This window comes from Oncorhynchus nerka, linkage group LG9a (assembly GCF_034236695.1).
Source record: "Oncorhynchus nerka isolate Pitt River linkage group LG9a, Oner_Uvic_2.0, whole genome shotgun sequence".
In the NCBI taxonomy this organism is placed as follows: domain Eukaryota; kingdom Metazoa; phylum Chordata; class Actinopteri; order Salmoniformes; family Salmonidae; genus Oncorhynchus; species Oncorhynchus nerka.
The window spans coordinates 12,455,232-12,577,127 of NC_088404.1; the positions used below are offsets into that span (position 1 = coordinate 12,455,232).

The 121,896-nt window shown below is 47.6% G+C and overlaps 3 protein-coding genes across 6 annotated transcripts; all 3 read right to left on the reverse strand.

Annotated features, from left to right (window-relative positions):
* Positions 1-54,626: 54,626 nt before the first annotated feature.
* On the reverse strand, positions 54,627-77,299 carry cnot4a (CCR4-NOT transcription complex, subunit 4a). 4 transcript variants are annotated; one of them, XM_029643574.2, is made up of 13 exons: positions 77,062-77,299; positions 75,082-75,256; positions 74,248-74,445; positions 71,464-71,550; positions 69,603-69,704; positions 69,141-69,266; positions 68,607-68,734; positions 68,225-68,455; positions 65,798-65,855; positions 65,276-65,537; positions 58,334-58,888; positions 57,675-57,920; positions 54,627-57,226 (listed from the first exon to the last, which is right to left on the reverse strand). In XM_029643574.2, exons 2-13 carry the CDS (start codon positions 75,253-75,255, stop codon positions 56,835-56,837), a joined length of 2,559 nt encoding a protein of 852 aa, XP_029499434.1. In that variant the 5' UTR covers position 75,256; positions 77,062-77,299; the 3' UTR covers positions 54,627-56,834. The 4 variants fall into 4 exon arrangements, with proteins under 4 accessions (XP_029499434.1, XP_029499435.1, XP_029499432.1 ...); XM_029643575.2 differs by having other exon boundaries at positions 57,678-57,920; positions 75,082-75,288; XM_029643572.2 differs by having other exon boundaries at positions 75,082-75,288.
* A 149-nt stretch (positions 77,300-77,448) lies between these two features.
* zgc:136858 (uncharacterized protein LOC678543 homolog) lies at positions 77,449-101,910 on the reverse strand. The gene is given in 21 exon segments (XM_065022327.1): positions 77,449-77,962; positions 78,047-78,129; positions 78,247-78,413; positions 78,698-78,835; positions 79,409-79,523; positions 79,913-80,041; positions 80,257-80,351; positions 82,092-82,155; positions 82,258-82,317; positions 82,466-82,494; positions 82,497-82,604; positions 82,818-82,903; positions 83,667-83,787; positions 83,978-84,104; positions 84,287-84,393; positions 84,800-84,911; positions 85,013-85,187; positions 85,694-85,808; positions 85,947-86,035; positions 86,164-86,249; positions 101,822-101,910. Coding segments are annotated over 20 exon segments (2,133 nt in total). The 5' UTR covers positions 86,175-86,249; positions 101,822-101,910; the 3' UTR covers positions 77,449-77,760.
* Positions 99,816-108,493, reverse strand: LOC115115101 (interleukin-17 receptor A). The gene is made up of 13 exons (XM_065022328.1): positions 108,242-108,493; positions 106,525-106,549; positions 105,977-106,132; positions 105,657-105,781; positions 105,408-105,528; positions 105,269-105,316; positions 105,022-105,170; positions 104,455-104,529; positions 104,302-104,371; positions 104,080-104,190; positions 103,793-103,956; positions 103,183-103,523; positions 99,816-102,826 (listed from the first exon to the last, which is right to left on the reverse strand). Exons 1-13 carry the CDS (start codon positions 108,335-108,337, stop codon positions 102,277-102,279), a joined length of 2,031 nt encoding a protein of 676 aa, XP_064878400.1. The 5' UTR covers positions 108,338-108,493; the 3' UTR covers positions 99,816-102,276.
* Positions 108,494-121,896: the final 13,403 nt, after the last annotated feature.

The window sequence follows — 121,896 nt, forward strand, 5'->3', positions numbered from 1 at the left end:
AGTCCAATGGCTATGAGTTTTACACCACTCCAGCTGATGCGTGGCATTGCCACGTCACATGGTTTTCTTAGGTTTGTGTGCGGCTGTTCGGCCATGAAAAAAACATTTTCTTAAACTCCCGATGAACAGTTCTTGTGCTGACGTTGCTTCCAGAGGCGGTCCCGTTCTGTGAGTTTGTATGACCTACCACTTCACAGCTGAGCCGTTGTTGCTCCTAGACGTTTCCACTTCACATTAACAGCACTTACAGTTGACCGGGGCAGCTCTAGCAAGGCAGAAATCGGACAAACTGACTTGTTGGAAAGGTGGCATCCTATGGCGGTACCACATTGAAAGTCACTGAGCTCTTCAGTAAAGCCATTCTATTGCCAATGTTTGTCTATGGAGATCGCATGGCGGTGTGCTCAATTTTATACATCTGTCAGCAATGGGTGTGACGGAAATAGCCGAATCCACTCATTTGAAAGGGTGTACACATACTTTTGGTGATGTAGTGTATCTCATTTTACAGTCATCATGCAGTGTCAGCAGACCTGTCTGGGGAGAAACGCTGAAAGTTAACAGTTAGCATCATCCCATCCAGGAATATATATGACCTTACCGATTAGATTACAGTACATCACTGCACAGAACACTGCACCACACAAGGGGTTAGCCAATAGAAACCACAGAGGAAAGGAAAGTCTGAGTGCAGAAACGAATGCTGATGTAGCTATACAATGTCCACAGGCATACTGTAGATTTACAGTACAGTAGAAAGCTTGGCAAACACATTACAACCTTTCACATTGGTCAAGGCACTTCATTGATGAACACTATGTACAAAAGCATACTGTAGATAACCTATGGTAAAAATTCAACTGCATTATTGGTCAACGGTTTTTGAAAAGTGCTTTTCAAAATAAAATGTGGGCTTGGTGCTTTGGAAAATTCCCTGGAGAAAAAACCCACATCCAGTCATCTCCCCTCCTTACCCCACATCAACCTCCACCCTCTACTCTACCCCTCACCCCTCACCCCCACTAACCCCTCATCTCCCCCCTCACCCACCTCCACCCTCTAAACACCCCTCAACTCAACCCTTACCTCCACCCTCTACTCAACTCTCACCTCCCAACCCTCACCTCCACCTCCACACTCTACCCAACCCTCACCTCCACCGTCTACTCACCCCTCACCGTCTACTCACCCCTCACCGTCTACTCACCCCTCACCTCCACCGTCTACTCACCCCTCACCTCCACCGTCTACTCACCCCTCACCGTCTACTCACCCCTCACCTCCACCGTCTACTCACCCCTCACCTCCACCGTCTACTCACCCTCTCACCTTCGCCCTCTACTCACCCTCTCACCTCCGCCCTATACCAAACCCTCACCTCCACACTCTTCCCAACCCTCACCTCCACACTCTTCCCAACCCTCACCTCCACACTCTCACCTCCACCGTCTACTCACCCCTCACCTCCACCGTCTACTCATCCCCACTAATCCCTCACACTCTACTCACCCTCTCACCTCCACCCTAACCGTGGTTCACCACCTTCTCCTAGCCCCCTCTCCTCTTCCCCTCATGCATTGATAAATAGCAGGCAGTCCCATCAACTCAGTTTGCTCTTAATTCATTTAAGGTGTCCTCTCCTACACTATATACTTTGTGTCACTTTACATACTTCTGTGGAAAACCACCGCATTGGGTGACTTTTTACCAGAGACCTTTGTCTTGACTTCTGAGAGGAATATCTACATAATTAAATATAACACATTATCATGTATGTCTATGGGATTATATTCTCTATGGGATTATCTTTGTTGTTACACTACAACTCTGCTGTTACGGGAGATAAACAGTTGTATTTAGCCAAACATTGTGATGTGAGGGTCAGATATTGTATTGTTTCAAGGTTAGCGTTATGACAATAGGATTCCTCTTATATAGAAGAGGGGAACCAGATATCACCTAGTCTCTCCACCACCAGGAACCCTACAGGAGAGAAGAGCTCCTCCAGGGAGACCAGATGTCCCCTATAGTCTCTCCACTACCAGGAACCCTACAGGAGAGAAGAGCTCCTCCAGGGAGACCAGATGTCACCTATAGTCTCTCCACTACCAGGAACCCTACAGGAGAGAAGAGCTCCTCCAGGGAGACCAGATGTCACCTATAGTCTCTCCACTACCAGGAACCCTACAGGAGAGAAGAGCTCCTCCAGGGAGACCAGATGTCACCTATAGTCTCTCCACTACCAGGAACCCTACAGGAGAGAAGAGCTCCTCCAGGGAGACCAGATGTCCCCTATAGTCTCTCCACTACCAGGAACCCTACAGGAGAGAAGAGCTCCTCCAGGGAGACCAGATGTCCCCTATAGTCTCTCCACCACCAGGAACCCTACAGGAGAGAAGAGCTCCTCCAGGGAGACCAGATGTCACCTATAGTCTCTCCACTACCAGGAACCCTACAGGAGAGAAGAGCTCCTCCAGGGAGACCAGATGTCACCTATAGTCTCTCCACTACCAGGAACCCTACAGGAGAGAAGAGCTCCTCCAGGGAGACCAGATGTCACCTATAGTCTCTCCACTACCAGGAACCCTACAGGAGAGAAGAGCTCCTCCAGGGAGACCAGATGTCACCTATAGTCTCTCCACCACCAGGAACCCTACAGGAGAGAAGAGCTCCTCCAGGGAGACCAGATGTCACCTATAGTCTCTCCACTACCAGGAACCCTACAGGAGAGAAGAGCTCCTCCATGGAGACCAGATGTCACCTATAGTCTCTCCACTACCAGGAACCCTACAGGAGAGAAGAGCTCCTCCAGGGAGACCAGATGTCACCTATAGTCTCTCCACCACCAGGAACCCTACAGGAGAGAAGAGCTCCTCCAGGGAGACCAGATGTCACCTATAGTCTCTCCACTACCACTGTACACATCGTCTAATTCCCCCCTTATTGTCATAGTGAACTGGCGATAAATTGCCAGCCTGTATGCTCTGCAAAACAAAAATCATAAGAAAAGTTAGTCTGATACCGAAACTAAATCACGATACACACTACCGGTCAAAAGTTTTAGAACACCTAGTCATTCAAGGGTTTGTCTTTATTTCTCACTATTTTCGACATTGTAGAATAATAGTGAAGACACCAAAACTATGAAATAACACGTATGGAATCAAATAGATAGTAATCAAAAAAGTGTTAAACAAATCAAAATGTATTTTATATTTGAGATTCTTCAAATAGCCACCCTTTGCCTTGATGACAGCTTTGCACACTATTGGCATTCTCTCAACCAGCTTCACCCGGGATGCTTTTCCAACAGTCTTGAAGGAGTTCCCACATATGGTGAGCACTTGTCTGCTTTTTCCTGCGGTCCGATTCATCCCAAACCATCTCAATTTGGTTGAGGTCGGGGGATTGTGGAGGCCAGGTCATCTGATGCAGCACTCCATCATTCTCCTTCTTACACAGCCTGGAGGTGTATTGGGTCAATGTCCTGTTGAAAAACAAATGCCTGATTCACACAGTCTCCTCTGAACAGTTGGTGCGATGGTAACATCGAGATGCGTCTGTTACTTGAACTCTTAAGCATTTATTTGGGCTGCAATTTCTGAGGCTGGTAACTCTAATGAACTTATCCTCTGGGGCAGAGGTAACTCTGGGTCTTCCATTCCTGTGGCGGTCCTCATGAGAGTCAGTTTCAGCATTCACAATTTTTGCAACTGCACTTGAAGAAACTTTCAAAGTTCTGGAAATGTTCCGTATTGACTGAGCTTCATGTCTTAAAGTAATGATGGACTGTTGTTTCTCTTTGCTTATTTGAGCTGTTCTTGCCATAATATGGACTTGGTCTTTTACCAAATAGGATTTTTTTCAGTATACCACCCCTACTTTGTCACAACTGATTGGCTTAAACGCATTAAGAAGGAAAATGTGTTAGGAAAATGTGTTACCATCGCACCAAACAGCGCTGGTGATAAATAACATTGTAGGTTATGGGTTATATATATTGAGCATATACACTCTACTGATTTTAACCTTAAACAATTTATAAAATGAAGCAAAAATGGTCTAATTCTTTAACTGGCATATCGGATGCTGACTGGTCGAGTAAACTCTTCTACCAGGAAGTCATTCATAAGGATTAGTGACACGTCCAATACATACATCACCATCCAGACAGACTGACAGGAACCTCTGACCTGGATGTAATACATCACCATCCAGAAAGACAGGATGTAATACAGTCACCATCCAGACAGACTGACAGGAACCTCTGACCTGGATGTAATACATCACCATCCAGACAGACTGACAGGAACCTCTGACCTGGATGTAATACATCACCATCCAGACAGACTGACAGGAACCTCTGACCTGGATGTAATACAGTCACCATCCAGACAGACTGACAGGAACCTCTGACCTGGATGTAATACATCACCATCCAGACAGACAGGATGTAATACATCACCATCCAGACAGACTGACAGGAACCTCTGACCTGGATGTAATACATCACCATCCAGACAGACTGACAGGAACCTCTGACCTGGATGTAATACATCACCATCCAGACAGACTGACAGGAACCTCTGACCTGGATGTAATACATCACCATCCAGACAGACAGGATGTAATACATCACCATCCAGACAGACTGGCAGGAACCTCTGACCTGGATGTAATACATCACCATCCAGACAGACTGACAGGAACCTCTGACCTGGATGTAATACATCACCATCCAGACAGACTGACAGGAACCTCTGACCTGGATGTAATACATCACCATCCAGACAGACAGGATGTAATACATCACCATCCAGACAGACTGACAGGAACCTCTGACCTGGATGTAATACATCACCATCCAGACAGACTGACAGGAACCTCTGACCTGGATGTAATACATCACCATCCAGACAGACTGACAGGAACCTCTGACCTGGATGTAATACATCACGATCCAGACAGACAGGATGTAATACATCACCATCCAGACAGACTGACAGGAACCTCTGACCTGGATGTAATACATCACCATCCAGACAGACTGACAGGAACCTCTGACCTGGATGTAATACAGTCACCATCCAGACAGACTGACAGGAACCTCTGACCTGGATGTAATACATCACCATCCAGACAGACAGGATGTAATACATCACCATCCAGACAGACTGACAGGAACCTCTGACCTGGATGTAATACATCACCATCCAGACAGACTGACAGGAACCTCTGACCTGGATGTAATACATCACCATCCAGACAGACTGACAGGAACCTCTGACCTGGATGTAATACATCACCATCCAGACAGACAGGATGTAATACATCACCATCCAGACAGACTGGCAGGAACCTCTGACCTGGATGTAATACATCACCATCCAGACAGACTGACAGGAACCTCTGACCTGGATGTAATACATCACCATCCAGACAGACAGGATGTAATACATCACCATCCAGACAGACTGACAGGAACCTCTGACCTGGATGTAATACATCACCATCCAGACAGACTGACAGGAACCTCTGACCTGGATGTAATACATCACCATCCAGACAGACTGACAGGAACCTCTGACCTGGATGTAATACATCACCATCCAGACAGACTGACAGGAACCTCTGACCTGGATGTAATACATCACCATCCAGACAGACTGACAGGAACCTCTGACCTGGATATAATACAGTCACCATCCAGACAGACTGACAGGAACCTCTGACCTGGATGTAATACATCACCATCCAGACAGACAGGATGTAATACATCACCATCCAGACAGACAGGATGTAATACATCACCATCCAGACAGACTGACAGGAACCTCTGACCTGGATGTAATACATCACCATCCAGACAGACTGACAGGAACCTCTGACCTGGATGTAATACATCACCATCCAGACAGACTGACAGGAACCTCTGACCTGGATGTAATACATCACCATCCAGACAGACTGACAGGAACCTCTGACCTGGATGTAATACATCACCATCCAGACAGACAGGATGTAATACATCACCATCCAGACAGACTGACAGGAACCTCTGACCTGGATGTAATACATCACCATCCAGACAGACAGGATGTAATACATCACCATCCAGACAGACTGACAGGAACCTCTGACCTGGATGTAATACATCACCATCCAGACAGACTGACAGGAACCTCTGACCTGGATGTAATACATCACCATCCAGACAGACTGCCAGGAACCTCTGACCTGGATGTAATACATCACCATCCAGACAGACTGACAGGAACCTCTGACCTGGATGTAATACATCACCATCCAGACAGACAGGATGTAATACATCACCATCCAGACAGACAGGATATAATACAGTCACCATCCAGACAGACTGACAGGATATAATACAGTCACCATCCAGACAGACTGACAGGATATAATACAGTCACCATCCAGACAGACTGACAGGATGTAATACAGTCACCATCCAGACAGACTGACAGGATGTAATACAGTCACCATCCAGACAGACTGACAGGATGTAATACAGTCACCATCCATCCAGACAGACAGGATATAATACAGTCACCATCCAGACAGACTGACAGGATGTAATACAGTCACCATCCAGACAGACTGACAGGATGTAATACAGTCACCATCCAGACAGACTGACAGGATATAATACAGTCACCATCCAGACAGACTGACAGGATATAATACAGTCACCATCCAGACAGACTGACAGGATATAATACAGTCACCATCCAGACAGACAGGATATAATACAGTCACCATCCAGACAGACAGGATATAATACAGTCACCATCCAGACTGACAGGATATAATACAGTCACCATCCAGACAGACAGGATATAATACAGTCACCATCCAGACAGACAGGATATAATACAGTCACCATCCAGACAGACAACAAACGTTTCTTTCCATTGATGCAACAATGCCAACATGGTGATTAAAATGTATCTGGTGTTCTAAATCCTAGTGTTTCCATTCCCCTTTAAAATATGTGAAATTGCAGCAACAGAGGACCAATGTCTCGTTCTGCATTAAAGAGCCTGGGTTATTCCCAAATGTCCCCATATTCCCTATATAGTGCACAACTTTTTAATAACCCTAAGGGCCCTGGTCCCTATGGGCCCTGCTGACAGAGAGTGCTGTCCCTACAGGTTTCACCGTCCTGCACCAGGTAATCATAATCTGGTCATTATCATAAGATGCTAAAAAGGATTGTATGTGTGTGTGTGTGTGTAGTGTGTGTATGTGATCATGTGATGGAATGTGTGTGTGTGAGAGAGATACTGAGATGGATTATCCCCAGGTACAGAGGAGCAGTCAAGGATAGTAAGGTCAACTATTGCACCCTCCACTCTGCAGCTAGAGACAATACCCTCCACTCTGCGGCTAGAGACAATACCCTCCACTCTGCGGCTAGAGACAATACCCTCCACTCTGCGGCTAGAGACAACACCCTCCACTCTGCAGCTAGAGACAATACCCTCCACTCTGCGGCTAGAGACAACACCCTCCACTCTGCAGCTAGAGACAATACCCTCCACTCTGCAGCTAGAGACAACACCCTCCACTCTGCGGCTAGAGACAATACCCTCCACTCTGCGGCTAGAGAGAGAGAGTACACCCTCCACTCTTCAGCTAGAGAGAGAGAGAGTACACCCACCCTCCACTCTGCAGCTAGAGAGAGAGAGAGAGAGAGTACACCCACCCTCCACTCTGCAGCTAGAGAGAGAGAAAGTACACCCACCCTCCACTCTGCAGCTAGAGAGAGAGAGTACACCCACCCTCCACTCTGCAGCTAGAGAGAGAGAGAGAGTACACCCACCCTCAACTCTGCAGCTAGAGAGAGAGAGAGAGTACACCCACCCTCCACTCTGCAGCTAGAGAGAGAGAGAGTACACCCACCCTCCACTCTGCAGCTAGAGAGAGAGAGAGTACACCCACTCTCCACTCTGCAGCTAGAGAGAGAGAGTACACCCACCCTCCACTCTGCAGCTAGAGAGAGAGAGAGTACACCCACCCTCCACTCTGCAGCTAGAGAGAGAGAGAGTACACCCACCCTCCACTCTGCAGCTAGAGAGAGAGAGAGAGTACACCCACCCTCCACTCTGCAGCTAGAGAGAGAGAGAGTACACCCACCCTCCACTCTGCAGCTAGAGAGAGAGAGAGTACACCCACCCTCCACTCTGCAGCTAGAGAGAGAGAGAGTACACCCACCCTCCACTCTGCAGCTAGAGAGAAAGAGAGAACACCCACCCTCCACTCTGCAGCTAGAGAGAGAGAGAGTACACCCACCCTCCACTCTGCAGCTAGAGATAGAGAGAGAGAGTACACCCACCCTCCACTCTGCAGCTAGGGAGAGAGAGAGTACACCCACCCTCCACTCTTCAGCTAGAGAGAGAGTACACCCACCCTCCACTCTGCAGCTAGAGAGAGAGAGAGAGTACACCCACCCTCCACTCTGCAGCGAGAGAGAGTACACCCACCCTCCACTCTGCAGCTAGAGAGAGAGAGAGAGAGTACACCCACCCTCCACTCTGCAGCTAGAGAGAGAGAGAGAGAGAGAGTACACCCACCCTCCACTCTGCAGCTAGAGAGAGAGAGAGAGAGAGAGAGAGAGAGAGAGAGTACACCCACCCTCCACTCTGCAGCTAGAGAGAGAGAGAGAAAGTACACCCACCCTCCACTCTGCAGCTAGAGAGAGAGAGTACACCCACCCTCCACTCTGCAGCTAGAGAGAGAGAGTACACCCACCCTCAACTCTGCAGCTAGAGAGAGAGAGTACACCCACCCTCCACTCTGCAGCTAGAGAGAGAGAGAGTACACCCACCCTCCACTCTGCAGCTAGAGAGAGAGAGAGTACACCCACCCTCCACTCTGCAGCTAGAGAGAGAGAGAGTACACCCACCCTCCACTCTGCAGCTAGAGAGAAAGAGAGTACACCCACCCTCCACTCTGCAGCTAGAGAGAGAGAGAGTACACCCACCCTCCACTCTGCAGCTAGAGAGAGAGAGAGTACACCCACCCTCCACTCTGCAGCTAGAGAGAGAGAGAGTACACCCACCCTCCAATCTGCAGCTAGAGAGAGAGAGAGTACACCCACCCTCCACTCTGCAGCTAGAGAGAGAGAGTACAGCCACCCTCCACTCTGCAGCTAGAGAGAGAGAGAGAGTACAGCCACCCTCCACTCTGCAGCTAGAGAGAGAGAGAGTACACCCACCCTCCACTCTGCAGCTAGAGAGAGAGAGAGTACACCCACCCTCCACTCTGCAGCTAGAGAGAGAGAGTACACCCTCCACTCTGCAGCTAGAGAGAGAGAGAGTACACCCTCCACTCTGCAGCTAGAGAGAGAGAGTACACCCTCCACTCTGCAGCTAGAGAGAGAGAGAGTACACCCTCCACTCTGCAGCTAGAGAGAGAGAGAGTACACCCACCCTCCACTCTGCAGCTAGAGAGAGAGAGTACACCCTCCACTCTGCAGCTAGAGAGAGAGAGAGTACACCCTCCACTCTGCAGCTAGAGAGAGAGAGAGTACACCCTCCACTCTGCAGCTAGAGAGAGAGAGAGAGAGTACACCCTCCACTCTGCAGCTAGAGAGAGAGAGAGTACACCCTCCACTCTGCAGCTAGAGAGAGAGAGTACACCCTCCACTCTGCAGCTAGAGAGAGAGAACACCCTCCACTCTGCAGCTAGAGAGAGAGAGTACACCCTCCACTCTATAGCTAGAGAGAGAGAGAGAGAGTACACCCTCCACTCTGCAGCTAGAGAGAGAGAGAGAGAGAGAGTACACCCTCCACTCTGCAGCTAGAGAGAGAGAGAGAGTACACCCTCCACTCTGCAGCTAGAGAGAGAGAGAGAGAGTACACCCTCCACTCTGCAGCTAGAGAGAGAGAGAACACCCTCCACTCTGCAGCTAGAGAGAGAGAGAGTACACCCTCCACTCTGCAGCTAGAGAGAGAGAACACCCTCCACTCTGCAGCTAGAGAGAGAGAGTACACCCTCCACTCTATAGCTAGAGAGAGAGAGAGAGTACACCCTCCACTCTGCAGCTAGAGAGAGAGAGAGAGAGAGTACACCCTCCACACTGCAGCTAGAGAGAGAGAGAGAGAGTACACCCTCCAATCTGCAGTTAGAGAGAGAGAGAGAGAGTACACCCTCCACTCTGCAGCTACAGAGAGAGAGAACACCCTCCACTCTGCAGCTAGAGAGAGAGAGTACACCCCTCCACTCAGCTAGAGAGAGAGTACACCCACCCTCCACTCTGCAGCTAGAGAGAGAGAACACCCACCCTCCACTCTATAGCTAGAGAGAGAGAGAGTACACCCTCCACTCTACAGCTAGAGAGAGAGAGAGAGAGTACACCCTCCACTCTATAGCTAGAGAGAGAGAGAGAGTACACCCTCCACTCTGCAGCTAGAGAGAGAGAGAGAGTACACCCTCCACTCTGCAGCTAGAGAGAGAGAGAGAGAGTACACCCTCCACACTGCAGCTAGAGAGAGTACACCCTCCAGAGAGAGAGTACACCCTCCACCCTCCACTCTGCAGCTAGAGAGAGAGAGAGAGAGTACACCCTCCACTCTGCAGCTAGAGAGAGAGAGAACACCCTCCACTCTGCAGCTAGAGAGAGAGAGAGTACACCCACCCTCCACTCTGCAGCTAGAGAGAGAGAGAGTACACCCACCCTCCACTCTGCAGCTAGAGAGAGAGAGCACCCACCCGCCACTCTATAGCTAGAGAGAGAGAGAGAGAGTACACCCTCCACTCTGCAGCTAGAGAGAGAGAGAGTACACCCTCCACTCTGCAGCTAGAAAGAGAGAGAGTGCACCCTCCACTCTGCAGCTAGAGAGAGAGAGTACACCCTCCACTCTGCAGCTAGAGAGAGAGAGAGAGAGAGTACACCCTCCACTCTGCAGCTAGAGAGAGAGAGAGAGTACACCCTCCACTCTGCAGCTAGAGAGAGAGAGAGTACACCCTCCACTCTGCAGCTAGAGAGAGAGAGAGTACACCCTCCACTCTGCAGCTAGAGAGAGAGAACACCCTCCACTCTGCAGCTAGAGAGAGAGAGTACACCCTCCACTCTGTAGCTAGAGAGAGAGAGAGAGTACACCCTCCACTCTGCAGCTAGAGAGAGAGAGAGAGTACACCCTCCACTCTGCAGCTAGAGAGAGAGAGAGTACACCCTCCACTCTGCAGCTAGAGAGAGAGAGAACACCCTCCACTCTGCAGCTAGAGAGAGAGAGAGTACACCCACCCTCCACTCTGCAGCTAGAGAGAGAGAGAGTACACCCACCCTCCACTCTGCAGCTAGAGAGAGAGAACACCCACCCTCCACTCTGTAGCTAGAGAGAGAGAGAGTACACCCTCCACTCTGTAGCTAGAGAGAGAGAGAGAGTACACCCTCCACTCTGTAGCTAGAGAGAGAGTACACCCTCCACTCTGTAGCTAGAGAGAGAGAGTACACCCTCCACTCTGTAGCTAGAGAGAGAGAGTACACCCTCCACTCTGTAGCTAGAGAGAGAGAGAGAGTACACCCTCCACTCTATAGCTAGAGAGAGAGTACACCCTCCACTCTATAGCTAGAGAGAGCGAGAGAGTACACCCTCCACTCTATAGCTAGAGAGAGAGCGAGGGTACACCCTCCACTCGGTAGCTAGAGAGAGAGAGAGAGTACACCCTCCACTCGGTAGCTAGAGAGAGAGAGAGATAGAGAGAGAGAGAGAGAGAGTACACCCTCCACTCTGTAGCTAGAGAGAGAGAGAGTACACCCTCCACTCTATAGCTAGAGAGAGAGAGAGAGTACACCCTCCACTCTGTAGCTAGAGAGAGAGAGTACACCCTCCACTCTGTAGCTAGAGAGAGAGAGTACACCCTCCACTCTATAGCTAGAGAGAGAGAGTACACCCTCCACTATGCTAGAGAGAGAGAGAGTACACCCTCCACTCTGTAGCTAGAGAGAGAGAGAGTACACCCTCCACTCTGTAGCTAGAGAGAGAGAGAGAGTACACCCTCCACTCTGTAGCTAGAGAGAGAGAGAGTACACCCTCCACTCTGTAGCTAGAGAGAGAGAGTACACCCTCCACTCTGCAGCTAGAGAGAGAGAGAGAGTACACCCTCCACTCTGTAGCTAGAGAGAGAGAGTACACCCTCCACTCTGTAGCTAGAGAGAGAGAGAGAGTACACCCTCCACTCTGTAGCTAGAGAGAGAGAGTACACCCTCCACTCTGTAGCTAGAGAGAGAGAGAGTACACCCTCCACTCTGTAGCTAGAGAGAGAGAGAGTACACCCTCCACTCTGTAGCTAGAGAGAGAGAGAGTACACCCTCCACTCTGTAGCTAGAGAGAGAGAGAGAGAGTACACCCTCCACTCTGTAGCTAGAGAGAGAGAGTACACCCTCCACTCTATAGCTAGAGAGAGAGAGTACACCCTCCAATCTATAGCTAGAGAGAGAGAGAGTACACCCTCCACTCTATAGCTAGAGAGAGAGAGAGTACACCCTCCACTATGCAGCTAGAGAGAGAGAGTACACCCTCCACTCTGTAGCTAGAGAGAGAGAGAGTACACCCTCCACTCTGTAGCTAGAGAGAGAGAGAGAGTACACCCTCCACTCTGTAGCTAGAGAGAGAGAGAGTACACCCTCCACTCTGTAGCTAGAGAGAGAGAGGTACACCCTCCACTCTGTAGCTAGAGAGAGAGAGAGTACACCCTCCACTCTGTAGCTAGAGAGAGAGAGTACACCCTCCACTCTGTAGCTAGAGAGAGAGAGAGAGTACACCCTCCACTCTGTAGCTAGAGAGAGAGAGAGAGTACACCCTCCACTCTGTAGCTAGAGAGAGAGCGAGGGTACACCCTCCACTCGGTAGCTAGAGAGAGAGAGAGTACACCCTACACTCTGTAGCTAGAGAGAGAGAGAGAGAGTACACCCTCCACTCTGTAGCTAGAGAGAGAGAGAGTACACCCTCCACTCTGTAGCTAGAGAGAGAGAGAGAGTACACCCTCCACTCTGCAGCTAGAGAGAGAGAGAGTACACCCTCCACTCTGCAGCTAGAGAAGAGAGTACACCCTCCACTCTGCAGCTAGAGAGAGAGAGAGAGTACACCCTCCACTCTGCAGCTAGAGAGAGAGAGAGTACACCCTCCACTCTGCAGCTAGAGACAACACCCTCCACTCTGCAGCTAGAGACAACACCCTCCACTCTGCAGCTAGAGACAACACCCTCCACTCTGCAGCTAGAGAGAGAGAGTACACCCTCCACTCTGCAGCTAGAGAGAGAGAGAGTACACCCTCCACTCTGCAGCTAGAGAGAGAGAGAGTACACCCTCCACTCTGCAGCTAGAGAGAGAGAGTACACCCTCCACTCTGCAGCTAGAGAGAGAGAGTACACCCTCCACTCTGCAGCTAGAGAGAGAGAGTACACCCTCCACTCTGCAGCTAGAGAGAGAGAGTACACCCTCCACTCTGCAGCTAGAGAGAGAGTACACCCTCCACTCTGCAGCTAGAGAGAGAGAGTACACCCTCCACTCTGCAGCTAGAGAGAGAGAGAGAGTACACCCTCCACTCTGTAGCTAGAGAGAGAGAGAGAGAGTACACCCTCCACTCTGCAGCTAGAGAGAGAGAGTACACCCTCCACTCTGCAGCTAGAGAGAGAGAGTACACCCACCCTCCACTCTGCAGCTAGAGAGAGAGTACACCCACCCTCCACTCTGCAGCTAGAGAGAGAGAGAGTACACCCACCCTCCACTCTGCAGCTAGAGAGAGAGAGACACACCCTCCACTCTGCAGCTAGAGAGAGAGAGAGTACACCCTCCACTCTGCAGCTAGAGAGAGAGAGAGTACACCCTCCACTCTGCAGCTAGAGAGAGAGAGAGAGTACACCCACCCTCCACTCTGCAGCTAGAGAGAGAGAGAGTACACCCACCCTCCACTCTGCAGCTAGAGAGAGAGAACACCCACCCTCCACTCTGTAGCTAGAGAGAGAGAGAGAGTACACCCTCCACTCTGTAGCTAGAGAGAGAGAGAGAGAGTACACCCTCCACTCTGCAGCTAGAGAGAGAGAGAGAGAGTACACCCTCCACTCTGCAGCTAGAGAGAGAGAGAGTACACCCTCCACTCTGCAGCTAGAGAGAGAAAGAGAGTACACCCTCCACTCTGCAGCTAGAGAGAGAGAGAGAGTACACCCTCCACTCTGCAGCTAGAGAGAGAGAGTACACCCTCCACTCTGCAGCTAGAGAGAGAGAGTACACCCTCCACTCTGCAGCTAGAGACAACACCCTCCACTCTGCAGCTAGAGACAACACCCTCCACTCTGCAGCTAGAGACAACACCCTCCACTCTGCAGCTAGAGACAACACCCTCCACTCTGCAGCTAGAGAGAGAGAGAGTACACCCTCCACTCTGCAGCTAGAGAGAGAGAGAGTACACCCTCCACTCTGCAGCTAGAGAGAGAGAGTACACCCTCCACTCTGCAGCTAGAGAGAGAGAGTACACCCTCCACTCTGCAGCTAGAGAGAGAGAGAGAGTACACCCTCCACTCTGCAGCTAGAGAGAGAGAGTACACCCTCCACTCTGCAGCTAGAGAGAGAGAGTACACCCTCCACTCTGCAGCTAGAGAGAGAGTACACCCTCCACTCTGCAGCTAGAGAGAGAGAGAGTACACCCTCCACTCTGTAGCTAGAGAGAGAGAGAGAGAGTACACCCTCCACTCTGCAGCTAGAGAGAGAGAGAGTACACCCTCCACTCTGCAGCTAGAGAGAGAGAGAGAGTACACCCTCCACTCTGCAGCTAGAGAGAGAGAGAGTACACCCACCCTCCACTCTGCAGCTAGAGAGAGAGAGTACCCACCCTCCACTCTGCAGCTAGAGAGAGAGTACACCCACCCTCCACTCTGCAGCTAGAGAGAGAGAGAACACCCTCCACTCTGCAGCTAGAGAGAGAGAGAGTACACCCACCCTCCACTCTGCAGCTAGAGAGAGAGTACACCCACCCTCCACTCTGCAGCTAGAGAGAGAGAGAGAGTACACCCACCCTCCACTCTGCAGCTAGAGAGAGAGACACACCCACCCTCCACTCTGTAGCTAGAGAGAGAGAGAGTACACCCTCCACTCTGTAGCTAGAGAGAGAGAGAGTACACCCTCCACTCTGTAGCTAGAGAGAGAGAGTACACCCTCCACTCTGTAGCTAGAGAGAGAGAGAGAGTACACCCTCCACTCTGTAGCTAGAGAGAGAGTACACCCTCCACTCTATAGCTAGAGAGAGAGAGAGTACACCCTCCACTCTATAGCTAGAGAGAGAGAGAGTACACCCTCCACTATGCAGCTAGAGAGAGAGAGTACACCCTCCACTCTGTAGCTAGAGAGAGAGAGAGTACACCCTCCACTCTGTAGCTAGAGAGAGAGAGTACACCCTCCACTCTGTAGCTAGAGAGAGAGAGAGAGAGAGTACACCCTCCACTCTGTAGCTAGAGAGAGAGAGAGAGAGTACACCCTCCACTCTGTAGCTAGAGAGAGAGAGAGTACACCCTCCACTCGGTAGCTAGAGAGAGAGTACACCCTCCACTCTATAGCGAGAGAGAGAGTACACCCTCCACTCTATAGCTAGAGAGAGAGAGAGAGAGAGCTAGAGAGAGAGAGAGAGTACACCCTCCACTCTGCAGCTAGAGAGAGAGAGAGTACACCCTCCACTCTGTAGCTAGAGAGAGAGAGTACACCCTCCACTCGGTAGCTAGAGAGAGAGAGAGTACACTCCACTCTGTAGCTAGAGAGAGAGAGAGAGAGTACACCCTCCACTCTGTAGCTAGAGAGAGAGAGAGAGTACACCCTCCACTCTGCAGCTAGAGAGAGAGAGAGAGAGTACACCCTCCACTCTGCAGCTAGAGAGAGAGAGAGAGTACACCCTCCACTCTGCAGCTAGAGAGAGAGAGAGTACACCCTCCACTCTGCAGCTAGAGAGAGAGAGAGTACACCCTCCACTCTGCAGCTAGAGAGAGAGAGAGTACACCCTCCACTCTGCAGCTAGAGAGAGAGAGAGTACACCCTCCACTCTGCAGCTAGAGACAACACCCTCCACTCTGCAGCTAGAGACAACACCCTCCACTCTGCAGCTAGAGACAACACCCTCCACTCTGCAGCTAGAGACAACACCCTCCACTCTGCAGCTAGAGAGTACACCCTCCACTCTGCAGCTAGAGAGAGAGAGTACACCCTCCACTCTGCAGCTAGAGAGAGAGAGTACACCCTCCACTCTGCAGCTAGAGAGAGAGAGAGTACAACCTCCACTCTGCAGCTAGAGAGAGAGAGAGAGTACACCCTCCACTCTGTAGCTAGAGAGAGAGAGAGAGTACACCCTCCACTCTGTAGCTAGAGAGAGAGAGGGTACACCCTCCACTCTGTAGCTAGAGAGAGAGTACACCCTCCACTCTATAGCTAGAGAGAGAGAGTACACCCTCCACTCTATAGCTAGAGAGAGAGAGTACACCCTCCACTCTGCAGCTAGAGAGAGAGAGTACACCCTCCACTCTGTAGCTAGAGAGAGAGAGTACACCCTCCACTCGGTAGCTAGAGAGAGAGAGAGTACACCCTCCACTCTGTAGCTAGAGAGAGAGAGAGAGAGTACACCCTCCACTCTGTAGCTAGAGAGAGAGAGAGAGTACACCCTCCACTCTGCAGAGAGAGAGAGTACACCCTCCACTCTGCAGCTAGAGAGAGAGAGAGAGTACACCCTCCACTCTGCAGCTAGAGAGAGAGAGAGAGTACACCCTCCACTCTGCAGCTAGAGAGAGAGAGAGTACACCCTCCACTCTGCAGCTAGAGAGAGAGAGTACACCCTCCACTCTGCAGCTAGAGAGAGAGAGAGTACACCCTCCACTCTGCAGCTAGAGACAACACCCTCCACTCTGCAGCTAGAGACAACACCCTCCACTCTGCAGCTAGAGACAACACCCTCCACTCTGCAGCTAGAGACAACACCCTCCACTCTGCAGCTAGAGACAACACCCTCCACTCTGCAGCTAGAGAGTACACCCTCCACTCTGCAGCTAGAGAGAGAGAGAGAGTACACCCTCCACTCTGCAGCTCCACTCTGCAGCTAGAGAGAGAGAGATACAACCTCCACTCTGTACACCCTCCACTCAGCAGCTAGAGAGAGAGTACACCCTCCACTCTGCAGCTAGAGAGAGAGAGTACACCCTCCACTCTGCAGCTCTACACCCTCCACTCTGCAGCTAGAGAGAGAGAGTACACCCTCCACTCTGCAGCTAGAGAGAGAGAGAGTACACCCTCCACTCTGCAGCTAGAGAGAGAGAGTACACCCTCCACTCTGCAGCTAGAGAGAGAGAGAGTACACCCTCCACTCTGCAGCTAGAGAGAGAGAGAGAGTACACCCTCCACTCTGCAGCTAGAGAGAGAGAGAGTACACAGCCACCCTCCACTCTGCAGCTAGAGAGAGAGAGTACACCCACCCTCCACTCTGCAGCTAGAGAGAGAGAGAGTACACACCCTCCACTCTGCAGCTAGAGAGAGAGAGAGTACACCCACCCTACACCCTCCACTCTGCAGCTAGAGAGAGAGAGTACACCCACCCTCCACTCTGCAGCTAGAGCGAGAGAGTACACCCACCCTCCACTCTGCAGCTAGAGAGAGAGAGTACACCCACCCTCCACTCTGCAGCTAGCGAGAGAGAGAGTACAACCTCCACTCTGCAGCTAGAGAGAGAGAGAGTACACCCTCCACTCTGCAGCTAGAGAGAGAGAGTACACCCTCCACTCTGCAGCTAGAGAGAGACAGTACACCCTCCACTCTGCAGCTAGAGAGAGAGAGTACACCCTCCACTCTGCAGCTAGAGAGAGAGAGTACACCCACCCTCCACTCTGCAGCTAGAGAGAGAGAGTACACCCACCCTCCACTCTGCAGCTAGAGAGAGAGAGTACACCCACCCTCCACTCTGCAGCTAGAGAGAGAGAGTACACCCACCCTCCACTCTGCAGCTAGCGAGAGAGAGTACATCCACCCTCCACTCTGCAGCTAGCGAGAGAGAGTACACCCACCCTCCACTCTGCAGCTAGCGAGAGAGAGTACACCCACCCTCCACTCTGCAGCTAGAGAGAGAGAGAGTACACCCTCCACTCTGCAGCTAGAGAGAGAGAGAGTACACCCTCCACTCTGCAGCTAGAGAGAGAGAGAGTACACCCTCCACTCTGCAGCTAGAGAGAGAGAGTACACCCTCCACTCTGCAGCTAGAGAGAGAGAGAGTACACCCTCCACTCTGCAGCTAGAGAGAGAGAGAGTACACCCTCCACTCTGCAGCTAGAGAGAGAGAGTACACCCTCCACTCTGCAGCTAGAGAGAGAGAGAGTACACCCTCCACTCTGCAGCTAGAGAGAGAGAGAGTACACCCTCCACTCTGCAGCTAGAGAGAGAGAGTACACCCTCCACTCTGCAGCTAGAGAGAGAGAGTACACCCTCCACTCTGCAGCTAGAGAGAGAGAGAGTACACCCTCCACTCTGCAGCTAGAGAGAGAGAGTACACCCTCCACTCTGCAGCTAGAGAGAGAGAGAGTACACCCTCCACTCTGCAGCTAGAGAGAGAGAGAGAGTACACCCTCCACTCTGCAGCTAGAGAGAGAACACCCTCCACTCTGCAGCTAGAGAGAGAGAGAGAGTACACCCACCCTCCACTCTGCAGCTAGAGAGAGAGAGAGTACACCCACCCTCCACTCTGCAGCTAGAGAGAGAGAGAGTACACACCCTCCACTCTGCAGCTAGAGAGAGAGAGAGAGTACACCCACCCTCCACTCTGCAGCTAGAGAGAGAGAGTACACCCACCCTCCACTCTGCAGCTAGAGAGAGAGAGTACACCCACCCTCCACTCTGCAGCTAGAGAGAGAGAGTACACCCACCCTCCACTCTGCAGCTAGAGAGAGAGAGTACACCCACCCTCCACTCTGCAGCTAGCGAGAGAGAGTACATCCACCCTCCACTCTGCAGCTAGCGAGAGAGAGTACACCCACCCTCCACTCTGCAGCTAGCGAGAGAGAGTACACCCACCCTCCACTCTGCAGCTAGCGAGAGAGAGTACACCCACCCTCCACTCTGCAGCTAGAGAGAGAGAGAGTACACCCTCCACTCTGCAGCTAGAGAGAGAGAGAGTACACCCTCCACTCTGCAGCTAGAGAGAGAGAGTACACCCTCCACTCTGCAGCTAGAGAGAGAGAGAGAGAGTACACCCTCCACTCTGCAGCTAGAGAGAGAGAGAGTACACCCTCCACTCTGCAGCTAGTACACCCTCCACTCTGCAGCTAGAGAGAGAGTACACCCTCCACTCTGCAGCTAGAGAGAGAGAGAGTACACCCTCCACTCTGCAGCAGCTCCACTCTGCAGCTAGAGAGAGAGTACACCCTCCACTCTGCAGCTAGAGAGAGAGAGAGTACACCCTCCACTCTGCAGCTAGAGAGAGAGAGTACACCCTCCACTCTGCAGCTAGAGAGAGAGAGTACACCCTCCACTCTGCAGCTAGAGAGAGAGAGAGAGTACACCCTCCACTCTGCAGCTAGAGAGAGAGAGAGTACACCCTCCACTCTGCAGCTAGAGAGAGAACACCCTCCACTCTGCAGCTAGAGAGAGAGAGAGTACACCCTCCACTCTGCAGCTAGAGAGAGAGAGAGAGAGAGAGAGTACACCCTCCACTCTGCAGCTAGAGAGAGAGAGAACACCCTCCACTCTCCAGCTAGAGAGAGAGAGAGTACACCGACCCTCCACTCTGCAGCTAGAGAGAGAGAGAGTACACCCACCCTCCACTCTGCAGCTAGAGAGAGAGAACACCCACCCTCCACTCTGTAGCTAGAGAGAGAGAGAGAGTACACCCTCCACTCTGTAGCTAGAGAGAGAGAGAGAGTACACCCTCCACTCTGTAGCTAGAGAGAGAGAGAGAGTACACCCTCCACTCTGTAGCTAGAGAGAGAGAGAGTACACCCTCCACTCTGTAGCTAGAGAGAGAGAGTACACCCTCCACTCTGTAGCTAGAGAGAGAGAGTACACCCTCCACTCTGTAGCTAGAGAGAGAGAGAGAGTACACCCTCCACTCTATAGCTAGAGAGAGAGCGAGGGTACACCCTCCACTCGGTAGCTAGAGAGAGAGAGTACACCCTCCACTCGGTAGCTAGAGAGAGTACACCCTCCACTCGGTAGCTAGAGAGAGAGAGAGTACACCCGCCACTCTATAGCTAGAGAGAGAGAGAGAGAGAGAGTACACCCTCCACTCTGTAGCTAGAGAGAGAGAGTACACCCTCCACTCTATAGCTAGAGAGAGAGAGAGTACACCCTCCACTCTATAGCTAGAGAGAGAGAGTACACCCTCCACTCTATGCAGAGAGAGAGAGAGTACACCCTCCACTCTGTAGCTAGAGAGAGAGAGAGTACACCCTCCACTCTGCAGCTAGAGAGAGAGAGAGTACACCCTCCACTCTGCAGCTAGAGAGAGAGAGAGAGTACACCCTCCACTCTGCAGCTAGAGAGAGAGAGAGAGTACACCCTCCACTCTGCAGCTAGAGAGAGAGAGACACACCCTCCACTCTGCAGCTAGAGAGAGAGAGTACACACCCTCCACTCTGCAGCTAGAGAGAGAGAGAGAGAGAGTACACCCACCCTCCACTCTGCAGCTAGAGAGAGAGACACACCCACCCTCCACTCTGCAGCTAGAGAGTACACCCACCCTCCACTCTGCAGCTAGAGAGAGAGAGTACACCCTCCACTCTGCAGCTAGAGAGAGAGAGTACACCCACCCTCCACACCCTCCACTCTGCAGCTAGAGAGAGAGAGTACACCCACCCTCCACTCTGCAGCTAGCGAGAGAGAGTACATCCACCCTCCACTCTGCAGCTAGAGAGAGACAGTACACCCTCCACTCTGCAGCTAGAGAGAGAGAGTACACCCTCCACTCTGCAGCTAGAGAGAGAGAGTATACCCTCCACTCTGCAGCTAGAGAGAGAGAGTACACCCTCCACTCTGCAGCTAGAGAGAGAGAGTACACCCTCCACTCCATAGCTAGAGAGAGAGAGAGAGAGTACACCCTCCACTCTGCAGCTAGAGAGAGAGAGAGTACACCCACCCTCCACTCTGCAGCTAGAGAGAGAGAGAGAGTACACCCACCCTCCACTCTGCAGCTAGAGAGAGAGAGAGTACACCCACCCTCCACTCTGCAGCTAGAGAGAGAGAGAGAGTACACCCACCCTCCACTCTGCAGCTAGAGAGAGAGAGAGTACACCCACCCTCCACTCTGCAGCTAGAGAGAGAGAGTACACCCACCCTCCACTCTGCAGCTAGAGAGAGAGAGTACACCCACCCTCCACTCTGCAGCTAGAGAGAGAGAGTACACCCTCCACTCTGCAGCTAGCGAGAGAGAGTACATCCACCCTCCACTCTGCAGCTAGCGAGAGAGAGTACACCCACCCTCCACTCTGCAGCTAGCGAGAGAGAGTACACCCACCCTCCACTCTGCAGCTAGCGAGAGAGAGTACACCCACCCTCCACTCTGCAGCTAGAGAGAGAGAGAGTACACCCTCCACTCTGCAGCTAGAGAGAGAGAGAGTGTACACCCTCCACTCTGCAGCTAGAGAGAGAGAGTACACCCTCCACTCTGCAGCTAGAGAGAGAGAGAGTACACCCTCCACTCTGCAGCTAGAGAGAGAGAGAGTACACCCTCCACTCTGCAGCTAGAGAGAGAGAGAGAGTACACCCTCCACTCTGCAGCTAGAGAGAGAGAGTACACCCTCCACTCTGCAGCTAGAGAGAGAGAGTACACCCTCCACTCTGCAGCTAGAGAGAGAGTACACCCTCCACTCTGCAGCTAGAGAGAGAGAGAGAGTACACCCTCCACTCTGCAGCTAGAGAGAGAGAGAGAGTACACCCTCCACTCTGCAGCTAGAGAGAGAGAGTACACCCTCCACTCTGCAGCTAGAGAGAGAGAGAGTACACCCTCCACTCTGCAGCTAGAGAGAGAGAGAGTACACCCTCCACTCTGCAGCTAGAGAGAGAACACCCTCCACTCTGCAGCTAGAGAGAGAGAGAGTACACCCTCCACTCTGCAGCTAGAGAGAGAGAGAGAGAGTACACACCCTCCACTCTGCAGCTAGAGAGAGAGAGAACACCCTCCACTCTGCAGCTAGAGAGAGAGAGAGTACACCACTAGAGAGAGAGAGTACACCCTCCACTCTGCAGCTAGAGAGAGAGAGAGTACACCCACCCTCCACTCTGCAGCTAGAGAGAGAGAACACCCACCCTCCACTCTGTAGCTAGAGAGAGAGAGAGAGTACACCCTCCACTCTGTAGCTAGAGAGAGAGAGAGAGAGTACACCCTCCACTCTGTAGCTAGAGAGAGAGAGAGTACACCCTCCACTCTGTAGCTAGAGAGAGAGAGTACACCCTCCACTCTGTAGCTAGAGAGAGAGTACACCCTCCACTCTGTAGCTAGAGAGAGAGAGAGTACACCCTCCACTCGGTAGCTAGAGAGAGAGTACACCCTCCACTCGGTAGCTAGAGAGAGAGAGAGTACACCCTCCACTCTATAGCTAGAGAGAGAGAGTACACCCTCCACTCTGTAGCTAGAGAGAGAGAGAGAGAGTACACCCTCCACTCTGTAGCTAGAGAGAGAGTACACCCTCCACTCTATAGCTAGAGAGAGAGAGAGTACACCCTCCACTCTGTAGCTAGAGAGAGAGTACACCCTCCACTCTATAGCTAGAGAGAGAGAGTACACCCTCCACTCTATAGCTAGAGAGAGAGAGTACACCCTCCACTCTGCAGCTAGAGAGAGAGAGAGTACACCCTCCACTCTGCAGCTAGAGAGAGAGAGTACACCCTCCACTCTGTAGCTAGAGAGAGAGAGAGAGTACACCCTCCACTCTGCAGCTAGAGAGAGAGAGAGAGTACACACCCTCCACTCTGCAGCTAGAGAGAGAGAGAGAGAGACACCCTCCACTCTGCAGCTAGAGAGAGAGAGTACACCCACCCTCCACTCTGCAGCTAGAGAGAGAGAGAGTACACACCCTCCACTCTGCAGCTAGAGAGAGAGAGTACAACACCCTCCACTCTGCAGCTAGAGAGAGAGAGAGTACACACCCTCCACTCTGCAGCTAGAGAGAGAGAGTACACCCTCCACTCTGCAGCTAGAGAGAGAGAGAGACACACCCTCCACTCTGCAGCTAGAGAGAGAGAGTACACACCCTCCACTCTGCAGCTAGAGAGAGAGAGACACCCACCCTCCACTCTGCAGCTAGAGAGAGAGAGTACACCACCCTCCACTCTGCAGCTAGAGAGAGAGAGTACACCCTCCACTCTCCAGCTCTGTACACCCTCCACTCTGCAGCTAGAGAGAGAGAGAGAGTACACCCTCCACTCTGCAGCTAGAGAGAGAGAGTACACCCTCCACTCTGCAGCTAGAGAGAGAGAGAGTACACCCTCCACTCTGCAGCTAGAGAGAGAGAGAGTACACCCTCCACTCTGCAGCTAGAGAGAGAGAGAGTACACCCTCCACTCTGCAGCTAGAGAGAGAGAGTACACCCTCCACTCTGCAGCTAGAGAGAGAGTACACCCTCCACTCTGCAGCTAGAGAGAGAGACAGTACACCCTCCACTCTGCAGCTAGAGAGAGAGAGACACCCTCCACTCTGCAGCTAGAGAGAGAGAGTACACCCTCCACTCTGCAGAGAGAGAGAGAGAGAGTACACCCTCCACTCCACTCTGCAGCTAGAGAGAGAGAGAGACACACCCTCCACTCTGCAGCTAGAGAGAGAGAGAGAGTACACCCTCCACTCTGCAGCTAGAGAGAGAGAGAGTACACCCTCCACTCTGCAGCTAGAGAGAGAGAGAGAGTACACCCTCCACTCTGTAGCTAGAGAGAGAGAGAGTACACCCTCCACTCTGTAGCTAGAGAGAGAGAGAGTACACCCTCCACTCTGTAGCTAGAGAGAGAGAGAGAGAGTACACCCTCCACTCTGTAGCTAGAGAGAGAGAGAGAGAGTACACCCTCCACTCTGTAGCTAGAGAGAGAGAGTACACCCTCCACTCTGCAGCTAGAGAGAGAGAGAGTACACCCTCCACTCTGCAGCTAGAGAGAGAGAGTACACCCTCCACTCTGCAGCTAGAGAGAGAGAGTACACCCTCCACTCTGCAGCTAGAGAGAGAGAGTACACCCTCCACTCTGCAGCTAGAGAGAGAGAGAGTACACCCTCCACTCTGCAGCTAGAGAGAGAGAGTACACCCTCCACTCTGCAGCTAGAGAGAGAGAGAGTACACCCTCCACTCCGTAGCTAGAGAGAGAGAGAGAGTACACCCTCCACTCTGCAGCTAGAGAGAGAGAGAGTACACCCTCCACTCTGCAGCTAGAGAGTACACCCTCCACTCTGCAGCTAGAGAGAGAGAGTACACCCTCCACTCTGCAGCTAGAGAGAGAGAGAGTACACCCTCCACTCTGCAGCTAGAGAGAGAGAGTACACCCTCCACTCTGCAGAGAGAGAGAGAGTACACCCTCCACTCTGCAGCTAGAGAGAGAGAGACACCCTCCACTCAGCAGCTAGAGAGAGAGAGAGAGAGTACACCCTCCACTCAGCTGCAGAGAGAGAGTACACCCTCCACTCTGCAGCTAGAGAGAGAGAGAGAGTCCCTCCACTCTGCAGCTAGAGAGAGAGAGAGACTCTACAGCCTCCACTCTGCAGCTAGAGAGAGAACACCCTCCACTCTGCAGCTAGAGACAACACCCTCCACTCTGCAGCTAGAGAGAGAGAGTACACCCTCCACTCTGCAGCTAGAGAGAGAGAGTACACCCTCCACTCTGCAGCTAGAGAGAGAGAGTACACCCTCCACTCTGCAGCTAGAGAGAGAGAGTACACCCTCCACTCTGCAGCTAGAGAGAGAGAGTACACCCTCCACTCTGCAGCTAGAGAGAGAGTACACCCTCCACTCTGCAGCTAGAGAGAGAGAGAGAGAGTACACCCTCCACTCTGCAGCTAGAGAGAGAGAGAGTACACCCTCCACTCTGTAGCTAGAGAGAGAGAGTACACCCTCCACTCTGTAGCTAGAGAGAGAGAGTACACCCTCCACTCTGTAGCTAGAGAGAGAGAGAGAGAGTACACCCTCCACTCTGTAGCTAGAGAGAGAGAGAGAGTACACCCTCCACTCTGTAGCTAGAGAGAGAGAGAGTACACCCTCCACTCTGTAGCTAGAGAGAGAGAGAGTACACCCTCCACTCTGTAGCTAGAGAGAGAGAGAGAGTACACCCTCCACTCTGTAGCTAGAGAGAGAGAGAGAGAGAGTACACCCTCCACTCTGCAGCTAGAGAGAGAGAGAGAGAGAGAGAACACCCTCCACTCTGCAGCTAGAGAGAGAGAGAGAGAGAGAGTACACCCTCCACTCTGCAGCTAGAGAGAGAGTACACCCTCCACTCTGCAGCTAGAGAGAGAGAGAGAGAAGTACACCCTCCACTCTGCAGCTAGAGAGAGAGAGAGACACCCTCCACTCTGCAGAGAGAGAGAGTACACCCTCCACTCTGCAGCTGAGAGAGAGCAGTACACCCTCCACTCTGCAGAGAGAGAGAGTACACCCCTCCACTCTGCAGCTAGAGAGAGAGAGTACACCCTCCACTCTGCAGCTAGAGAGAGAGAGAGAGTACACCCTCCACTCTGCAGCTAGAGAGAGAGAGTACACCCTCCACTCTGCAGCTAGAGAGAGAGAGAGAGAGAGTACACCCTCCACTCTGCAGCTAGAGAGTACACCCTCCAGAGAGAGTACACCCTCCACTCTGCAGCTAGAGAGAGAGAGTACACCCTCCACTCTGCAGCTACACCCTCCACTCTGCAGCTAGAGAGAGAGAGAGAGTACACCCTCCACTCTGCAGCTAGAGAGAGAGACACCCTCCACTCTGCAGCTAGAGAGAGAGAGAGAGTACACCCTCCACTCTGCAGCTAGAGAGAGAGAGAGTACACCTCCACTCTCCACTCCACTCTGCAGCTAGAGAGAGAGAGAGAGTACACCCTCCACTCTGCAGCTAGAGAGAGAGAGAGTACACCCTCCACTCTGCAGCTAGAGAGAGAGAGTACACCCTCCACTCTGCAGCTAGAGAGAGAGAGAGTACACCCTCCACTCTGCAGCAGCTAGAGAGAGAGTACACCCTCCAGAGAGAGAGAGAGTACACCCTCCACTCTGCAGCTAGAGAGAGAGAGAGTACACCCTCCACTCTGCAGCTAGAGAGAGAGAGTACACCCTCCACTCTGCAGCTAGAGAGAGAGTACACCCTCCACTCTGCAGCTAGAGAGAGAGAGAGTACACCCTCCACTCAGCTAGCTAGAGAGAGAGAGAGTACACCCTCCACTCTGCAGCTAGAGAGAGAGAGTACACCCTCCACTCTGCAGCTAGAGACTCTGAGCTAGAGAGAGAGAGTACACCCTCCACTCTGCAGCTAGAGAGAGTACACCCTCCACTCTGCAGCTAGAGAGAGAGAGAGTACACCCTCCACTCTGCAGCTAGAGAGAGAGAGTACACCCTCCACTCTGCAGCTAGAGAGAGAGAGTACACCCTCCACTCTGCAGCTAGAGAGAGAGAGTACACCCTCCACTCCAGCTAGAGAGAGAGAGTACACCCTCCACTCTGCAGCTAGAGAGAGAGAGAGTACACCCTCCACTCTGCAGCTAGAGAGAGAGAGAGTACACCCTCCACTCTGCAGCTAGAGAGAGAGAGTACACCCTCCACTCTGCAGCTAGAGAGAGAGAGTACACCCTCCACTCTGCAGCTAGAGAGAGAGAGAGAACACCCTCCACTCTGCAGCTAGAGAGAGAGAGAGAGTACACCCTCCACTCTGCAGCTAGAGAGAGAGAGAGAGAGAGTACACCCTCCACTCTGCAGCTAGAGAGAGAGAGTACACCCTCCACTCTGCAGCTAGAGAGAGAGAGTACACCCTCCACCCTCCACTCTGCAGCTAGAGAGAGAGAGAGAGTACACCCTCCACTCTGCAGCTAGAGAGAGAGAGAGAGTACACCCTCCACTCTGCAGCTAGAGAGAGAGACACCCTCCACTCTGCAGCTAGAGAGAGAGAGAGTACACCCTCCACTCTGCAGCTAGAGAGAGAGAGTACACCCTCCACTCTGCAGCTAGAGAGAGAGAGTACACCCTCCACTCTGCAGCTAGAGAGAGAGAGAGTACACCCTCCACTCTGCAGCTAGAGAGAGAGAGAGTACACCCTCCACTCTGCAGCTAGAGAGAGAGAGAGAGAGTACACCCTCCACTCTGCAGCTAGAGAGAGAGAGAACACCCTCCACTCTGCAGAGAGAGAGAGAGTACACCCTCCACTCTGCAGCTAGAGAGAGAGACACACCCTCCACTCTGCAGCTAGAGAGAGAGTACACCCTCCACTCTGCAGCTAGAGAGAGAGAGAGAGAGTACACACCCTCCACTCTGCAGCTAGAGAGAGAGACAGTACACCCTCCACTCTGCAGCTAGAGAGAGAGTACACCCTCCACTCTGCAGCTAGAGAGAGAGAGAGTACACCCTCCACTCTGCAGCTAGAGAGAGAGTACACCCTCCACTCTGCAGCTAGAGAGAGAGTACACCCTCCAGTACACCCTCCACTCTGCAGCTAGAGAGAGAGAGTACAGAGTACACCTATAGCAGTACACTCTCCACTCTGCAGCTAGAGAGAGAGAGTACACCCTCCACTCTGCAGCTAGAGAGAGAGAGAGAGTACACCCTCCACTCTGCAGCTAGAGAGAGAGAGAGTACACCCTCCACTCTGCAGCTAGAGAGAGAGAGAGAGTACACCCTCCACTCTGCAGCTACACCCTCCACTCTGCAGCTAGAGAGAGAGAGAGTACACCCTCCACTCTGCAGAGAGAGAGAGAGTACACCCTCCACTCTGCAGAGAGAGAGAGAGAGTACACCCTCCACTCTGCAGCTAGAGAGAGAGAGTACACCCTCCACTCTGCAGCTAGAGAGAGAGAGTACACCCTCCACTCTGCAGCTAGAGAGAGAGAGAGTACACCCTCCACTCTGCAGCTAGAGAGAGAGAGAGTACACCCTCCACTCTGCAGCTAGAGAGAGAGAGAGACAACACCCTCCACTCTGCAGCACACCCTCCACTCTGCAGCTAGAGAGAGAGAGTACACCCTCCACTCTGCAGCTAGAGAGAGAGAGAGTACACCCTCCACTCTGCAGCTAGAGAGAGAGAGAGAGAGAGTACACCCTCCACTCTGCAGCTAGAGAGAGAGAGTACACCCTCCACTCTGCAGCTAGAGAGAGAGAGAGTACACCCTCCACTCTGCAGCTAGAGAGAGAGAGAGTACACCCTCCACTCTGCAGCTAGAGAGAGAGAGTACACCCTCCACTCTGCAGCTAGAGAGAGAGAGAGAGTACACCCTCCACTCTGCAGCTAGAGAGAGAGAGAGTACACCCTCCACTCTGCAGCTAGAGAGAGAGAGAGTACACCCTCCACTCTGCAGCTAGAGAGAGAGAGAGAGTACACCCTCCACTCTCCACTCTGTAGCTAGAGAGAGAGTACACCCTCCACTCTGCAGCTAGAGAGAGAGAGTACACCCTCCACTCTGCAGCTAGAGAGAGAGAGAGTACACCCTCCACTCTGCAGCTAGAGAGAGAGAGAGAGAGAGAGAGAGTACACCCTCCACTCTGTAGCTAGAGAGAGAGAGAGAGAGTACACCCTCCACTCTGCAGCTAGAGAGAGAGAACACCCTCCACTCTGCAGCTAGAGAGAGAGAGAGTACACCCTCCACTCTAGCTAGCTAGAGAGAGAGTACACCCTCCACTCTATAGCTAGAGAGAGAGAGAGAGAGAACACCCTCCACTCTGCAGCTAGAGAGAGAGAGTACACCCTCCACTCTATAGCTAGAGAGAGAGAGTACACCCTCCACTCTGCAGCTAGAGAGAGAGAGTACACCCTCCACTCTGTAGCTAGAGAGAGAGAGAGAGTACACCCTCCACTCTGCAGCTAGAGAGAGAGAGAGTACACCCTCCACTCTGCAGCTAGAGAGAGAGAGAGTACACCCTCCACTCTGCAGCTAGAGAGAGAGAGAGTACACCCTCCACTCTGCAGCTAGAGAGAGAGAGAGTACACCCTCCACTCTGCAGCTAGAGAGAGAGAGAGTACACCCTCCACTCTGCAGCTAGAGAGAGAGAGAGTACAGTACACCCTCCACTCTGCAGCTAGAGAGAGAGAGTACACACCCTCCACTCTGCAGCTAGAGAGAGAGAGAGTACACCCTCCACTCTGCAGCTAGAGAGAGAGAGTACACCCTCCACTCTGCAGCTAGAGAGAGAGAGACAGTACCCTCCACTCTGCAGCTAGAGAGAGAGACACACCCTCCACTCTGCAGCTAGAGAGAGAGAGTACAGTACACCCTCCACTCTGCAGCTAGAGAGAGAGAGAGAGTACACCCTCCACTCTGTAGCTAGAGAGAGAGAGTACACCCTCCACTCTGCAGCTAGAGAGAGAGTACACCCTCCACTCTGCAGCTAGAGAGAGAGAGTACACCCTCCACTCTGCAGCTAGAGAGAGAGAGAGTACACCCTCCACTCTGCAGCTAGAGAGAGAGAGAGTACACCCTCCACTCTGCAGCTAGAGAGAGAGAGAGATACACCCTCCACTCTGCAGCTAGAGAGAGAGAGTACACCCTCCACTCTGCAGCTAGAGAGAGAGAGTACACCCTCCACTCTGCAGCTAGAGAGAGAGAGTACACCCTCCACTCTGCAGAGAGAGAGAGAGAGAGAGAGTACACCCTCCACTCTGCAGCTAGAGAGAGAGAGAGAGTACACCCTCCACTCTGCAGCTAGAGAGAGAGTACACCCTCCACTCTGCAGCTAGAGAGAGAGAGAGTACACCCTCCACTCTGCAGCTAGAGAGAGAGAGAGAGAGTACACCCTCCACTCTGCAGCTAGAGAGAGAGAGAGAGAGAGAGAGACACCCTCCACTCTGCAGCTAGAGAGAGAGAGACACACCCTCCACTCTGCAGCTAGAGAGAGAGAGAGAGTACACCCTCCACTCTGCAGCTAGAGAGAGAGAGTACACCCTCCACTCTGCAGCTAGAGAGAGAGAGTACACCCTCCACTCTGCAGCTAGAGAGAGAGAGAGAGAGAGTACACCCTCCACTCTGCAGCTAGAGAGAGAGAGAGAGAGAGTACACCCTCCACTCTGCAGCTAGAGAGAGAGAGAGTACACCTCCACTCTGTAGCTAGAGAGAGAGAATACACCCTCCACTCTGTAGAGAGAGAGAGTACACCCTCCACTCTGTAGCTAGAGAGAGAGAGTACACCCTCCACTCTGTAGCTAGAGAGAGAGAGTACACCCTCCACTCTGTAGCTAGAGAGAGAGAGAGTACACCCTCCACTCTGCAGCTAGAGAGAGAGAGTACACCCTCCACTCTGTAGCTAGAGAGAGAGAGAGTACACCCTCCACTCTGCAGCTAGAGAGAGAGAGAGTACACCCTCCACTCTGCAGCTAGAGAGAGAGAACACCCTCCACTCTGCAGCTAGAGAGAGAGAGAGAGTACACCCTCCACTCTGCAGCTAGAGAGAGAGAGTACACCCTCCACTCTGTAGCTAGAGAGAGAGAGAGAGAGAGTACACCCTCCACTCTGCAGCTAGAGAGAGAGAGAGTACACCCTCCACTCTGCAGCTAGAGAGAGAGAGAGTACACCCTCCACTCTGCAGCTAGAGAGAGAGAGAGTACACCCTCCACTCTGCAGCTAGAGAGAGAGAGAGTACACCCTCCACTCTGCAGCTAGAGAGAGAGAGAGTACACCCTCCACTCTGCAGCTAGAGAGAGAGAGAGTACACCCTCCACTCTGCAGCTAGAGAGAGAGAGTACACCCTCCACTCTGCAGCTAGAGAGAGAGAGAGTACACCCTCCACTCTGCAGCTAGAGAGAGAGAGAGTACACCCTCCACTCTGCAGCTAGAGAGAGAGAGAGAGAGAGTACACCCTCCACTCTGCAGCTAGAGAGAGAACACCCTCCAGTACACCCTCCACTCTGCAGCTAGAGACAACACCCTCCACTCTGCAGAGAGAGAGAGTACCCTCCACTCTGCAGCTAGAGAGAGAGAGAGAACACCCTCCACTCTGCAGCTAGAGAGAGAGAGAGAGTACACCCTCCACTCTGCAGCTAGAGAGAGAGCTAGAGAGAGAGAGTACACCCTCCACTCTGCAGCTAGAGAGAGAGAGTACACCCTCCACTCTGTAGCTAGAGAGAGAGACACCCTCCACTCTACAGTACACCCTCCACTCTGCAGCTAGAGAGAGAGAGAGTACACCCTCCACTCTGCAGCTAGAGAGAGTACACCCTCCACTATGCAGCTAAAGAGAGAGTACACCCTCCACTCTGCAGCTAGAGAGAGAGAGTACACCCTCCACTCTATAGCTAGAGAGAGAGTACACCCTCCACTCTACAGCTAGAGAGAGAGAGAGAGAGTACAACCTCCACTCTATAGCTAGAGAGAGAGAGAGTACACCCTCCACTATGCAGCTAGAGAGAGAGTACACCCTCCACTCTGTAGCTAGAGAGAGAGAGTACACCCTCCACTCTGCAGAGAGAGAGAGAGTACACCCTCCACTCTGCAGCTAGAGAGAGAGAGAGTACACCCTCCACTCTGCAGCTAGAGAGAGAGAGAGTACACCCTCCACTCTATAGCGAGAGAGAGAGTACACCCTCCACTCTTCAGCTAGAGAGAGAGAGTACACCCTCCACTCTGCAGCTAGAGAGAGAGAGAGAGAGAGAACACCCTCCACTCTGCAGCTAGAGAGAGAGAGAACACCCTCCACTCTGTAGCTTGAGAGAGAGAGAGAGAGAGAGAGAGAGAGAGAGTACACCCTCCACTCTGTAGCTAGAGAGAGAGAGAACACCCTCCACTCTGCAGCTAGAGAGAGAGAGAGTACACCCTCCACTCTGCAGCTAGAGAGAGAGAGAGAGTACACCCTCCACTCTGCAGCTAGAGAGAGAGAGAGAGTACACCCTCCACTCTGCAGCTAGAGAGAGAGAGAGTACACCCTCCACTCTGCAGCTAGAGAGAGAGAGTACACCCTCCACTCTGCAGCTAGAGAGAGAGAGAGAGTACACCCTCCACTCTGCAGCTAGAGAGAGAGAGAGAGAGTACACCCTCCACTCTGCAGCTAGAACTCTGCAGAGAGAGAGAGTACACCCTCCACTCTGCAGCTAGAGAGTACACCCTCCACTCTGAGAGAGAGAGAGAGTACACCCTCCACTCTGCAGCTAGAGAGAGAGAGTACACCCTCCACTCTGCAGCTAGAGAGAGAGTACACCCTCCACTCTGCAGCTAGAGAGAGAGAGAGAGTACACCCTCCACTCTGCAGAGAGAGAGAGAGTACACCCTCCACTCTGCAGCTAGAGAGAGAGAGAGTACACCCTCCACTCTGCAGCTAGAGAGAGAGAGAGTACACCCTCCACACCCTCCACTCTGCAGCTAGAGAGAGAGAGAGTACACCCTCCACTCTGCAGCTAGAGAGAGAGAGAGTACACCCTCCACTCTGCAGCTAGAGAGAGAGAGAGAACACCCTCCACTCTGCAGCTAGAGAGAGAGAGAGAGTACACCCTCCACTCTGTAGCTAGAGAGAGAGAGAGAGAACACCCTCCACTCTGCAGCTAGAGAGAGAGAGTACACCCTCCACTCTGCAGCTAGAGAGAGAGAGAGTACACCCTCCACTCTGCAGCTAGAGAGAGAGAGAGAACACCCTCCACTCTGCAGCTAGAGAGAGAGAGAGTACACCCTCCACTCTGCAGCTAGAGAGAGAGAGAGAGTACACCCTCCACTCTGCAGCTAGAGAGAGAGAGAGTACACCCTCCACTCTGCAGCTAGAGAGAGAGAGAGAGTACACCCTCCACTCTGCAGCTAGAGAGAGAGAGTACACCCTCCACTCTGCAGCTAGAGAGAGAGAGAGAGTACACCCTCCACTCTGCAGCTAGAGAGAGAACACCCTCCACTCTGCAGCTAGAGAGAGAGAGAGTACACCCTCCACTCTGCAGCTAGAGAGAGTACACCCTCCACTCTGCAGCTAGAGAGAGAGAGTACACCCTCCACTCTGCAGCTAGAGAGAGAGAGTACACCCTCCACTCTGCAGCTAGAGAGAGAGAGAGAGAGTACACCCTCCACTCTGCAGCTAGAGAGAGTACACCCTCCACTCTGCAGCTAGAGAGAGAGAGTACACCCTCCACTCTGCAGCTAGAGAGAGAGAGAGTACACCCTCCACTCTGCAGCTAGAGAGAGAGAGAGAGAGTACACCCTCCACTCTGCAGCTAGAGAGAGAGAGTACACCCTCCACTCTGCAGCTAGAGAGAGAGAGAGAGAGTACACCCTCCACTCTGCAGCTAGAGAGAGAGAGAGAGAGTACACCCTCCACTCTGCAGCTAGAGAGAGAGAGAGAGTACACCCTCCACTCTGCAGCTAGAGAGAGAGAGTACACCCTCCACTCTGCAGCTAGAGAGAGAGAGAGAGTACACCCTCCACTCTGCAGCTAGAGAGAGAGAGAGAGAGAGAGAGTACACCCTCCACTCTGCAGCTAGAGAGAGAGTACACCCTCCACTCTGCAGCTAGAGAGAGAGAGTACACCCTCCACTCTGCAGCTAGAGAGAGAGAGAGAACACCCTCCACTCTGCAGCTAGAGAGAGAGAGAGAGTACACCCTCCACTCTGCAGCTAGAGAGAGAGAGAACACCCTCCACTCTGCAGCTAGAGAGAGAGAGTACACCCTCCACTCTGCAGCTAGAGAGAGAGAGAGAGTACACCCTCCAGCAGCTAGAGAGAGAGAGTACACCCTCCACTCTGCAGCTAGAGAGAGAGAGAGACACACCCTCCACTCTGCAGCTAGAGAGAGAGAGAGAACACCCTCCACTCTGCAGCAGCTCCAGAGAGAGAGAGAGAGAGTACACCCTCCACTCTGCAGCTAGAGAGAGAGAGAGTACACCCTCCACTCTGCAGCTAGAGAGAGAGACACCCTCCACTCTGCAGAGAGAGAGAGAACACCCTCCACTCTGCAGCTAGAGAGAGAGAGAGAGAGAGTACACCCTCCACTCTGCAGCTAGAGAGAGAGAGAGAGTACACCCTCCACTCTGCAGCTAGAGAGAGAGAGAACACCCTCCACTCTGCAGCTAGAGAGAGAGACACACCCTCCACTCTGCAGCTAGAGAGAGAGAGAACACCCTCCACTCTGCAGCTAGAGAGAGAGAGAGAGTACACCCTCCACTCTGCAGCTAGAGAGAGAGAGAGTACACCCTCCACTCTGCAGCTAGAGAGAGAGAGAGTACACCCTCCAGCAGCTAGAGAGAGAGAGTACACCCTCCACTCACACACCCTCCACTCTGCAGCTAGAGAGAGAGTACACCCTCCACTCTGCAGCTAGAGAGAGAGAACACCCTCCAGAGAGAGAGAGAGAGTACACCCTCCACTCTGCAGCTAGAGAGAGAGAGAACACCCTCCACTCTGCAGCTAGAGAGAGAGAGAGTACACCCTCCACTCTGTAGCTAGAGAGAGAGAGAGTACACCCTCCACTCTGCAGCTAGAGAGAGAGAGAGAACACCCTCCACTCTGCAGCTAGAGAGAGAGAGAGAGAGAGAGAGAGTACACCCTCCACTCTGCAGCTAGAGAGAGAGAGAGTACACCCTCCACTCTGTAGCTAGAGAGAGAGAGTACACCCTCCACTCTGCAGCTAGAGAGAGAGAGTACACCCTCCACTCTGTAGCGAGAGAGAGAGAGTACACCCTCCACTCTGCAGCTAGAGAGAGAGAGAGTACACCCTCCACTCTGCAGCTAGAGAGAGAGAGAGTACACCCTCCACTCTGCAGCTAGAGAGAGAGAACACCCTCCACTCTGCAGCTAGAGAGAGAGAGTACACCCTCCACTCTGCAGCTGCAGAGAGAGAGAGAGAGTACACCTCCACTCTGCAGCTCCACTCCACTCTGCAGCTAGAGAGAGAGAGAGAGAGAACACCCTCCACTCTGCAGCTAGAGAGAGAGAGAACACCCTCCACTCTGCAGAGAGAGAGAGAGAGTACACCCTCCACTCTGCAGCTAGAGAGAGAGAGAGAGAGAGAGTACACCCTCCACTCTGCAGCTAGAGAGAGAGAGAGAGTACACCCTCCACTCTGCAGCTAGAGAGAGAGAGAGTACACCCTCCACTCTGCAGCTAGAGAGAGAGAGAGAGAGAGTACACCCTCCACTCTGCAGCTAGAGAGAGAGAGTACACCCTCCACTCTGCAGCTAGAGAGAGAGAGAGAGAGTACACCCTCCACTCTGCAGCTAGAGAGAGAGTAGAACACCCTCCACTCTGCAGCTAGAGAGAGAGAACACCCTCCACTCTGCAGCTAGAGAGAGAGAGTACACCCTCCACTCTGCAGCTAGAGAGAGAGAGACACACCCTCCACTCTGCAGCTAGAGAGAGAGAGAGAGAGTACACCCTCCACTCTGCAGCTAGAGAGAGAGAACACCCTCCACTCTGTAGAGAGAGAGAGAGTACACCCTCCACTCTGCAGCTAGAGAGAGAGAGAGTACACCCTCCACTCTCTCCACTCTTCAGCTAGAGAGAGAGAGTACACCCTCCACTCTCAGCTAGCTAGAGAGAGAGAGTACACCCTCCACTCTTCAGCTAGAGAGAGAGAGAACACCCTCCACTCTTCAGCTAGAGAGAGAGAGAGAGTACACCCTCCACTCTTCAGCTAGAGAGAGAGAGAGAGAGAGAGTACACCCTCCACTCTGCAGCTAGAGAGAGAGAGAGAGTACACCCTCCACTCTGCAGCTAGAGAGAGAGCAGCAGCTAGAGAGAGAGAGTACACCCTCCACTCTGCAGCTAGAGAGAGAGAGAGTACACCCTCCACTCTGCAGCTAGAGAGAGAGAGAGTACACCCTCCACTCTGCAGCTAGAGAGAGAGAGAGAGAGTACACCCTCCACTCTGCAGCTAGAGAGAGAGAGAGAACACCCTCCACTCTGCAGCTAGAGAGAGAGAGAACACCCTCCACTCTGCAGCTAGAGAGAGAGAGAGTACACCCTCCACTCTGCAGCTAGAGAGAGAGAGAGACACCCTCCACTCTGCAGCTAGAGAGAGAGAGAACACCCTCCACTCTGCAGCTAGAGAGAGACACCCTCCACTCTGCAGAGTACACCCTCCACTCTGCAGCTAGAGAGAGAGAGAGAGAGTACACCCTCCACTCTGCAGCTAGAGAGAGAGAGAGTACACCCTCCACTCTGCAGCTAGAGAGAGAGAGAGAACACCCTCCACTCTGCAGCTAGAGAGAGAGAGAGAGAGAACACCCTCCACTCTGCAGCTAGAGAGAGAGAGAGAACACCCTCCACTCTGCAGCTAGAGAGAGAGAGAGAGAGAGTACACCCTCCACTCTGCAGCTAGAGAGAGAGAACACCCTCCACTCTGCAGCTAGAGAGAGAGAGCACACCCTCCACTCTTCAGCTAGAGAGAGAGAGAGAGAGAACACCCTCCACTCTGCAGCTAGAGACAACACCCTCCACTCTGCAGCTAGAGAGAGAGAGTACACCCTCCACTCTGCAGCTAGAGAGAGAGTACACCCTCCACTCTGCAGCTCCACTCTGCAGAGAGAGAGAGAGTACACCCTCCACTCTGCAGCTAGAGAGAGAGAGAGTACACCCTCCACTCTGCAGCTAGAGAGAGAGAGAACACCCTCCACTCTGCAGCTAGAGAGAGAGAGAGAACACCCTCCACTCTGCAGCTAGCAGAGAGAGAGAGAGTACACCCTCCACTCTGCAGCTAGAGAGAGAGAGAGAGAGTACACCCTCCACTCTGCAGCTAGAGAGAGAGAGAGAGAGAGAGAGAACACCCTCCACTCTGCAGCTAGAGAGAGAGAGTACACCCTCCACTCTTCAGCTAGAGAGAGAGAGAGAGAGTACACCCTCCTTCAGCTAGAGAGAGAGAGAGAGAGTACACCCTCCACTCTTCAGCTAGTACACCTCCACTCTGCAGCTAGAGAGAGAGAGTACACCCTCCACTCTGCAGCTAGAGAGAGAGAGAGTACACCCTCCACTCTGCAGCTAGAGAGAGAGAGTACACCCTCCACTCTGCAGCTAGAGAGAGAGAGAGTACACCCTCCACTCTGCAGCTAGAGAGAGAGAGAGAGAACACCCTCCACTCTGTAGCTAGAGAGAGAGAGAACACCCTCCACTCTGCAGCTAGAGAGAGAGAACACCTCCACTCTGCAGAGAGAGAGAGAACACCCTCCACTCTGCAGCTAGAGAGAGAGAGAGAACACCCTCCACTCTTCAGCTAGAGAGAGAGAGTACACCCTCCACTCTGCAGCTAGAGAGAGAGAGAGAGAGTACACCCTCCACTCTGCAGCTAGAGAGAGAGAACACCCTCCACTCTGCAGCTAGAGAGAGAGAGAGAGAACACCCTCCACTCTGCAGCTAGAGAGAGAGAACACCCTCCACTCTGCAGCTAGAGAGAGAGAGAGAGTACACCCTCCACTCTCAGCAGAGAACACCCTCCACTCTGCAGCTAGAGAGAGAGAGAGAGTACACCCTCCACTCTGCAGCTAGAGAGAGAGAGAGAGTACACCCTCCACTCTGCAGCTAGAGAGAGAGAGTACACCCTCCACTCTGCAGCTAGAGAGAGAGAGTACACCCTCCACTCTTCAGCTAGAGAGAGAGAGAGAGTACACCCTCCACTCTGCAGCTAGAGAGAGAGAGTACACCCTCCACTCTGCAGCAGCTCCACTCTGCAGAGAGAGAGAGAGAGAGTACACCCTCCACTCTGCAGCTAGAGAGAGAGAGAGTACACCCTCCACTCTGCAGCTAGAGAGAGAGAGAGAGAGAGAGAGAACACCCTCCACTCTTCAGCTAGAGAGAGAGAGAGAGAGAGAACACCCTCCACTCTGTCAGCTAGAGAGAGAGAGAACACCCTCCACTCTTCAGCTAGAGAGAGAGAGAGTACACCCTCCACTCTTCAGCTAGAGAGAGAGAGAGAGTACACCCTCCACTCTTCAGCTAGAGAGAGAGAGTACACCCTCCACTCTGCAGCTAGAGAGAGAGAGTACACCCTCCACTCTGCAGCTAGAGAGAGAGAGTACACCCTCCACTCTGCAGCTAGAGAGAGAGAGTACACCCTCCACTCTGCAGCTAGAGAGAGAGAGAGAGTACACCCTCCACTCTGCAGCTAGAGAGAGAGAGAGTACACCCTCCACTCTGCAGCTAGAGAGAGAGAGAACACCCTCCACTCTGCAGCTAGAGAGAGAGAGAGAGAACACCCTCCACTCTGTAGCTAGAGAGAGAGAGAACACCCTCCACTCTTCAGCTAGAGAGAGAGAGAGAGAGTACACCCTCCACTCTGCAGCTAGAGAGAGAGAGAGAGTACACCCTCCACTCTGCAGCTAGAGAGAGAGAGAGAGAGAGAACACCCTCCACTCTGCAGCTAGAGAGAGAGAACACCCTCCACTCTGCAGCTAGAGAGAGAGAGAGAACACCCTCCACTCTGCAGCTAGAGAGAGAGAGAGAACACCCTCCACTCTGCAGCTAGAGAGAGAGAGAGAGTACACCCTCCACTCTGCAGCTAGAGAGAGAACACCCTCCACTCTGCAGCTAGAGAGAGAGAGAGTACACCCTCCACTCTGCAGCTAGAGAGAGAGTACACCCTCCACTCTGCAGCTAGAGAGAGAGAGAGAGAACACCCTCCACTCTGCAGCTAGAGAGAGAGAGAGAGAACACCCTCCACTCTGCAGCTAGAGAGAGAGAGAGAGTACACCCTCCACTCTTCAGCTAGAGAGAGAGAGTACACCCTCCACTCTTCAGCTAGAGAGAGAGAGAGAGTACACCCTCCACTCTTCAGCTAGAGAGAGAGAGAGAGAGAAAGAGAGAACACCCTCCACTCTTCAGCTAGAGAGAGAGAGAGAGAGTACACCCTCCACTCTGCAGCTAGAGAGAGAGAGTACACCCTCCACTCTGCAGCTAGAGAGAGAGTACACCCTCCACTCTGCAGCTAGAGAGAGAGAGAGTACACCCTCCACTCTGCAGCTAGAGAGAGAGAGAGTACACCCTCCACTCTGCAGCTAGAGAGAGAGAGTACACCCTCCACTCTGCAGCTAGAGAGAGAGAGAGAGAGAGTACACCCTCCACTCTGTAGCTAGAGAGAGAATAAGAACACCCTCCACTCTGCAGCTAGAGAGAGAACACCCTCCACTCTGCAGCTAGAGAGAGAGAGAGAGAACACCCTCCACTCTGCAGCTAGAGAGAGAGAGAGAGAGAACACCTTCCACTCTGCAGCTAGAGAGAGAGAGAGAACACCCTCCACTCTGCAGCTAGAGAGAGAGAACACCCTCCACTCTGCAGCTAGAGAGAGAGAGTACACCCTCCACTCTGCAGCTAGAGAGAGAGAGAGAGAACACCCTCCACTCTGCAGCTAGAGAGAGAGAGAGTACACCCTCCACTCTGCAGCTAGAGAGAGAGAGAGAGAACACCCTCCACTCTGCAGCTAGAGAGAGAGAGAACACCCTCCACTCTGCAGCTAGAGAGAGAGAGAACACCCTCCACTCTGCAGCTAGAGAGAGAGAACACCCTCCACTCTGCAGCTAGAGAGAGAGAGAGAGAGAGTACACCCTCCACTCTGCAGCTAGAGAGAGAGAACACCCTCCACTCTGCAGCTGCAGCTAGAGAGAGAGAGAGAACACCCTCCACTCTGCAGCTAGAGAGAGAGAGAGAGAACACCCTCCACTCTGCAGCTAGAGAGAGAGAGAGAGAGTACACCCTCCACTCTTCAGCTAGAGAGAGAGAGTACACCCTCCACTCTGCAGCTAGAGAGAGAGTACACCCTCCACTCTGCAGCTAGAGAGAGAGAGAGAGTACACCCTCCACTCTGCAGCTAGAGAGAGAGAACACCCTCCACTCTGCAGCGAGAGAGAGAGAGAGTACACCCTCCACTCTGCAGCTAGAGAGAGAGAGTACACCCTCCACTCTGTAGCTAGAGAGAGAGAGAGAGTACACCCTCCACTCTTCAGCTAGAGAGAGAGAGAACACCCTCCACTCTGTAGCTAGAGAGAGAGAGAACACCCTCCACTCTTCAGCTAGAGAGAGAGAGAGAGTACACCCTCCACTCTTCAGAGAGAGAGAGAGAGAGAGAGAGAGTACACCCTCCACTCTTCAGCTAGAGAGAGAGAGAGTACACCCTCCACTCTGCAGCTAGAGAGAGAGAGAGTACACCCTCCACTCTGCAGCTAGAGAGAGAGAGAGTACACCCTCCACTCTGCAGCTAGAGAGAGAGAGAGAGAGTACACCCTCCACTCTGCAGCTAGAGAGAGAGAGAACACCCTCCACTCTGCAGCTAGAGAGAGAGAACACCCTCCACTCTGCAGCTAGAGAGAGAGAGAACACCCTCCACTCTGCAGCTAGAGAGAGAGAGAACACCCTCCACTCTGCAGCTAGAGAGAGAGAGAGAAGAGTACACCCTCCACTCTTCAGCTAGAGAGAGAGAGAACACCCTCCACTCTGCAGCGAGAGAGAGAGAGAGTACACCCTCCACTCTGCAGCTAGAGAGAGAGAGAGAGAGAGTACACCCTCCACTCTGTAGCTAGAGAGAGAGAGAACACCCTCCACTCTTCAGCTAGAGAGAGAGAGAACACCCTCCACTCTGTAGCTAGAGAGAGAGAGAACACCCTCCACTCTTCAGCTAGAGAGAGAGAAGAGAGAGAGTACACCCTCCACTCTTCAGCTAGAGAGAGAGAGAGAGAGAGTACACCCTCCACTCTTCAGCTAGAGAGAGAGAGAGAGAGAGAGAAGTACACCCTCCACTCTTCAGCTAGAGAGAGAGAGAGAGAGAGTACACCCTCCACTCTGCAGCTAGAGAGAGAGTACACCCTCCACTCTGCAGCTAGAGAGAGAGAGTACACCCTCCACTCTGCAGCTAGAGAGAGAGAGTACACCCTCCACTCTTCAGCTAGAGAGAGAGAGAGAGAGAAAGAGAGAACACCCTCCACTCTTCAGCTAGAGAGAGAGAGAGAGAGAGTACACCCTCCACTCTGCAGCTAGAGAGAGAGAGAGTACACCCTCCACTCTGCAGCTAGAGAGAGAGATAGAACACCCTCCACTCTGCAGCTAGAGAGAGAGAGAGAACACCCTCCACTCTGCAGCTAGAGAGAGAGAGAGAGAGAACACCTTCCACTCTGCAGCTAGAGAGAGAGAGAGAACACCCTCCACTCTGCAGCTAGAGAGAGAGAGAACACCCTCCACTCTGCAGCTAGAGAGAGAGAGAGAACACCCTCCACTCTGCAGCTAGAGAGAGAGAGTACACCCTCCACTCTGCAGCTAGAGAGAGAGAGAACACCCTCCACTCTGCAGCTAGAGAGAGAGAGAGAGTACACCCTCCACTCTGCAGCTAGAGAGAGAGATAGAGAACACCCTCCACTCTGCAGCTAGAGAGAGAGAGAGAGAGAACACCCTCCACTCTGCAGCTAGAGAGAGAGAGAGAGGAGAACACCTCCACTCTGCAGCTAGAGAGAGAGAGAACACCCTCCACTCTTCAGCTAGAGAGAGAGAGAGAGTACACCCTCCACTCTGCAGCTAGAGAGAGAGAACACCCTCCACTCTTCAGCTAGAGAGAGAGAGAGTACACCCTCCACTCTTCAGCTAGAGAGAGAGAGAGAGTACACCCTCCACTCTGTAGCTAGAGAGAGAGAACACCCTCCACTCTTCAGCTAGAGAGAGAGAGAGAGTACACCCTCCACTCTGTAGCTAGAGAGAGAGAGAGAACACCCTCCACTCTTCAGCTAGAGAGAGAGAGAGAGAGAGTACACCCTCCACTCTTCAGCTAGAGAGAGAGAGAGTACACCCTCCACTCTTCAGCTAGAGAGAGAGAGAGAGAGAAAAGAGAGAACACCCTCCACTCTTCAGCTAGAGAGAGAGAGAGAGAGAGAGACACCCTCCACTCTGCAGCTAGAGAGAGAGAGAGTACACCCTCCACTCTGCAGCTAGAGAGAGAGAGTACACCCTCCACTCTGCAGCTAGAGAGAGAGAGAGTACACCCTCCACTCTTCAGCTAGAGAGAGAGAGAGAGAGAGAGAGAACACCCTCCACTCTTCAGCTAGAGAGAGAGAGAGTACACCCTCCACTCTGCAGCTAGAGAGAGAGAGAGTACACCCTCCACTCTGTAGCTAGAGAGAGAGATAGAACACCCTCCACTCTGCAGCTAGAGAGAGAGAACACCCTCCACTCTGCAGCTAGAGAGAGAGAGAACACCCTCCACTCTGCAGCTAGAGAGAGAGAGAGAGAACACCTTCCACTCTGCAGCTAGAGAGAGAGAGAGAGAACACCCTCCACTCTGCAGCTAGAGAGAGAGAGAACACCCTCCACTCTGCAGCTAGAGAGAGAGAGTACACCCTCCACTCTGCAGCTAGAGAGAGAGAGAGAGAGAACACCCTCCACTCTGCAGCTAGAGAGAGAGAGAGAGTACACCCTCCACTCTGCAGCTAGAGAGAGAGATAGAGAACACCCTCCACTCTTCAGCTAGAGAGAGAGAGAGAGAGTACACCCTCCACTCTGCAGCTAGAGAGAGAGAACACCCTCCACTCTTCAGCTAGAGAGAGAGAGAGTACACCCTCCACTCTTCAGCTAGAGAGAGAGAGAGAGTACACCCTCCACTCTGCAGCTAGAGAGAGAGAGAACACCTTCCACTCTGCAGCGAGAGAGAGAGAGAGTACACCCTCCACTCTGCAGCTAGAGAGAGAGAGAGAGAGTACACCCTCCACTCTGTAGCTAGAGAGAGAGAGAACACCCTCCACTCTTCAGCTAGAGAGAGAGAGAGAGAGAGTACACCCTCCACTCTTCAGCTAGAGAGAGAGAGAGAGAGTACACCCTCCACTCTTCAGCTAGAGAGACTTTTTGACTTTTGGTCTTTCTTTATTGAAACATTCTCAATTCATTTAAAACTCACCCCCCCACTCCTAAAATAAAAAAATAAAAATATATCCTGTACAAATCACCATACACAAAAAACCTCTCCTACAACCGTATATCCAAAACATCTTCCCCAGCAATACAGACAGCCCCCCCAACACACCATATCTCCTCAAACATCTCCACACATTTGATCATTTTATAGAACTCAAACTCAACCCTAAGGCGCGCAGAGACCATCCCATTAAACAGTAGTAAAGGGTCTGTTATCCCCCACCTTTGACCCTGTTCCTCCTTGTTAGCCAAATAGCTAACTTTGCCTGAGCAAACAGAAAATTCAACAAAACACATTTTTCTTTCTCCTTACTCGAATACCTGTATCCCATTATAAACATCCCAACAGCAAAACCACCCCAACCTGTCACACAGACATTCCAACAGAGACATTAATGGCATTAACCTGGTGCACACAGAAAACACATGAATTACAGTTTCTTTCATTTGACAGAAAGGACACCCCTGCCCAATTCCCGGATCAACCCGTGCCAACCAGCTGTTAGTGGCCAGGGCTCCATGAAGAACCCTCCACTGGAGGTCCCCTGACCTCTTTGGTACTGGGGGTTTGTAGAGCGCCCTCCATCTAAAACCCACCATACTCTCCGCCCCACATACCCCCTGCCACTGATGTGCCTTCACTCCTGTTAGGCTTCTAATGCTCCTAACCTTAACACAGAGGTTGTAGAGGGCTTTACCTCCCACCCCCTCAAACTCCCCAGGCTCGGAGTGTTAAAATCTAACAAGTCCTCCAGACCCCCTTGCCAGTCTCCAGTCTCTGCCGTCACCTGCAGTGGCGGGAACATTGGTGGCCCCTCTCCCTTTGGCCTCTCAAACACCCCCTTACCGGCTCAGACAGTGCCTCCTGGACCTCCTCCAGGAATCTCTCCAGCAGCCTAAGAGACGTTATTCCTGTTTGTTGCGCCAAGACCTCCGGGGTTTTCCACCCCTCCTCTCCCAGCAGTCTCAGGTCACCCAGCCTTTGTAAACCCCCTGCCATCAGTTGCCTCTGCAGGTTGGCCGACTGAACCGATCTCAAAGGGATGGCTGGGTTGTGGAAGATAGGCTCCTCCACACCCACTGCCCAGGCTCCACACCCCTTCTCGTGTGGGTCTTAGCAGCTGCCAGGCCCTCAGCACCGCAGAGTAAAACTCTGAGAGACCTGCTGTACTCAGCCTCTCCAGCTTCATGAGGAACAGCTGCCGGTCCAACCCTAATCCGCCAGCTCTCCTCAGCAGCGCGCATGCTGGTTCCCTCCAGCCAACATCAGTGTGGTACAGCAGTCTCTGCACCGCCTTTAGTCGGAAAGCAGCCATCCTGCTCTCCAGTTCCACCAGGCCCTGTCCTCCTTCGTGGACGGTCATGTACAAAACTGCTGCCTTCAGCCAGTGATGTCCCGACCAAAAGAAGTCCACCAGCTTGCGTTGCAGGTCTGCAAGCAGACCGGCGGGGGGGTTGAGGACAGCCAGTTTATGCCACAAGGAAGATGCCACCAGGTTGTTGATTATCAGCACCCTCCCTCTATATGACACTTGGGACAGGAGCCACCTCCACCTGGCCAGTCTTGACACCACTGCCTGTGACAGCCCCTCCCAGTTCTTGCTGACCCACCTCTCCGAGCCCAGGTACACCCCCAACACTTTAAGCCCTTCACAACCCCACTGCAAACCCCCTGGAAGCAGAGGAGGAGCCCTATCCCCCCATGCCCCACATAACAGAGCTTTGCTCTTTCCCCAGTTTACCTTAGCTGATGAAGCTCCCTCGTACACCTTCAGACTGGTCTCTAGTTCCTGCATATCTTGCCCATCCCTGACCATCACAGAAACATCATCTGCATATGCTGAGACTGCTATTCCTGTCACCACATCCATGCCTGTCCAGCACACTCCCCGCAGTCTCCTGCGTAGCAGTCCTAAAAGGCTCAATGGCTAGTGTGTACAGCTGCCCAGATAGAGGGCATCCTTGTCTAATCCCCGTCTCACCCAGACTGGCCTACTGAGCCCCCTCCCACCTTAACCATACATGACGCCCCAGCATACAACAGCTTCACACAGGTCACAAAACTCTTCCCAAACCCAAACACAGACATCACATTAAACAGATACTCATGATCCACTCTATCAAAAGCCTTCTCTTGATCTAAAGAGACCAGTCCAAAGTTCACATTAGAACCTCTCGACAAGTCCAACATGTCCCTAATCAAGAACAAGTTGTCCGTGATTGAGCGTCCCGGTACACAATATGTCTGGTCCTTGTGTATTATAGAGTCCAGATGGGACTTCAGTCTGTTAGAGAGGACCTTGGCAAAAATCTTGTAGTCCGCACAGAGTAATGCCACAGGCCTCCAGTTCTTAAGTTCACACAAGTCCCCTTTTTGGGCAGGAGAGTCAGAGCCGCCCGACGGCAGCTCATCGGCAACTCTCCTACCCCGACGCATTCACGCAACACGCAAAGAAATCCTGTCCAATTGTTCCCAGAATTTTTGTAAAATTCCACTGGAAGTCCATCGACCCCGGGTGCACGACCGGGGGACATCTGGGTTACTGCCTCTGCCAGTTCATGTGACAACAGAGGAATGTCCATTTCATCCCTCTGTGCCCGAGAGAGCTTAGGGAGTCCTTCGAACAAGACCTGAGCACACATAGGATCACACATTTCTGCCCTATACAATTCAGTATAAAACTCCACAGTCCGCTCCCGCATCTCCCCCACCACAGAGGTCACCCGCCCATCAGACAGCCGTAGACAATGCATACCCTTGGCTTCACTGCTCTGTCTTTCCAAACCAAAGAAGAAGGAGCTGGGAGCATCCATCTCCTTGAGCATGGAGAACCTAGCTCTTACAAGTGCTCCCTTTGCTTTAACCTGGAAAAAACTGCCCAGGTCCCTACGTAGTCGGCTAAGTTAGCCTGGAGGCCTACATTGCCTTGCCCCACCATCTCTACCTCCATCTCACTAATACACCGCTCTAGTTCCCCAATACTCTCCTAGCCTCTGAGGATGAGAGAGCTGTGTACTGTTGACAGAAAAGCCGAATTTGCACTTTCCCCACATCCCACCATTGACTCAGAGACTCATACTCCTCTCTTCGCTGCCCCCATCTTTCCCAAAAAGTCTGGAAACCTGAGCAAAAGGTGGCATCTTGTAAGAGCTTTACATTGAACTTCCAATAAGATGCCTGCCGGGGCCCTGGTGAAATAGACAGCCGAGCCATGGTTATGTGGTGATCCGAAAACCCCACTGGGAGAATGGTAGCACCCAGCAGCCTATTGCTCTGATTCCTGGACATGTAAAAACGATCAAGTCGAGCTGCACTCACCCTAGCCCCAAAAAAAACCTTCACCCACGTATACTGTCTTGTGTTTGGATGTTTAGTTCTCCAAACATCCACTAGGTCAAACTGATTAAAGATGTCCCTTAACACTCCCACTGACACTGAATGAGGCTCTTCCCCATTTCTGTCCTTTGTAAAATCCATTGTACAGTTCCAGTCACCTCCGATCACCAGCGTCTCCTCAGGCGCTACTTGTGAGAGTTCCTGTCTAAGACTCCCAAATAGAACCCCTCTTTCTCTCCCTGTGTTAGGCGCATACACATTTATAAAGACAAAAACCATGTTGTTAATTTCTGCTTTAACAACAAGCAACCTACCCCTACACACCTCCTTTGAGGAGCAAATTTTTACAGCCAGACCCGGTGCAAAAAGGACTGCCACCCCTGCACTAAGATTTGTCCCATGGCTCAACACACTTGCCCCTTTCCACCAGAGCCCCCAATCAACTTCATTCACCACATCACTATGAGTCTCCTGCAGAAACAACACCTGTACTTTTTTTGTTTTACATATTCACCCAACACACTCCTCTTTCCCGCATCTCTGGCGCCATTTATATTGAGCGAGCCTACCCGAAGAGTCTCCATAAGAAGTGGGAGAAAAGCCAGCAGAGAAATAGACCAATAGCAAAGCTCAAAAAGCCCCAGTGTCAGTAAGAAATTAAACATTTAAACAGTGTCTGAAGGTAAACCTTTACGCACTATTGTGACCCACTTCCTCAACCTAAACCGTTTCCTGGGTGAGAGGACACCATGCCCCTCATTTCTCATAGCATGTTGTACTGATCTTACAAACTTTCTAGGATCAGGAAAAAAAGTCTCAAGATTAACTTTTTCCCCTTAGTCTCATTCAGGAACCTTGTCAGTTCTCTCAACGTGTACTTAGACCCCTCTGGTTGACTGGCTGTCAGCTCCGGGCCAATTGAAGAGGAGTCTGAAAAAAATAACTCCTCATCCTCTTCCTCAGACTCACTTTCCTCCTCTTCTCTATCTCCCACCCTGACCACCTGCCCTTTCTCTCTGTTTAGGGCCTCACCCACAGCAACAGGCAACATTTCCATGGTACCTTTATCCACATCCTTTTTCCTTTTCCTCTTGACACCCTCCTCCTCCCCCCCCTAATCTCTTACACTTCCCCACTATACTCTCCTCATCCACTAGAATAACCTGATTAGACGCAGTATCATCTGCACCACCCTCTATAGCATGACTAGGGCCAGCCTCAGCTACACCACCCTCCATAGCATGACTAGGCCCAGCATCATCTGCACCACCCTCCATAGCATGTCTAGGCCCAGCCTCAGCTACCCCACCATCTCTAGCCTGACTAGACCCAGCCTCTGCTTCTCCACCATCTCTAGCCTGACTAGCCCCAGCCTCATCTACACCACCATCTCTAGCCTGACTAGACCCAGCCTCATCTACACCACCATCTCTAGCCTGACTAGACCCAGCCTCATCTACACCACCATCTCTAGACTGACTAGGCCCAGCCTCTGCTGTCTGCATCTCCTTACCCCCTGCATTTTGACCTCTATTTCCCCCACTTGCACCCTCACTCCGTCTATGGCCTTTATGTGGGCACGCAAAGCTCTTGTGCCCCAAATCCCCACATTCAAAACACCGTAGACTATCTGTGCTGGCAAAACCTGCATAGAGCCCCTCCCCATGCCTCACTTTGAAATGCACATTTAGCTGTTGCTCATTATTGTTCAGAAACATAAACACTTGCCTCCTGAACGAAACAACGTGCTTAACGGCATCTGCCTGAAAACCTGCTGACAGTACACGGAAACCGCTAGCAAACTTACCAAAACGACTCAGCTCTTTCCTAATTTGATCGTCCGTAATAAACGGAGGCAAATTTGCCACTACAACTCTTGTTGAAGGGGTAGAGAGAGGTGAAATTGACACCAACACATCTCTTACAAATATTCCGCTAGCAATTAGCCTACCGACCAAATTTGCCCTTTTCATGAACACAACCACAGCTTTGTTCATTCTAGAAGCAGAATGTATAAACTCAGCTCCTACCTGTTCACCGACCGCGAGCAGAACCTCCTCCACCTTAACTCCGTTCTCAGGAACACACCTGAATCCATGCTGTATCGACAGCGTCTCGTCCGCGCTAGGCTGAGAAGCCATTGCGCACACTACACCTTCCACCCCCCCGGAAAGTTACTCTGTCCTCTTCCACCCTAACTTTGAAAAAAAAACTTTGGATACCGCTAAAAACAAATATTGCATTAACCCTCCACCATAGAAAATAACATGTAAAGAAAAGAATCAAGAAAGTTAGTTAGGATAGAGCTTTCCACACCAAACACTCAAACTCCAAAAACACCCAGCATGCACCGAGAGAGAGAGAGAGAACGAGAGAGAGAGAGAGAACACCCTCCACTCTGCAGCTAGAGACAACACCCTCCACTCTGCAGCTAGAGACAACACCCTCCACTCTGCAGCTAGAGACAACACCCTCCACTCTGCAGCTAGAGACAACACCCTCCACTCTGCAGCTAGATACAACACCCTCCACTCTGCAGCTAGAGACAACACCCTCCACTCTGCAGCTAGAGACAACACCCTCCACTCTGCAGCTAGAGACAACACCCTCCACTCTGCAGCTAGAGACAACACCCTCCACTCTGCAGCTAGAGACAACACCCTCCACTCTGCAGCTAGAGACAACACCCTCCACTCTGCAGCTAGAGACAACACCCTCCACTCTGCAGCTAGAGAGAGAGAGTACACCCTCCACTCTGTAGCTAGAGAGAGCGAGTACACCCTCCACTCTGTAGCTAGAGAGAGAGAGAGAGAACACCCTCCATTCTGCAGCTAGAGAGAGAACACCCTCCACTCTGCAGCTAGAGAGAGAGAGAGAGAGAGAGAGAACACCCTCCACTCTGTAGCGAGAGAGAGAGAGAACACCCTCCACTCTGCAGCTAGAGAGAGATAACACCCTCCACTCTGCAGCTAGAGAGAGATAACACCCTCCACTCTGCAGCTAGAGAGAGAGAACACCCTCCACTCTGCAGCTAGAGAGAGAGAACACCCTCCACTCTGCAGCTAGAGAGAGAGAACACCCTCCACTCTGCAGCTAGAGAGAGAGAACACCCTCCACTCTGCAGCGAGAGAGAGAGAGAGAGAGAGAACACCCTCCACTCTGTAGCGAGAGAGAGAGAACACCCTCCACTCTGCAGCTAGAGAGAGATAACACCCTCCACTCTGCAGCTAGAGAGAGATAACACCCTCCACTCTGCAGCTAGAGAGAGAGAACACCCTCCACTCTGCAGCTAGAGAGAGAGAACACCCTCCACTCTGCAGCTAGAGAGAGAGAACACCCTCCACTCTGCAGCTAGAGAGAGAACACCCTCCACTCTGCAGCTAGAGAGAGAGAACACCCTCCACTCTGCAGCGAGAGAGAGAGAGAGAGAGAGAACACCCTCCACTCTGTAGCGAGAGAGAGAGAGAGAGAGTACACCCTCCACTCTGTAGCTTGAGAGAGAGAGAGAGAGTACACCCTCCACTCTGTAGCTTGAGAGAGAGAGAGAGAGTACACCCTCCACTCTGTAGCTTGAGAGAGAGAGAGAGAGAGAGTACACCCTCCACTCTGCAGCTAGAGAGAGAGAGAGAGAACACCCTCCACTCTGCAGCTAGAGAGAGAGAGAGAACACCCTCCACTCTGCAGCTAGAGAGAGAGAGAGAGAACACCCTCCACTCTGCAGCTAGAGAGAGAGAGAACACCCTCCACTCTGCAGCTAGAGAGAGAGAGAGAACACCCTCCACTCTGCAGCTAGAGAGAGAGAGAGAGAGAGAGAGAGAGATCACCCTCCACTCTGCAGCTAGAGAGAGAGAGAGAGAGAACACCCTCCACTCTGCAGCGAGAGAGAGAGAGAGAGAGAGACAACACCCTCCACTCTGCAGCTAGAGAGAGAGAGTACACCCTCCACTCTGCAGCTAGAGAGAGAGAGAGAACACCCTCCACTCTGCAGCTAGAGAGAGAGAGAACACCCTCCACTCTGCAGCTAGAGAGAGAGAGAGAGAACACCCTCCACTCTGCAGCTAGAGAGAGAGAGAGAGAACACCCTCCACTCTGCAGCTAGAGAGAGAGAACACCCTCCACTCTGCAGCTAGAGAGAGAGAGAGAGAACACCCTCCACTCTGCAGCTAGAGAGAGAGAGAGAACACCCTCCACTCTGCAGCTAGAGAGAGAGAGAGAACACCCTCCACTCTGCAGCTAGAGAGAGAGAGAGAGAACACCCTCCACTCTGCAGCTAGAGAGAGAGAGAGAGAACACCCTCCACTCTGCAGCTAGAGAGAGAGAGAACACCCTCCACTCTGCAGCTAGAGAGAGAGAGAGAACACCCTCCACTCTGCAGCTAGAGAGAGAGAGAGAGAGAGTACACCCTCCACTCTGCAACAAGCAGTCCCTATAGGAAGCAGGGAAACCTGGGTTTCAGCATTGTAAGTGACTGCTGTGTATGTATGTGTGTGTGATTGATACTCAACTACATTCCCAGATCAGATGCTTTTTCTTTGCTGCAAGCAAAAAAGAACTGTCATCTCCCCAAGATAATGCTAACAACGATGGCATAATTAGAGTATGATTAATCTCTATGTCCGTTACTGTTATACAGGCATTACCACCCACCGCTTGGTTCCTGTAGTACTCCCATAGCAACCAGCACTACAGTAACTAGCGTGAATACACTATTTCAGCAAATTCTGGGAATTAATAAGTTAATCAATCATTTTTAATTTGTTTGAACACTTAAAAGTAGCCAGCTTGTACTCACCACTCAAAATAGCATATTCTCTACCTGGCCCTGCCCAAGACTAAAGCTAACTAGAGGAATCTGATTGGCCAACCCTGCCAACTCATACACAGAAGTTATATATATAAAAAATAAATAATGGGTGTGTTTGTAAATTCTCTCTGGTGATCTAATCTGATTTCAGAGCACTCTCGTCTGAGTGTGCCAGAGCGCAGAATAACTGATGAATTTACAAACGTTCAACCCCCGTTGAATATGACCGGTGTCAGTAAACGTTGGCAAAAAAAGCGTCATTAAATTGTTGGCAGCAGCAGTTAATCACCAACGCTCTGGATAACATGAAAACAGCCCAACCAGCTCTGCTAGGGAGAGTAAATGGTCAGAGTGAGGTGTTCTCTCATTATGTGTCTGGAAGTAGCTAGAAAGCTAGCCAACGTTAGCCAGTTAGCTTGGGTGCTTGACTGCCGTCGTGAGGTCAGAACGCTCGGATCAACACTACTCCTCGACCAGAGCGTCGTGTGGCTCTGAACGCTCTGAATTTACGAACACCCAGAGTGCACTCTGGCACTCCAGTTTTAATTTACCAACACCCAGAGTGCACTCTGGCACTCCAGTTTTAATTTACGAACACCCAGAGTGCACTCTGGCACTCCAGTTTTAATTTACCAACACCCAGAGTGCACTCTGGCACTCCAGTTTTAATTTACCAACACCCAGAGTGCACTCTGGCACTCCAGTTTTAATTTACGAACACACTCCATATTGGATTTCCTACACTGACTTTCCTGACCCTGTGACCCACCACCTATATTTACTTTCCACTACAGGTAATACTTATTACAAATCATTCATGAAAAACTATATATATACAAAATATGTATAATTCCTATATACATATCAGGTATACATTGTGCAATATCACTTCAGCTGTGAGTATGTGAAGTGCTTGCTGTGTGCGTAAGTGCCTGTGTGTCCGATCGGCAACACAGTAGTGAGAGAGAGCAGTGCCTCCCCCTCTACTGCCTCTGTGTTGCTGACTCATTGTCACTGCCCCAGAATCTGCTGGCTGTCTGCATTATTCACTGACTCACCTTCCTCTGTTAACTGGTACTGTCTCCTCAGCACCTGGACTTGGCCGGCTATGGGGACTGTAGTACCATGGGGGCTAGTGTCAGAGGACAGCTCCAGCCACCCCGGCCAGGAAACACCTCACCTCCAAGAGGAACAACCAGTCACAATCCCCAGCAGACCAGAGGCAAATAGAAGAGGATAACGAACGCTGCTTTACCTCCCGTGAAAATGATAAATATAGCTAAGTATATTCCAGCAGCGTGTAGAAGTCCCAGTGGGAAGACCAGAGGTAACATTATGGACGACGTTGGATTCATAGCATAACCTTTGCCTCAGAAAGTAACACTGCATTTACATAAGAGGACATTAAATGTACAGCTTTAGGTAGGAGGGTAAACAACATGGCTGACGAGGTGGTGTAGGCCACACAGTCTGGGAAGACCAGAGGTAACATTATGGACGACGTTGGATTCATAGCATAACCTTTGCCTCAGAAAGTAACACTGCATTTACATAAGAGGACATTAAATGTACAGCTTTAGGTAGGAGGGTAAACAACATGGCTGACGAGGTGGTGTAGGCCACACAGTCTGGGAAGACCAGAGGTAACATTATGGACGACGTTGGATTCATAGCATAACCTTTGCCTCAGAAAGTAACACTGCATTTACATAAGAGGACATTAAATGTACAGCTTTAGGTAGGAGGGTAAACAACATGGCTGACGAGGTGGTGTAGGCCACACAGTCTGGGAAGACCAGAGGTAACTTATGAACAAGGTTGGATTCTCATATTGTGATTCATTAGCATAACCTTGATCATCTCTGACTTGCCTGACTGATTTAACTCGTAGGAAGACGTTGATTAACAAGAAGGTTCAGAACAACATTCTAGAAGCCTGGGGTTTGAAAAAAATAAAATCACACTGGGAAGACCACAGGTAACAGGGACAATGTTGGATTCATGCCCTTTTAACCTTGCTTTGGATTAAACTAATTCATGAACAGTAGAGACATTCATTCATCAAACACCCAGAGGCAAGAAGAATAACCGAACATTACAATTTTGTCACCGCAGTCCATGAATGAACGCATGGGGGTGAGATCTCACAGGAAAGACAGGAAGGAAAACAATAGTGTTGGACTCTTATAAAGTCATGATGCATTAGCATGTCCTTGGACTATCCCGTATGTAACTAATACAAAGACATTGATTCAATTACAAACGGTAAACATTATTCTACCAGCGTGAGGTGTTGAAGTCACACCGGGATTCTGTCGCCACAGAACATAACTGACAGTAGTGATGTCACAGGATCAGTTTCCCCCAGTGTTACTTTAACCTGTCAGAGGTCCTACAGGACAGTGAGCTATAGCAGTACACTGCTATTCTGCTGCAGGTAGCCACATAGTACTGCATAGGCTGGCTGGCTGCGTGGAACAGGTTGCACTGCACAGGAGGTGGGTGAGGACTGCATACAGTATGCAAGAACACACACACACCCCCCTACCTTTCAGACAAACCCTCAGATCTGAGAGCACCATCTAGCTGGCCACATACTCCTGCCAGCTTTTCAAAGTCAATAAATCAATGTAGGACAATGTCAATTTGATATCAGTTGGGACAGAATTAAAAAACAATTACAGGGGTTTTACAGGAGATAAACAACGAAGACGCAATGTACTTAGAGATAACCTTCAGTACCTGAGCGTCAACATCCCACTGAGCTCTCCCAACTGTTGTCGGGGGAGACAGGGTCTCCGTCTCAAACAGCATCCTATTCCCTATGTAGTACAATACAGGGATCTGGTCAAAAGTAGTGCACTATATACGGAATAGCGGGCCATTTGGGATACAACAGACTAAATTTGGGTTGCAGAGCCTCAGCAGGGAGAGAAGACTCTGCCCCCTAGTGGAGAGAAAGTAAAAATACAGTCCTGAAGAAATTTCTCTAACATTTAAGTAATGATTTATTGACTTGAGTTTATGTGGTGTCACATTTAAGATCATTCAAATTTTCTACTGGTCTTAAAATGCAGGTCTTCGCACTGTGGAAATCAAGCTGACGTTACATCTGAAACATTAGGGGTCTGTTTCCTGTGGAGATCAAGCTGACGTTACATCAGAAACATTAGGGGTCTGTTTCCTGTGGAGATCAAGCTGACGTTACATCTGAAACATTAGGGATCTGTTTCCTGTGGAGATCAAGCTGACGTTACATCAGAAACATTAGGGATCTGTTTCCCAGGCGCAGAACAAATCTAGTGCTGGAGTAGAAAGCATGCTCAAATGGACATTCTCCATTGAAATAGGGTTTTTAGTCCAGGATAGGATTGAATCCGTGTCCAGGAAACAGACCCTACGAGTTGTAACACTGGTTGTATCAACATGTTATGACACTTTAGAACAGCCAATGTAATACTTTAACGACAAGGAAACGTGACAAAGTGTGAATCTGTGAAACAAAAAGAGCCAAATCGAGCACTGGGTTTTTTCCGTTTTATTTAAGGTTTCTTTTTCCAGACCTGCAGAGGACAGTTCAATTCCTTTAAGCTCCTCAATGAGTGTTTAACTCAGCATCATGTTCAAAACCACGGTAGTACGACTGACCGTTGGCTTCTCCTGGATCAGTTCTTGTTTCTGGTGAATACTGCTTTTAATAGGGGACAGCAGGAGAAAGAGGGAGCGATGAACAGAGCGAGAGAGAGAGAAAGATGGAGAGATCATGAGTTAAGACTAAAAGAAAGGGTCTGTGAAGGAAGGAGAGGTTATTAATTCTCTTGGCCCAGAGGAAGGCAGAGAGCTCCTTGGATTAAATTGCAAGCCGTCGTTTGTCAGCTTGTCTTGTAGCACTTTACGATATCACATTGCATTATTTCCATTCTCAGACGTTTTCTACAGATACATATCAGAACATCTTGACACCATTTCCCAATCACTCAAGCGCCTCTCATTAATTCATGGTAAGGCCTCGTTGAAAGCCCTCACGGGTCTAACAAGGTGTAAACTTGTAACGCTATTGGCTACCCTTATTAGTATTAGTTTGGACCTGCATATCTTGGAAGCCTTTTCATCAACTCCTTCATTTCTCTGTTTTGTCTGCTTTCTGGTAGTTCTCCTGATAAGGGTTTAGCTACTGGAGGTACCACACAGTGGCACTGTGTATAAGACCAAATCCTGGTTTCAGGATGTCCCAGTATTAGCCTGTAATACTCCCAACAGTTTTTAAATACTGTACTTTTTTCCCCCTAGCCTCGACGCCAACCGCTCCGTTTCACCAGAATTAGCAGTTAACGTGCCGAAGTCTGGTATCGCGAGTCTTGACCTATTCTTCTTCCGACCGGAGAACAGTGGAGAGACTAACCAGTCGGCCAGCCCTCCTGTTAGGTGGTGCTACTTCCTCTGATACAGAGGTTCAACTGAATCTTCCCTCTACTACAGGACGGGGCACCATGACCCCTGACCCCAAAGGGATGAACGTTGGTTTTAATGACCTGCATGAGACAAGTCATTGGTTGGATGCGTTCCAGGCAGACTACATTGCAGTCGCCTGCCAGATCTCACAACGCCTGAATAGGTGTTCTCAGCTAACCAGTTAAATCAGCTATAGCTGCTCAGTTCTCAGCTAACCACATATGATATAGCAGTCTGACACCGACTTCAAAGGTCGATCATTGGTTGCTGCAATGAGTGCAGCATGACTACAATCTAGTCGGCCTGGAACGTCACCATTGTGACCATGTGTCTAACATGGAAACCGTAGCATGTATAGCCTACCTGTCACCCCTCCTAACGTCTTAGTCCGCCCATCTCTGTCTGCAGAACTTCCTGTCACCTGAACCAACTACGACAAGTCCCTCAACAATAGTTCTCTAAAGATTCTCAACCATACCTGTTAAACCGTTAAACTGAGGCATTTTGTCACATGCCCAAAGTGAACCACTCCAGGGCTTCTCTGCAGTGAGGGAGCGTAGAGTTTCATCCAGGTCTCCTGTTCTGTTGAAAGTGGGGTTGATGAGGGTATTTAGGGCAAAGCTTTAAGAGCAGATTTTCCATTCATTTGGTTGCTTCATCCTCAAAGAGTAATCGTGACTTCACTTCTTTCATCCATTTCATATCACGAGTTAACTTCTTAAAATTACCCACGTTAATCTGGTTTCCTGTGCGTTTTGTAGTTATCCACTTCGGCATCACCAAACCTAGTACTGCTCCTGTTCTCTGTGCTCGTCTAGATCATAAAGAACGGACCTCAAGTGAAGCTCACAGCAGTGTCTGATCCCAAACAATTCACCCGGGTCATATTCATTATGCACCAAACGAAAGAAAACTAAGTGAAACCGGCAGGGACTACATGGATGTATCTGTCCAATAAGAAACACTTTCCGTTTTCAAAATGTTTCACAACTACTGAACCTACCCCCTGACTACTGGAGCTCACAGTAAGGCATTGACTTGGTCGGTGGCAGACCAAAAGGGAGGGTAACTAGCAATGCATGTGACACGGGGAAAGAAAAAAAGAGAAAAAAAAGGAACAAACAGGCCGTCAGAACAGAACAAAAAGATAGAAGTTTAAAGGACAAAGAAAGCAGCCTTGTTATTTTGTTAGCGAATAATTCTTCATAATTTGATAATCTGCAGATTGGTGTGTGTACACTGTATCTGTATCGGGTTGGGACGCTGCTGTAATCTGTCTTTAGTGTCGGTCTCCGGCGGTGGTACTGTTTAGCAGCTCTGTAGCGCTCTGGCCTGGGGGTCTGAAGGCTGTCTGGAAGCCTGGGGGAGGGCTGTGAAACTGGCTGGGGTTGGCCTGTGTGGGTTGGGCCAGGCCGGGAAGGTAAGGGGCCCAGCCGGAGCCAGCTCTGTGGTGGAGGGGGAGGTGTGGGTGTGAGGCAGCCTGGTCTAGGAGGCCGTGGTGGTGGCTGTGGAGGGACAGGTGCTGTTGGTTCTGGGGCTGCTGGGGGAGAGAGGAGCTAGGCAGGGCAGGGCCGTCCATCTCTGTCAGGGCCTGGAGGGACTTGAGCCAGTGAGGAGGATTCTGGTCCTCTTGGAAAAGGTCTAAACTGTTCCCTGTCGAGGCTGGGATGCCTGAAGAGAGGAGAGAGATGGATGAGTGAGTGGGAACTGTAGGACAGAGTTTCCCAAACTCTGCATGCTTTGGTTTTTGCCCTAGCACCACACAGCAGATTCAAAATAGCCAACTCATCATCAGCCTTTGATTAGGGCAAAAACCAAAACGTGTACCCAGAGGGAGCCCTCGGGACGAGCTGAAGAAACCATGGAGACCCACTTCCATTTAGTATCTTTAGTGCAGTCTACAGATCTCCATGGAAAACAGTGACTATTGTTGGTGAGTAGAGTATCCTGGCTAAATAAAGATGACATGTCCAACTCTGCTTATAACACTTTCAAGCCTATCTTAATAAGTTAGTGTAAATAGTTGTTAAAAATCTGCATGTTACATGACAGAATGAAGTCATTATCATCATCATCATCGTATTGTACCCGTGTAATAAATACGTCTGGGGTTACTCACTACCTGTGATGATGGCTGGGTCCATCCAGCTGGCCGTACCGTCCCAGCTGAGGCTGTGTGATAGCCCCCCAGGACCCCCCAGGTGGTTGGGCCGCCCGATGTGGTTCACACTGGAGGACGAGGAGGAGGAGGAGGAAGAGGAGGAGTTGGGGAGACCGCCGAAGTTGATGTTAATGTTGGGGAGGAGAGCTCTCAGGCCAGCCTGCCATTCTTTCACATTGAGGCCATCTATAGAACAGCTGCTTTCTAGAGAGAAAACGTATTTAATTAGAAAATAAGCAGTGCTGATTTGCTTCATTTAATACAGATTTCATGAATCCACACCTTCACAGGTGGCTTTGGACTGCCATCTTGTGGCCAAAACACAGAACTACATCTACATGTAATTTATCATTTTGACCTTGCAGGAAACATGGGAGAAATCGGCAAAACGATGACATGTTTTGACATTCAATGCTTGTTACAGTCCTACTGGACAGACTGTATTAAACATGACTCAAACAGGGTTAGGGTCAACTGAATTTCAATTCAGTCCATTCAGGATTTAAACTGAAATGCTCATTTCAATTTTTGTTTACTTCCTGAATTGAGACAAGACATAACTTACTCCTAAACTCAACACTCCAAGAAGACAGAGCCAGGGTCTTATAACAACCTACCTGATATGGGGATCCCTCCCAGCCCTGTACTGTGGCGCTGAGGAGGCATGCTCAAGTCCAGGAAGTTTCCATGTCCCCCTCCAGCGTTGGCCGAGTGGTTCAAGTGTGAGAGGTGATTATTGCTGCGTGCCGAGGGAGACATGTCCATCCAGGGATGCCGAGAGGCTGTGGCGGCCTGGGCAGCCTGACTTCCACCATGATGACTACTCTGACTCTGGGAACCAGGGAAACTAAAGGAACTATAGATGTGCCTGTGGTGGAGCTGAGAGAGTCGAGGTGGAGGTCCAAGGCTACTGGGGAAATGGTTGGGGTTGGAGGGGGGCAGGTGAAGGCCGTGGTGGGACCCGGGGTGGTGGAGGCTGAAGGGGCCGGGGGACCCCAGCGGACTGGGCTGGTCCTGGACTGACAGCTCCTTCTCTATGAGGTCAGCCAGGGCCTTCCTCGTGATGTCGAAGGGGTCGAAGCCTAGGTCGTCGTCCTGCTGTTGTGTCTTGGATGAGGAGCCGAAGCCGAAGGCCGCCTGCCAGTCTGTGGAGGACGAGACCGGTATTGTGTCTGGGGAAGGGAGAGAAGCATGGAAAACTTATCTAGTGGTTATGTTTCAAAGCTGAAACGCAGTGGAGCAGACACTGCACTGTTTGTTTTCACCCCTTGTTTTGTTGTGTCCAATTGTTAGTAGTTACAATCTTGTCTCATTGCTGCAACTCCTGTACAGACTTAGGAGAGGCGAAGGTCAAGAGCCACGCGTTAAAATATTCCCGGACACCTCACCACTGTGTGAGAGGTGCAAGCAGGATGAGGGGACGTTGACCCACTTATTCTGGACATTACATGTTTACTGGGCTCTCATTTTTGATTATTTATCTAGAGCCTTTGATAGAGTTCTAGCCCCAGACCCATTGACCGCTCTGTTTGGTACAGTTGATGGGAATAACCACGAAGGGAAAGCTGTCTCTCTTTGTACTCTATTAGCCAAAATTTTGGAAACTGGAGACTGTACCTACCTTTGAAATGTGGTTACGGTATTTAGGGAATGTAATACATATGGAAAAGATTCGATACAATACCTTCAATAGAAGTCCAATGTTTTACAAAATATGTCAGCCGATACTGGATAAATGGTCGAGTCCCGCTTCATAACTGGGTTGACGATCTGCTGCTACTCTGTGCTGTACTCTGCTTCTTGACCCAATGTGTCCTCTGAAACACAACCCAACCTAGCCACTCTGCTTCTTGACCCAATGTGTCCTCTGAAACACAACCCAACCTAGCCACTCTGCTTCTTGACCCAATGTGTCCTCTGAAACACAACCCAACCTAGCCACTCTGCTTCTTGACCCAATGTGTCCTCTGAAACACAACCCAACCTAGCCACTCTGCTTCTTGACCCAATGTGTCCTCTGAAACACAACCCAACCTAGCCACTCTGCTTCTTGACCCAATGTGTCCTCTGAAACACAACCCAACCTAGCCACTCTGCTTCTTGACCCAATGTGTCCTCTGAAACACAACCCAACCTAGCCACTCTGCTTATTGACCCAATGTGTCCTCTGAAACACAACCCAACCTAGCCACTCTGCTTCTTGACCCAATGTGTCCTCTGAAACACAACCCAACCTAGCCACTCTGCTTCTTGACCCAATGTGTCCTCTGAAACACAACCCAACCTAGCCACTCTGCTTCTTGACCCAATGTGTCCTCTGATACACAACCCAACCTAGCCACTCTGCTTCTTGACCCAATGTGTCCTCTGAAACACAACCCAACCTAGCCACTCTGCTTCTTGACCCAATGTGTCCTCTGATACACAACCCAACCTAGCCACTCTGCTTCTTGACCCAATGTGTCCTCTGAAACACAACCCAACCTAGCCACTCTGCTTCTTGACCCAATGTGTCCTCTGAAACACAACCCAACCTAGCCACTCTGCTTCTTGACCCAATGTGTCCTCTGAAACACAACCCAACCTAGCCACTCTGCTTCTTGACCCAATGTGTCCTCTGAAACACAACCCAACCTAGCCACTCTGCTTCTTGACCCAATGTGTCCTCTGATACACAACCCAACCTAGCCACTCTGCTTCTTGACCCAATGTGTCCTCTGAAACACAACCCAACCTAGCCACTCTGCTTCTTGACCCAATGTGTCCTCTGATACACAACCCAACCTAGCCACTCTGCTTCTTGACCCAATGTGTCCTCTGAAACACAACCCAACCTAGCCACTCTGCTTCTTGACCCAATGTGTCCTCTGAAACACAACCCAACCTAGCCACTCTGCTTCTTGACCCAATGTGTCCTCTGAAACACAACCCAACCTAGCCACTCTGCTTCTTGACCCAATGTGTCCTCTGATACACAACCCAACCTAGCCACTCTGCTTCTTGACCCAATGTGTCCTCTGAAACACAACCCAACCTAGCCAGCCACTCTGCTTCTTGACCCAATGTGTCCTCTGAAACACAACCCAACCTAGCCACTCTGCTTCTTGACCCAATGTGTGACCCTCTGAAACACAACCCAACCTAGCCACTCTGCTTCTTGACCCAATGTGTCCTCTGAAACACAACCCAACCTAGCCACTCTGCTTCTTGACCCAATGTGTCCTCTGAAACACAACCCAACCTAGCCACTCTGCTTCTTGACCCAATGCGTCCTCTGAAACACAACCCAACCTAGCCACTCTGCTTCTTGACCCAATGCGTCCTCTGAAACACAACCCAACCACTCTGCTTCTTGACCCAATGTGTCCTCTGATACACAACCCAACCTAGCCACTCTGCTTCTTGACCCAATGTGTCCTCTGAAACACAACCCAACCTAGCCACTCTGCTTCTTGACCCAATGTGTCCTCTGAAACACAACCCAACCTAGCCACTCTGCTTCTTGACCCAATGTGTCCTCTGAAACACAACCCAACCTAGCCACTCTGCTTCTTGACCCAATGTGTCCTCTGATACACAACCCAACCTAGCCACTCTGCTTCTTGACCCAATGTGTCCTCTGATACACAACCCAACCTAGCCACTCTGCTTCTTGACCCAATGTGTCCTCTGAAACACAACCCAACCTAGCCACTCTGCTTCTTGACCCAATGTGTCCTCTGATACACAACCCAACCTAGCCACTCTGCTTCTTGACCCAATGTGTCCTCTGATACACAACCCAACCTAGCCACTCTGCTTCTTGACCCAATGTGTCCTCTGAAACACAACCCAACCTAGCCACTCTGCTTCTTGACCCAATGTGTCCTCTGAAACACAACCCAACCTAGCCACTCTGCTTCTTGACCCAATGTGTCCTCTGATACACAACCCAACCTAGCCACTCTGCTTCTTGACCCAATGTGTCCTCTGAAACACAACCCAACCTAGCCACTCTGCTTCTTGACCCAATGTGTCCTCTGATACACAACCCAACCTAGCCACTCTGCTTCTTGACCCAATGTGTCCTCTGAAACACAACCCAACCTAGCCACTCTGCTTCTTGACCCAATGTGTCCTCTGATACACAACCCAACCTAGCCACTCTGCTTCTTGACCCAATGTGTCCTCTGATACACAACCCAACCTAGCCACTCTGCTTCTTGACCCAATGTGTCCTCTGAAACACAACCCAACCTAGCCACTCTGCTTCTTGACCCAATGTGTCCTCTGATACACAACCCAACCTAGCCACTCTGCTTCTTGACCCAATGTGTCCTCTGAAACACAACCCAACCTAGCCACTCTGCTTCTTGACCCAATGTGTCCTCTGAAACACAACCCAACCTAGCCACTCTGCTTCTTGACCCAATGTGTCCTCTGAAACACAACCCAACCTAGCCACTCTGCTTCTTGACCCAATGTGTCCTCTGATACACAACCCAACCTAGCCACTCTGCTTCTTGACCCAATGTGTCCTCTGAAACACAACCCAACCTAGCCACTCTGCTTCTTGACCCAATGTGTCCTCTGAAACACAACCCAACCTAGCCACTCTGCTTCTTGACCCAATGTGTACTCTGAAACACAACCCAACCTAGCCACTCTGCTTCTTGACCCAATGTGTCCTCTGAAACACAACCCAACCTAGCCACTCTGCTTCTTGACCCAATGTGCCACTCTGCTTCTTGACCCAATGTGTCCTCTGAAACACAACCCAACCTGTCCTCTGAAACACAACCCAACCTAGCCACTCTGCTTCTTGACCCAATGCGTCCTCTGAAACACAACCCAACCTAGCCACTCTGCTTCTTGACCCAATGCGTCCTCTGAAACACAACCCAACCTAGCCACTCTGCTTCTTGACCCAATGTGTCCTCTGATACACAACCCAACCTAGCCACTCTGCTTCTTGACCCAATGTGTCCTCTGAAACACAACCCAACCTAGCCACTCTGCTTCTTGACCCAATGTGTCCTCTGAAACACAACCCAACCTAGCCACTCTGCTTCTTGACCCAATGTGTCCTCTGATACACAACCCAACCTAGCCACTCTGCTTCTTGACCCAATGTGTCCTCTGATACACAACCCAACCTAGCCACTCTGCTTCTTGACCCAATGCGTCCTCCGATACACAACCCAACCACTCTGCTTCTTGACCCAATGTGTCCTCTGAAACACAACCCAACCTAGCCTGAAACACAACCCAACCTAGCCACCCACTTCTGCAATGTGTCCTCTGACCCAATCGTCCTCCGAAACACAACCCAACCTAGCCACTCTGCTTCTTGACCCAATGTGTCCTCCTCGAAACACAACCCAACCTAGCCACTCTGCTTCTTGACCCAATGCGTCCTCCCGATACACAACCCAACCTAGCCACTCTGCTTCTTGACCCAATGCGTCCCTCCTGAAACACAACCCAACCTAGCCACTCTGCTTCTTGACCCAATGTGTCCTCCTGAAACAAACACAACCCAACCTCTAGCCACTCTGCTTCTTGACCCAATGCGTCCTCCTGATACACAACCCAACCACTCTGCTTCTTGACCCAACCTAGCCACGTCCTCCGAAACACAACCCAACCTAGCCACTCTGCTTCTTGACCCAATGTGTCCTCCGAAACACAACCCAACCTAGCCACTCTGCTTCTTGACCCAATGCGTCCTCCGATACACAACCCAACCTAGCCACTCTGCTTCTTGACCCAATGCGTCCTCCGAAACACAACCCAACCTAGCCACTCTGCTTCTTGACCCAATGTGTCCTCCAATGTGTCCTCGAAACACAACCCAACCTAGCCACTCTGCTTCTTGACCCAATGCGTCCTCCGAAACACAACCCAACCTAGCCACTCTGCTTCTTGACCCAATGCGTCCTCCGATACACAACCCAACCTAGCCACTCTGCTTCTTGACCCAATGCGTCCTCCGAAACACAACCCAACCTAGCCACTCTGCTTCTTGACCCAATGTGTCCTCCGAAACACAACCCAACCTAGCCACTCTGCTTCTTGACCCAATGCGTCCTCCGATACACAACCCAACCACTCTGCTTCTTGACCCAATACGTCCTCCGATACACAACCCAACCTAGCCACTCTGCTTCTTGACCCAATGCGTCCTCCGAAACACAACCCAACCTAGCCACTCTGCTTCTTGACCCAATGCGTCCTCCGATACACAACCCAACCTAGCCACTCTGCTTCTTGACCCAATGCGTCCTCCGAAACACAACCCAACCTAGCCACTCTGCTTCTTGACCCAATGTGTCCTCCGAAACACAACCCAACCTAGCCACTCTGCTTCTTGACCCAATGCGTCCTCCGAAACACAACCCAACCTAGCCACTCTGCTTCTTGACCCAATGCGTCCTCCGATACACAACCCAACCTAGCCACTCTGCTTCTTGACCCAATAGCCACTCGTCCTCCCGAAACACAACCCAACCTAGCCACTCTGCTTCTTGACCCAATGTGTCCTCCGAAACACAACCCAACCTAGCCACTCTGCTTCTTGACCCAATGCGTCCTCCGATACACAACCCAACCACTCTGCTTCTTGACCCAACCTAGCCACTCTGTCCTCCCAATCCGAAACACAACCCAACCTAGCCACTCTGCTTCTTGACCCAATGCGTCCTCCGAAACACAACCCAACCTAGCCACTCTGCTTCTTGACCCAATGCGTCCTCCGATACACAACCCAACCTAGCCACTCTGCTTCTTGACCCAATGCGTCCTCCGAAACACAACCCAACCTAGCCACTCTGCTTCTTGACCCAACCTAGCCATGACCCGTCCTCCGACCCAACACAACCCAACCTAGCCACTCTGCTTCTTGACCCAATGTGTCGGAGGAAACACAACCCAACCTAGCCACTCTGCTTCTTGACCCAATGTGTCCTCCGAAACACAACCCAACCTAGCCACTCTGCTTCTTGACCCAATGCGTCCTCCGAAACACAACCCAACCTAGCCACTCTGCTTCTTGACCCAATGTGTCGGAGGAAACACAACCCAACCTAGCCACTCTGCTTCTTGACCCAATGTGTCGGAGGAAACACAACCCAACCTAGCCACTCTGCTTCTTGACCCAATGTGTCCTCCGAAACACAACCCAACCTAGCCACTCTGCTTCTTGACCCAATGCGCATCCAACCCGGAAGCCAGCCGCACCAATGTGTCGGAGGAAACACCGTGCACCTGGCGACCTGGTTAGTGTGCACTGTGCCCGGCCCGCCACAGGAGTCGCTAGTGCTCGATGAGACAAGGACATCCCTGCCGGCCAAACCCTCCCTAACCCGGACGATGCTAGGCCAATTGTGCGCCGCCCCATGGGCCTCCCGGTCGCGACAGAGCCTGGGCGCGAACCCAGTCTCTGGTGGCACAGCTAGCACTGCGATGCAGTGCCTTAGACCACTGCTCCACCCGGGAGGCAACACTGCACTGTTAAAGGAAGCATTGTCTACTAAACAGTGTGTGTGTGTGTGTCTCAGTGTCTACCCCACACAACCCACCTGATGCGAAGAGGCTCTGTGGTTCAGGGGTCATGGGCCAGTCGGATCCCCCTCTAGGTGTGTTAGGGAAGGGGGGCAGGCCAGACGGGATAGGGTTGGGTTGTCTGAAGTTACTGTTGTCTGAGAAGAGCGACTGGGACTCTGCAGCAGCCCCCTCGAAGGGAGAGCGGGCGGTGAGGTCCACTACACTGATAGGAACCACCAGACTGCTCGGGGGTCTGGTCAGCCCCGGAGGAGAGGAGGGGGACTCACTGTTAGGCATCTGGAGAGGGGGGGGGGGAGACATTGGTAATGGCTGTGACAATGTAACATTTGTAAGAAATAAATCAAGCTATATTTGAAATGGCTCAGAAGAAACTGTATACATATATTTAACAATCATTTCCCTAAATAACATAATAAATATGTTCTTCATGTAATATAGTAATTATCTATATACTTATACAAATCGGGAAAATACATGTAGAAAGGTTAAAACATTTCTGTACTTCTACATTAAGTCATTAGTAAAGGTCTTCGTACCTGTTGTAAGGTCTCTCCATTCACCATACTTATTGATTCCGGAGGTTTGTCGCTGGGACTAAAGAGAAACAGACAATGATCTTCATGGCCCACCACCAGCATTTAAAACAGACCAAAAGGAGACCAGTTTGGCCTGTGAGTTAAAACCTTTTCACTTGAATGTGCTGACCTGAACTAGGGCTGGCTTGGATTCTCTCTTCACACAGCCCTTTTCAACACGTTTCCAGCAACTATAGTGAATGTGTAACCATGCAGTACAGAATAGTACTGCCTGCCTTCTCAGTAAGCTTGGTTTAACCCTCCAGTATATATTGCCTGTGACATGTCAACATCTCTGTTATTGTAAAATGGACTAAAGTCTTATTCTTGTACAGTGCCTTCAGAAAGTAGTCTCACCCTTGACTTTACAAATTTTGTTGTGTTAAAGTCTGAACTTAAAATTGATCAAATGTAGATTTTTTTGGTCACTGGCCTACATACAATAACCCATAATCAAAGTGGAATAATGTTTTTACAAATTAATTTAAAAAAAGTTAAAATGTCTTTGAGTCAATAAGTATTCAAACTGTTATGGCAAGCTTAAATAAGTTCAGGAGTAACAGTGTGCTTCACAAGTCACATAATAAGTTGCATGGACTCTGTGTGCAATAATAGTGTTTAACATGATTTTTGAATGACTACCTCGTCTCTGTACTAGGTACAGTTAATGACTACCTCGTCTCTGTACTAGGTACAGTTAATGACTACCTCGTCTCTGTACTAGGTACAGTTAATGACTACCTCGTCTCTGTACAGTTAATGACTACCTCGTCTCTGTACTAGGTACACACATACAGATAACTGTAAGGTCCCTCAGTTGAGCAGTGAATTTCAAACAGATTCAACCACACAGACCAGGGAGGTTTTCCAATGCCTCACAATTTCAGGGATTTCACCATGAGGTCAATGGTGAATTTAAAACAGAGTTGAATGGCTGTGATAGGAGAAAACTGAGGATGGATCAACAACATTGTAGTTAGTCAACAATACTAACCTAAATGACAGTGAAAAGGAAGTCTGTACAGGAAAAAAAAAATATTCCAAAACATGTAGCCTGATTGCAATAAGGCACTAAAGTAATACTGCAAAAAAAAAACGTGGTCAGCAATTCCTTTTTGTCCTGAATACAAAGTGTTACGTTTGGGACAAATCCAATACAGCACATTACTGAGCACCACTACATATTTTCAAGCATAGTGGTGGCTGCATAATGTTATGGGTATGCTTGTAATCTTTAAGGAATGGCGAGTTTTTCAGGATAAGAAAAAACTGAATGGAGCTAAGCACAGGCAAAATCATAGAGGAAAAACTGGTACAGTCTTCTTTCCACCAAAAACTGGGAATGAATTTACCTTTCAGCAAGACAATAACCTAAAACACAAGGCAAAATCTACACTGGATTTGCTTACCAAGAAAACAGCTAATGTTCTTGAGTGGCCGAGTTACAGTTTTGATTTAAATCTACTTGAAGATCTATGTTAATACCTGAAAATGGTTGTCCAGCAATGATCAACAACCAATTTGACAGAGCTTGAAGAATTTAGAAAATAATAAAAAGGCAAATAGTGTATAATCCAGTAGTGGAAAGCTCTAAGAGATTTACCAAGAACGCTGTAAATCACTGCCAAAGACGATTCAGGATTGTGAATACTTATGTAAATGAGATATTTATGCATTTAAATTTTCAATAAATTTGCACCAATTTTTAAAAACATGTTTTCATTGTCACTATGGAGTACCCATGTTGAATTCAGGCTGTAACAACAAAATGTGGAATCAGTGAAGGGGTATGAATACTTTCTGAAGGCACTGCATATCAGGGGTTCTCAAAGTGGGATCCAGGTTCTGCAGCCAGATCTCTCAATCTATATCCATCCACACACAATTTTTTAAAATTAATATTACAAAAAGAGAATTTTGGCCAAGGGATCCATGCAATATATTTAAAGTGTGTAATATTCATCTATAATGTATGTTCTTAACTCTGGGCAACATGGGCCTCGGAGGCTCACAGACATATTGATATCCACAGTTCCCTCCCCCATTTAATAAAAAAAAAAACATGTTTTGTACTTAACTGCGCTGTAATTTAAGTTTTAAAAACTGCGAAGTTCTCTCTGCCTAATGGCAAAAAGTGTAGAATTACGGGAAATTCGCTTTAAATCTGCATTATTTTCTCTCCGATGGCAAAATGTGAGCCTTTTAAAATGTTCCTTCCTCTGGGCTGAGACTTGGTTCGTCTGGCCATGTAATGCAGAAGTCATAGTAAAAAATTCCTTGTAGGCTATTTGTTAAAATGGCACTCAAGTAATGTTCTGATTATGAGGGGGTGCTTTCACAAAAGTGGTCCATTACCCAAAAGGTTTGAAAAGCCCTGTTCCATATTACCTGTTGCTGTCACAGTTAGAGGAGAAGGGGGACAGGGCAGCACCCTGACCAGACCCCATCCCCAGCTCGGTGTCCAGCCCCAGGCCAAGTCCTAACCCATCGGAGGTCATGCCCTCTGGGTCCAGGCAGCAGTCTAGCAGTGGAGGAGACTTCCTGTCCTCTGACAGGCCATTGGCCAGTTTGCCACCGTACCCCGATAGAATCGGCCACCCATCTTTGCCATTGTTGGGTCTGTTGTGATAAATGGACAAACATCTAATAAAGAGATGTTGTGTGGTGGAAATCAATAGAAGCCTAAGGTGGTCAAGTGGTTAGTGCCACAGCCTCCAGGGCAAATATTTACTGTTGGGTAGATAGGGGAAAGCCAAAATACCAAACATACCTGTGTGTAGAATTTGAAGATCTGCTTTTTGACTTTTCCCCTGCACACGTTGACGTTTGTAGAAAGCTTGGGTTCATTTTGTAGAGGTCCTGGAGTAGTGTTTGCTCGTATTCTTGGTGTTTCCCAGCCTAAGGACAAACATAATAACGTTAAGTCACTTAAGCAGTGAATCATAAACACACAACGCTCCCACTGTTCACCACAGACACCTACTCAATTCAACTGTGTCGCAGCTTCCAACTAGACCCAGATCTAGCATGACAACGACATTAGGAATTGGCTATACAGCACATCCAGATCTGGGACCAGGCTAGCTTCAAATAACATTAATGCTGAGGTCCAAAGACACTTGAAGTAAGAACATGGTTGAAAAGGCAGATACTAAAACATCCAAAAGGAAATAAAAGAACAAGATCTAACCTGGGACAAGGTATACACACAGGCAAGAACAGTACATGACATCAAGAGAAAGTTGTTAGGCATCTATTCACCCACCAACAAATCACACAGGGGGGAAAAAAATGGATTTGTTACCTGCATCTCCTCTTTAGTAAAGCTAGCCGCCTCGTCCCCCAGCTCATGTAGATACATACAGTCTGGTTTGGGACACTGCATGCTTTTGAGGAAGTAACTGCAGTATTTTGTTGTACCTAAAGAAGCCTGTATTTAAAAAAATACATGATTTTAAATACAGAAAGGAGAGCTCAGTGAAAATGTACTTGACAAATGTTCTCTTCAGTTGTTGCCCTCTAAATCATATTATTACATATCTAAGACAAAGGTCATATAGCATTTAAGATAAGATCGTACTTTATTTGATAACGTTCCTTACAATAAGTCTACAAACAGTTACTTCTAGGATCAGTTTCCCAGACAGATTAAGTTTGTCCTGGACTAAAATGCACCTTCAGTGGAATTTCTCCATTGAGAATTGTTATCCAGGATTTGGTTTAATTTGTGTCCAAGAAACTGGCCCTGAATGTCTGTTTCGGTCACCTTGAGTGTTCTGCCGTCCACCACTACATTGTTTACACATTGTATTGCTCTGAGGGCGTCTTCAGAGCGGATATAGGTGACATAGGCACTGGCACTGGGACCCTGTGGATCAGAAAAGTTATAATAATAATATTCAGAATAGGTCATAAGAAAACACACTGCTTTTTAGAGATGTATTGAGAGGAACCCACTTTTGAATTCAATCCCACTTTTTATGATCCAACTTTTCTCCAAAGTAATTGACAGTACAGTGAGTTTGTAACAGTACCAGCCGAAAGTTTGGACACCTACCCATTCAAGCGTTTTTCTTTATTTTTTTCTACATTTCAGAAAAATAGTGAAGATATCAAAAATATTTACTAACACATAGCGAATCATGTAGTAACCAAAAGTGTTAAATCTATGATTCATCAAAGTAACCTTGATGACCGCTTTGCACACTCTTGGCATTCTCTCAACCAGCTTCACGAGGTAGTCACCTGGAATGCATTTCAATTAACAGGCCTACCTTGTTAAAAGTTATATTCCAAATTCTTTCCTTCTTAATGCATTGAGCCAATCAATTCTGTGACAATGTAGGTGTGGTATACAGAAGATAGCCCTATTTGGTAAAATACCAAGTCCATATCATGCCAAGAGCAGCTCATATAAGTATAGAGAAAGGACAGTCCATCACTACTTTAAAACATGAAGGTCAGTCAATTCTGAAAATTTCAAGATCTTTGAACGTTTCAAGTGTAGTCACAAAAACCAAGAGCTATGATGAAACTGGCTCTCATGAGGACCACCACAGGAAAGGAAGACCCAGAGTTACCTCTGCTGCAGAGTACAAGTTCATTAAAGTTACGAGCCTCAGAAATTGCAGCCAAAATAAATGCTTCAGAGTTCAAGTAACAGACACATCTCAACATCAACTGTTCTGAGGAAACTGTGAAGCAGACCTTCATGGTAGAATTGCAGCATATAAACCACTTCTAAAGGACACCAATAAGAAGAGGATACTTTTGGGCCAAGAAAAAAAAGAAATGGACTTAAGACCGGTGGAAATCTATCCTTTGTTCTGATGAGTCCAAATTGTAGATTTTTGGTTCCAACCGCCGTGTCTTTGTGAGGCGCAGATTAGGTGAACGGATGATTTTCGCATGTGGTTGCCACCGTGAAGCATGGAGGAGGAGATGTGATGGGGCTTTACTGGTGACACTGTCAGTGAATTATTTAGAATTCAAGGCACACCTAACCAGCATGGCTACCACAGCATTCTGCAGCGATACGCCATCCCATCTGGCGTGCGCTTAGTGGGACTATCATTTGTTTTTCAACAGGACAATAACACAAAACACACCTCCAGGCTGTGTAAGGGCTATTTGACCAAGGAGAGTGATGGAGTGCTGCATCAGGCCTCCACAATCACCCAACCTCAACCCAATTGAGATGGTTTAGGATGAGTTGGACCGCAGAGTCAAGGAAAAGCAGCCAACAAGTGATCAGCATATGTGGGAACCCCTTTCAAGACTGTGGGTAAAGCATTCCAGGTCAAGCTGGTTGACAGAAAGCTTTGCACACTCATGAAGGCAAATGGTGGCTACTTTGAAGAATACAAAACACATCTTGATTTGTTTTATACTTTTTTGGTTACTACATGATTCCATGTGTGTTATTTCATAGTTGTGATGTCTTCACTATTATTCTACAATGTGGAAAAGAGTAAAAATAAAGAAAAACCCTTGAATGAGTAGGTGTGTAAACTTTTGACTGGTTCTGTATATATTTTAGTATGGCGATAGAACCCACGACTGTTCTCCGTTACCAACCTAAGTGTGCTACCCTCCTCCCAACTGAGCCACACAGAACCAGTTCTTACCTGTGAACCTGCATATGATGTGCTGTTGTTGATGACCACCTTGTGTATTTTCCCAAACTTCCCAAAATACTCTGGCCTTTTTAGAACCTGTGCAGAAATGAAGAGATGGAGACATTTTTCACAAACAAAGCTTCATAAATACAGTTGAGGGAAATCAAATATAGCTACATCAGTAGACCGAAAATATGATCAAGTAACAGAATAGTGAGATGAAATTCTGAATATCTTTGTCCAACTACTTAAAGCAGGGCTCTCCAACGCTGTTCACCCCGACCCTGTTCCTGGAGAGCAACCCCTCCTTCAGGTTCACTCCGACCCTGTTCCTGGAGAGCAACCCCTCCTTCAGGTTCCCTCCGACCCTGCTCCTGGAGAGCAACCCCTCCTTCAGGTTCACTCCGACCCTGCTCCTGGAGAGCAACCCCTCCTTCAGGTTCACTCCGACCCTGTTCCTGGAGAGCAACCCCTCCTTCAGGTTCACTCCGACCCTGTTCCTGGAGAGCAACCCCTCCTTCAGGTTCACTCCGACCCTGTTCCTGGAGAGCAACCCCTCCTTCAGGTTCACTCCGACCCTGTTCCTGGAGAGCAACCCCTCCTTCAGGTTCACTCCGACCCTGTTCCTGGAGAGCAACCCCTCCTTCAGGTTCACGCCGACCCTGCTCCTGGAGAGCAACCCCTCCTTCAGGTTGCCCCTGCTCCTGGAGAGCAACCCCTCCTTCAGGTTCACGCCGACCCTGCTCCTGGAGAGCAACCCCTCCTTCAGGTTCCCGACCCTGCTCCTGGAGAGCAACCCCTCCTTCAGGTTCCCCCTGCTCCTGGAGAGCAACCCCTCCTTCAGGTTCCCCCTGCTCCTGGAGAGCAACCCCTCCTTCAGGTTCCCCCTGCTCCTGGAGAGCAACCCCTCCTTCAGGTTAACTCAGACCCCAATTGTAACTAACCTGATTCAGCTTATCAACCAACTAATTATTAGAGTCAGGTGTGTTAAACTAGGGTTGGAGTGAAAACCTACAGGAACAGGGTTGGAGTGAACAACTCATGGATACAAATTTTATGTCTCTGTGTGCAGTTGAGATGATTGACATTAGCTTAGGGCAATTGCTGGAACTCTCCCGGTACAGTAGCCAGCTCCTTTCAAAAGCAGGAAAATAAATCTAACTACTGTAAAGCTGGGGTAGTTATTTATTAATGCTAATAATCTACACATAGTAATCAATATTTTATAAATTCATACATTTTACTGATAATATATATATTTTTATGGTTATCCACTTCCTCATTTTCTGTCCCATTGTAGCATAGAGATGTACAGAGAGCGCAATGTGGTATCCGTCTCAATGGGATTTCCCACGGACTCACAGACAACATACCGGTAATGGGACAGATACAACAATCGTGACCTCTATACATCTCTATGAGAAATACAACCCCAAGTCTCAAAATCTCGCAGTATCCCTTTAAAAATGACTGAAGCAAAGTGGAGGGGTGGGGACTTCAGTAGGTAAAAACTATTTCCAATCAATGTGCTAAGTGCTTTTGATCTCCACCGGCATCTGTGAACATCAAATACTCTACGATAAAACCATGTACTCTGCACATAAGCAGTAAAAAAAAAAACATCCAAAAATCCTAGTGGTAGGATTCCCAATTTCTGGAAAACTTGGGAATTTCTGGAATTTTGCCACCTTAACAAAAAGGATCTAGATACTCTGAATGATCGGCTATGAAAAGCCAACTGACATTTACTCCTGAGGTGCTGACTTGCTGCACCCTCGACAACTACTGTGATTATTATTATTTGACCATGCTGGTCATCTATGAACATTTGAACATCTCGGCCATGTTCTGTTAGAATCTCCACCCGGCACAGCCAGAAGAGGACTGGCCACCCCTCATAGCATGGTTCCTCTCTAGGTTTCTTCCTAGGTTCTGGCCTTTCTAGGGAGTTTTTCCTAGCCACTGTGCTTCTACACCTGCATTGCTTGCTGTTTGGGGTTTTAGGCTGGGTTTCTGTACAGCACTTTGAGATATCAGCTGATGTACGAAGGGCTTTACAAATACAGTTGATTGATTGGCCTATACTGATATAGTAGATCTACACTGAGTATACCAAACATTAGGAACACCTCCCCTTTTGCCATCAGAACAGCCTCAATTCACCAGGACATGCACTCTACAAGGTGTTGAAAGCGTTCCACAGGAATGCTGGCCCATGTTGACCCCAATGCTTCCTACAGTTGTGTCAAGTTGGCTGGATATGTTGGTGGACTGTTCTTTATACACACAGGAAACTGTTGAGCATGAAATACCCAGCAGCATTGCAGTTCTTGACACAAACCAGTTTGCCTGGCACCTACTACCATACCACAATCAAAGGCACTTCACTTTGTCTTGCCCTTTCACCTTCTGAATGGGACACACAATCCATGACTCAATTATCTCAAAGCTTAGAAAATATTTCACCCGTCTCCTCCCCTTCATTTTATTTATTAAACTAGGCAAGTCAGTTAAGAACAAATTCTTATTTACAATGACAGCCTAGGAACAGTGGGTTAACTGTCTTGTTCAGGGGCAGAATGACAGATTTTTACCTTGTCAGCTCGGGGATTCAATCTAGCAACCTTTTGGTTACTGGCCCAACGCTCTAACCACTAGGCTACCTGCTGCCCCATGATCTACATGGGGCAGTTTTAACAAGTGACATCAATACGGGATTTTCCTTTCCATGTCATGGAAAGAACATCTAATATACACTCAATGTATAATGTAGTAAGCTCATAGGCGTCTCACCTCTGGATCTGCGAGCCTTTGAGAGAGCCCGACCACAAACACCAGGTTTCTCTGCACCACCCGGACGCTGGCCAGGTGTTTCCTGTTCTCTGTCACCTTCTGCTTCTTCTCGTTCTGTTTCTGCTTCTTCTCGTTCTTTATCCTCTGGATCTCCTCCTGTGACAGGGGCTTGTACACCGCAGGGTCCTCCGGGTACGGCTGGATGGTAGGAGCAGAGATAGACAGGTAAACTCACCAGTACAGACTATAGGTATATCCTTCTGGGGAGAGTTAGGAGCAGAGTAGAATCATTTCTGTCTCTGATGGATGAATAAAGTAGTATTACATTATACTAGATCAGTACTCTCCAACCCTGTTCCTGGAGCGCTACTGTCATGTAGGTTCTCGTTCCAACCGTAATCAAGCGCACCCAATTATAATAATTAGCTGGTTGATAAGCTGAATCAGGTTAGTTACAACGGGGGTTGAAATGAAAACCTACAGGAGGGTAGCTCTCCAGGAACAGTGTTGAAAAGCCCTTTACTAGACTGTAGGTCACATTACCATAACCCCAACGAGCCAGCCTTTTTCTGCAGACGGGGCAGAGGCCGTTCTCGTCTGTGTGGACACGGTGCCAGCAGAAGTGTAGGAGAAAGGCTAGGGGGTTAGGATAGGTTAAGTACCTTTCTGCAGGCGGGGCAGAGGCCGTTCTCGTTTGTTCAGATGCGGTGCTAGCAGAAGGGCTAGGGGTTAGGATAGGTTATGCACCTTTCTGCAGACGGGCCAAAAAGGTTGTTCTCGTCTGTGCAGATGCAATGCCAGCAGAAGGGCTAGGGGTTAGGATAGATTACGTACCTTTCTGCAGGCGGGGCAGAGGCCGTTCTCGTCTGTGCGGATGCGGTGCCAGCAGAAGCGGCAGATCTGGTAGCCACAGGTGCAGGGGAAGAAGTTGACGTCGTCAATCTCCAGCGGCTCCATGCACAGAGGGCACTCCATAGAGTCATCCTTCATCTCGGGGCTGTGGGACATCCTATGGTACGGTGAAGGGAGCAGGTGTCACGGCTGGGAGGGAGGAGCGTAGTACGGGATGGGAGCTTTAGTAAGACATCAAGTTATCTTAATTGTCCCAATTGGGAAATGTGTTGTGCAGTCAGGATTCAACAATAAACATTAAAAACATACATGAAACAATGAGATGGATAAAAAGGGACAGTCATTGTTAAAAAGTGCAGCAATAAATAGACATTTCCTTTCATGTGCAGATGAGATAGGATAGAGACTGGAAAGACAATTCTGCTACTCACAGACTCTATTTTGACTATTTTCTAAGTAGGTAAATAAATGGTCAACAATTGATAGGTTTCCATCCAATTAGAAACAGATTTGCATTGCAAATATTCAAAAATCCCCATAAAAAGATGGCCATTTTCCATCCAGAGATGTGTTCCCATCAAGTTAGTTTGATATGGCTATTATATCAATATTTGCACATAAACACCTTCATTTCTCACATAATTCATTTTACCAACACAAAAAGATCACCTCTTGTAGCTTATATTGTTGAATTTTTTTAATATATATTTTTTAAATTTAACAAATCTGCTTGTCTCCAAGCTTGTAGAAACTTTTTTTTATCTGACATAATTTACTCGCATTAAAAAGGTTGGAACAGAAACCTGGATAGTGGAGGACATTAATAGTACACTAGTGACAACGCAAAACGTAGGCCTAAATCAGACCTGCTCACTTAACTAGTGGTACTGGTGTCTTAATATTTTAGTAGTCGAAGCTGAATGTTATGAGGATCATCACCAACTTCTGCCTGTGTTACAGGTCAATTGGCAACAGCTTGATACAAAAGTAGCAGATTGTGGTAAGGACAGCCAGCCACAAACACATTATGTGATGTTGTTTAGACAGGAGGAGGGCGTACCTTCTTGTAGCTGTCAACTGTAATAGATCAAAGACTGATTAAAAACCAGGCCTATTGAATCTTGGGGTTTGTTGAGGAGTTCGCGCTGGTCTTTAATAGAAATAGATTGCAAACTGGAAGTCACTCTACCAGTGAGCTAGCTAGCTAGCTGATTACAAGTAACGGAAATTGACAAACTAGCTTACGTTAGCTTCATGGGTAACACTAGTTAACCAACTAACATTAGGTACTTTCCAATATAATAGTTCAAACGCTAAATCCGTTGCTAAACTACAGCGGACATAGCAAACATTCCCCTCAACAAATGATGCAGGTATACAAGTAATATAAGCAGCAATGGTCAGATGACTGATACTATGAAGCCAAATAGCTAGGTAATTAACGTTAGCATGCTGCTAATGGTTTGCAATGATTCTCTCCTGTGTTAACATATGTTAGTTAGCTCGCAAAAAAAAAGCCGGTCAGGTGCCTAAACAATAAAAATAGGAGTAAGACTCAAATCAACGAGTCAAATGCCGTCCGTTTGACATTTTGCTTTGAGTAAATACCCAACGTTCACATGACAGGCACTGTCGTGTGAATACAAAGTGACAGCTTGTTAACCAACGTAAGTGCTAAGAGGCTAACATTAGCAAACAAGCTAACTTCAGAATCTAGGCTAGTTAGCGACTGCGGCCTACTAACGTTAGCTTGCGAGCTAACAGACTCAAGACACAATAAACCATTGACATTAGATTAAATCCACAACTAGCTAGGCGTCAATGCAAAAAGGATTGGCATTGAGGCAGAAACTGTATACATTCGTTCATGCACTGTATAAATTCGTTCAAGCTAAATGTTATGTTACCACGAAATTACCAGCAGACAGTTACAATAATAGTTTCGACTAGCTAGTTACTTACTCTGTACGTATTACAGGGATTCCAATCCAAATGGACAGTCACACCAAATTGGGCGGGGATTGCTGATGTCTCTGAACTGTCCAGATTTGTATAGACACTTGAGATTATGTTAGGCTTATTATTGCGCTATAATTCAAAAAGCTTGATAGATGTTTTGTCCTTTTCTTGTTTTGTTTTTTTGTTATCTGTAAAGAAGATACGCTCTAACCACCATCTTAGCTAGCATTAAAATAGGGAGGAGTGAATGAAGCAAGCATTCAGTACGTACTGCGGCGGCGCAGAAGGTTATCAACAGTGCATTGTGGGAAATATAGTTAATTGTATTTTCAGTCAACATACCTATGATAGGCCTAGGATAGGGCATTTGAAATACAGTAGTTTAGTAAGTCGAAGCATTAAAGTATTTTATTGAAAATTATGACAAAATGTATACAAATTAACAGCATCAGGGGTGTCAAACAATCACATAATGGAAAGCTAGACAGTCAGGGAGCATAATAAATTCCCAAAACGATGGACAATATTTAGCAAATTTTGACAGTGATGAAATATAACCAATTTTCAGTGCAGCTCTCTGGACCTCGATGAAGACCAAATGCAGCCCATTCGATAAAATGAGTTTGACACCCCTGAACTAAACATTGAAAAGTTATGTTGATGGTTGAACAAGATAATAACATAATAGTAATGGATCTTTCTTCATTCCTCCATCCACAGGAGGTTGGGTTGAGGCCACGATTGGGGTGGTTGGAACTTGTTTGGGTCCACAGAGTCTGTGGTCAGAGTGGTGCAGACGGGATGTGGGGAGGCCAGTGACAGGCGTGCTGCCAGGAGCCCCATCCTAACACAGCTGTGAGTGTCTCTGCTCTGGAACATACCAGCCAATATCCCACCTGCAAGACTGAGGAGGGAAGAGAGGGGTGTGTGGGAAACCAACATTCACCTATGGAGATTTATTTTTTTAAATCCCTAGATAGCTACCGACCTATCTCCGGCTCCTGAGACATTCACCATTTTGGCTGCGGTCTGAGCCAGAGCAGAGTAGTGGACGGCACATAGCCGACCCTTCTGGAAAACAAAAAAACATCATCACCATAATGTTCGGAGATATAACACATATATATATATATATATATATATATATATATATATATATATACACACACACACATAGTATCATCTTACCCTTGTTCCTCTCCTAGGCTGCAGGTCTACAGACCCAGCGTTATGTTCTCCACACAGCAGCACTCCCATGGCCCCCAGGGTCACCACCACACACTGCAGGTGGTCCAGCAGGGGGCGTGCGAGAACCATGGCACAGCTTAGCACTTCCTCCACAGAGCTAGGTAGCACTGACACCACAAGACAAGATCTCATCCTCATTAATCAGACAGGAGTTTGTGCATGATGATGAGCTTTCAAACAAAGACTTCATAGTGTGTGCATTACCTATTATACTAGCCCGGACTCAGATCTGTTTGTGATGTCTTGCGAAGTGTCAACTCCTATGGTCACTGTTACACCAAGCATAGGAGTTGGCTCCACAGCACAAAGATAGCTGCGTCCAGGCTAATTACATATTATATACAGTAGGCTCCAGAAATGATCTCAGTGCAGGAATGACTGATTATCATACCTGCAGGTGTCAGGAGGCCCAATGCCTTGTTCATGGTACACAGCTCAGCCAGGTTGGGGGAAGTGTAGGCCAGGGCTTTCCAGCTGTCTGACAGGAAAGGCTTGCAGGCCTTGTCACAATCAGTTGGCTCATACCACACTGCAACACAAGTTTATCACATCAGGGTCTGTATTCATATAGCGTCTCAGAGAGGGAGTGCTGATATAGGATCGTTTTGCCTTTTTAGATCATAATGAAAAGGATGACGTGGGGAGGGAGGACCTGATCCTAGATCATAATGAAAAGGATGACGTGGGGAGGGAGGACCTGATCCTAGATCATAATGAAAAGGATGACGTGGGGAGGGAGGACCTGATCCTAGATCATAATGAAAAGGATGACGTGGGGAGGGAGGACCTGATCCTAGATCATAATGAAAAGGATGACGTGGGGAGGGAGGACCTGATCCTAGATCATAATGAAAAGTATGACGTGGGGAGGGAGGACCTGATCCTAGATCATAATGAAAAGGATGACGTGGGGAGGGAGGACCTGATCCTAGATCATAATGAAAAGGATGACGTGGGGAGGGAGGACCTGATCCTAGATCAGCACTCCTACACAGATTCTTTGTGAATATGGGCCCTGATCACACAGCGATGCACTGATGGTAAGAAAATGGTGATTGATCACTATTGATGACTGTCAAAGCGTTCAGCTCTATATGCTAACCTGGCACTGCATGCTTCTTGGCGACAGAGCAAACATAGTTGATGGTGGAGACGGGTATATTGCCGTCCAGACACATGAGAGAGGCTGCTGAGAGCTTCTCCTCAAACTGGGACACCTGTATGTAGAGATGGGCAAAGTTGTTATTTTTCAGTGCTATTCTATAAAAAACACAATAATGAACAAGAACATTAGATATGTGTACTTTTATGTGTAGTAAATCAGAGTATTTTTACAGTTTAAATGTAGATGAAGTACCTGCTTCAGAAATATTTATTTTTATTAAACCTTTATTTAACTAGGCAAGTCAGTTACATTTTCAATGGTGGCCTACCCCAGCCAAACTTGGACGAAGCTGAACCAATTGTGCGCCGACCTATGGGAATCCCAATCACGGCTGGTTGTGATACAGCCCGGAATCGAACCAGGGTCTGTAGTGACCCCTTCAAGCCCTGAGATGCAGTGCCTTAGACCGCTACGTCACTTGGGAGCCCCAGAAATACTCACATACTGCTCTGTGATTTGCTGGTGAATGTCCATGTCGCCTAATCCCAGACTCAGATCTCCGCTCTCAGTGATTACGGCACAATAAGTGGCGGTCCGCTGCTCCTTAAGCACAGCAACACCACTGGTGTTCTAAAGGAAAATCAAAAGAGGAAAGCATGTCATGACAGAATACTATGGGAGAGAGGGATTCATTCCGCTTTGCACATGGTCATAACATTCAGTTGTTACCACATATTAAAAGCCCGATTTAGAGTTGAGATAAGTAACTCACACAACTCTGATTTGAATGGAAACGTGCTGATCTCAACTCAGAACACCTCTCTAAATCTTCTCCACATACATACCATGTGCCGACAGTAGTTCAGCACAGCATCACTGTGAGAGTCAGTTCCAATAGCTGAGATGAAGAGAGGTCTTTGGCCCATTCTGCTCAGAGAGTCTGGTGGGTAAAATATCACACAAGAAGTCAACATTAAACTGTTTCACTCAATGTAAAAGGTTCATTAACCTTTTTTTCCACATATAGGAGCTATGTAGACATAATTGCACATTATAAACTGGTGGTTTGAGCCCTGAATGCTGAAATCAAATCAAACTTTATTTGTCACATGCACCAAATACAACAAGTGTAGACCTTACCGTGAAATGCTTACTTAGAAGCCCTTAACCAACAGTGCAGTTCAAGAAAGAGTTACGAAAATATTTACCAAGTAGACTAAAGTAAAAAATAATAAAAAGTAACACAGTAGGCCCCCCGGGTGGCGCAGTGGTCTCGGGCACTATATGTGCCACCAGAGACTCTGGGTTCGCGCCCAGGCTTTGTCGCAGCCGGCCGCGACCGGGAGGTCTGTGGGGCGACGCACAATTGGCCTAACGTCGTCCGGGTTAGGGAGGGTTTGGCCGATAGGGATATCCTTGTCTCATCGCGCACTAGCAAATCCTGTGGCGGGCCAGGTGCAGTGCACGCTAACCAGGTCACCAGGTGCATGGTGTTTCCTCCAACACATTGGTGCAGCGGGGGGTCAATGTAAATAGTCTGGTAAATAGTCCGGTGGCCATTTGATTAATTGCTCAGCAGTCTTATGGCTTGGGGGTAGAAGCTGTTAGGGAGCCTTTTGGACCTAGACTTGGCGCTCCGGTACCGCTTGCCGTGTGGTAGCAGAGAAAAACAGTCTATGACTTGGGTGACTGGAGTCTCTGACAATTTTTAGGGCTTTCCTCTGACACCGCCTAGTATATAGGTCCTGGATGGCAGGAATCTCGGCCCCTGTGATGTCCTGGGCCATTCTCACTACCCTCTGTAGCGCCTGATGCTATGCCAGGCGGTGACCCAACCGGTCAGGATGCTCTCGATGGTGCAGCTGTATAACTTTAAGGATCTGGGGACCCATGGCAAATGTTTTCAATCTCCTGAGGGGGAAAAGGTGTTGTCGTGCCCTCGTCATGACTGTCTTGGTGTGTTTGGACCGTGATAGTTCATTGGTGATGTGGACACCAACGAACTTGAAACTCTCGACCCACTCCACTACAGCCCCGTCGATGTTAATGGGGGCCTGTTCAGCCCGCCTTTTCCTGTAGTCCATGATCATCTCCTTTGTCTTGCTTACATTGAGGGAGAGGTTGTTGTCCTGGCACCACACTGCCAGGTCTCTGACCTCCTACCACTGTTGTGTCGTCAGCAAACTTAATGATGGTGTTGGAGTCGTGTTTAGCCATGCAGTCGTTGGTAAATGGGGAGTACAGGAGGGGACTAAGCACGCACCCCTGAGGGGCCCCAGTGTTGAGGATCAGCATGGCAGACATGTTGTTGCCTACCCTTACCAACGGGGGGCGGCCCGTCAGGAAGTCCAGTATCCAGTTGCAGAGGAAGGTGTTTAGTCCCAGGGTCATTGACTTAGTGATGAGTTTAGTGGGCACTACTGTGTTGTACGCCGAGCTGTATTCAATGAACAGCATTCTATGACAAAACATGTATTTGTACTGCTCTAATTACGTTGAGAACCAGTTTATAAACGCAATAAGGCACCTTGGGGGTTTGTGATATATGGCCAATATACCACGGCTAAGGGCTGTGTCCAGGCACTCCGCGTTGAGTGGTGCATAAGAACAGCCCTTAGCCGTGGTATATTGGCCATATACTACAAACCCCCGAGGTGCCTTATTGCTTTAAATAACTAACCAGCAAGGTTCTTTCCTACTCCACCAAATGACTGGCAGACACTTCCAGGATTCGTCTGTCCAAACTGTTGAGCAATCAAAAAAAAACATGTGTCATTGACATCAATTGAATATTCCAGACATGCAGTAGTAGATGCTTGACATTAGCAGAGTTTGTGTGAACGTACCACTAGCTTATCTGTTTTCCCCTTGGCAATAAAATCCACATTCACACCACCTATGACAACCTGCGATGAAAGAGCCAGTGTTATTGTACACTAAGCATGTTACACACTGTCCATCAAGCTAAAACTAGAGTAAGAACAATGATGTGCTCTGCAAGACAAGAGTGATTGGTTCACGTGTATTGATGATGAACATATGACTAGTACTCACAATGTTTGGCTGAGAGTCCGAATCTTTTCTCTCTCCTTTCCGTGAGGAGCAGGTGTCCAAGTCTTCTTCTGCATTCGTTTAGACAGTGCACAGGCTATCTGACTGCCTACCCTGGCATTATTATGAATGAGAGCGATATCTTTGGGAATATCAAATTAAGGGACCTTAATGTAATGATGATACAAACATTCAGTTATACATCGATAAAACAAGTTATAAAAACCACAATTATGTCAGATTATTATCATTTTTTAAAACATTTTCTTACACTAAGAATGACTCTGATATGATCCCTCCCTCTCTCTCTGCAGCGTGGTTTTCTCACACCACGTTATTGATCAGAGAAGGATACTAGCCTGGAGGGACTTTCCTCGGGTCAGTTCGTTGACCTTTTGAAGAACGAAGGGCGTCAAATCCCTTCCTCTGATACCTTTAACACTACAGGGGAAATACGTACGAAGGAAACAGAGTTAAATCGTGTGCCTGAGGTGAAATGCTGATATTTTTCTTGTCATATCAAGGCAACCAAACAGGAACTCTGATAAGCAACTTCCTGTGTTGTCAGTCATACAAGCGGCTATCTAGAGATCAGGAAATAACTGTTCAGAAAACTACACCAGCACAGACAGACCATGAAAAGTTCTCAATAAATAGGGGTTTATAGCAATACCTTAGTAGGCTAAAAAAACATGAGCTGGCGCACACCCAGAAAAATGTGTTTGTGTGGAGGTGCTGACTAACGGCGAATAAACTATAAACTATGAAAATAAAGAAAGTCGCACAATCCATATATAAACACCCAGAAATGTAATGGGTATTTACCAGTAGGCAACATACATATCCAAAAACATGTATTGGGGATTATGAACTGGGTGGGTCAAGCCCTGAATGGTGATTGGCTGACAGCCGTAGTATATCAGGCCATATACCATGGGTATGACAAAACATTTATTTTTACTGCTCTGGTCCGTTGGTTTTTAATAGCAACAAGGCACCTAGGGGGTTTGTGGTATATGGCCAATATACCACGGCTAATGGCTGTGTCCAGGCACTCCGCGTTGTGTCATGCTTAAAGAACAGCCGTTAAGTCGTGGTATATTGGCCATATACCACAAACCCCCTAGGTGCCTTATTGCTTAATTCAACTACAGTCAAGTCAGGTGGAGAGATAATATTATGTTACAATGCAGTGTTTCCTTACTTAGCCTCTGCCAGTGCAGCCTGTATAGCGTTCTCAATCTGTTCTCCAGCTGCTGCATGCTCCTTAGGGATGGGCACAGCCAGCAGCAGGCCACTCTGTAGACCCAGGGACAGGTTACCCGCTGTAGACCAGGGGAAAGAGACAGGTATAGTACATTATGATGCAGTCACAATACATTGTAAGATTTGTCATAAGCATGATATCTTATAATCATGCCTAGATTATCAGCTCAGAATGACCCTGAAATAACAGCAATTTTGAGTCAGCTGGAAAATGTTGCTACTCAGACATAAAATATTGAGCTGCGTCACCAATGAGATCTGCAGCCTCCTCAGCATTGTTGACATGGTAAGGGGAGGTAAACCCACTTTGTTGAGAGAAGAAAGCGGGGAAATTCATGGAGGTCCCAAATGTGGCGACACACACACCCTGTGTCTCCTGAAGAAAACACAATTATTAATCATTATTTGCGATGTAATGGAATCTCTTGCAATGGAATCTCTTGCAATGGAATCTCTTGCAATGGAATTTTCTGGAATGGAATCTCTTACAATGGAATCTCTTGCAATGGAATCTCTGCATTTGTCCATGTATAAAACCATCTAGCAATAACCACTAACCAAGTACTCCAGGGTGCGGCCAATGTCGAGAATGGACTTCACTCCAGCTGAGACCACAGCAATGGGAGTCCTGCCTAGCTCTGTCAGATCTGCACTGATATCCATACCTGAGAAGATGGTCAGTTAACAATTTCAATACATTTTGTTGTTTTCTATTTCTGTAATTTCACTGAGGCTACAGTAGCGTCCAACCAATAACATTTCACTGAGGCTACAGTAGCGTCCAACCAATAACATTTCACTGAGGCTACAGTAGCGTCCAACCAATAACATTTCACTGAGGCTACAGTAGCGTCCAACCAATAACATTTCACTGAGGCTACAGTAGCATCCAACCAATAACATTTCACTGAGGCTACAGTAGCATCCAACCAATAACATTTCACTGAGGCTACAGTAGCGTCCAACCAATAACATTTCACTGAGGCTACAGTAGCTTCAAACTAATTACATTTCACTGAGGCTACAATAGCTTCAAACCAATTACATTTCACTTTGGGATATTGTACTTACTATTCTCTCCATCTCGGTGCACTCCTCCAACACCCCCAGTGACAAAGACATGGATACCGGCTCTGTGTGCTGCTATCATGGTGCCTGAAACCGTAGTGCCACCACAGAGACCCTGGAGAACACACACACACACCAGTAAGCAAGGTATTCAATCTGAATAAGACTGAATGGAGTGGCTTTTCAGTTGTTTGTCCAACCTTGACAGGTGCTCACCTTGCTGACGGCGTAGGGCAGGTCTCGTCGGGACACTTTCAGCGACGTCTTACTCCGTGCTAGGTAGTCCAGTTCTTCTGAAGACAACCCCACATGAACCCTCCCCTGGAGCAGCCCAACAGTGGCAGGAATGGCTCCCTCTGTCCTTACTATGGCTTCTACCGCTTTGGCTGTGCTGAATGAGGAAAAACAGTGACTGTTGAAAGCAGTAACTTCTAATACTGAATTAAGGGCGGCAGGTAATCTAGTGGTTAAGACCGTGTGGCCAGTAACCGGAAAGGTTGCTGGTTCGATTCCCTGAGCCAACTAAGTGAAACATCTGGCGATGTGCCCTTGAGCAAGGCACTAATTGCTCCTGTAAGTCTCTCTGGATAAGAGCGTCTGCTAAATGAGGTAGGTACATGTAAGGTCGCTAGAATAAATAAACTTGATAGCATGGATTATATTTTATATCAGGGACTTTCTGTCTAACAAAGTCCTTCCCATGTTGACCCCACCTCTTTAAGGAATACCTAGGATAGGATAAAGTAATCCTTCTCACCCCCCTTAAAAGACCTAGATGCACTATTGTAAAGTGGCTGTTCCACTGGATGTCATAAGGTGAAAGCACCAATTTGTAAGTCGCTCTGGATAAGAGCGTCTGCTAAATGACTTAAATGTTGACATCTTTGCAGCACATACCTCAGGTTGTGTGGGTATGGCATGCCATGGGTGATGATGGTGCTCTCTAGTGCCACCACTGCTCTGTTTTCTGCCAATGCCTGGGACACTGCCGGGTGGACAAGGAAGAGACCATCTGGAGGGGAGGGGGATACTTTTTTAGAAATATAAAGAATATAAATATTTGAATCCGACTTCAATACTACAATGAGGGTAAGTTCAAAGTCAAGTCTTTTAATATTTTTTTCATTATTATAGCAGGGGCTGACATGACCATTTTTGCATAATCTCCTGTGAAATGTTGTGATGCCACGTTTTAGGAGTTGTGCAGATACTTCCTTCAGCAACTTCAACTCAGAATATCTAAGGGAAACAATGACAGCAGAATACACTGATCAGAATTCAAGAATAACATTTTAAAAACAACAACCAAACTTTTGTCAAAATTGCATATCCAAGTTACAGAACAAAACGTAATCACAGGGAGTTACCTTAATTTCATGATGGAAAACAAAACAGATTTCTCAGCCTTGGATTCCCGGGCATCAAAAGCAGCAGTGAGTAGCCAACCAAGTCACTGCAAGGCACACACAATTCACCCATTAAGTAGATTTCCATGCTCTAGTTAGTTGGGATAAAGGACCCCCCCCCCCTCCCCTATTGGGACACACAGCAGTACATCTACACCCGGAATATCAGTGCTGCCTGCAACATTGTGAAATAAGTGTTTGGTATTCTTATCCTGCTACATTCAAGAACTGATTCAAAATAAAGGTATACTTATTCATATTAAGTCATACTGGTAGAGAAAAACCCAGTCAATTGTAACTTAATAGAACTACTACTTTAAAAATAATTGAGGAAAGGGCTCTGTCAATGTTAGGGTCACATAATGTATAAAGTTCACAAAAAAAAAGGCCTTATTACACATTATAAACTGGGTGGTTCAATCCCTGAATGCTGATTGGCTGACAGCCGTGGTATATCAGGCCCGATACCACCATATGACAAAACATTTATTTCTACTGCTCTAATTACATTGGTAACCAGTTTATAATAGCAATATGGCACCTCAGGGGTTTATGGTATATGGCCAATATACCATGGCAAAGGGCGGTCTCCAGGCACTCTACCGTGCAAAAGAACAGCCCTTAGCCGTGGTATATTGGCCATATACCACACCTCCTCGGGCCTTACCCAGCAAACATGACTGAGCGGGGCCCCTTTGGGGCTGTGAAATCAGCCATCAGGAGGGTTTTAATGTGGCAGGGAAATCATTCCTTTACATTTTAGTTGTGTCATTTGTGATGCTCCAGCAAGATTATTCCATACAATAACATTAAGGGCCATTATGGGTACAGTGGGTGTGAGTGCTGCACTCAGGAAGGGGTCTATGTCCGAGATAAACCAGCTACACTCCACACAGATCAGTTTGAGACAGGAAGATGAAAATCACAATAAAGGACAATCTCCTGTTACCCTGTTGAACATAGGCATAGTCACAACGTTCATTATTGACTACATGCACCCTGTTTGTCTTAGAGTAACTCGGAAGTTGATGTATTTTTAGATGAAAAGGGATTTTTCTTGTAGATTGGGATATCGGGCAGTGAGCGCCACCTCTGAGAGGTTGGTGTCAAATCAGACAGCACATTCCAAGGGAGTTTCAGAGAACCAAGAGGACTGGAAGAAATAGACAGATGGAAAGGAACCGAATTCTGCCAATTCTTATTATACACAGGCCCTGTCGTGTTGCAAGACATCCTTTCCTTCTCCCACTACAGCAACTTCCCTGCCTTGTGCTGTTACTACTGTGGCTATGCAGATGACCTCAAACACTTCCTCAGTGAGTTTGAGAATTTGTATGGCATTGAAGAGTTGGTCTACAAAGTCCATAATCTGATTCCTGGCAGAGGATATGAGGAGGTTTGGGTCCTTAGATAGTTTTCAAAAGGAAAAGACGACACTATGAACAAGTTGAAGAAAGTCTGCCGGAAACCACAATTTGTTCACAAACAAATTAATCACCAAATTACTCGAGAGAACGCTCCCATCCATAAAGAGAACCGATGACAAGAAACATTCTCTGAAAAGAACACACTATATAGAGGCCCAACCATTCCCTCACTCCCTCACTGCACCCAGTTTCTAAAGGCTATATTTGAACAGTTCAGCATTGCCACAACCACTGGGGACAACTGTGTTAAAGGAGACCTGGGACTGGTACAGAACATCCTACGAGATGATCGCACAGGGAGGAGTACATTGATTTCATATGAGATGACAACTTTAAAGCACAGCAGGTTCAACCGTGTGTCCTGCATGTGGTATGACATTTACACAAGTTGTGGGCAATTTTTGGCTTGCAAGTGCTATAAAAATAAATAGCGGTTATAATTACAGCAAAAGTTATGTGAAGCATCTTTACATTAATATTTTTGTGATCTTGGTATGTATGTGAAATCATTTTCTATTTTCACCAGAACAATCAAGCAATACATTGATTTGGAGCCAGCCCCTCCGAAAAGGCAACAGATGTTTCCAAGTGCAAGAGACCTGTGTCCAGTAGTCTGTGCTTCCAGTCCCACCACTACCATTAAGTGTGCCAATACCTTCACCTCCCAGTAACTCTCCGTCTACCAGCAACCCTATGAACAACTCACTTTCTTTGAGTCACCCCCAATCTGCAAGACGCTCTCTGACTCCAAGCAATCCTTTAGTGCCTGCTAGCCACTCTCTGTCTGTAGGCATGTCTTGCAAAATTCTTTGCTAAGACGAAATTATAAAAATAACGCAATTGGGCTTTAAGTCTCGCTGAGTACATGTGGTCAAAGTTTGTGATTAGATGCTTTCTTGTCAGGTATTGATAGTACTTGGTCAATGCACTTGAAGAAATTAAGGACAGACTGACAGCTTGAGAGAGTGGTGTCAGGTCTCTCGATCAAGTAAAGCAGGAGGTCACTTTATCTGACGACATCAGCCTACCCTTACAAAACTATGATGAACTTGATCGCCTGGAACAAAACATTGAGGACCACCAAAGTCTAGGAGACTTGGTAAACTCACTCAATACAGTAATTACTTTCTTACTAATAGTGTCTCTTTCCTTTACACATTTAGCTTTTATTCATTTCCCTTGATTTTAAATGACATATCTGGGGACCATTGGCGGTTATGATGTCCAAGCGATAACAAGAAGGATGATAAGTTATGCTCTGGCAGCTCAACTGGAAAGGCACAAATGACAAAATACCCTTTTACAACCTGGGGCTAAGGAAGGTTGTTGCAGGTACATCTGGTGGAATCTCAAACATTTTCACATTCTTTCGAGCACCTAGACAACTGTGATTTAAATGTTTGAAACTGCAACTGTTTCAACTCCATCTCCGACTATGGCCTGACATGTTAATTATGTACAATATCAATGTGTCGCCATGGGAACCTGGTTGGCTATAGTAAGCATGACATATGCTGCTTATATGTGGGGGGGGGGAGTTTATCGTAGTGTAAAATATGGTTTCTGCCATCTTCCTACTAGACACCCATTGCTTTCTCATGATATATGGCGATCCTATGATCTGACCCCTATATGTCTGTATGCTCTGGGGTCTTCAACTGGACCTGTCACCGGGTCCACAGAGTCTGGTCATCTTCATATTGCATACCACACCCAGTTCACTGTTACAAATGTGATTTTTTTTCAGATACAGTCAGGAAAAGCCCTACCCAACCCAGGCTTCAAGATGCAACAGTTGCAGAGGAGATCAAGATCTGGTTGATGAACTCACGTGACCGTAGTGGAGGACGCAAGGAGCTGTTTGAAAGACATCTGAGGCAACAGACACAAGACTTTGGGGAAGAGTGAGCTCAATACATTTGCTATGTGAGAGCTGACTTGACATTAAACTTGGGTCCAGCAACCAAACGTTTAGACGTGAACCTCAAGGACTGGGCTGTTACGTACCTGTACACAGACAGCCTCCGAGACAAAGTAGTTCCAGTGTTCGTTCTCTCCACCTTTCCGCCCCTACTCTTTCTCCTGTGTAGCAACATCTCAGATTGTCTTGTGCTCCCCTTACTCTCATTCACCCGTCTTGTCTGAGACTCGTCTCACACTAACAGAGGGTATAATTGTGGGTGACTGTGTATAGTTGTGGGTGAATGTGTGGTGCTCACTGCAGAGTTGTCAGTGAGGTGGCCCTTCATCACTCCAACTCACCTGCACTCTAACGGACTGAGAGAGACTAATGGGAGGAGCTAACTACACACTAAGACAAGACTGGTACAGATACGTATCAGCCTAGTCCTTGAGGTTCACGTCTAAACATTTGGTTGCTGGAAGCAAGGTCAAAAATGGGGATTGTGTTTACATTTTAGCCCCACAGTCAACCTCAGCTTTTTCTGATGTGAAAACAGCCTGAGAAACTAAACTGTCACTCTGTCCAGCAGCTGTGAGAGCTATACATGAGAATCATACATTCTGTATACTCTGTCCAGCAGCTGATGTATTTGTAATTGTGTTATGTTATGAAATGTCAGTGTTGTGCATGTTGAAGTTGTAAACTCACTTTGAAAGCATACTTTCTTAATTGAAAATTGTATTGTAATTTTAAGCTAAAGACTCCATTCAATTCCTACTTAAATACACAGAATGTTATGCTTGTTTTTTCTCAGAAGAAATCTTGTATATTCATTTTATTATATTAGCCAATTGTTAGAAAATCTTGCCCTTTTTAATTGTATTTACTTGATATTAACCAAAGACTCCATTCAGACGCTGAGGTACTTACAGTTGAAGTCGGAAGATTACATACACTTAGGATGGAGTCATTAAAACTTGTTTTTCAACCACTCCACATTTATTGCGAAACTATAGTTTTGGCAAGTCGGTTAGGATATCTACTTTGTGCATGACAAGTAATTTTTCCAACAATTGTTTACAGACAGATTATTTAACTTATAATTCACTATATCACAATACCAGTGGGTCAGAGGTTTACATACACTAAGTTGACTGTGCCTTTAAACAGCTTGGAAAATGACTTTAGAAGATTCTGATAGGCTTATTGACATCATTTGAGTCAATTGGAGGTGTACCTGTGGATGTATTTCAAGGCCTACCTTCAAACTCAGTGCCTCTTTGCTTGACATCATGGGAAAACCAAGACCTCTACAATTTCCTCAGAAAAATTGAAGACCTCCACAAGTCTGGTTCATCCATGGGAGCAATTTCCAAACCCATGAAGGTACCACATTCATCTGTACAAACAATAGTACACAAATATAAACACCATGGGACCACGCAGCCATCATACCGCTCAGGAAGGAGATGCCTAGAGATAAACGTACTTTAGTACGAAAAGTGCCAATCAATCCCAGAACAACAGCAAAGGACCTTGTGAAGATGCTGGAGGAAACAGGTACAAAAGTATATATATCCACAGTAAAACAAGTCCTACATCGAAATAACCTGAAAGGCCACTCAGCAAGGAAGAAGCCACTGCTCAAATCAAATCAAATCAAATCAAATTTTATTTGTCACATACACATGGTTAGCAGATGTTAATGCGAGTGTAGCGAAATGCTTGTGCTTCTAGTTCCGACAATGCAGTGATAACCAACAAGTAATCTAACTAACAATTCCAAAACTACTGTCTTATACACAGTGTAAGGGGATAAGGAATATGTACATAAGGATATATGAATGAGTGATGGTACAGAGCAGCATACAGTAGATGGTATCGAGTACAGTATATACATATGAGATGAGTATGTAGACAAAGTAAACAAAGTGGCATAGTTAAAGTGGCTAGTGACATAAGAATGCAGTCGATGATCTAGAGTACAGTATATACATATGCATATGAGATGAATAGTGTAGGGTAAGTAACATTATATAAGGTAGCATTGTTTAAAGTGGCTAGTGATATATTTACATCATTTCCCATCAATTCCCATTATTAAAGTGGCTGGAGTTGGGTCAGTGTCAATGACAGTGTGTTGGCAGCAGCCACTCAATGTTAGTGATTGCTGTTTAACAGTCTGATGGCCTTGAGATAGAAGCTGTTTTTCAGTCTCTCGGTCCCAGCTTTGATGCACCTGTACTGACCTCGCCTTCTGGATGATAGCGGGGTGAACAGGCAGTGGTTCGGGTGGTTGATGTCCTTGATGATCTTTATGGCCTTCCTGTAACATCGGGTGGTGTAGGTGTCCTGGAGGGCAGGTAGTTTGCCCCCGGTGATGCGTTGTGCAGACCTCACTACCCTCTGAGAGCCTTACGGTTGAGGGCGGAGCAGTTGCCGTACCAGGCGGTGATACAGCCCGCCAGGATGCTCTCGATTGTGCATCTGTAGAAGTTTGTGAGTGCTTTTGGTGACAAGCCGAATTTCTTCAGCCTCCTGAGGTTGAAGAGGCGCTGCTGCGCCTTCTTCACGACGCTGTCAGTGTGAGTGGACCAATTCAGTTTGTCTGTGATGTGTATGCCGAGGAACTTAAAACTTGCTACCCTCTCCACTACTGATCCATCGATGTGGATAGGGGTGTTCCCTCTGCTGTTTCCTGAAGTCCACAATCATCTCCTTAGTTTTGTTGACGTTGAGTGTGAGGTTATTTTCCTGACACCACACTCCGAGGGCCCTCACCTCCTCCCTGTAGGCCGTCTCGTCGTTGTTGGTAATCAAGCCTACCACTGTTGTGTCGTCCGCAAACTTGATGATTGAGTTGGAGGCGTGCATGGCCACGCAGTCGTGGGTGAACAGGGAGTACAGGAGAGGGCTCAGAACGCACCCTTGTGGGGCCCCGTGTTGAGGATCAGCGGGGAGGAGATGTTGTTGCCTACCCTCACCACCTGTGGGCGGCCCGTCAGGAAGTCCAGTACCCAGTTGCACAGGGGCGGGGTCGAGACCCAGGGTCTCGAGCTTGATGACGAGCTTGGAGGGTACTATGGTATTGAATGCCGAGCTGTAGTCGATGAACAGCATTCTCACATAGGTATTCCTCTTGTCCAGGTGGGTTAGGGCAGTGTGCAGTGTGGTTGAGATTGCATCGTCTGTGGACCTATTTGGGCGGTAAGCAAATTGGAGTGGGTCTAGGGTGTCAGGTAGGGTGGAGGTGATATGGTCCTTGACTAGTCTCTCAAAGCACTTCATGATGACGGAAGTGAGTGCTACGGGCGGTAGTCGTTTAGCTCAGTTACCTTAGCTTTCTTGGGAACAGGAACAATGGTGGCCCTCTTGAAGCATGTGGGAACAGCAGACTGGTATAGGGATTGATTGAATATGTCCGTAAACACACCGGCCAGCTGGTCTGCGCATGCTCTGAGGGCGCGGCTGGGGATGCCGTCTGGGCCTGCAGCCTTGCGAGGGTTAACACGTTTAAATGTCTTACTCACCTCGGCTGCAGTGAAGGAGAGACCGCATGTTTTCGTTGCAGGCCGTGTCAGTGGCACTGTATTGTCCTCAAAGCGGGCAAAAAGTGATTTAGTCTGCCTGGGAGCAAGACATCCTGGTCCGTGACTGGGCTGGGTTTCTTCTTGTAGTCCGTGATTGACTGTAGACCCTGCCACATGCCTCTTGTGTCTGAGCCATTGAATTGAGATTCCACTTTGTCTCTGTACTGACGCTTAGCTTGTTTAATAGCCTTGCGGAGGGAATAGCTGCATTGTTTATATTCGGACATATTACCAGACACCTTGCCCTGATTAAAAGCAGTGGTTCGCGCTTTCAGTTTCACGCGAATGCTGCCATCAATCCACGGTTTCTGGTTTGGGAATGTTTTTATCGTTGCTATGGGAACGACATCTTCGACGCACGTTCTAATGAACTCGCACACCGAATCAGCGTATTCGTCAATATTTCCATCTGACGCAATACGAAACATGTCCCAGTCCACGTGATGGAAGCAGTCTTGGAGTGTGGAGTCAGCTTGGTCTGACCAGCGTTGGACAGACCTCAGCGTGGGAGCCTCTTGTTTTAGTTTCTGCCTGTAGGCAGGGATCAGCAAAATGGAGTCGTGGTCAGCTTTTCCGAAAGGGGGGGCGGGGCAGGGCCTTATATGCGTCGCGGAAGTTAGAGTAACAATGATCCAAGGTTTTACCACCCCTGGTTGCGCAATCGATATGCTGGTAAAATTTAGGGAGTCTTGTTTTCAGATTAGCTTTGTTAAAATCCCCAGCTACAATGAATGCAGCCTCCGGATAAATGGTTTCCAGTTTGCAAAGAGTTAAATAAAGTTCGTTCAGAGCCATCGATGTGTCTGCTTGGGGGGGGATATATACGGCTGTGATTATAATCGAGGAGAATTCTCTTGGAAGATAATGCGGTCTACATTTGATTGTGAGGAATTCTAAATCAGGTGAACAGAAGGATTTGAGTTCCTGTATGTTTCCTTCATCACACCATGTCTCGTTAGTCATGAGGCATACGCCCCCGCCACTCTTCTTACCAGAAAGATGTTTGTTTCTGTCGGCGCGATGCGTGCTCCTAAACCGCCATAAAAAAGCCTGACTATGGTTTGCAACTGCACATGGGGACAAAGATCGTACTTTTTGGAGAAATGTCCTCTGGTCTGATGAAACAATAATAGATCTGTTTGGCCATAATGACCATCGTTATGTTTGGAGGAAAAGGGGGAGGCTTGCAAACCAAAGAACACCATCCCAACTGTGAAGCACAGGGGTGGCAGCATCATGTTGTGGGGGTGCTTTGCTGCAGGAGGGACTGGTGCACTTCACAAAATAGATGGCATCATGAAGAGGGAAATTATGTGGATATATTGAAGCAACATCTCAAGAGATCAGGTTAAAGCTTGGTCGCAAATGGGTCTTCCAAATGGACAATGACCCCAAGCATACTTCCAAAGTTGTGGCAAAATGGCTTAAGGACAACAAAGTCAAGGTATTGAGTGGCCATCACAAAGCCCTGACCTCAACCTATAGAAAATTTGTGGGCAGAACTGTAAAAGCATGTGCGAGCAAGGAGGCCCTCAAACCTGATTCAGTTACACCAGCTCTGTCAGGAGGAATGGGCCAAAATTCACCCAATTTATTGTGGGAAGCTTGTGGAAGGCTACCCAAAACGTTTGACCCAAGTTAAACAATTTAAAGGCAATGCTACCAAATACTAATTGAGTGTATGTAAACTTCTGACCCACTGGGAATATGATGAAAGAAATAAAAGCTGAAATAAATCATTCTCTTAACTATTATTCTGACATTTCACATTCTTAAAATAAAGTGGTGATCCTAACTGACATAAAACAGGGAATTTTTACTGGATTAAATTTCAGGAAGTGTGAAAAACTGAGTTTAAATGTATTTGGCTAAGGTGTATGTAAACTTTAGACTTCAACTGTAACTGTTATTTAATATTGACAAATCTATTGAATTTGAACATGTGGTATTTGTTTATTACATTTTTTGGAACTTAAAATATTGATTTTATACCTCCAGAATTAACAGGTTTAATGCAGCTGTTTGGGTAGAATGCTTGTAATATTTAGGAATTTATCACTAGGCCATCAAACTTTCATTTGGACTGTAATTGGCCCAATGAGGGCAGGCCAAATAACATAAGGCTTCTTGTGGGCTGGTACTGGGCTGCCCACACTTATTTGGGGCTGAATAAGGGCTGTCAACAATTAGGGGCCAAATATTTGCCCATGAGCAAAAACAAACGGGCCCAGTGCATGTAGCCCAAGCCGGGCCTTTTGTTACAGCCCAAAGTGGACCCCTACGGTGCCAACCTGGGTGAGTTTGCTTAATTATACAAGGAGTGGGTCTAATCATGAATGCTGATTGGTTAAAACTGCATTCCAGCCGGTGTCTATTCCACAAATGACCACTTAAATAATAAAGGCTGAATCGTCACAGTTAGCCTTTTATACTAGACCAGCAGTGATACATTTAAGTGATAATGCCAGAGAAGCCGGTGTTTGGAGGATCTATTGGCACGGTTGTTCGTCGGCCAACGTGCCATTTTTTAACGGGTTACCAACATGTTAAAATGATTGACATATATTCATTAACGTTATTGATTAATTTATTCACACTATTTCACAAGATATAGTTCTGACACATAGGGTTTCTACCCAAATCCGGCTGGTCGTTCGTTCTATTGGTTCGGTTGCCAGAGACGCGACCCAGTCGTTCAGTCTTTATGTTCTATACCCAGTCGTTCAGTCTTTATGTTCTGTACCCAGTCGTTCAGTCTTTATGTTCTGTACCCAGTCTATATGTTCTGTACCCAGTCGTTCAGTCTTTATGTTCTGTACCCAGTCGTTCAGTCTTTATGTTCTGTACCCAGTCGTTCAGTCTTTATGTTCTGTACCCAGTCGTTCAGTCTTTATGTTCTATACCCAGTCGTTCAGTCTTTATGTTCTGTACCCAGTCGTTCAGTCTTTATGTTCTGTACCCAGTCGTTCAGTCTACCCCCTCCTGTGGTTGAAGCGAGCGGTCGCATCTGCACTCGGTCCGCAGGTAGTATTACATTTCATTACATTTCATTATAGTACAACGGTTTGATTTGTCTAATCTTAGCAATTTCTTCTTAGCTAGCTACATAGCCGTCTTTGTATCATAGATAATTGCGTAATTATCGTATTTCGTCGTCCTAACGCAGTCTACACTGCCCTGCAGCTAGCCAGCTAGCTAACGTCCACCGTTAGCTAGTCCACCGTCTACCGATTAGCAGCACAACTATTACACTCAACTGAACGACTTGATTAGTGTAGTGTTAGCTAGCTACATAGTTGTCTTTGCTGTCTTCGTATCCAAGATAATTCTGTAGTTTAGAGTGTGTAGTTTTAGAGTGATTATCTTAATTTACCGAGGTTAGCTAGCCAGCTATTTGTCGTCCTTAACGTAGGAGACACTGCTAGCTAGCCAACAGCTAGCCAACGTCTACCGAACAGAACTTCCGCACTCAACAATCCGGTCGCATTTCGCTTCGCTCCACAGGTAGTATCACATTTTTCATTTCATTTCATTACAGTACAACGGCTTGATTTGTTTGATCGTAGCTAGCTACATAGACGTCTTTGTATCAAAGATAATTGTGTAGTCTAGAGCGATTTCCTAGGTTAGCTAGCCAGCTATTGTCGTTCTTTTAACGCAACGTAACGTAATCAACACTGCTAGCTAGCCAGCTAGCCCCGAATAGCAGCACTGTAGAAACTATTACACTCAACGGAACGATTTGATTAGTGTAGTGTCAACAACGCAGCCACTGCCAGCTAGCCTACATAGTCAACAACGCAGCCTCTGCCAGCTAGCCTACTTCAGCAGTACTGTATCATTTTAATCATTTTAGTCAATAAGATTCTTGCTACGTAAGCTTAACTTTCTGAACACTCGAGACGTGTAGTCCACTTGTCATTCCAATCTCCTTTGCATTAGCGTAGCCTCTTGTGTAGCCTGTCAACTATGTGTCTGTCTATCCCTGTTCTCTCCTCTCTGCACAGACCATACAAACGCTCCACACCGCGTGGCCGCGGCCACCCTAATCTGGTGGTCCCAGCGCGCACGACCCACGTGGAGTTCCAGGTCTCCGGTAGCCTCTGGAACTGCCGATCTGCGGCCAACAAGGCAGAGTTCATCTCAGCCTATGCCTGCCTCCAGTCCCTCGACTTCTTGGCACTGACGGAAACATGGATCACCACAGACAACACCGCTACTCCTACTGCTCTCTCTTCGTCTGCCCACGTGTTCTCGCACACCCCGAGAGCTTCTGGTCAGCGGGGTGGTGGCACCGGGATCCTCATCTCTCCCAAGTGGTCATTCTCTCTTTCTCCCCTTACCCATCTGCCTATCGCCTCCTTTGAATTCCATGCTGTCACAGTTACCAGCCCTTTCAAGCTTAACATCCTTATCATTTATCGCCCTCCAGGTTCCCTCGGAGAGTTCATCAATGAGCTTGATGCCTTGATAAGCTCCTTTCCTGAGGACGGCTCACCTCTCACAGTTCTGTGTTCAGTCTTCATGTTCTGTACCCAGTCGTTCAGTCTTTATGTTCTGTACCCAGTCTTCATGTTCTGTACCCAGTCTTCATGTTCTGTACCCAGTCGTTCAGTCTTTATGTTCTGTACCCAGTCGTTCAGTCTTTATGTTCTGTACCCAGTCGTTCAGTCTTTATGTTCTATACCCAGTCGTTCAGTCTTTATGTTCTGTACCCAGTCATTCAGTCTTTATGTTCTGTACCCAGTCGTTCAGTCTTTATGTTCTGTACCCAGTCTTCATGTTCTGTACCCAGTCTTCATGTTCTGTACCCAGTCGTTCAGTCTTTATGTTCTGTACCCAGTCGTTCAGTCTTTATGTTCTGTACCCAGTCGTTCAGTCTTTATGTTCTATACCCAGTCGTTCAGTCTTTATGTTCTGTACCCAGTCGTTCAGTCTTTATGTTCTGTACCCAGTCGTTCAGTCTTTATGTTCTGTACCCAGTCGTTCAGTCTTTATGTTCTGTACCCAGTCGTTCAGTCTTCATGTTTTGTACCCAGTCGTTCATCTTTATGTTCTGTACCCAGTCTTTATGTTCTATACCCAGTCGTTCAGTCTTCATGTTCTGTACCCAGTCGTTCAGTCTTTATGTTCTGTACCCAGTCTTCATGTTCTGTACCCAGTCTTCATGTTGTGTACCCAGTCGTTCAGTCTTTATGTTCTGTACCCAGTCGTTCAGTCTTTATGTTCTGTACCCAGTCGTTCAGTCTTTATGTTCTATACCCAGTCGTTCAGTCTTTATGTTCTGTACCCAGTCATTCAGTCTTTATGTTCTGTACCCAGTCGTTCAGTCTTTATGTTCTGTACCCAGTCGTTCAGTCTTCATGTTCTGTACCCAGTCGTTCAGTCTTCATGTTCTGTACCCAGTCGTTCAGTCTTTATGTTCTGTACCCAGTCGTTCAGTCTTTATGTTCTGTACCCAGTCTTCATGTTCTGTACCCAGTCGTTCAGTCTTTATGTTCTATACCCAGTCGTTCAGTCTTTATGTTATGTACCCAGTATTCATGTTCTATACCCAGTTGTTCAGTCTTTATGTTATGTACCCAGTATTCATGTTCTATACCCAGTTGTTCAGTCTTTATGTTCTGTACCCAGTCGTTCAGTCTTTATGTTCTGTACCCAGTCGTTCAGTCCTTCTGTTCTGCATCTTTGTACGCGACCCAAGCAGTTCGTTCTAAATGGTCCATTTCCATACTGGCTGGTAACGTTCCTATCACTTGCTTGTTAAGTCAACTACAGCTCATTTACAGTCATGTCAAACAGTGCAGCCAAAATAACAAAGTAGCTGTATATGTTTAAGCTGTTTTCTAGTTATGTTGATTTTGATACATACATAACAATGAGCTAGTGATGCGCGATTTCACCTGGCATAGAAAATGTGCTCTCTCTTCAGGACACTTGTTCAATATCTAGCCAACAACACAGCTAACTCCTGAATAGAGCCAATGCTAACTAGAGCAAATGCGCTAAAGCTAGTTAGAAACTTCCTTCAAACTGCACGCAGAGACATACAAATGGTATACACAAGTTAATCTGACTCTGGGGATGTAGATAACGGGTTTCATTGCCAAAATCCCTAAGTATGCCGTTATTATTTAAGGCATATTAATTAATTGATAATAACTAACACATTTGTATACATGGCACTAGGCATTCAATTTCCCATAATTCATATCAGTTCATTACCAACAATACTGCTCTTAATGCTTACCTTCTCCAGTGTGTGAGAAACTCAGGAATGAGAGACTTTTTCGCCAGAAAAGTGAGTGAACTTTGACCCTGCCATGCCTTTTGTTGACACAGTTTGCTTGCCTTTACCATGAGAACTCTGACCTGTATCTATTCACCCAGTTTCACCTAGTTTGAGTTTATGCAATTGGGAATTAACATGATATGAATAAGAAAACTATATCTTAAAATATATCCATTATTATCAATGCACACAGTTACCCAATTTGCTAAGATCAGAGCTACTCTGGTATCAAAAAGTTGAATATATAATGAAACACATGAGTAATTAAATAAAATATGGTTGATTCCATGCAAGCTCATTCTCCCTGCCTCTTTCACTAGGCCTACACAACACATTTTACACCAACAGGTTTCTGTACCTGTCACGTGAGTGAGGAGAGACGGACCAAGGCTCAGCGGATGTTGAGTTCCACATATTTATTATAAAGTGAAACTTAACAAGAGCAAAACAAAATAAATCAATAAACTAACAACGAAACGTGACTACGTGGTGCACATGCACAAAACACAAAATAATATCCCACAAATGCAGGTGGGGAAACAACCTACCTAAATATGATCCCCAATCAGAGGCAACGATAAACAACTGCCTCTAATTGAGAACCATATTAGCACCCACATAAAAATATCTATACTAGATCACCCCCTAGTCACGCCCTGACCTACACCATAGAGAACTAAGGGCTCTCTATGATCAGGGTGTGACAGTGCCAATATACCACTCAACCAATAAACAAAACATACTGACTTGGGCACTTCAAAATCATGGGTTGTGTTTTCAACACCACAATAAATAGACTATGTCAATCTTGACAAACAGAAAATCAGTGGTGTAAAGTACTTAAGTAAAAATACCTTAAAGTACTACTTAAATAGTATCTGTACTTTACTATTTATATTTTTGGCAACTTTTACTTTTAACTTCACTACATTCTGAAATAAAATAATGTACTTTTACTTTTTTTTTACCCAAAAGTACTGGTTACATTTTTACAGGAAAATTCACACTTATCAAGAGAACATCCCTGGTCATCCCTACTGCATCTGATTTGGCAGACTCACTAAACACAAATGCTTCGTCTGTAAATTATAGCTGAGTGTTGGAGAGGGCCCCTGGCAATTCGGCAATAAAAATAAAATAAGACATGGTGCCGGCACAGCCACCCCTCGTAGCCTGGTTCCTCTCTACCCAGCATAGCCAGAAGAGGACTGGCCACCCCTCGTAGCCTGGTTCCTCTCTACCCAGCATAGCCAGAAGAGGACTGGCCACCCCTCGTAGCCTGGTTCCTCTCTACCCAGCATAGCCAGAAGAGGACTGGCCACCCCTCGTAGCCTGGTTCCTCTCTAGGTTTCTTCCTAGGTTCCGGCCTTTCTAGGGAGTTTTTCCTAGCCACCGTGCTTCTACACCTGCATTGCTTGCTGTTTGGGGTTTTAGGCTGGGTTTCTGTACAGCACTTTGTGACATCAGCTGAGGTAAGAAGGGCTTTATAAATACATTTGTTTGATTGATTTGCCGTCTGGTTTGTTTAATATAAGGAATTTTTTATGATTTTTACTTTTGATACTCAAGCACATTTGAGCAATTCCATTTGCTTTTGATACTTAAGCATATTTAAAACCAATTACTTGGACTTTTACTCAAGTAGTATTTTACTGGGTGACTCACTTTTACTTGAGTCATTTTCTGTTAAGGTATCTTTACTTTTACTCAAGTATGACGATTGAGTACTTTTTCCACCACTGCAGAAAATACATCCCTCCCAACCTTGTAGATCTACCCAGTATCAAAGACTTGGATTGACAATCTCAGAATATTATTAAACTTTTGGGGTGTTTTTAAACAGTTGTCTCATTCAACTTATCAAATGGCAGCTGCACAGTTTGGATTGATTGATTTGATTTGTCAGTAAAAAAGAATAAATACATAAATATATATAATATATATGTACACAGTACAAATATTTTAAAAGTGACCGGGATTGCACAATAAAGGTGGGTAATGTAAACCAGCGAAAAAACACACTACCCTCCTCTGTGCCAAATAAAAAACTACACAACCATCCCCAAAGCAAAAATACATTTTGACAACCCTCCCCTATTTTGGACCACTCCCCCACCCCAGTAAATATAAAACTGTCCCTTCTACCGAGTTACCTGATCAAATCTATTTGTCATATGCATAAGATACAGTGTAGTGTACACAGTACAATGAAATGCTTACTTACTGAACACAGCAGGATAACGATAGAGTGAACTAAACACAGTGAGTCTCTATGAACACCTTATTGTTGTACTTGTTTTTCTTGCACAGACACTTGTCTTTTTTAACTAGCACTGATTTTGGTGATAGCTGCTTCATTTAAGTTTTAGAACATGCAATGACTGTGATATGTGGTTGTCTTACCTACCTTAGTTGAATGCACTGACTATGAGTTGCTCTGGTTAAGAGCATTGGATAACTGACCAAAATGTTAAATGCCTTTAAACTGTATTGAGTTGCAGGTGGGTTTGAGAGTCGTTACTTCGTTCTGTCCTGGACACATTTCATGTTCCCCTCACTCCACAACTGAGAGCATTATGAGCTTCCCCCTCGACTGTTACACGTGCGCGGTCTTCACTCTCAGTCTCAAAGGTCATAGGAAGAGAAGACACCGTGCAACAGGGTCCACATATGCTTGTGGTGGGGCCTGTAACGTTAGATGAGTTGCAGTATGTGACACTGACACCCTCTCATAGACCTTTCTTTGGTATGTCCCTGTTGACCCCATACAGACATTAGTTGAACCCAAGATGTCTTCAAGATGATGATGTGGTGCACTGCGTGGGCTTGGGGATGGATCACTCCCTAGCGGCATCAGTGAAATTACACTGCTGTTCCTTCTTTAAGTGTGCTGACAGAGGGATACCAACCTACCAAGACAGAGTTACAGGACCCATCTTGCTCAGCTGGATGGGAAACATATATATGTGTGTGCGCCGAGAGAGGAAATGGTTTGGATTCATTGAGTCCCTCTGTCATGTGAAGGGTTGCAGAGTACACCGTGTGATCCCTCTCTGCCGGTGTCACATCATTGATGGGAGAGGAAGGTCCATCTTCTATGCACTCTGGCACACTCTGTCTGATGGTGAGGTGGCTCTCAGTTGGTGGTTCTATAGCATGATGCTCCAGGGAAGGTTCCTCCACTTCCACGTCCTCATCTGTGTCCTTTACTAGTTCATCCTCAAACCAGTTTGGATGCTCCAGCTGATAGGCATGGAAAGCCTCCACTGCTTCCCGCAATGCTTTCCCTGAGGGACATTGAAAATACTCGTCCTCGGTGATGCCTTCAATGCGATTCACTCGCCCTGGCTCATGTTTCTCTTTATCCAGGAGCCTGAAGAAGAGCTCCTCAAAATGCTTCATGAGTTTGTACCTGTAAAGGGGAACAGGAATGAGTCAGGGCAGGTATCCCTCCCTCCCTCCCTCCCTCTCTCTCTCTCTCTCTCTCTCTCTCTCCCTCCCCCTCTCTCTCTCTCTCTCTCCCCCTCCCTCCCTCCCTCTCTCCCTCCCTCCCCCTCTCTCTCTCTCTCTCTCTCCCTCCCTCCCTCTCTCTCTCTCTCTCTCTCTCTCCCCTCCCCCTCCCCTCTCTCTCTCTCTCTCTCTCTCTCTCTCTCTCTCTCCCTCCCTCCCTCCCTCCCTCCCTCCCTCCCTCTCTCTCTCTCTCTCTCTCTCTCTCTCTCTCTCTCTCTCTCCCTCCCTCCCTCCCTCCCTCCCTCCCTATGACAGTACCTCACTATGATGTTAAACGGAGACGGAACATCCTCCTCGGAACAAACGTCCTCAAAGTAAGCCACCATGTAGTTCTGGAACGTTCCAGATCTCACAAAGCTGGGCACCAGGAGGCTGAGCGCAGGGGTGAGCATGTCCCCCATGGGGGAACGTACATCCTCTCTCAGGATCACCCGAGTTTCGGCACCATCACACATTGCTCTCCATTTGGCCCTTACCCCTCGTGAACACAGGATTAGGATCTTGTCTGAGGATTTAACAATCTGTTCCCTCTGCCAGTCCAGCCACTGGACACTACCCACAATGCCCAGCCGGGCAGAGTCCAGCAGGTCCAGCACCACCTAAATGAGTCAATTAATTCACTTTATTTGACAAATTGAATGTACATATAGGGCTGGTTTCCAGACACAGATTAAGCCTACAGTATTTCACAACGCTATTTCAATGGAGATTCATTATTGAGTAGGATTTCAAATCCAGGACTAGGCTAGAACCATCCCATAGAGGTGCCCTAGTCACAATACATACATTAAAAAAATCATAGAGGATTAAAAACACAATAATATCAACAGACAACAGTCAAAATGTCCATTGTGGTCCTCGTTCTCACCTCTATGCCACACTTAGCCATGAGGAAAGCGCAGAGCTTTAGGACGATCTCTATATACAGAGGATGGTCCAGAGAGTAGATGATGAGGACTTTTCTTTTTCTCTCTTGTATTTGGACTCCCTCCAGTTCACCTCTGGGCGTGGTCAGGAGCTGGCTTCCTGGATCTAGGAAGGAGAAGAAGAAATGGAATAGAGTGCGCAGAAATATAAACTATATTTTACCAGTTGAGGCATGTAGTTACTATTCTGTTTTTATTTAGTGAAAGGTTCATCTATTAACCAACAAACCTGTATGGGATGTTTTGTGCAGCAAATAAGTCAGGAAACCACCAGCCATGATTAGCCCCAGTAATGCTTTTATTATCAAAGATCGGCTGTAAGTGGGAGGCCTTTGATAGTCTGGGGAAAAAAACAATACAATAAATTTATCAGACAAAGATAAAAGTGGAAATCAATGAGATGACCATTGGAAAAAATAAGTAATTTAGAAGGCAAATACATTTTACTCACAGGAGCAGTAGTTACACTTTGTCTGGTGATGTAAACAGTTGCTCTTGCACCGTATAAAAAAGGGCTGAATCTTTTGAGAGAAAAAAGTATGTTTGTGGTTAGGTGAGTCAGTGAAATTGAAAACAAATGGTTGCTATAGGAAATGAAACTTACCACAATTAACATTTCACATGGAGGCAGCTGCCATACATCCAGTTCAAAAGTCACATTCAATGATGTTCTATTCTCCTGAAACGTGAATTGAAGGGAATTGAAGAAATCATGACACAGTAATAAGTTCCAGGAACACAGTAATCAATTACCAATGTTTCATCATTGAGTGTTGTTGACCACAGATACCTACCCTCGTGACATGCTGTGAGTGTTGTTGACCACAGATACCTACCCTCGTGACATGTTGTGAGTGTTGTTGACCACAGATACCTACCCTCGTGACATGCTGTGAGTGTTGTTGACCACAGATACCTACCCTCGTGACATGTTGTGAGTGTTGTTGACCACAGATACCTACCCTCGTGACATGTTGTGAGTGTTGTTGACCACAGATACCTACCCTCGTGACATGTTGTGAGTGTTGTTGACCACAGATACCTACCCTCGTGACATGTTGTGAGTGTTGTTGACCACAGATACCTACCCTTGTGACATGTTGTGAGGGTTGTTGACCAAAGATACCTACCCTCGTGACATGCTGTAGTGTTGTTGACCACAGATACCTACCCTCATGACATGCTGTGAGTGTTGAGTGTTCTGGATGGATATCTGGTATTCGTCAGAGAACTCAGCTGTATTAAAACCCACTGTGATGATCAGTCTCTCTCCTCCATCCACTGACACAGTCCAGGACAACTGGGGATCCCAAAGACTGCCTGGAATGATGCAACATACTCAGTGTTGTTGTAGCTATATCCAAGCCCTTGATTACTTTCTGTATTAACTATTACCTGACTGTAATTGTGAGCCTTACCGTTTTCCAAACACACCTTGGCTGCTTTTATGCTTGGATCCTTGCATCCTGATCATGATAACATACAGGTGTACATTTTAATACACATTCAGAAGTTTAACCGAATCACTTTTCCAATCTAATTCCATGTCTGCCTCACCTGGGATTGTAAAGATTTTGTCAAGTCTGTAATTCCCCAGGTCTGGTTTTGGTAAGTTGTAGATCGAAACAGAATAATTGTTTTCGGGGTCCACCACAACTCTGTCCAAGGAAAATGTCCACTAAAAGAAAGTCAAGTAAATAGATATCAGTCTAACGAAACAGAAGGTTCTTTTCATATCTGACTATTAATTTCCACCTTTCAGCAAACCTCCATCACTTAGATTCACATCCAGTATCATTGTTTTACCGGCTTCCAGTTAATCATCATGTTTTGTATTTTGTTATGGAAGATGTATCGGACACATATGCTTTGATTGCTGTCCTCTTCAGTGACGTGCACCTCGGTCCCACTGGTCCCATTGATTACACCTCCTGTTGATTAGATCAAGGAAGAAGAAGATGATTACATCATCGTTGGAGCTGCTAGAGCCCGGGGTCTGTCACAACGCAGTGCAGCGCACCGGGAACAGATTAGGGCTGAAATGCCTTGCTTCAACGGCACAACAGCAGAAGCAAGCATCCAGTTTTACTTGCCTATCAAATAATAAGAACCGCTGTGTACATTACCATTGATCTGAAGGCTCCAGCTCAGAGACATCACGGGTAGCAGATCACCACTCTCCCCTCTCCTCACAAACACATGCTGCTGTGAATCTGAGTGCCACAGAGGACCGTTAGGCGCCTGGTGTCTGGGTTTAATCCAGCCGTCGTCTGAACAGTTATCTGGCAGATTCAATAGATGGTATGACAATGAATGATCTGTATTCACAGTGTTTGTCATCATTGAACATATTGAAATGTATTGAACAAAATACTGTACATGTCATGATTTACCATTTCACTATGCCATTTTTATAATACAGAGACCCCCTTTTATAATACAGAGACCCCCTTTTATAATACAGAGACCCTCTTTTATAATACAGAGACCCCCTTTTATAGAGCGTCTGCTAAATGACTTAAATGTAATGTAAATGTATAATACAGAGACCCCCTTTTATAATACAGAGACCCCCTTTTATAATACAGAGACCCCCTTGGGTTTTTCCAACTGTGTACCCGGTATTTACAGCAATCAAGACAAGATACTTTCCCCATAGTCAGATGACACTTACTAATTTGAACGCTGCATTGAAGATCCTGGAAAACAAAAATAAAATAAAAGGTATACTGTGCAATAGGCTATTACAACAAAGACAATGAAGTGAGAGGAAGATAACGGATCCTAGGCGGTCTTGTCAGGCGGTCCGATTGAGAAGCATAAAGAGTCAGGTGCAAAATCGTGGTGTTTATTTCCAGGTGCAGAAGGTGAGCTGAACACGTGGATATTTACAAAACGTTAACGAATACTGGCATATAAACGTAGAATCGCTAAATAACTAACAGCCTAATACTCCCCTGAATAGAGTACCACAGTATGAGTCATAATACCCATAAAACCTAGAGATCAATGAAGGAAATGTCCGGGGGTATCATTGGATGGGGTCTCCTAACCCCTCCTGTCTCAGCCTCCAGTATTTATGCTGCAGTAGCTTATGTGTCGGGGGGGTAGGGTCAGTTTGTTATATCTGGAGTACTTCTCCTGTCTTATCCGGTGTCCTGTGTGAATTTAAGTATGCTCTCTCTAATTCTCTCTTTCTCTCTTTCTTTCTCTCTCTCGGAGCCCTAGGAGCATGTATTTTCCCCACAAAAAATGAAATGCTAATTATCTGCTATTGTGGCTATCATAAAGAACTACAAATAGCACAATGATCTGGAGGAGACTGCCAAATTGAGGCAAAGTTATGAATCTCTGGATTAACTATCTAATGTTAGCTAAATTTAGTAATGAATAAATTGGCTACATTTCTTTAAATTGACAATTCTGTGAACAGTCTTGTGCAATTTTTAAATTGACACAATACCTGTTAGCAAAGGTGTCTGCAAGAGATGATGTGCAGGAGCTTGTGGGGATTTGATGATGTCTACTTTGATGATAGTTAGCATTTTCGGATCTGAGAGTAAATAAAGCTGAATATATTGATAAAAGTCACCTTGTCCGAGAGAATTACATGGTTATCAAAACATCACGCCAGGGTAAAACTATGCTTAAAACAGCCCTTATTTTGTGTTTCTAAAATCCCCTATGGGAAAAATTGATCGTGGAAAAAAACGATTGGAACCATTTCCTTGTTTGACCACTAGGTTTTATGGGTATTATGACACCTCCACCGTGGAGCTCTATAAGCAACCTGAACAGATGAAAAACTCAACCCTTAAAACTGGTATAATCCAAAATGCACCTCAACAGGTGTTTCTTCAATGACAATATCTTATTATATAATCAATATTCTCAATGTATTATCCTATACATTTCAACATCTCAGAACATAACATCACATAAACATTCAATTAATAAAGATTAGGAAAAAACCCTCAGTGGCTATGAAAATAGAACATCTAAATTCCTGAGAGCCTGCTGGATAAAAATGTGACGTGACTGGCTTGCGCTCTCATTATCAGTGGCGTGTACTCACCACAATTCGCTTCTGAGTACAGGTCAATTTAAAATGAATTTGTTATTTAACTTCCTTCTCGCGTGTGATATTTTATATAGAAACTTGGGACATGTGTACTATTAGCAGACGTACGCTTGAAACATGAACAAACAAAAAAAAAACATTTGCAAAGTGTGTTTGGCTGTATTGCGCCAAATTAGTAAAATACAATGGAGTGGCATGTGTCACGTGACGGGCGCTCTCCAGTGCGCATAGTCCCAGTGTGTTTTGATCATTTGCGATGCATTTCTACAGTTAATTACAGTAAAGAACAACTGTGTTGGTTAAAACATACCAGTTGTGTGCAGTTCAGGGGTGGCCATTCCAGAATCCTGAGAGTTGACGTCAGAGTCAGTCCAAAGATGATCAACCAAACACAGTACAGGTCCATTGTCCTCGAGAAATGTTCTGCACGTCCCTGAAAACGCAGGCCTATGTACACAATAAGGATAACACGTGTTGGAGATGTGTTGTGATGGTACAATGTGAAGCCTTCAATTCTGAGAATGAAATACAGGTAGCTTGCAGGAGGACATGTGCAGGCTTGAACAAGGAAATGCTTTGACGTAAATGTACTGTCTCTGGTGAATTTGTACTGATAAATATCATAATTTGAAGGAAATGACACATTAGGTTGTTTTCTTATCAAACATCAGCCACTAGAGGGAGGCACCTACTAGATGTCTTTGCCCTGTCTAGTCAGGATCCTCAAGTATTCTAGATTGGTTTTGGTATACTGTATTTGGATTATATGGATATTAGCCAATCTATGCCTTTCTGACCGTATATAGTCCAATTTCTACACTATAGAAAAATAAAATATGTTTGGATTTTGAAACCTCTTAGTATTCATAAAAATACATCCAATAACTCATGTCTAAAAATGAACGTGTTGATTACTGTATATTTAACTGTAGTCTAATCCTACTACTTCTAATCCAGAGAATACACCATTACTCATCAACGCCGAGTGGGAATGTGTTGGAATGTTCTCTCAGCCGAATCCCCAAAGGATCTGTATACATTCTCAACCTCAATCACAGGCTCAACACTGTGATCTACAAACACGTTGCCGGCTTATCTACACTGAACCCCAAATATCCCAGGGTCAGTTGTTTCATTATCGGGCTTAAATCCTAAAGATTGATCTGTGACCAGGGATTGTGTGTGCTCAGTCCTGGCTCTTCTTACAGCTGTTTCTGTACTGTTCACTGACAGCCAGCTAAGAGCTCTGTCCCAAATGGCGGCATCCTATTCCCTACATAGTGCACACCGTTCTTTTTTTTTACCAGTGCCCATAGTGAACTATGTCGGGAAGAAGGTGCTATTTGGGATGTAGACAAAGCTCTAGTCAGATCAGCTTACATAACACTATGGCAGATTGACTAGCCTGGTCCTAGATCTGTTTGTGCTGAGTTGCCAACTCCTATGTCTGCTATGGCCGTTTAAGTTAGCAAGACGGCACAAACAGATCTGGGACCAGGCTAAAGATTGACACCTGCCCTCTAGCTGCTATTTGGATCCATTACGTAGATCAGGGCAACCCTGTTCCTGGAACTCTGAAGGTACTGCAGGATTCTGTTCCAACTAGGCACCACACCTGACCAACTGAGCTAATTGATCAGTTCAGCGATTGCCTAAATTCAACACACCTGGTCTTTCAGGTTGGGTAACATTTAAAAGAAAAACACGAAGTGTCTGCGACGCTCCAGGACCAAGGGTCGCCTACCTCTGCTAGATGAGGGTGTACTAGTGCATGAGCACTGAACGTTGTATCGAATCAAATGCACACTCCAATCTAGTTCAGACAGACACCATCATGGTATTTGTTTATTTTTGATCCCAAATTGTTTAATGTAAAAATAGATGTTACAGTAGTGCTTTGTTCCAGCTAGAAAGGAACAATGGCGGTGGTGATCTCTGTAACAGTGGTGGTGGTGATCTCTATAACAGTGGTGGTGGTGATCTCTATAACAGTGGTGGTGGTGACCTCTTACAGTGGTGGTGGTGATCTCTATAACAGTGGTGGTGGTGATCTCTATAACAGTGGTGGTGGTGATCTTTATAACAGTGGTGTTGGTGATCTTTGTAACAGTGGTGGTGGTGATCTTTATAACAGTGGTGGTGATCTTTATAACAGTGGCATTGGTGATCTTTGTAACAGTGGCGTTGGTGATCTTTGTAACAGTGGCGTTGGTGATCTTTGTAACAGTGGCGGTGGTGATCTTTGTAACAGTGGGGGTGATCTTTATAACAGTGGGGGTGGTGATCTTTATAACAGTGGGGGTGGTGATCTTTATAACAGTGGCATTGGTGATCTTTGTAACAGTGGCGTTGGTGATCTTTGTAACAGTGGCGGTGGTGATCTTTGTAACAGTGGGGGTGGTGATCTTTATAACAGTGGGGGTGGAGGTGGTGATCTTTATAACAGTGGCGGTGGTGATCTTTATAACAGTGGAGGTGGTGATCTTTATAACAGTGGCGGTGGTGATCTTTATAACAGTGGAGGTGGTGATCTTTATAACAGTGGAGGTGGTGATCTTTATAACAGTGGTGGTGGTGATCTCTATAACAGTGGTGGTGGTGACCTCTTACAGTGGTGGTGGTGATCTCTATAACAGTGGTGGTGGTGATCTCTATAACAGTGGTGGTGGTGATCTCTATAACAGTGGTGGTGGTGATCTTTATAACAGTGGCGTTGGTGATCTTTGTAACAGTGGTGGTGGTGATCTTTATAACAGTAGCGTTGGTGATCTTTATAACAGTGGTGGTGATCTTTATAACAGTGGAGGTGGTGATCTTTATAACAGTGGTGGTGATCTTTATAACAGTGGCATTGGTGATCTTTGTAACAGTGGCGTTGGTGATCTTTGTAACAGTGACGTTGGTGATCTTTGTAACAGTGGCGGTGGTGATCTTTGTAACAGTGGGGGTAAATCTTTATAACAGTGGGGGTGGTGATCTTTATAACAGTGGGGGTGGTGATCTTTATAACAGTGGCATTGGTGATCTTTGTAACAGTGGCGTTGGTGATCTTTGTAACAGTGGCGGTGGTGATCTTTGTAACAGTGGGGGTGGTGATCTTTATAACAGTGGGGGTGGAGGTGGTGATCTTTATAACAGTGGAGGTGGTGATCTTTATAACAGTGGCGGTGGTGATCTTTATAACAGTGGAGGTGGTGATCTTTATAACAGGGGTGTTGGTGATCTTTATAACAGGGGCGGTGGTGATCTTTATAACAGTGGAGGTGGTGATCTTTATAACAGGGGCGGTGGTGATCTTTATAACAGTGGAGGTGGTGATCTTTATAACAGTGGGGGTGGTGATCTTTATAACAGGGGTGGTGGTGATCTTTATAACAGGGGTGGTGGTGATCTTTATAACAGTGGCGTTGGTGATCTTTATAACAGTGGCGTTGGTGATCTTTATAACAGTGGGGGTGGTGATCTTTATAACAGTGGGGGTGCTGATCTTTTTATAACAGTGGGGGTGGTGATCTTTATAACAGTGGTGGTGGTGATCTTTATAACAGTGGTGGTGATCTTTATAACAGTGGGGGTGGTGATCTTTATAACAGTGGTGGTGATCTTTATAACAGTGGGGGTGATGATCTTTATAACAGTGGTGGTGGTGATCTTTATAACAGTCGGGGTGGTGATCTTTATAACAGTGGCGGTGGTGATCTTTATAACAGTGGGGGTGGTGATCTTTATAACAGTGGTGGTGGTGATCTTTATAACAGTGGTGGTGATCTTTATAACAGTGGGGGTGGTGATCCTTATAACAGGGGTGGTGGTGATATTTATAACAGTGGGGGTGGTGATCTTTATAACAGTGGTGGTGATCTTTATAACAGTGGGGGTGGTGATCTTTATAACAGTGGTGGTGATCTTTATAACAGTGGGGGTGGTGATCTTTATAACAGTGGTGGTGGTGATCTTTATAACAGTCGGGGTGGTGATCTTTATAACAGTGGGGGTGGTGATCTTTATAACAGTGGGGGTGGTGATCTTTATAACAGTGGCGTTGGTGATCTTTATAACAGTGGGGGTGGTGATCTTTATAACAGTGGGGGTGGTGATCTTTATAACAGTGGGGGTGGTGATCTTTATAACAGGGGCGGTGGTGATCTTTATAACAGGGGCGGTGGTGATCTTTATAACAGGGGTGGTGGTGATCTTTATAACAGGGGTGGTGGTGATCTTTATAACAGTGGAAGTGGTGATCTTTATAACAGTGGCGTTGGTGATCTTTATAACAGTGGGGGTGGTGATCTTTATAACAGTGGGGGTGCTGATCTTTATAACAGTGGCATTGGTGATCTTTGTAACAGTGGCGTTGGTGATCTTTGTAACAGTGGCGGTGGTGATCTTTGTAACAGTGGGGGTGGTGATCTTTATAACAGTGGGGGTGGAGGTGGTGATCTTTATAACAGTGGCGGTGGTGATCTTTATAACAGTGGAGGTGGTGATCTTTATAACAGTGGAGGTGGTGATCTTTATAACAGGGGTGTTGGTGATCTTTATAACAGGGGCGGTGGTGATCTTTATAACAGTGGAGGTGGTGATCTTTATAACAGGGGCGGTGGTGATCTTTATAACAGTGGAGGTGGTGATCTTTATAACAGTGGGGGTGGTGATCTTTATAACAGGGGTGGTGGTGATCTTTATAACAGGGGTGGTGGTGATCTTTATAACAGTGGCGTTGGTGATCTTTATAACAGTGGCGTTGGTGATCTTTATAACAGTGGGGGTGGTGATCTTTATAACAGTGGGGGTGGTGATCTTTATAACAGTGGTGGTGGTGATCTTTATAACAGTGGTGGTGATCTTTATAACAGTCGGGGTGGTGATCTTTATAACAGTGGTGGTGATCTTTATAACAGTGGGGGTGATGATCTTTATAACAGTGGTGGTGGTGATCTTTATAACAGTCGGGGTGGTGATCTTTATAACAGTGGCGGTGGTGATCTTTATAACAGTGGGGGTGGTGATCTTTATAACAGTGGTGGTGGTGATCTTTATAACAGTGGTGGTGATCTTTATAACAGTGGGGGTGGTGATCTTTATAACAGGGGTGGTGGTGATATTTATAACAGTGGGGGTGGTGATCTTTATAACAGTGGGGGTGGTGATCTTTATAACAGTGGTGGTGATCTTTATAACAGTGGGGGTGGTGATCTTTATAACAGTGGTGGTGGTGATCTTTATAACAGTCGGGGTGGTGATCTTTATAACAGTGGGGGTGGTGATCTTTATAACAGTGGGGGTGGTGATCTTTATAACAGTGGCGTTGGTGATCTTTATAACAGTGGAAGTGGTGATCTTTATAACAGTGGGGGTGGTGATCTTTATAACAGTGGGGGTGGTGATCTTTATAACAGTGGGGGTGGTGATCTTTATAACAGGGGGGTGGTGATCTTTATAACAGGGGCGGTGGTGATCTTTATAACAGGGGCGGTGGTGATCTTTATAACAGGGGCGGTGGTGATCTTTATAACAGTGGCGTTGGTGATCTTTATAACAGTGGGGGTGGTGATCTTTATAACAGTGGTGGTGGTGATCTTTATAACAGTGGTGGTGATCTTTATAACAGTCGGGGTGGTGATCTTTATAACAGTGGTGGTGATCTTTATAACAGTGGGGGTGATGATCTTTATAACAGTGGTGGTGGTGATCTTTATAACAGTCGGGGTGGTGATCTTTATAACAGTGGCGGTGGTGATCTTTATAACAGTGGGGGTGGTGATCTTTATAACAGTGGTGGTGGTGATCTTTATAACAGTGGTGGTGATCTTTATAACAGTGGGGGTGGTGATCTTTATAACAGGGGTGGTGGTGATATTTATAACAGTGGGGGTGGTGATCTTTATAACAGTGGTGGTGATCTTTATAACAGTGGGGGTGGTGATCTTTATAACAGTGGTGGTGATCTTTATAACAGTGGGGGTGGTGATCTTTATAACAGTGGTGGTGGTGATCTTTATAACAGTCGGGGTGGTGATCTTTATAACAGTGGGGGTGGTGATCTTTATAACAGTGGGGGTGGTGATCTTTATAACAGTGGCGTTGGTGATCTTTATAACAGTGGAAGTGGTGATCTTTATAACAGTGGGGGTGGTGATCTTTATAACAGTGGGGGTGGTGATCTTTATAACAGGGGCGGTGGTGATCTTTATAACAGGGGCGGTGGTGATCTTTATAACAGGGGTGGTGGTGATCTTTATAACAGGGATGGTGGTGATCTTTATAACAGTGGAAGTGGTGATCTTTATAACAGTGGCGTTGGTGATCTTTATAACAGTGGGGGTGGTGATCTTTATAACAGTGGGGGTGCTGATCTTTATAACAGTGGCATTGGTGATCTTTGTAACAGTGGCGTTGGTGATCTTTGTAACAGTGGCGGTGGTGATCTTTGTAACAGTGGGGGTGGTGATCTTTATAACAGTGGGGGTGGAGGTGGTGATCTTTATAACAGTGGCGGTGGTGATCTTTATAACAGTGGAGGTGGTGATCTTTATAACAGTGGAGGTGGTGATCTTTATAACAGGGGTGTTGGTGATCTTTATAACAGGGGCGGTGGTGATCTTTATAACAGTGGAGGTGGTGATCTTTATAACAGGGGCGGTGGTGATCTTTATAACAGTGGAGGTGGTGATCTTTATAACAGTGGGGGTGGTGATCTTTATAACAGGGGTGGTGGTGATCTTTATAACAGGGGTGGTGGTGATCTTTATAACAGTGGCGTTGGTGATCTTTATAACAGTGGCGTTGGTGATCTTTATAACAGTGGGGGTGGTGATCTTTATAACAGTGGGGGTGCTGATCTTTATAACAGTGGGGGTGGTGATCTTTATAACAGTGGTGGTGGTGATCTTTATAACAGTGGTGGTGATCTTTATAACAGTCGGGGTGGTGATCTTTATAACAGTGGTGGTGATCTTTATAACAGTGGGGGTGATGATCTTTATAACAGTGGTGGTGGTGATCTTTATAACAGTCGGGGTGGTGATCTTTATAACAGTGGCGGTGGTGATCTTTATAACAGTGGGGGTGGTGATCTTTATAACAGTGGTGGTGGTGATCTTTATAACAGTGGTGGTGATCTTTATAACAGTGGGGGTGGTGATCTTTATAACAGGGGTGGTGGTGATATTTATAACAGTGGGGTGGTGATCTTTATAACAGTGGTGGTGATCTTTATAACAGTGGGGGTGGTGATCTTTATAACAGTGGTGGTGATCTTTATAACAGTGGGGGTGGTGATCTTTATAACAGTGGTGGTGGTGATCTTTATAACAGTCGGGGTGGTGATCTTTATAACAGTGGGGGTGGTGATCTTTATAACAGTGGGGGTGGTGATCTTTATAACAGTGGCGTTGGTGATCTTTATAACAGTGGAAGTGGTGATCTTTATAACAGTGGGGGTGGTGATCTTTATAACAGTGGGGGTGGTGATCTTTATAACAGTGGGGGTGGTGATCTTTATAACAGGGGCGGTGGTGATCTTTATAACAGGGGCGGTGGTGATCTTTATAACAGGGGTGGTGGTGATCTTTATAACAGGGGTGGTGGTGATCTTTATAACAGTGGAAGTGGTGATCTTTATAACAGTGGCGTTGGTGATCTTTATAACAGTGGGGGTGGTGATCTTTATAACAGTGGGGGTGCTGATCTTTATAACAGTGGGGGGTGGTGATCTTTATAACAGTGGTGGTGGTGATCTTTATAACAGTGGTGGTGATCTTTATAACAGTGGGGTGGTGATCTTTATAACAGTGGGGGTGGTGATCTTTATAACAGTGGGGGTGGTGATCTTTATAACAGTGGTGGTGGTGATCTTTATAACAGGGGCGGTGGTGATCTTTATAACAGGGGCGGTGGTGATCTTTATAACAGGGGTGGTGGTGATCTTTATAACAGGGGTGGTGGTGATCTTTATAACAGTGGAAGTGGTGATCTTTATAACAGTGGCGTTGGTGATCTTTATAACAGTGGGGGTGGTGATCATTATAACAGTGGGGGTGCTGATCTTTATAACAGTGGGGGTGGTGATCTTTATAACAGTGGTGGTGGTGATCTTTATAACAGTGGTGGTGATCTTTATAACAGTGGTGGTGATCTTTATAACAGTGGAGGTGGTGATCTTTATAACAGTGGTGGTGATCTTTATAACAGTGGCATTGGTGATCTTTGTAACAGTGGCGTTGGTGATCTTTGTAACAGTGACGTTGGTGATCTTTGTAACAGTGGCGGTGGTGATCTTTGTAACAGTGGGGGTAAATCTTTATAACAGTGGGGGTGGTGATCTTTATAACAGTGGGGGTGGTGATCTTTATAACAGTGGCATTGGTGATCTTTGTAACAGTGGCGTTGGTGATCTTTGTAACAGTGGCGGTGGTGATCTTTGTAACAGTGGGGGTGGTGATCTTTATAACAGTGGGGGTGGAGGTGGTGATCTTTATAACAGTGGAGGTGGTGATCTTTATAACAGTGGCGGTGGTGATCTTTATAACAGTGGAGGTGGTGATCTTTATAACAGTGGTGTTGGTGATCTTTATAACAGGGGCGGTGGTGATCTTTATAACAGTGGAGGTGGTGATCTTTATAACAGGGGCGGTGGTGATCTTTATAACAGTGGAGGTGGTGATCTTTATAACAGTGGGGGTGGTGATCTTTATAACAGGGGTGGTGGTGATCTTTATAACAGGGGTGGTGGTGATCTTTATAACAGTGGCGTTGGTGATCTTTATAACAGTGGCGTTGGTGATCTTTATAACAGTGGGGGTGGTGATCTTTATAACAGTGGGGGTGCTGATCTTTATAACAGTGGGGGTGGTGATCTTTATAACAGTGGTGGTGGTGATCTTTATAACAGTGGTGGTGATCTTTATAACAGTCGGGGTGGTGATCTTTATAACAGTGGTGGTGATATTTATAACAGTGGGGGTGATGATCTTTATAACAGTGGTGGTGGTGATCTTTATAACAGTCGGGGTGGTGATCTTTATAACAGTGGCGGTGGTGATCTTTATAACAGTGGGGGTGGTGATCTTTATAACAGTGGTGGTGGTGATCTTTATAACAGTGGTGGTGATCTTTATAACAGTGGGGGTGGTGATCTTTATAACAGGGGTGGTGGTGATATTTATAACAGTGGGGGTGGTGATCTTTATAACAGTGGTGGTGATCTTTATAACAGTGGGGGTGGTGATCTTTATAACAGTGGTGGTGATCTTTATAACAGTGGGGGTGGTGATCTTTATAACAGTGGTGGTGGTGATCTTTATAACAGTCGGGGTGGTGATCTTTATAACAGTGGGGGTGGTGATCTTTATAACAGTGGCGGTGGTGATCTTTATAACAGTGGCGTTGGTGATCTTTATAACAGTGGAAGTGGTGATCTTTATAACAGTGGGGGTGGTGATCTTTATAACAGTGGGGGTGGTGATCTTTATAACAGTGGGGGTGGTGATCTTTATAACAGGGGCGGTGGTGATCTTTATAACAGGGGCGGTGGTGATCTTTATAACAGGGGTGGTGGTGATCTTTATAACAGGGGTGGTGGTGATCTTTATAACAGTGGAAGTGGTGATCTTTATAACAGTGGCGTTGGTGATCTTTATAACAGTGGGGGTGGTGATCTTTATAACAGTGGGGGTGCTGATCTTTATAACAGTGGCATTGGTGATCTTTGTAACAGTGGCGTTGGTGATCTTTGTAACAGTGGCGGTGGTGATCTTTGTAACAGTGGGGGTGGTGATCTTTATAACAGTGGGGGTGGAGGTGGTGATCTTTATAACAGTGGCGGTGGTGATTTTTATAACAGTGGAGGTGGTGATCTTTATAACAGTGGCGGTGGTGATCTTTATAACAGTGGAGGTGGTGATCTTTATAACAGGGGTGTTGGTGATCTTTATAACAGGGCGGTGGTGATCTTTATAACAGTGGAGGTGGTGATCTTTATAACAGGGGCGGTGGTGATCTTTATAACAGTGGAGGTGGTGATCTTTATAACAGTGGGGGTGGTGATCTTTATAACAGGGGTGGTGGTGATCTTTATAACAGGGGTGGTGGTGATCTTTATAACAGTGGCGTTGGTGATCTTTATAACAGTGGAGGTGGTGATTTTTATAACAGGGGCGGTGGTGATCTTTATAACAGTGGAGGTGGTGATCTTTATAACAGTGGGGGTGGTGATCTTTATAACAGGGGTGGTGGTGATCTTTATAACAGGGGTGGTGGTGATCTTTATAACAGTGGCGTTGGTGATCTTTATAACAGTGGCGTTGGTGATCTTTATAACAGTGGGGGTGGTGATCTTTATAACAGTGGGGGTGCTGATCTTTATAACAGTGGGGGTGGTGATCTTTATAACAGTGGTGGTGGTGATCTTTATAACAGTGGTGGTGATCTTTATAACAGTCGGGGTGGTGATCTTTATAACAGTGGTGGTGATCTTTATAACAGTGGGGTGATGATCTTTATAACAGTGGTGGTGGTGATCTTTATAACAGTCGGGGTGGTGATCTTTATAACAGTGGCGGTGGTGATCTTTATAACAGTGGGGGTGGTGATCTTTATAACAGTGGTGGTGGTGATCTTTATAACAGTGGTGGTGATCTTTATAACAGTGGGGGTGGTGATCTTTATAACAGGGGTGGTGGTGATATTTATAACAGTGGGGTGGTGATCTTTATAACAGTGGTGGTGATCTTTATAACAGTGGGGGTGGTGATCTTTATAACAGTGGTGGTGATCTTTATAACAGTGGGGGTGGTGATCTTTATAACAGTGGTGGTGGTGATCTTTATAACAGTCGGGGTGGTGATCTTTATAACAGTGGGGGTGGTGATCTTTATAACAGTGGGGGTGGTGATCTTTATAACAGTGGCGTTGGTGATCTTTATAACAGTGGAAGTGGTGATCTTTATAACAGTGGGGGTGGTGATCTTTATAACAGTGGGGTGGTGATCTTTATAACAGTGGGGGTGGTGATCTTTATAACAGGGCGGTGGTGATCTTTATAACAGGGGCGGTGGTGATCTTTATAACAGGGGTGGTGGTGATCTTTATAACAGGGGTGGTGGTGATCTTTATAACAGTGGAAGTGGTGATCTTTATAACAGTGGCGTTGGTGATCTTTATAACAGTGGGGGTGGTGATCTTTATAACAGTGGGGGTGCTGATCTTTATAACAGTGGCATTGGTGATCTTTGTAACAGTGGCGTTGGTGATCTTTGTAACAGTGGCGGTGGTGATCTTTGTAACAGTGGGGGTGGTGATCTTTATAACAGTGGGGGTGGAGGTGGTGATCTTTATAACAGTGGCGGTGGTGATCTTTATAACAGTGGAGGTGGTGATCTTTATAACAGTGGCGGTGGTGATCTTTATAACAGTGGAGGTGGTGATCTTTATAACAGGGGTGTTGGTGATCTTTATAACAGGGGCGGTGGTGATCTTTATAACAGTGGAGGTGGTGATCTTTATAACAGGGGCGGTGGTGATCTTTATAACAGTGGAGGTGGTGATCTTTATAACAGTGGGGGTGGTGATCTTTATAACAGGGGTGGTGGTGATCTTTATAACAGGGGTGGTGGTGATCTTTATAACAGTGGTGGTGGTGATCTTTATAACAGTGGTGGTGATCTTTATAACAGTCGGGGTGGTGATCTTTATAACAGTGGTGGTGATCTTTATAACAGTGGGGGTGATGATCTTTATAACAGTGGTGGTGGTGATCTTTATAACAGTCGGGGTGGTGATCTTTATAACAGTGGCGGTGGTGATCTTTATAACAGTGGGGGTGGTGATCTTTATAACAGTGGTGGTGGTGATCTTTATAACAGTGGTGGTGATCTTTATAACAGTGGGGGTGGTGATCTTTATAACAGGGGTGGTGGTGATATTTATAACAGTGGGGGTGGTGATCTTTATAACAGTGGTGGTGATCTTTATAACAGTGGGGGTGGTGATCTTTATAACAGTGGTGGTGATCTTTATAACAGTGGGGGTGGTGATCTTTATAACAGTGGTGGTGGTGATCTTTATAACAGTCGGGGTGGTGATCTTTATAACAGTGGGGGTGGTGATCTTTATAACAGTGGGGGTGGTGATCTTTATAACAGTGGCGTTGGTGATCTTTATAACAGTGGAAGTGGTGATCTTTATAACAGTGGGGGTGGTGATCTTTATAACAGTGGGGGTGGTGATCTTTATAACAGTGGGGGTGGTGATCTTTATAACAGGGGCGGTGGTGATCTTTATAACAGGGGCGGTGGTGATCTTTATAACAGGGGTGGTGGTGATCTTTATAACAGGGGTGGTGGTGATCTTTATAACAGTGGAAGTGGTGATCTTTATAACAGTGGCGTTGGTGATCTTTATAACAGTGGGGGTGGTGATCTTTATAACAGTGGGGGTGCTGATCTTTATAACAGTGGCATTGGTGATCTTTGTAACAGTGGCGTTGGTGATCTTTGTAACAGTGGCGGTGGTGATCTTTGTAACAGTGGGGGTGGTGATCTTTATAACAGTGGGGGTGGAGGTGGTGATCTTTATAACAGTGGCGGTGGTGATCTTTATAACAGTGGAGGTGGTGATCTTTATAACAGTGGCGGTGGTGATCTTTATAACAGTGGAGGTGGTGATCTTTATAACAGGGGTGTTGGTGATCTTTATAACAGGGGCGGTGGTGATCTTTATAACAGTGGAGGTGGTGATCTTTATAACAGGGGCAGTGGTGATCTTTATAACAGTGGAGGTGGTGATCTTTATAACAGTGGGGGTGGTGATCTTTATAACAGGGTGGTGGTGATCTTTATAACAGGGGTGGTGGTGATCTTTATAACAGTGGCGTTGGTGATCTTTATAACAGTGGCGTTGGTGATCTTTATAACAGTGGGGGGTGGTGATCTTTATAACAGTGGGGGTGCTGATCTTTATAACAGTGGGGGTGGTGATCTTTATAACAGTGGTGGTGGTGATCTTTATAACAGTGGTGGTGATCTTTATAACAGTCGGGGTGGTGATCTTTATAACAGTGGTGGTGATCTTTATAACAGTGGGGGTGATGATCTTTATAACAGTGGTGGTGGTGATCTTTATAACAGTCGGGGTGGTGATCTTTATAACAGTGGCGGTGGTGATCTTTATAACAGTGGGGTGGTGATCTTTATAACAGTGGTGGTGGTGATCTTTATAACAGTGGTGGTGATCTTTATAACAGTGGGGGTGGTGATCTTTATAACAGTGGTGGTGGTGATATTTATAACAGTGGGGGTGGTGATCTTTATAACAGTGGTGGTGATCTTTATAACAGTGGGGGTGGTGATCTTTATAACAGTGGTGGTGATCTTTATAACAGTGGAGTTGGTGATCTTTATAACAGTGGTGGTGGTGATCTTTATAACAGTCGGGGTGGTGATCTTTATAACAGTGGGGGTGGTGATCTTTATAACAGTGGGGGTGGTGATCTTTATAACAGTGGCGTTGGTGATCTTTATAACAGTGGAAGTGGTGATCTTTATAACAGTGGGGTGGTGATCTTTATAACAGTGGGGGTGGTGATCTTTATAACAGTGGGGGTGGTGATCTTTATAACAGGGCGGTGGTGATCTTTATAACAGGGGCGGTGGTGATCTTTATAACAGGGGTGGTGGTGATCTTTATAACAGGGGTGGTGGTGATCTTTATAACAGTGGAAGTGGTGATCTTTATAACAAGGGCGTTGGTGATCTTTATAACAGTGGCGTTGGTGATCTTTATAACAGTGGGGGTGCTGATCTTTATAACAGTGGTGGTGATCTTTATAACAGTGGTGGTGGTGATCTTTATAACAGTGGTGGTGATCTTTATAACAGTGGGGGTGGTGATCTTTATAACAGTGGGGGTGGTGATCTTTATAACAGTGGGGGTGGTGATCTTTATAACAGTGGGGGTGGTGATCTT

What these genes read in the sequence shown, in the direction of transcription:
- cnot4a (XM_029643574.2), bottom strand. Translation starts at nt 75,255, where the DNA reads ATGTCCCACAGCCCCGAGATGAAGGATGACTCTATGGAGTGCCCTCTG. An exon ending in ATGGAGAGACCTTACAACAG is followed by an intron (nt 65,538 to 65,797) that starts GTACGAAGACCT and finishes CCCCCTCTCCAG; the next exon opens with ATGCCTAACAGTGAGTCCCC. An exon ending in GGGAGGGATCCCCATATCAG is followed by an intron (nt 57,921 to 58,333) that starts GTAGGTTGTTAT and finishes TTTTCTCTCTAG; the next exon opens with AAAGCAGCTGTTCTATAGAT.
- LOC115115101 (XM_065022328.1), bottom strand. Translation starts at nt 108,337, where the DNA reads ATGGACCTGTACTGTGTTTGGTTGATCATCTTTGGACTGACTCTGACG. An exon ending in CAAAATCTTTACAATCCCAG is followed by an intron (nt 105,317 to 105,407) that starts GTGAGGCAGACA and finishes TATCATGATCAG; the next exon opens with GATGCAAGGATCCAAGCATA. An exon ending in CCGTTTAACATCATAGTGAG is followed by an intron (nt 102,827 to 103,182) that starts GTACTGTCATAG and finishes TCCCCTTTACAG; the next exon opens with GTACAAACTCATGAAGCATT.